This window comes from Mercurialis annua, linkage group LG3, assembly GCF_937616625.2.
Source record: "Mercurialis annua linkage group LG3, ddMerAnnu1.2, whole genome shotgun sequence".
Lineage (NCBI taxonomy): Eukaryota > Viridiplantae > Streptophyta > Magnoliopsida > Malpighiales > Euphorbiaceae > Mercurialis > Mercurialis annua.
The window spans coordinates 69572653-69687958 of NC_065572.1; the positions used below are offsets into that span (position 1 = coordinate 69572653).

At 32.2% G+C, this 115306-nt stretch overlaps 14 protein-coding genes across 19 annotated transcripts; 8 read left to right on the forward strand and 6 right to left on the reverse strand.

Moving 5' to 3' along the window:
• Positions 1-380: 380 nt before the first annotated feature.
• LOC126672989 (uncharacterized) lies at positions 381-4838 on the forward strand. The gene is made up of 13 exons (XM_050366942.2): positions 381-546; positions 644-756; positions 861-890; positions 990-1105; positions 1199-1378; positions 1479-1542; positions 1623-1730; positions 2194-2347; positions 2429-2518; positions 2804-2859; positions 2999-3056; positions 3698-3817; positions 4432-4838. The coding sequence occupies exons 1-13, from the start codon at positions 465-467 to the stop codon at positions 4593-4595; spliced, it is 1335 nt and encodes a 444-aa protein (XP_050222899.1). The 5' UTR covers positions 381-464; the 3' UTR covers positions 4596-4838.
• LOC126672991 (mitochondrial pyruvate carrier 1) lies at positions 4833-7231 on the reverse strand. Its single transcript, XM_050366945.2, has 5 exons — positions 7084-7231; positions 6246-6347; positions 6073-6127; positions 5816-5951; positions 4833-5050 (listed from the first exon to the last, which is right to left on the reverse strand). The coding sequence occupies exons 2-5, from the start codon at positions 6336-6338 to the stop codon at positions 5008-5010; spliced, it is 327 nt and encodes a 108-aa protein (XP_050222902.1). The 5' UTR covers positions 6339-6347; positions 7084-7231; the 3' UTR covers positions 4833-5007.
• A 901-nt stretch (positions 7232-8132) lies between these two features.
• Positions 8133-11801, forward strand: LOC126671631 (beta-glucosidase 24-like). Its single transcript, XM_050365413.2, has 14 exons — positions 8133-8259; positions 8352-8431; positions 8624-8693; positions 8792-8850; positions 9110-9185; positions 9275-9352; positions 9444-9531; positions 9624-9873; positions 10025-10140; positions 10287-10507; positions 10596-10630; positions 10720-10825; positions 11111-11219; positions 11305-11801. Exons 1-14 carry the CDS (start codon positions 8154-8156, stop codon positions 11510-11512), a joined length of 1602 nt encoding a protein of 533 aa, XP_050221370.1. The 5' UTR covers positions 8133-8153; the 3' UTR covers positions 11513-11801.
• A 1320-nt stretch (positions 11802-13121) lies between these two features.
• LOC126672086 (beta-glucosidase 24-like) lies at positions 13122-16661 on the forward strand. The gene is made up of 13 exons (XM_050365986.2): positions 13122-13251; positions 13370-13446; positions 13592-13661; positions 14061-14119; positions 14207-14282; positions 14382-14459; positions 14554-14641; positions 14962-15327; positions 15419-15639; positions 15724-15758; positions 15851-15956; positions 16044-16152; positions 16244-16661. The coding sequence occupies exons 1-13, from the start codon at positions 13167-13169 to the stop codon at positions 16416-16418; spliced, it is 1545 nt and encodes a 514-aa protein (XP_050221943.1). The 5' UTR covers positions 13122-13166; the 3' UTR covers positions 16419-16661.
• A 60-nt stretch (positions 16662-16721) lies between these two features.
• On the reverse strand, positions 16722-19115 carry LOC126672088 (O-fucosyltransferase 37). The gene is made up of 5 exons (XM_050365990.2): positions 18283-19115; positions 17837-18005; positions 17667-17756; positions 17303-17586; positions 16722-17211 (listed from the first exon to the last, which is right to left on the reverse strand). The coding sequence occupies exons 1-5, from the start codon at positions 18957-18959 to the stop codon at positions 16722-16724; spliced, it is 1710 nt and encodes a 569-aa protein (XP_050221947.2). The 5' UTR covers positions 18960-19115.
• Positions 19116-20661: 1546 nt separating this feature from the next.
• Positions 20662-21716, forward strand: LOC130015297 (uncharacterized). The gene is made up of 4 exons (XM_056105095.1): positions 20662-20692; positions 20872-21018; positions 21075-21225; positions 21488-21716. Exons 1-4 carry the CDS (start codon positions 20662-20664, stop codon positions 21714-21716), a joined length of 558 nt encoding a protein of 185 aa, XP_055961070.1.
• Positions 21717-24297: 2581 nt separating this feature from the next.
• LOC126672089 (uncharacterized) lies at positions 24298-32663 on the forward strand. 2 transcript variants are annotated; one of them, XM_050365991.2, is made up of 15 exons: positions 24298-24667; positions 25437-25521; positions 25603-25663; positions 25732-25774; positions 26058-26112; positions 26181-26268; positions 26531-26646; positions 26734-26862; positions 27006-27096; positions 27317-27419; positions 27604-27658; positions 30299-30426; positions 31180-31365; positions 31465-31571; positions 32207-32663. In XM_050365991.2, the coding sequence occupies exons 2-14, from the start codon at positions 25438-25440 to the stop codon at positions 31478-31480; spliced, it is 1155 nt and encodes a 384-aa protein (XP_050221948.1). In that variant the 5' UTR covers positions 24298-24667; position 25437; the 3' UTR covers positions 31481-31571; positions 32207-32663. The 2 variants fall into 2 exon arrangements, with proteins under 2 accessions (XP_050221948.1, XP_050221949.1); XM_050365992.2 differs by having other exon boundaries at positions 24299-24667; positions 27012-27096.
• Positions 32664-62327: 29664 nt separating this feature from the next.
• Positions 62328-65108, reverse strand: LOC130014457 (F-box protein At5g07610-like). Of its 2 annotated transcripts, none has more exons than XM_050365997.2 (2): positions 63523-65108; positions 62328-63128 (listed from the first exon to the last, which is right to left on the reverse strand). In XM_050365997.2, the coding sequence occupies exon 1, from the start codon at positions 64657-64659 to the stop codon at positions 63523-63525; it is 1137 nt and encodes a 378-aa protein (XP_050221954.1). In that variant the 5' UTR covers positions 64660-65108; the 3' UTR covers positions 62328-63128. The 2 variants fall into 2 exon arrangements, with proteins under 2 accessions (XP_050221954.1, XP_050221952.1); XM_050365995.2 differs by having other exon boundaries at positions 62328-63149; positions 63523-65107.
• Positions 65109-69119: 4011 nt separating this feature from the next.
• On the forward strand, positions 69120-75436 carry LOC130015298 (uncharacterized). Its single transcript, XM_056105096.1, has 9 exons — positions 69120-69288; positions 71392-71459; positions 71513-71682; positions 71770-71830; positions 72963-73130; positions 73234-73293; positions 73627-73728; positions 73793-74605; positions 74979-75436. Exons 1-8 carry the CDS (start codon positions 69120-69122, stop codon positions 74603-74605), a joined length of 1611 nt encoding a protein of 536 aa, XP_055961071.1. The 3' UTR covers positions 74979-75436.
• A 3622-nt stretch (positions 75437-79058) lies between these two features.
• Positions 79059-81483, reverse strand: LOC126672090 (F-box protein At5g07610-like). 2 transcript variants are annotated; one of them, XM_050365996.2, is made up of 2 exons: positions 79933-81483; positions 79059-79533 (listed from the first exon to the last, which is right to left on the reverse strand). In XM_050365996.2, exon 1 carries the CDS (start codon positions 81067-81069, stop codon positions 79933-79935), a length of 1137 nt encoding a protein of 378 aa, XP_050221953.1. In that variant the 5' UTR covers positions 81070-81483; the 3' UTR covers positions 79059-79533. The 2 variants fall into 2 exon arrangements, with proteins under 2 accessions (XP_050221953.1, XP_050221950.1); XM_050365993.2 differs by having other exon boundaries at positions 79059-79538; positions 79933-81482.
• Positions 81484-89001: 7518 nt separating this feature from the next.
• On the reverse strand, positions 89002-92613 carry LOC126672093 (F-box protein At2g23160-like). Its single transcript, XM_050366002.2, has 3 exons — positions 91086-92613; positions 89204-90701; positions 89002-89114 (listed from the first exon to the last, which is right to left on the reverse strand). Exon 1 carries the CDS (start codon positions 92220-92222, stop codon positions 91086-91088), a length of 1137 nt encoding a protein of 378 aa, XP_050221959.1. The 5' UTR covers positions 92223-92613; the 3' UTR covers positions 89002-89114; positions 89204-90701.
• Positions 89168-112004, forward strand: LOC126672087 (probable aspartyl aminopeptidase). 2 transcript variants are annotated; one of them, XM_050365988.2, is made up of 12 exons: positions 89168-89173; positions 108312-108405; positions 108505-108640; positions 108727-108805; positions 108902-109104; positions 109284-109356; positions 109761-109883; positions 110013-110168; positions 110695-110868; positions 111135-111209; positions 111303-111443; positions 111665-112004. In XM_050365988.2, the coding sequence occupies exons 2-12, from the start codon at positions 108318-108320 to the stop codon at positions 111884-111886; spliced, it is 1470 nt and encodes a 489-aa protein (XP_050221945.1). In that variant the 5' UTR covers positions 89168-89173; positions 108312-108317; the 3' UTR covers positions 111887-112004. The 2 variants fall into 2 exon arrangements, with proteins under 2 accessions (XP_050221945.1, XP_050221944.1); XM_050365987.2 differs by lacking the exon at positions 89168-89173 and having other exon boundaries at positions 108270-108405.
• LOC126672092 (F-box protein At5g07610-like) lies at positions 103971-106305 on the forward strand. Of its 2 annotated transcripts, XM_050365999.2 has the most exons (3): positions 103971-104095; positions 104473-105562; positions 105952-106305. In XM_050365999.2, the coding sequence occupies exon 2, from the start codon at positions 104492-104494 to the stop codon at positions 105560-105562; it is 1071 nt and encodes a 356-aa protein (XP_050221956.1). In that variant the 5' UTR covers positions 103971-104095; positions 104473-104491; the 3' UTR covers positions 105952-106305. The 2 variants fall into 2 exon arrangements, with proteins under 2 accessions (XP_050221956.1, XP_050221955.1); XM_050365998.2 differs by having other exon boundaries at positions 103971-105562.
• A 285-nt stretch (positions 112005-112289) lies between the features above and the next one.
• LOC126672094 (adenylate kinase 4) lies at positions 112290-114811 on the reverse strand. The gene is made up of 6 exons (XM_050366004.1): positions 114583-114811; positions 114044-114189; positions 113836-113955; positions 113570-113737; positions 112850-112939; positions 112290-112588 (listed from the first exon to the last, which is right to left on the reverse strand). The coding sequence occupies exons 1-6, from the start codon at positions 114683-114685 to the stop codon at positions 112487-112489; spliced, it is 729 nt and encodes a 242-aa protein (XP_050221961.1). The 5' UTR covers positions 114686-114811; the 3' UTR covers positions 112290-112486.
• Between the last annotated feature and the right edge of the window lie 495 nt (positions 114812-115306).

Here is a 115306-nt window from a genome sequence, read left to right on the forward strand (position 1 = left end):
ATTTCAAATTAAAAAGGGAATGTTAATAAAAGGATAATAAAACCATTTACATTTAAAATTGGAGTGCAATGGTGACGTGCAAAAATCATCACCCATATCTTTATTGCGAAATTAGTTTTTGTAATTATTTGCTTTTTCTTTCTTTACTTTAAGGTAATTTCTTCATTGTTTTTGGTTTGAGGTGATATTTGCTATATTATTAAAATTTCAATGATTTTTCTGTAACTTTTGCCAAAAGAATACTCAACGCTTTAAATAGTTTGTAAAACTAGGGACTTAATTGCTACAAATTTTACTTTCAGGGATTTAATTGAAAGCCAAGCGAGCTCGGGTCGGGTAATACCCGAAGAAAATGACGAATGAGTATAGGGTTTTAAGGTTCTTCTTCATGTTAAAAAAAAAGGTTACTAGGGTTTAAGATATTTTCCTTAAACCGAAATTCAACGGCATAAATTGTTTAAACAATGCCGCGAACAACCACCGTTGAAGTCTCCGGCTGCCCTCAGCTTCGAGCCCTAACTTTTGACGCCCTTGGTTTCACTAAAGGTACTTGTCATTTCAACTTCATTTTTGTTTCTTAATCAAAATTAATTGTAAAAAAATCGAATTTATAACAATTAAACTGCTGTTATAATTGGTTTAGTAATCGAGTCTCGTGGTGAACGAGCAATACCTCAAGTTGTAGAGAGATGGGGCGATCCTGACCCTTCAAAATGCGTCCTCTCTGTTTCCGTTGATGACTGCAAACAAGACCCTGTATGTTCCATTTCTTTTTCTTCTCTTTATTTTAAAGCATGCAATATGTCTATAGAATTAGTTACTTGAAATTAGTTTATTAACAGTGCAAGAATTTCTTGCAGTTATTAGCTGTTGGGAGAAGAAATGGTGCGGTGAGTTCCGTACTGTCTTTATTTTATTTTTAATACAATTTGTGTTATTACTACTAGATTTTTATGGTTACTAATGTGCATTTTAGGTGTATCTTACAGATTGAAGTTATGAACCCAATTAATGGGCATATTCAAGCTTCAATTCCCGATGTTGGTGATGCTCGAGATGATGCTATAGTTGGGCTACACTTATTTAGAGGACAGAGATTATCTGGGTATAACTTTTGCTTGCCATTTTTTGAATTAGGGTATATATGAGAATTTGGATAAATTGTATGCATGCTGATTAATGTTACGGTGATTGATAGGAGGGGAAGTTTGCTTACATGTACAATAAAAGGAAATACAAGCATTAGACATTTTGAAGTTGACACTTCGAATGTAGATGGTGCAAATACTGATACGTTGAGAACCTGGAAAGTTTGTGATTCTGGTAATATTTGTTGTTCTAAAGTAGATGAAAGTGAAAAGTATGCGTTATTTGGAGGGTGAGAATTGCACAACTTTGTTATATTATGTTCAGATATAATGTTTATGAAAATTTATTATATGATGATGATTAATGGCCGTGCTATTCTCTGATTTCAGTAAATCTGTGGAAATTAATCTATGGGATCTTGAGACAAGTTCGAAGATTTGGATTGCCAAATCTGTAAGCTATTCTATCCTCCATCAGCAAAATTATTGTTGAAATAGAACATTAAAAATTAAAGATTATATTACTTTCTGCAGCCTCCAAAGAACAGCCTCGGTATCTTTACTCCAACATGGTTTACATCTGCAACATTTTTGTCCAGTGATGATCACCGTAAAATTGCAGCTGGCACCAGTAATCATCAGGTATTATTGACCGAAAATACTTTCGTTATCTTGGAACAAATAATTAGATTCTAAAGGTGTAGAGTCTACAGCTCTTGCGCATAGCTCTAATGCAGAATTAGTAGTTATCCCTATAAATTGTCTTCTGCTTTTGCAGTCCATCTTTGTGCTTTCTTTGTTTGGACATCTATGTTAAGACAATATGAGTGGATGCTACTTCTCAAAAATGGAGGAATTTAGGTTCTGATTCTTGTATATTTTCCTCGTATTTTGATATCTCAGTTTAAATTTTGCAAATATGTATGCAAACAAGAATCTGCTGAGCTCCATTCATTTTCTTTACTGGTTAACAATTTTGTCAGAAGCTTTCTCTGTTCAGAAATCAAATTACACTTGTTATCTGATGTTCTTCAAAATAATCTTCTCTTTTTCAATGAAAATCTACTTGCTTACTTATCACTCTTGTCTTTGGTTGACATAATAGGTTCGCCTATATGACACTTCTGCTCAGCGCAGACCTGTAATATCATTTGATTTCCGTGAGGCTCCCATTAAAGCAGTCACTGAAGATCCAGATGGTCATACCATCTATATAGGAAATGGATCCGGCGATCTTGCTTCTGTTGACATACGCACAGGTGCTTAGAATCTTTAGTGATATTCGCGTGACTCCATTTGAAATTTATATCCATGGTTGTTAACAGTGAAATGTTTTTCAGGGAAGCTGTTAGGATGCTTTTTGGGGAAATGTTCAGGAAGCATCAGATCCATTGCCAGGCATCCTAACTTACCTGTAATAGGATCTTGTGGTGAGTACTAGACATGGTTTCCTAATTTCTGTTTGTAGGATTCAGTAACAAATATGTGTTTCCTCTCTCTGGTGCGTGTCTAAGTTCATATTGTTGGTTTTGAGGGGGTATGTGCTTCTGTGCATTCTTGGGTTTTCTATTTTGCACTCGTGCTAGTAAACCAACCATTAAGAAATCAGTATGCATTAGTTCTACACTCGGTCTAGTTTAACGCTACTCCTGTGTATTTTATTATTTTAAGGTTTTTGATCTCTGCTTTTCACGCTAGCCTTCTATTTTTTTCAGGTCTGGACAGCTATTTGCGATTGTGGGATATAAAGACTCGACAACTTCTATCAGCAGTAAATTTCTGGACTTGCTAATTGTTATCATTTACTTTACTGCTGTAAACGTTCTAAATTATGTAATATGGAATTCTGGTCTAGTGTCTAAGTTGCCATCTCTATCATAGAGATTTAACTCATTAAATGAATTATGCAGGTGTTCCTTAAGCAGCATCTCACTAACGTTGTCTTTGATTCCAATTTCACCGATAGAGGTTAGTTTTTATTTCTTTGCTCCTTTTCCCTTGGCTTAAGAATTTCTTTTGATAAAAGCGCAAAAAATTATTTTCTAATTTAAGCTTTGACTATATTTCACATTAGTGATCGCAGCAATAACATAGCCCGAGTTGTGGCATAAACCTGGGTTGTAATTTTCTAAATGGTTTCTATTAATTTACAACCATGAAAAAGAGTGTTTTGAGTATCGTTAGCAAGAGCTAGTACATCGTGATATATGATGCAACATTCCATCTTGGTTCAGTGTAGAGGATGGATTTTTTTAGAGTTCCCAATAATATAGTTGCTAGGTGTCTGTATATAGTGTTGGTCTAAAGCTTTGTGAATGGAATAGAAGGTGTTCCAATGAATTATATGATTTTCAAGAATGATGCAATTTTTCTGGCTCTCTTGAAGAGTAAATTGGCCTGGGAAACAAAGACAGTATTTCTTATCATTTGAAATATTTTTTTGAAATTTTATGCGGTAAATTGGACGCCCATGAGCATTGCTCAACGATGAAATGTTATTTGTTAACTATGAAATTCGATAATTTCTGTTTTGGCCCCAATAGAATTCCTATATTCTTGACGATTTGTTTCTGTTAGTAGCATTAATGATGTTTTTGTTGTGCAAGCAGAAGTTAAGGTGGAAGCACAGGATGCAGATGTGATCCAAAATGAAGACGAGAGTATAGTGCTGCCTGTGAAAAGAAAGAAAAAATCGAAAGAGAAAAGTGACAAAAAGAAGAAATCTAAAGGTATTCAAATGATATACTTTACTAGTTGTCTTAAATATATAATAATTTATTTGCATGAATTTCTTTTTATTTTGATATTTAAAATTGGGTTTAAAATTGGGTTTTTTATTTTTATTTTTTTAAAATATATTCCTTCTTTTATTATTATTTACACGTTTTCGTTTCTTATATTCTGAGAAAAGCTATTTCACTGTTTTTTTTTGTTTCCGTTTCCATGCAACATAGGTCCAGACCTGGGTTATGGTTTTCTAAAAGGTTTTCATAATTATACAATGATGAAAAAGAGTGTGTTAAGTATTGTTAGCAAGAGCTAGTAAATCGTGATATAGCATTTTGTCTTAGTTACTAACTATTATGGATGGAATTTTTTAGGTTCACTATAATATAGTTGCTAGGTGACTGTAGATAGTGTTGGTCTAAAGCTTTGTGAATGAGATGGAAGTTATTCTAATGAATTAAATGATTTTCAAGCTTTGGTCTATGAAATGTTCTCTATAAAATTCAAAATATTTTCCTCTTGGCCCCAACGCAATTCCTATATTCTTGCAAATTTGTTTGTGTTAGTAGCCTAAGCTACCAGGCTGCAATTGATGATGTTTTTGTTATGCAAGCAGAAGCTAAGGTGGAAGAACAGTATGCAGATGAGATTCAAAATGAAGATGAGAGTATAATGGCGCCCGTGAAAAGAAAGAAAAAATCGAAAGAAAAAGGGGACAAAACAAAGGCATCTAAAGAGAAGGACAGAAGCAAAAAGTTGAAATCTAGTGAAAAGAGCTGATAGTAGAAGATGAGGAGCAATGGAAGATTTTTGGAGTTTTGTGATTTTTTTGACAGCATAAGCTATCGAAGGAGCAGTTTTGTTATTCTCTTTCTTTTTCACAAATTAACTTGAGATAATTTAATAGGTAACAGTAAAGCAGAGTGTTTTATCACTCCTGGATGTTGTAAACTATTTTATCCAAATACATGTTTCATGTTTGTACGATTTATCAAATTATTTCATATACTAGTGTGAAATGAAGGAGCGTATGAGATCACTGAAAGCAAGCTTCACTCATACAATCAAATGCAAGTTCTTTCAACAGTTTAACTGGAAAAAATAACATGAGTTGTCAATATTAAAATTGCACAAAAACAGGCAGCAAATGTAGCAATAAAGTTGCTGTATTGTGTATTTTAGTATCATTCAGTTACGCAGATGACTCTTTCTCTTTTTTCTCTGATGATAGGTACCTGCGGAAAAGAACAGAATGTGCAATGTTTGTATCAGAGCTTATTTATTTCATCAGCTTAACTGATCAATTGCCACTAGCTGACAGCTAGTTATAGATAGCAATAAGCACTAATGATTAAAAAATGCTTCAAGAAATTATACAAGTTCTCGAATATTGGCTTAGAAAATAGTAAATTGCAGAATCTTTCAATTTTAGTGGCACGGCAAGAAACATAACAGCAATTGGCTAAACACTCTTTCAAGTTCATAAAGTCATAATATATTGCAAATTTGCACAGTATACAAGTCACTAGTCCTAACAATGAATTACATATAGAAAAGGAAAATGAGAGGAACATTTTAAATGCAGAAAATTAGAACGAAGTATTTTGTCTAATGATACTTGACATTGACAATACATAGTACTGACCTAATTCTAGGGGCTTCACTTTGAAAAAGCAACAACAATACTGCATTTGTGTTTAATTTACTGGACGACATTTGATTCATGTTATTTGTTTCAATAATCAATATATTACATCTCATTTAAATACGCATAACATCAAATGGCAAAATATACAATTTTCCAATCACTAAAAGTGAGGCAATATCTATGAGGGGTCGGTCATCTTCTGAGGAGGAATAGAGAAGATCTAGCACTTGTAAGATTATGAATGCACTTGAAGAGATTACGAAGAAATGCTACAAGACATTACTATAATTTTTTTTTTCAATTCTATTCCAAAGAAAACCCGAGACCGTAAATGACATGGAAAGACACTTACCCCTGAGCCTTTACCCAACGGGACATATTATAGAGTTGCACACTCTCATTCGAAGCATGACACGCTAGAAGTAGATAGTTACGAGGTTGTACCATCCATGCAAACCTCATGAACAATGCTGAATAAATACACATAGCTGCAGCACCAAAATGAAAAAAAAAAAACATTAGAATTTTTAGATTATTACAGTCCTTACTCTACGGATTAACTAAATAGCAAAAATAGTTCATGTTCCCTTCCAACCAAAACTTCTATACCTCCAGTCATATTTCCAGAAATCATTTCTGGGGGCTTTTTCATGTCGACCAATCCCTGTTAAATGCACCAGACACAATCACAAAGAGTTCAAAATAGAAGCTAAAACAGTATATGATAAACTATGAAGGGATATTTCCACATAATATAAAGAATATGTAGTAGTGAAACGTACAGCAACGACAAATCCCCAGTTGGCAACAGGTCCCCAAAAATGAGTGGTTTTAGGACCAACTGGACTGTTTAAGAATGCTTTAAACGCAGTCATATTGAGTACCTGCATAATAGTGACAAACCAAGAATAAGTCAGAATCCTCAAAAACACATAGGTTATGTTTGGTTCATGGAATATGTTCGGAATAAAATAGCTATTCCGTCCAGAATAGTTATTCCTTGATTTGGTTAATATAATAGTAACTCAATGGAATTGTTATTCCATGATTTTGTGGAATAACTACTCTTCTTAAAAATTAAAGAATAGCTATTCTATAGCTATTTTATTTGATGCTATTCCATTCCTTGAACCAAACACAGCCATAGATGAACTTCAAACAGAGGTTCAATTCTAGTACATCACTGATTAACTGCAGAATGATAATAATTTTATATGAAAATGATTGTTAGACAATCTAAAAAACACAATTCAAATCTAATTCTATGCAGTTCCCTAGAATTCAATTTTTCAATCTTCAAAAACTTGATACGATTTTGCAGCAATCAATTCAGATGATTTTTATTCAAAACAAAGTCAACTATAGAGAAAAAAAGTCAAAATCCCTCGATTAAACCAATTTTTTAAATTAATTAACTCTAAGAATTAGAATTTAACTGATGAGACTTCACCAAAACTCTGTTAAATTTTGGCCACAGAATATATGACATAATGTACAAAACATCTACTAATCATACATATAATGACGATTTTCGCTCCTACATATATACACACACACGCGCGCGAACAAAAAATTTATATGTAGAAGTGAACGGACAGTGAGAGATAAAAATAGATTTACCTGACTGGAGATCGCCGGATAAGTTGGAGATGACGGTGGTGGACTCAGTCGGAGCTTCGGCGAGGTCGGGTGTTTAAGGATTTGTTTTTTTTTTATTCAGTTGCAGAGAGAATGAGGAAGAAATGTTTTTGGAATCCTTGATTCAGTGCGGTAGAGTTCAGGGTGGAAGGTAGTGTTGACTAATAAAATTAAGACATGTTGCAATATAAAAATATCTGCTAATGGATAAAATTCATTTTCATCCCCTGACCTTGGTACAAAAAGATTAAAAAAGTCAAACTTACAACTTTTTAACAAAACGACCCAAAATTTGTTATTGTTTAGCATATTGAGTACTTGTGAATAATTATTTTCACATCTACTTTTTTTGTAATATAAATTCAACCATAATATAAATTTATCTTATATCTCTCATTACCGTCAAGATTAATTATTTTTCCCGATAATTGCATCTACTCGATCACATTACTGCCAGACAGTAATATACTATCCAACTTTTTGAGTACCAAAATTAAAAGTTATTTATTTTGTAGAAATTCTAACTTACATATTATGAAATTCCAATCGAATAATTATATATCCAAAATTTAGATACACTATTTTATCTTATTTATTATCCTTGATCCGGAAGTTTCCTTTTTAAAATGTCAATTAACCTTTATTCATCATTTTCATTTTCAAAAGTCAATGATATATGTAAATGAATTTTTTTGTTTGAAAGTAACACAAATGAAATTGATTTTTTTTTCTTCTAAAGAATGATTCAGTTATAAATGAAACATGAACAAAAATTAACAATTTTCTTGTAAGGTTAAATATGCAATTCCAATATTTAATTCTCTTTTTATTTTATTTTATGATCTTGATATAGCACAGACTACTTTTTTTTGTCAAATGTTTGTTTTTTCTTTTCATTAAAAAAAAAATTAACAAACGGTTTTTTAGAAGTTACAGTTACTGATTGACCAATTTAGTGGTAAATGCTTAAAAAAAGGTAATTATATTGGCTTCATGTTCGCAGATCTCTAAGGAAATCAACACTTAAATGTAATTATAATGTCCTTACAAAAATGCATGGTTTAAACAAATTAATATTCAAAATGGCTAATTCACTTTCACTTAATACTCTTCCTGCCATTGCACTGCTGCTAGCAACTATCTTGTTCCTTATTCATGGTATTAATTTGTGTTAATTATATTTCATTCTGTTAATCTATTGATTAATTTCTGCCATATATTTATAATTATTCGTCCATTTATATTTATAGGAACTGAGTCGATACAGTCTGCTAAAAGATCCGACTTTCCGAAAGATTTCTTATTTGGAGCTGCCACTTCTGCCGTACAGGTATATCATCTATCTAGCACGGAAATATAAATATTGAAACGAATTAACACCAAATTGATATTTTTACAAGAACAAAAGTATCAGAATTTAGAAATATTTTTAAAATTTAAGCAAAACCTTGACTCGAGAAAGTTTACGTGCAACACAATTTGAATCTCACACAGACTGACAATTCCTTTTGGATATTTTTAGATTGAAGGAGCGTCAAGCAGTGATGGGAAAGGACCAAGTATTTGGGACTATTATCAAGGAAATAAAAAAGGTCATCACTCTAATTTCTTTATAATATTGTGTGTGTATATAAATTATAATATATAGTCTTAGAATAATTAATTTTTGTTTCAAAATTATTTCTTTCAGTTTTAGTGCTTGATGGAAGCAACATGTTTACTGCTATTGATTCTTACAACCGTTATTGGGTGAGTATTCACAGAATTATAGATTTCTACTGTTACTAAATTATAGTATATTCTTTTTTAGTAACGAATATCACTGTAATAATTTTGGCGAAATCGCTCAAATTTTCATTGGCACAAACAATTTTTGAGTTAAATTGCTATGATGATCTTCCATTGATGTAAAAATAATAACTCAATACCAACATAACAAGTAAAAGGATTGTAACCGTTCTGTAAAGCGCATTAACCGTAAATTGTTTTAACTCGTAATTGTTTGCAGGAAGATCTGGAACATCTAAAGAACCTTGGAGGAAATGGTCATAGATTTTCCATATCTTGGAGCAGAATTCTTCCAAGTATAGTTTATATTTCTGTTAATTACTTTCCAATATCTGATGCTAAAAAGTTTACCGAGGCTAATTAATTTTATAAAATAATTATGCAGAAGGATCTTTGAGTGGTGGGGTGAACCAGAAGGCAGTCGATCATTACAACTACTTTATTAATAGATTATTGGAATATGGTAAAATATTAATTAACAATTGAATCAGGTTTTATAAATCATATGTTATAATTAATCCTGACAGGTTTTAATTAATTAATAATTGAATCAGGTATAACGCCTCTAGTGACTCTATACCACTTTGATATTCCTGAAGCCTTGCAAGACAAGTATGGCGGCTTCTTAAGCAACTCGATTGTGTAAGTACAACAGCGGTCCATTATATTCAACTGGCAAATAATTCATTCTTTAATTAATTAATGAATTAATAAAATTATTTATCATTAATCAGGAACGATTTCAAGGACTATGCTGAAGTATGTTTTCAGAAATTTGGAGACAGAGTGAAACATTGGATTACGATAAACGAGCCACTAGTGGTTACACAGCTCGGATATGATATAGGACTTTCCCCACCGCTCCGGTGTTCAGATAGAAAAATGTGTGCAGCTGGTGATTCTGCCAAGGAGCCTTACATTGTGACCCATAATCTTCTGCTTTCGCATACAGCTGCTGCTAGGCTTTACAAGGATAAGTATCAGGTAAATTAATAATCTCTAACTCGCAGCTTAATCAATTAGTGATGAATTTTAATTTCGTCAGCAACGGATTTTAATTCCGTTGTGGAAATTCTGCAAGTAATTCGCTGTTTTCTAGTAGTAATATCTATCCGACTAGTGCTAATTTTTGCAGGCAACACAAAAGGGAGAAATTGGAATTACACTAGTAGGGCAATATTATGAGCCTTCTTCACAATCAGCAGAAGACATAGCTGCACAGCAAAGAGCCTTGGACTTTAACTTAGGATGGTTAGCAAATCCAATTTATTATATTTTTTTTTAATTGGAAAAGGCGAGCGCTTGTGGGAGAATCAAACCCACAACCTAGCAGAATTTTCCGCTGATTATATCTTAATTGAATTAAATGTCTGTTTTTGTGATTGTTGTACATGTAGGTTCGTATGCCCATTAGTTTATGGTGATTATCCCGACAGCATGAAACAAATTGTAAAGGGCAGGCTCCCATATTTCTCCGATCAAGAGAAGATGTTAGTGAAGGGCGCTTATGATTTTATCGGCATAAACTACTACACATCTCTCTATACCAAAAATATTCCGGTAGATCTAAATGCTGCACCGGTCAGCTATAGCCGCGACCAATTTGTAAACACATCAGGTACGTTAATTTCCTTAATATCTTGTACTAATACTAATGATGCTCATTACATAATTAATGTTCAACTATTTATATTTAATGATTGCAGTTAGGTCCTCAACTGGAGCTCTAATTGGCCCAAGGGTAAGAAATTGACATAATAGTATTATTTGATACGAATATTGTGATTTATTTTGATTCGTCTGATTAAATTAGTGGTGATGTAAATTTAGGCTGAAGGATTTGCGGACCTTTATGTATACCCACAAGGGCTGCAAGGAGTGCTGGAGTACTTGAAGAACAGATATAAAAACCCTAAGATCATCATCACTGAGAATGGTTGGTGCCATCACATAAATAAAACCATTAATTTTATCAATTAAGTATAATTAATTTATTTTAGCGATTTGAGTATAATGTTTAAAAATTTGGCATGAAAAAATATAACATTTTATTTTTTGGCATTTTGCAGCACAATGTCATTATCCAATGTCGTTTTAGTTACTAAAAACTGTTGAAACGGCATTGTTTGGCGAAGCTGCAAAATTTGATTTTTTTTATATATAAAATACCTTTAGACTCTGTAGCAGCTCTGTTAAAGCAGAGTTTTGATTCTTCCTGCAGGAGTAACGGAAAAAAGAGACGACAACCGTCCGCTAGCGCAAGCACTGAACGATCAACACAGAATCTCGTATATTCAGCAGCATTTGGATCATGTCCATTACGCAATTCAGTACGCCACCATCATCATCATCACTGTTTGTTTGTTCTGTTTTATTAGCAAATGAGTAGCTAAATTGGTTGGTTTGTTTTTGCAGAAATGGAGTGAATGTGAAAGGATATTTCTACTGGAGTGCATTTGATTCGTTTGAATGGTACGGGGGCTACACAACAAGATACGGGTTTTATTATATCGACTACAAGCAGAATCTTAAGCGTATCCCTAAGGCCTCCGTCGCGTGGTTTCAACATTTCATGAATGGTTCCAGTGCTCAGCAGTGCAAGGCCAAGACCGGAGGCCACTAAATCTCATGTCTAATAAGGAGTCTAGGCCAAGGTTTTTGTTGATCTGTAGATGCAAGTGAGTTTAAGAAACTAGGTGGGACTCATTTCGTTTTAACCTAGTCGAGTTCGAGCTACTTAAAGAAGAAATCACGTTAAATTTTATCGATTTTATTTATTAATTTTACATTAAGATAGTGTTTAGCTCAATACTAGTATGTAATTCGATAAATTTTTATTTGAAATTCATTTGGAAATGAATTCTTGTATTTGATATCATAAATATTAAATAAGAAATTCATTTTAAAAGAAATGGATATCTGTTTTAGTCTTTTATAAATGCCCATTTAAGCCTATCATAGGCCCTGTTGATATCTGACTTCAAAGCCATTTGTTTAATATTTTTGGACTTTTGATGTTGGAAACTATGCCAAAATTTCATGTTTCAAAAGCACATTCTCTGATATGACTCTTCCCTTAACAAATGCATTCTGAGTACGATGTATAATTTTTCTCACTTAATTATTTGATTTTATTTATTTCATCTTGAAAATAATTATAATTCATTTATTGGTGTTAAATAGAAAAAGTAACATTTACTCCTAAAATATCAAAATAACGAAACATATTTCGGTAGATTCACTCCACCGTGTTATTTATGGACTTAACCAATTATTTTAAAATACATTGTTAAATGATGGCATCAATAAAATTTTGTTTGCTAATATTTTGAACATTTAATAATGTGTTTTGAAATGATTGAATAATTGTAGAAAGCCCCATGCTTGTTATGGAAATTATATCATCAAATCCTGTTTCACTTATGGCAAACTAAAAACAAATCATCAAGTTAAAAATTATATATATCTTGTAAATAAAATTAATTTGAATAAGTAAAAGATATTATACACTTCGAGTTTCAAGTTTAGAGTTTGAGCTCTAGTATCTTCTTTCTCGGTTCAAAGTTCATGCTATATGTTTTGTAGAACTTTTTTTTTGATGAAAAATATGTTTTGTAGAACTTAATTAGACTTGCATATACCGTTACTCTTGGAACAAGATTAAAACTATTAAAAAAACATAATATATCTAAAAAATATGAAATCAATTAGAATATAAACATGTTAATAATTACGCAATTTGTTAATCCTATATGCGAAGCCAAACTAAAAGGCAGAAGTCGTGTCTCTAGCTATCTATCGGTCGTCAATTGTCTTTAATCTCTTATGATATCTATTCTTTAATCATCTCATTCCAATTTTTTTTTTCTAGTTATTGTCCATTTTTCTATTAATTCTCCCGTCCTACCCTTTCATTTTACGCCTCCTCCATATGGATATGGCTTCTAGATTAAATATTTCATTAACATTTATTATTATAAGTCATTAGAAAATTCTATGACATATACATCTCATCATGAAAGTGGATGATGTGGCAATACTATTTTGATGAGAGAAAACATGAAAACCACAACATATTACAAATCAGGAAACTGTAGAATTAACAGACAAACTTTGACCAATTTAACGGTAAATGCTTAAAAAACGGTATTATTAGCTTCATGTTCGCATTTCATTACAGAAAACTAACATAACGGTCATAAAAATAATATATATTATTTCATGCAAATATAGGTTATCAAAATATTATCTTTTAATTTCTTGAGGAACGAGTCATCATGGCTTTTCAGGGTTCAGTTGCACTGAACCTTCTTTGCATATCTGCTCTTGCAATTCTAGCATGCTTCTCTATCCCCACTCATGGTAATTATTTATGTTAATTTCTTATGAAAAAATTACACTACAATTTTTTTTAACATATGAAATATCTAATTTACATCAAGTTAAATTATTTTAAGTTGCCTTTTTATACTAATTGCAGCAATTATGTCAAGTAAGATCACTAGATCAGACTTTCCAAAAGATTTTCTCTTTGGAGCTTCAACTTCTGCCTTGCAGGTACGTACTTATATAAAAATGCATTACTATTAGTAAATAAATGAATAATATAGTTTTACATAATTTTAACGAAAAAACTCAAATATATCCGATTTGAGATAAGAAATTTATTTTCATTATGTGCACATTCCTTTTTTTGTCATAGATTGAAGGATCCTCAACAAGTGATGGAAAAGGAGAAAGTATTTGGGACTACTATTCAGAAAATAAAAAAGGTGCTCACTCGGTTGATTATTAATTGAACAAAGGGCTATCCCGATTTTTGAACTTATATGTCAAGAACAATTAACTCATACTCAATCATTTTGATTGATTAAGAACAATACTCTATATTTTTAAATCAATTAAGTATAAAAATTGTATAAAATAAACAAATTCAGTGATCGGAATGATCCTATATTTTCATTATTACCTGAAAATAGAAAATATTATCTTTAATTGACTAAAATGGATAAGTGCGAGTTAATTGATATTAATGTACAAGTTAAGGTACCGTGGTGACTTCTTGTTCATTCTTTATTTATCCATATTTAACATTTTTTTCATTTCTGACTCTGGGCTAATAGATAATTAGAAATATTAAATTCTAATCATTTTATTGGTTTTTCTTGCAGTTAAAGTAATTGATGATAGCAATATAACAACTTCCATAGATTCTTACAGACGGTACAGGGTGAGTAAAATGCTGACAATTTTTTTTATCTAATATAAATTAGTTAACCAAACAATATGCATTTCTCTAATTGGATTATATTTCCAGGAAGATTTAATACATCTAAAGAACCTTGGTGTAAGTGCTTTCAGATTTTCCATTGCTTGGACCAGGATAATTCCAGGTGCATTTTTCGGCTTAATTATTATTTTCATCCAACGCTAAAATTTTAGGATAAGTCCGAAAAAAAAAATTATGTTTGTTTTTTTACTAATATATGCAGACGGATCTTTGAAAAATGGGGTAAACCAGCAAGGAATCGATCATTACAACTTGATCATCAATACATTAATCGAATATGGTAAACAGATATATATTTTTTTATATAAAATTTGGTTATTGACACATATTTGTACATGTTAATTAATGATATTTTTTGTAAATTATTCAATTAGGTATCAAACCTGTTGTGACTCTGTATCACTTCGATTATCCCGATGCCTTGGAAAGGAAGTATGGTGCCTTCTTAAGCCGATCAATTGTGTAAGTACTATTACTATATATCTACTATAAAAGACATGTCAATTATGACTGCGAAATTTGTGACGGAATGAAATTTTTAATGGAATTGTGTTAGAAAGTGTTGCCGCAAAATTGTATGATGACAATTTCGTCATAAATTTGGCAGTCACAAATTGACAGTGTTTTTTTTTATAAATTTCTACGTAAATTCATGTTTCAAAAATGAATTTTATTTTGTTTGAGCGTTTTCGTTTTTCGTTTATGTTTTCATTTTGTTGCTATTTTCGTTTTGTAAAGAGTACTGGTAGATTGAATGTTTGGTTGTTTTTTCGAAATTTCAGCGACGATTTTAGGGACTATACTGAAGTATGTTTTAAGGCATTTGGAGACAGAGTAAAAACCTGGATTACAATAAACGAGCCATATGTGATATCAGCAATTGGGTATGATTTGGGACAAGCCCCGCCAGTGAGGTGCTCCGACAGGAAAATGTGTACTGCCGGAAATTCATCTACAGAGCCTTACATTGTCACCCATAACCTCATGCTCTCTCATGCGGCCATCGTCAAGCTTTACAGGGAGAAGTTTCAGCCAACACAAAAGGGAGAAATCGGAATGTCCCTCGTCGGACAGTATTACGAGCCTTATACTAACTCAACCGAAGACATAGCTGCACAAAAAAGAGCCCTCGACTTCGGAATTGGATGGTTAGAAATATAAATCCCCTTATGTTCCACAGAAACTTCTCCAGTCTTACATTTCACGTCAATAACTGAGTTTACTTGCTGTATACGTTAGGTTTATGGAGCCATTAGTCTATGGAGATTATCCAAGCAGCATGAAGAAATTGGTAAAAGAAAGGCTCCCAACTTTCACTGAAGAAGAGAAGAAATCATTGATTGGAGCATTTGATTTTATTGGCGTAAACTATTATTCATCACTTTTTGCCAGAAACATCCCAATCAATTTAAATGCTACACCTATCAGCTACACTGATGATCAATTTGCATTCACCACAGGTATAAATTAATAAAATTAGGATTTCATTTCCTTAATTATTACTCCATTATACCGCTATTAACGGGGATTTCTTGTGACTGAAGCTACCGGCAAAGATGGGAAATTGATCGGCAGAAAGGTAGAAATTACATAGATAATCTGTAATATCAATCCGTGCTATTTGTTTCATTCATATTGATGATTTTCGGTTTTTCTTTATGTTTATGTTAGTACGACGGAATTTCATCGATTTATTATTACCCAGAAGGATTACAGAAAGTATTGGAGTACCTCAATGCGACATACAAAAGCCCTAAAATCTACATCACGGAGAATGGTTAGTTCAATTTTACGGTTTAGGGCTTAGGTTTTTTTTCCCTTAAATTTTAAAATTTACTAATCTAATCTAATGATATTCATGCAGGAGTAACCGAAATGAGAAATGACAGTCTAGACCTAATTGAAGAAGTTGATGATCCACATCGGATCTTGTATATAAGAGGGCATATACATCATGTGAATAATGCACTTAGGTAAGGCCATTTCTAATTTAAAGATTAAATCTCTCATTTAAATTGACTAAACTATAGCAATGACATTGTAATTCATGTTTGGAATTTTCAGAAATGGGGTGAATGTAAAAGGATACTTCTACTGGAGTCTGTTCGATTCCTTTGAATTTTATTCAGGCTACACAACAAGATTCGGTCTCTATTATATCGATTACAAGGACGATCTTAAGCGTATCCCCAAATCATCAGCCATCTGGTATCGTAATTTCTTACGACAACGCAGCTAGTTATCGAGTTCCAAAAAATGAAGCCCCATTGAGTTCGAATAGAGTTACATAGATAGAAATTCTTTCAATTTGTTGTATCTGATTTATTTTATGTAAATTCATTTGATTCAATTAATTATAATTTTTGATCAAGATAAAAGTTCAGTTGCATTCAATTATTTGATGTGTGAGAAATCTGTACTAAGAACAAATATGCTATACATGAAATGGTTCAATGTACAATCTAGAGCTATACAAAAACAAGTACAGAATGTCTTACAAATTGTATGCACATAACAGTGTGTATTTTTACATTTGATTGGCTCAAAAAATTGGTGTGTTGTGTTTGCACATGCACTCAGGAACTGGGTATGCAATCACATCTCGGTCTCTCTTGTTACTTCTTGACTCAGGATGGCCATTATATTTCCTGTGTAGCATCCTGACGATGCTTCCGAATTCTGCATCCGATAGCGACGATTCTTCGAAGAAAGGAATCATCGCTCGCTTGTTAGGCTTTATCGATTTCCAGTGGCCCACATAGGCTCGGTGACCCTGCAAGAGGCGGCCCATATTTCCGCCATGAGATGGTATGAACACATTGCAGCTAAGTGAGACAATGTAGTCAATTGCAGCCAAAGCAGAAGCTTTCTTGATATATGGAGTGAGTTCTGCTTCTCTAGCCAACATGTCCTTAGTTACTAGATTTTGAAATTCTGCAATAAGTGGCTGTACAGCTTTGACACCTCCGAATGGCTCGCCTCCTGCTATGTATATTCTTGCATTGCTCGGCACCCCTAAAGCCTTTAAAAACCTGCAATACCATCCAAAATTGCCCTAAATTATACGTATCCTGAAAAATGCTGAACCAAGAAATCAGATGCAATGCTCCTGATAAAAGTTACCTAGCCATTTCAGCTGCATTAAGTGGACATAGACCAGCGAGTCTTCGCTCTGTGTGGCTCATGTTTAACCTTCCAGTCAGGTATTCGCTTTGGGAATCTCGAACTTGACAGATAATTTTGTCGTATTCTGAGCCTAAACCGGTAAGGCATCCACTTCTAATCCATACATCCTTTTCGAGACGAAGATGAAGGGCAATGTATGGACCTTCAATCCACATTCTCCTTGCAAGCCTATTCCCAAGTTCCTGAATTGGTGCTGCAAATCTCAAAGCATGAAAAGCTACCTGGAAAATGCACAGGAAACATTAGGTTATCGAATTTCTGATAAATCTGAATTGACAGATACCTAATTCTGAAATCATACCTTGCATCGGAGTTTCTGCAAATCTGGTGGAAGATTCTTGGAGAGCCTGGAGGCTAGCCCTTTTAGTACGAGAACGCCTTCTTCATTCAACTACATGAACATTTATGCATCAATTAACAGTTTAGCCCTAATTTATAGGAATTGCCAATCTCAGACTGATTTTTTTTTACCTTTTTGGAGAACCTGGCACGAATCCATAAAGGTGAAACATCAATAGGGATCTGATTTTCAACAGACTGTCTGGACATCAAATGACTAGAGGGAAGAGATGACACAATTCTTACATCAGCTTGTAAAATCCTCTTGAAATGCTCCACATCAAATATATCTGAAAATTCACTGCAATTCATAGAGATATGGGCCGCCTTGGAATCAGAATTTAGGTGAAGAACATGACCCAGATACTGATTTAGGAAAAAGAACATGACCCAGATACTGATTTATGAAAAGAACATGACCCAGACACTGAATTATGAAAAAGAACATGACCCAGATACCGATTTAGGAAAAAGAACAATACTAAGATACTGATTTAGGAAACGAACATGACCCAGAAGCTAATCTTTAATCAAAGAAAGTAAATAATCAACAATTAAAGAATTCTTTTTTATATTACCTATCATCTTCCCATATGAGATTAACCTGCAAAACGGGCAAAACCATGGCAGCTTCAAGAATTCTAGCAATAACAACCGCGTCAACAATCTGAGCTCTCTGTTGATTCAATCCACCCGAAGCAACAACAACCAAGAATCTCCTCTTCTCCTTAGAAATCCTCGAGGATTCCTTCCGATAATTGATACTAAAATCCAAACAAGGCTTATAACCTTCCCCATCAGGCTGCTCCCAAAACTCCCTCTCCTCCTTGGACACATTCCCACTGATCCCCTGCGCCGGTAACGGCACCATAACACTCCTCGACAGTCCCAGCTTATCATCTTTTACATTCGACAAAGATCTTGAAGAAAAAGATGATAAAAGACGGTGCGATTTGGAAGAAGAAAATGCGAGTGAAGAAGATGATGAAGGGGAGATGAAAGAATTGCATGAGACGGAATCTTGAAAAATGGGGAATAAGCTGAGGGAAAACATACCCAGTAGTGTGAAACAAATGAGAAGTGAAATGAAGAACAGAGAGAAGATTCTTGATGATGGTGAGAAGAGTTTGTTTGTGTGGTTTCTTTGGGGGGAGAAAAGAAATGAAGTTAGAGGGGAGACGGAGACTAAGTGGAAAAATGGTGAGGGGATCATCGTGGAGAATGGGTTCTTCATGTTTCTTGCTCTCGCCGCCATTGTTAAACCTTTTTTCGGAGGTTTACTTCTCTGTTTCTTGATTTGGGTTTCTTGAAGCGGTTATGTAGAGACGGAGTGGATTTTCCGTTATCTGTGTTGGTGCTTCGAAGACTATAATACCCTTCTATTTTTGGGACAATATAAAAATTGGAAGGGTGTTTTGGTCAGAAGACTCGTCCGCTGAGTGACGGTGTTGCGTGGTTTATTTGGTTAGTTAGATTCGGTTTCTTTTCCCGGGCAAAGTACTAGTATAACAAACTGAATGACTGCGCAAGGCCATAACTAACTCTTCTTACGTGGCTTGTTTTGATTAGTCCTCTGTATGTGTTTTTTTCTTTTTGATATATAATGTGCTCTATCTCTGGAAAAATACTTATGTGAACCTAGTTTGACATTTAAAATTATAAACTATCTATTAAATACATGACACGTGGCGCTATTAAATGTTATATCCAATCAATAAATACTATATTAATTGATGATATTTTAATTAAAATTAAATGCTCTTTATTGATTGGATACAACATTTAATAGCGCCACGAGTCATGTATTTAATGGATAGTTCATAATCCTACGTGGCGAATTAGGTTCACACATACATTTGTTTTAAGAAGTCAAAGTCTATAAGGAGGCCCTTCTATTTTACTAATTTTGTTCGTAAAGTCCATGTATTATTTTTTTTGTTCAGAAAACCCCTCTATTTAGTAAATTTCCTTCCTTTGTATTTCAAATACCAGCTAGAACTGCAATTCAACAAGAATCTGGTAAAGTTGGAAGATGAAAGTTACACTTTGTTGGAAAAGATGAACCTTGATATAGCCTTTGCCATGTATAAAAGTGCGAAAAATTTGTTCATTATATTTCAATTCTATTTCGTTAGTACTGATGTTGGAAGAAACAGAACTGGAGGAGTTGATGGAGAAGGATAGCAGTGAATTTTTTTCCTTCTGATTGTTATATTTGTTTTGGAGAAGATGGTAAAATAGCATGTTTGCTCCCTCAATTTTTTTTAATTTTTTTCCTTCTAATTTTTTTATTTGTTTATATAACAATAGTTTCTCACCGTAAAACATGTATAAAAATTATCTTTTAAGAAGATCAAATTACCAAAAAATGCCAAACCTTTCATGAAAGTTTCACAAAAAGTCCAAACTTTTTAATTTTGTCCAATTTGTCTTGAAACGCATGATTTCGTTTCAATAATCTCAAACTATGTAGTTTTGCTCATGTAGCGCCTACGTGGCGCTGATGTGGCATGCCACACGTCAGCGCCACATAAGCAAAGTTGTGTAGTTGGATATAATTGAAACGAAATCATGTGTTTCAGGACAAATTGGATAAAATTTGAAAGATTTGGACTTTTATAAAATTTTATGAAAGATTTGAATTTTTTTAGTCATTTGGCCTTTAAAGGATGTAATACTAATTTTCATGTTACATAATTAATTTTGTAATTTTATAAAATAAAATTCTGTTATTTCCGCATTTTTACTGTGTTTGGTGGTATTTTTGCATTTTTTTTATTTTGCAGCACGATTTGTTGATGATGGTTGATTGGTGGATTATTGTAATGTTACTGCATGGTTGACTTTATGTTGATAATTAGTTAATATTTGCTTGATTTTAATATTGACAAATAAAATAATATTGTCCGTAAAATAATAAAAAAAAAACTAAAATTAAACTGAGACTGAATAATGATATGTCAGCATTTGAGAATAAGACGAATAATGGTATTGAATTATTTTAATGTTCCAATGTTGATATTGTGTTGATTTTTGATTGATAATTTATTGATTTTAGTATTAGTGAAGAAGACAATAATAATATTGAATTATTTTCACCCATTTCAGTCCTCGGTGCTCCCCACTAGAGATTTTTCTTTGGAAGATTTTTAACAATGGATTGGCAGTCAATAACAATATTCAGAGCCGAATCCAAACGAGGCCTAGTACCTACCCTCGTTGCTATGACGTTGAAGATGTAAACCATCTCCTCTTGAAATGTCCTTTTGCTGAAGCAGGCTGGTTGGGATCCACCTTTAGCCATATCATTGCAGGTACATATTACGTCTCTTTTGAAGCTATGTATGGTTTCATTTGGTTAAGCTTCAAGCTACTGAAAATGAGGCCGGAGTTTTACTACAGAAGGCTGCATGGACTGCATGGGCAATCTGGCTCAGCAGAAACATGATGATCTTTAGAGAAGATATAGAAAAAATTAATCTTTATTCATTAATGGAAGAATCAAGATTACAAGACTATTGGTAACTGCTATTGCTTTTATAGACCAAGCAGTTAACAAAAAACCAACAGCTGTCTACAGCTGTAAACAGAAAATCCTATTCTGTTAAAATAACTACCAAAACTAACTGACACCATTAGTAACTAACTCAGCTACTTTATCTTGTGACCTCACACTATCCATGCTGCTTGCTGACTGGCAACCTTTGATGTTGACTTGATTACTGCAGAAGGAAGAGAATGAGTGTTACTCATAAACTTAATATGCTGATGTGGCATATCAAGCTTTGTAGTAACTGTATTAGAAGATGCGGGGGATCCTCTCTTAACTCTTCAAATTGCAGATAACCTCTTTAGAGAATGCATAAATGCTTTATCTGAGAAGAACGCTGAAACTAGAGCTATTCAGACTCTTCCTCGATGGTCTCCTTCACCAGCAAATACCCTAAAGATAAATTTTGACGGAGCTTTTCACAAGGCTTCAGGCACTGGTGTTGGAGCTGCAGTTGTCTGAACCAGGAAGGGCAACCTACAGCTACCTTTGTTCGCAGATTCACCCATGTTGTTTCCCCTATTTTGATAGAGGCCTTAGCCCTGCGAGAAGCGATTCTGCTAGCAAAACGAATGGCACCTCTCAGCTAGATTATTGTCCACGACATCACATTGTGCATGGAATCATCTGATTCCACAGTGGCGGATCTAGAACATCGGTATATGGTGGGGTCCAAATATACATTAAATATTTCAATTGTAAAATTTGTAAATTTTTGTAATATTAAAATAAAGTTTTTTTTTAATAATTGTGATGTATCGAATTAGATAATTGAAAAATTAATGAAAAGTTAGATTCAACCGTTGATAAATCTTATTCTTTTATAATATTTTAACGGTCTAATCACTCAAAAAACCCTCACCTTTAAACTTTTTTTCATTCCACCCCGACGTTGAAAATTTGTCAATTTTACCCACTTTTGAATTTTCCGTTTTCAATTGTACCCCAATATTTTAATTTTTGTTAATTTTTTTACTTAAATGATGAAATCATTCAATTAATTAAGTCTAAACATGAAATTAAATTCTTTTTTATTCAAAAAAGTACAAATAACTTCTTTATTTTTAAAAACTAACTAAAACCATAATCAAATTAACACTAATTTAAATTATTAATTAATTTAACTAAATTTAAATAAATTTTAAAAATATACAATCAATATATGCGAGACATGGAGAATGTTTTAAACAAATTTTCAAACGCAAAAGACGTTAATTTAATTTTTCAGGGTACAATTGAAACACAAAAATGCAAAATAGGGTAAAATTGACAAATTTTCAACGTCAGGGTATGATTGAAAAGGGGCTAAAAAGTCGGGTTTTTTTTTAAGACATTAGGCCTATTTTAACACAATTCATTGAATAAAAAATATATGTATAGATTATAAGTTATTAAATAAAATTTTAACAAGTAACTAAAGAAATATAAGTTTCCAAAATTTAATAAACATTAATGAATAAATAACACATGAACTTACTAAATTTTTTAATGGAATTAATTAGAACTCTAATTTGTAGGTTTTGCGATTAGAAATATGAAAAAGATAGTAAATATTTTCACATTGCTGTTCCATGTTCATTTTATAGACAAATTTATAGTTTTAGTTTTTAAAACATAGGTGCGACAACTTTTGGTTAATTATTAAGTGTGTTTTTTTTGTAAGCCCATCCGGTTTCTAAGGCTTCGCCCCGACTAATCCGGATCCGACCCGCGTCGCGCACCTGACATGGTGGATAAGTCTGCCAGTGAGAATTTTCTGCATTCACAAGGACTCGAACCCGAGACCTTGCTTAAGCGATATCAATCCGCTTACCACTTGACCAACTCCCATTGGTATTAAGTGTGTTTTTTTCTTTTGAAATGATTGTGTTTTTTTAGTAAGTGTTTATTATTTCATTTATGGTTGGCAATTTTTCGTTCTAAAGAAAAGAATGGGTCCATGGACCCCACCCTACCAGGCATGTATCCGCCACTGCCATGCACAACCAATTTTTCTTTTTTTTTTATTAAAAAAATATTTTTACATTTTCTATTTAAATTTATATACGTAAAAAATAATACACGTATATTTTTTATGTGTATTTTTACGTGTATATTTTACGTGCACTTTTACTCGTACTTTTCATGCGTATTTCTTCGTGTATTTTTTGCATATATCTTTTACGTATACTTTTTGCGCGACTTTTTATGTGTACTTTTGACGTGCATTTTTACGTGTAGTTTTTATGTGCACTTTTTAAGTGTAATAAGTGCACGTAAAAAGTGAATAAAAAATGCACGTAAAAAGTAAAAATAAAAAATACACGTAAAAAGTACACATAAAAACTATACATAAAACGTATACGTGTATTTTTTACATATATAAATTTAGATAAATAATGAAAAAAATATGTTTTTTAATAAAATAAAAAAATTGGTTGATTCCATGCAGAATGGAATCAGATAATTCCATACACAAACATGACTTATAAAACTCACATTTGACGTATAGGTAATTCGCAGAATTGTTCTGTGAGCATCTGTTCTGCGAGTTGAAAGGCACAAAATTAATTTTTTTTTATGTATAGGCTAAAAAGAGAAATAATTAATATATTAAAATTAAATATGTAATTAATTGGACAGACTCATTCCTCACAAGTTTCAAATATGGGAAAAGAGTAATTTTATTTTTATCATTAAAATCTGAAAATAATGATTTATTCTAAAGTTATAATCACGCAATTCCATGAATTATTGTTATAATTATAAAGAGGACTATAAACTTCAGATTTTAATAACAAAAAAGAGAAAAAAATTACTTATCTTTGTCATAGTTCTACAAGATTTGTTAATGTAAAATACTAGTACACTACAGTTAATATCCCCCCACTAATTAAACATCTAAATAGTCTTAATTTTCAGAATAATGAGCATTTAGTTCTAATAATAAAAAAATGATTATAAATGATTTTAATGTTTTAGATTAAATTCTAAATGATATTTGAGAGAAGAAATAAAAATATAAATTTAGTACCGTACGTAGGAAGAAAGGGAGGAAAAGGGACTAGTACAAGAAATATGAACATTTCAAAAGGTCAATTTAAGAAAATTTTGAGTGCGGAAGTAGAGTGTAAAGATCCTATCCAAAAACTCATTCATTAAAAGTTCTAATTAGGTTAATCGACGGAGACAGTTATAGAGAGAGAATCTTCGCCGTCCTCCGCTTCTCTTTCTCTTCGCCGCTTATCTTTCTCTTCGCCGTCCTCCGCTTCTCTTTCTCTTCGCCGTCCGCCGCTTCTCTTTCTCTTCGCCGTTCTCCGCTTATCTTTCTCTTCGCCGTCCTCCGCTTCTCTTTCTCTTCGCCGTCCGCCGCTTCTCTTTCTCTTCGCCGTCCGCCGCTTCTCTTCTCAAAGAAAATAGGTTTCTCTGCATCTGTAAGTTGTCTTCTCTTTGAAAATGATAAATGAAGACTATGTTTGTTTGTTTATCTTTCTTTATTTGTTTTTGCTTTCTTCATTATGTTAACTTATTGTTGTTGTTGATTTAATTGTATTCAAATATTGTTTACGTAGCTTCCGACTTGTCCTAATCTTGCGGATATTAAATGTTCTTTTTTTTTTTTTTTGATAAAAATATTAAATGTTCTTTAATATTGAATTAAACTATAGACGGCGATACTGTTTGATAAAGTAATTTTTTTAGAAATATTCATATTATAATTATTAGTTACCCTGTTTTTTTTTATATAATTTATCAGATAATGTTGTAATTAATAATTTTATATATGTCTTGTGAAGAATTGGTTTAGTTATTGATTGTTTAGTTTATAAATTCTGGTTTTTACTATTTTTAAATTAGTAATTTGAATTATATTTTGTACAATATTTAGTTATAGTATTATTATTATTGATTCACTTTTTAAATCTTTTATTACTATTTTGATTTTTTTATGGTACATACACATACTTAACAATTATTTATTTTCATTGTTTTTAATAAATTATCAAACTCCAAAATGTGTTTTACATCATCGAAATGTTAGTCAATTTATTAATTATCATGTGTATTTAATATTCAATTTTAGTTAATTTATTTTTGAATTTGAAACTACCAATTATGTTGTTATGACTATATTCAATTTTAGTTAATTTATTTTTGAATTTGATTATTCTTGTACTTGAATAACTGAGCATTGGTTGGCAGAATGGAATCGTCTACTTCTTCAAGGAGTATTATGGAGCTCACAAGCAGCATTGAAGTTCTCATAGCCAATAAAGTTGACCTTGACGTATGTTTTATTATTATTACCTTTTCTTTTTCTAGTTTTATTTGATTAACATTTATCATTTTGATTTTTGAATCTTTTCAGGTCCTCAAGACCATAAGCTATGAAATAAACGTGTTGGAACCTTTCTTTAGCCAATTGAAAGGTTTGCGATTTTAAAAAGCTTTTTTTTTTTGATTTTTTTGTATTCAATCTGATTTTTTTGGTTTACAGATGGCTCAAAATCAATCATTGGTGTTCACAGTGGCCCTAAAAGGTATTAGTTTATGGTTCTCTGAAGCTCACCGTTTTATGGGTTTTGGAAGTTTTTTCTTTCAATTTCATAAGATGGATAAGTGCTTAGAGTTGGTCATAGTGGCAATTTTTGGGTGGGACAAGTAAAGAGAGAAGTTTCTAGGACAAGGTAAAGAGAGAAGTTTCCTATAAGTTTTCTGTATGTTACATAACTGAAGGTTATTTTGTTATTTTTTTGTTTTGCTTTTCATGTAGTACCTGAAATATTATGTATTTAACTTCCTCTTCTTTTTTCGTGGTTTCAGTATTCAATCTGGAACATCAATTCTTTTGAACAAGTATGCGATACTTGAAGTTCAGGTAATAATGTTTTGCTAGTTAATTATTGTGTTTTCTAATGAAATCTTAGCATTTATATTTACGTGCAGGATGTTCGACAATATGCTTGTTTTGCTGATCTCTTTGATAAAGAGGGTGTTACTAAAGTCCTTCCTGATCTGGATTTTGTCAAAGAAGGTAATAATTATTAGGATTCTTATATTTCAGTTCCCATTGAGTCCATTAACTAGTAATGATTGAATGTTGGAATTAGGTAGGATTTTAAAGGTGGCAACATATTAATTAGTGTTGAAAGGAATTCTGTGATTTAGCATGGTTGGCCTATTATCTTATTAGTTAGTTAGAACTTGTGAGAGACTGTAAAGACTAACAAGGAATTGATAGAGCTATTTAGTTTACTTTATCCCTGTTGTAAAGAATTGAAAACTGTATTTTTCAGGTGTTGGGCTGTGTGGAATACTTTTTCCGAAAGAGGAATGGGTTGGTGGTGTGTTAGCTGTGACCGTGAAATACTCAAAAATTCAGCCATATGTTCCCTTAGTTGAAATTCTATCCGTGAGTAATTACATTCAAGTTTATTAGAATTGGGCAATGGCTGATGTGTTATGTGGTTAACTCTTTATTTTTTTACAATTAATTTAGACGAACAGTACAGAGTCGGAGACCAGAACAGAGTCGAAGACCAGAACAGAGTCGGAGACCAGCACAGAGTCGGAGACCAGCACAGAGTCGGAGACCAGCACAGAGTCGGAGCCTGCTGAATATGAGGAAGTAATTATTATTTATTAATTTTTTTGTATTTGCATATGTGTTATATGAACGTTTTTTGGGATTATAGTCTGTTTACATACATAATTATGTGGAAATATGTTGAGTGTCAATTTAAAGTGACCATTTTGTTTTCATATGAATATGTGAAGGGGATGGGGTCATTGACATGGTTACCTCTTAACCAAAAGTCTCGCTATTTGACTGATTTTGAAGAAATGGGCGACGACATTCTAGGTATTGTCAATTTTATTTGGCTGGTATGAAATATTAGCTTAGTAATAATGTGAAATGAAATATATTAGGTTTGTGATGAAATAGTAATTATATGTTTGAAATTTTAATAACAAAATCATATCGGAAGTAGTTGATATGATAGAAATTACTGACCATTGGATTTCGAACTCTGAACCACTTATATACTAATTTGATGTTTTCTTTCTTCAAACTCTACAAGGTGAAGGTGGCTATGGTTATGTTGTCAAATGCAAACACAACATTGACGGGAGAATATATGCCGTAAAGAAGATTCCTATTGAGGATATGGATAGATGTAAGAGGTAATCTATCGGTCTCTATTTCTTGACCTATTCATCACCCTTTGTTCATCAGTTCTTATCTTCTTTTTTCTGTCATTTATATGGAAAAAAAACATAGGTGAACACTAATTTTATTCTCATAGTCTGTAGTTATGAATGTGTACCTAAAACATCTGACATTTTTATTTGTTTAATTTGTCCTTAGGGAAGTAATCACGCTAGCAGTTTTGCAACACAAGCATATAGTTCGCTATTATCAGGTAAGAGATTTATTTTTGTGTGTACTTTGGATTGTTATATTGCAAGAATTCATAATTAATTTATGAAAACTTCACTCTTTTATTTTTATATTGAATAACTGAAGGTTATTCAATCTTAGGAATCTATTTTAAGAGATGACGGGTTTCTGTATGATTTTTTAAACACATTTGAGTAAATATGACCAATTTACTTTAGGAATTTCCGTGTTATCCATTGATGCTATAACAGAACAGAATAGATTTAGAACCTATTTTAAACACATTCACAGTAATTAGCTCCATATAACTGCATGATAAAACCTTATCTTATAAAAATTAAGATTCTTTAGTGTCAACCTATTCTAAACACATTCACAGTAATTAGCTCCATACAACTAACTGTACTCAACATACGTCTCTTTTATTTGATTGTTCATCACTCTACCTCAAGCTGGATGGTAAAGAAAGATCTGTCCTTTGCAGCTTGTCTTCAGTGGTTCCTTATAGCAAGTCCTTTCAGGGAGGATGTTTTGAATTTTGCCATAAGCTGTAACATGAGTACAATTTAGTGCACCTCCGAGTGTATCTCTTACGAAATGGATCTTCACCTTAATGTATTCCATTGGCTAATTTGTAGATTTCTGATTCTGGATTTATTTTCATTATATAAACTATAGGGCCTTTCTACTTTATTTTAGATTCCAGGATGATCTCAAGCAATGATACCTCACAAATCCAAAATGCTATTAATTTGAATTCAAATTTTGCACTTGATCTTAATACTATTTTGTTAAAAATTATTTTTCCATATCACTAGTTTTCCTATTGACAGAGTATAGTACCTCAAAGTAGACCTTCCATCGAACACTGCAACACTACTTAATTTACATCGTATAGCCTGTTAGTTTGGTAGTACCATTTCTTAGATAGAGAACTCTGTTGCCTGAAGTTTTTTTTCAAGTAATTGAGTATTCTATTGGAGCATTGGAGATGATAGTTCTCAGACTATCCAGTAATTGCCTTGTCATGCTCAATGCAAAAGCTATGCCTGGCTGTGTATGTGAGAGATAACCTTGTAAACCTTATCTCTGATATTGTTTCTTGTCTGCCCTTTCTTTTTGATTGAAGTCATGTCAAGTTTCTATATTGTGCAACTAGTGTTTCAGATGGCTTACAGCCTATCATGCTACTTCTTTTGGTACATATGACAGTTTTTTGCAATAAAATGAAGAATCAAATCCTGCTATATTATTTTGGGTTAAATCTGTGCCAAGAAAATGTTTTAACTTAGGAGCTTTTCAAAATTTATTTTTCCACACTCCTGGCGGTTGTATTGAGCCACAAGCTGCCTTCTTCAATCTATTATTTTGAGTGCAACATTTTGCCACTAGCCTAACTTTATATCTTCTTTAACTTCTATCAGTCTTTTACATAGTGCAAAATACTAATATACACCAATTAGTTTTATTTCTCTCTAGAAATTCTCCTTTTATGGTTTTTTTTCCTTTCTGCTCTCCGAAGCAATTTTCTCTCCTCTTATGGCATCCTTGTAATTCTTATTTCATAATGCCTCATGAAAGATTTATGCAATTTAGTAGTGCTGATCTTATTTGAAGTGAGGCTATTTTAAGCCGATTTGTAATAAGAATTGGGGTTTTCAGTTTATTTTCTTACATCTTTTGGTGGCTGATCAGTATCAATATTCTTAGGGGAGGAAGTTCAATTCAGTACTTTATCAAGTGATGGCGGGCACATATCATTTACAAGAAGCTGTGCTCTTAACATTGAAATTCACTTTAAGTCCCACATGGAACTGAAATCCTGTTCCCTTTACATTTTTAAATAATCTGGAGTGTTTCTCTAAATTTCATTTTTAATTTTTGATAGTAATCTATATTAACTAATGACTCATGGGATCATAGCATTAATAGATAGATTAATTCATTTGCTTGGCTGTTGAGAGTTTCTTCTAGATTTTCTTAGACTAGAGCAACAATTCTAAACTTGAGAGAGGTCCTCTCGTAGCTTTCCGGATTTCATTTGGTGAAATTAGAAACGTTGTGTTAAAAAGCCATGACATGGTCATTGAATTTTCTTTGTCCCTCATTGTAAATTTGGGATTTTTAAGATTAAGGGAGTCATTTTATGGTTCTTAATTTCCAATTTTATGTCAAGAAAGTCTCCCATTTAATTGGTATTAAACTTGGTATTAAACTTGTAGATGTGGGGATCTTTTGGTTGGTAGATAATTAAAATTAAAATTGATAGTAGCTGTTGCTTCTGGGTATATCAAAGATTTCAAATATAGATAGAAAAAATGAGAAAGGAATCTAGAACTGCTCAAGAGACAACACATGAGTGTTTAACAAAAGTGAGAAAACTAGAAACAAGGATCATAAGAGAATAATGGGAATCTAACTATAGTAAGGATAGTTACGTCCAGTATTAATAGCTCTAATTTTAAAGTATAAGTAATAATTCTATAATTAAATATCAAAACAAATATTTGTTATAGTCAGTTACATTGTTTTGATTTGAAGGAGTATTAGCTACAATAAAATCTAATACCAGTCTTCCAATTCTGTAACAATAATGAATAAAATATTTTATAGCCTATCCTAAAAAGGGAATAAATGGTGGATAATTTTTGTGAATTTTCAGGCTTGGATTGAAAGAGACTCAGGTCGGTTTAAAGACAACAGCAGTGATCCTAGTGATCCTGAATCTACCAAGCAGCATTTGGACATTGATAGACAGCTTTTGCATATCCAGATGGAGTATTGTCCGGAGTAAAAACATATCCCTACCTTCATCTTTTGTCTGTTATATTATAATTTGATAATTTTGAAATTGTTATTTATTCATAATTTAATATATTTGTATTGGTATCAACTTAGTCTTGATATACAAACAAAATCATTTGTTTTGCATATGTATGTATTGAAATGTGTAATTTTTTATGTAATTAAATACTAGAGTGATGTTTATAATTTGCTATTGCTGGTTAAGAAAGGTAATTTGGAAAATTTGTAGCGCTAGTTTGATTTTGGAGTTGTTTTCACTTGCTATATACAAAGATATATACCAGCTATGCATACACTGGTTATGTATCTTTTTTCTTAATACATCTTACATATAATGATTCCGTAACAAATTGATTTATGAAATGATTTTTTTCTCCTCATCCTTTAGTTGTTTGTTACTGCAAAATATTTTTCCTATTTAACTTTTAAAGAATGACTTGTATTTGGAGGAATAACAATTATATCTTTTCCTTTTCTTTTATTTGAATTGTAAAATAATTTTATTGCTCAATGCATTGTAGTAGATGATAAGTGCAATGCAAATCGGATCAAAGAAGCTAATCAGAAAAATAATTATTGTATATTGAGCAACATGTGCACATATCTATTTGAATGGATTGCACATTGGAGATGCAGTTTTTATATGTTGGTATTGTTGTATGTATGTCAGTGTTATATATTTTACTTCTATGCTCTTAACATCTATCTTCGTTTTTTTGTGTTTGTTTTTGTTTGAAGGTCACTTGATGCATTTCTTAGCCGCTATGAGCAGTTTCGTGAGGATGTTGCTATACGTGTGTGTCGACAAATAGTCGAGGGTATTATCCACATACACGAGCACAATATCGTGCATAGGGATTTGAATCCTCGAAATATCCTTTTTGACACTAGCTGTAATGTCAAAATTGGAGACTTTGGGCCTGGGTAAGAATTTAACTTAATGTTTGAATTGTACTTTAATTTAGAATACAAAAGAAGAAATTTTAGCTATTATTGATTTGCTAATTAAGTATTTGGTTTTAGCCAAGGTGTTGAATGATGACAAGAAGGATTATCATGCCACTCCAAAAGTGGGTGCTGAACTGTATTTGGCACCAGAAGTTAGTGGGGGACTCCCTATTGATTAGAAGGTTAGTTAACAAGGTGTTGGTTTACATCTATTGTATGTGGCTGGTTAACATATTTGTTTTCATCTATTTCCATGTTGAGTTTTGACATAAATGTTAAGAGTTCAAATGTGAGTACCTGTGTTGGGAATCTGTAAGTGTAACTTCAGAATCCACTTATTATATGTATAATTCTTCACAATTTATTTGCTTTACTGTTGCTCTGTGTTCTGGTAGTAGTCCCGTTACGTTTTATCTCTTGAATCTGTTATGATTTATCTCTTATAATTTGGAGTCTGTATGTCTCCAATTTGTATGATTTTCATTTACCTTCTGTGTTCTTTTCCTTAGGAAAATATACTGAATAGCTGTTAATACTGGCATTGTTTTTAAATTGCTAGAAATAGGACTGTTGATGCATAAATACATGTTTTTGTCTGATGAATTATTGAAGGAGAGAGTTAATTGGTTTCATAATGGGGTCCTACATGACACATGCACGCACTAATTCAACTGTTAATCCTACATCTACTACCTGGTGGTTTAAGCTTTTTCACTTGGTGGTTGCCTCTTTAGTTATCATGTATGTGGGGTTTTGTTTCTGCAGATGGTTATATTGGGTTTATGAATAAAAATTGAATTACTATTTGAAATTTCAGGTTGATATATACAGCATTGGAGTTGTGTTTTTTGAGGTGTGGCATCCATTTAGCACCAATGCAGAGAGAGTAAAGATTCTCGAATCTTTGAAAGATAAAGCAGAGTTTCCAGAATCATGGTGTCATAAATATCCAAGTCTATCATCGCTTATCAAACGGATGACATCCCGTGATCCCTTGAATCGTCCTTCTGCTATTGACCTTCGTTCTCTATTGGAATTTTCTTAGGTTTTCTATTAGCTAAAACTGTTCTAACAGTTTACTTGCTACTACTGACAGAAATTCTGTCAATCTTCTTGTGGACTAGAGTATAGCTTAGCAACAAATTAATGAGGATATCAAAATTGTGTTGGTCTTTAGCAATGCAACTTGAATTTGACATACAGTTCATTAGCCGTATTTCAAATAAGTGATATTCTACATACAAATCAATTTTGAGAAGCGATATAATTATCAATCTTGATCTTTATGGCGGTTATTAAAATTTCTAGATCATGGTTTTTGCTTTTGTTTGATCAAGATGAAGATGATCACATTCCTATGTCAAATAATCAGGTTTTCTTCTATTGAACCTTTACATTCATAAAAATTCCGAAGTGCAGAAAACTAAGCGCTTACGTATGTATTTCATACTACTTTGTTCCGAAATGCAGAAAAACCATAAACAAAAAAGTGACAGTATGCATTCTGTACTATTTTATAAGCTTTATTATTTGATTTGTTTATTAGTATGAAAAGGTGTAATCTTGCTCATGGACAATATTTTTTTCTAATTGGCTCGCATTTATCTTATCAATCGTAAAAATCAAATACAAAAATCAAATGGACGATTTAGCGGTTATGATTAATTTCAATCATTTTCTTCTTTCTACCATTTTGCCTATGCGGGTGATGGTCATCAACGGCAAGTGAAAAGAAGCCAATCGACGGTATCAAATTCAGTTTCATATCCGACCATGGAAGAAGACGAAAAAGAGAACAAGAAAATACAGATTTGATTTCTTTCCTTTAACTTTTCATATTTTATCTTTCCATTTTATTTTCTATAATTTGGGTTATCTACTTTGTTCAATGGTATTGGTAATAATAAAAAATGCTAATGGAAATGCTAGATGGAAGGGCTTTCTACTTGCATCAGGATCATGCTTCCTATACAAATTTGGGAAGGAGAATATTGCAAAAGACTGAACGAGATTTAGTTGCATAATTATAGGTTTGCTTTCAAGATAGTTTGAAGGATAATCAATGTCTTAGTTAAAGATCTTCAACAGGTATGAATATATTTTTTCATTTTTTGTTTGTTTTGTTTTGTTTTGTTTTTTTTTTGCCAAAGATAATTATATATAAATATATAAGAAGATAGGCCATCTCATGAAGAAAATGACCCACCTTGAACAAAAAATAAAAACGGACTTAGCGGCTACTATTGAGCCATCCAATTGAAACGGTTTTCCGAATAAAATTATTCACCATATTTTTTTGTTTATTTTCAACTGATTTTTACCTAATCAAGGAAACTTAACTTTTAATTTGAATTTTGCTATGACACGAACAATGATTTGTTGTTTCTTTTTGCCGGAAATTTAAACTCTTTTATTTTTATTTTTATTTTTCTTAATACAAAATGCAGTTATTAAAAGTGGTATGTATTCAAAAAAGTGGTATATAGTTTCAAAAATTTGAAAATGCATTGACAATGCACTGTTATTCAACATTTCATTTATATTTCTATTATCATAAATTTATTTTAAGTCTTTTAAAAAATTCTTTCAACATATTTGATTTGATTTTGAATTTATAACTTCTATTTTAAAAGAAATACCACAAGAATGCTTACTAAACGTCAATTTTTCTGCGCATAAAAACACGTTTACATGATTAGAGTGGTGTTATGTAGGGGTGAGCACGGATCCTGGATATCTCCAAAACCGAACCGAAAACCGGACCGAAAATATCCAGGATCGAAAAATATCCGTTGACAATTGACTTTTCCCGAACCGAACCGTACCGAAAATTTTATTGGTACGGTTCTGGATCTTTTATAAATAACCGTACCGAAAACCGAACCGAACCGTACTACCGAACTTATACCCGAAGAACCGAAATTATATATATATATATATATATATATATATATATATATATATATATATATATATATTATTCTATTTTTCATTTGATTATTATATTCGTATTAATTTTGAATTACTAAAGATTAAAATTGTTTTATAAAATGAAATAATATATAATAAAAATATTAGTATATATATATATATATATATATATATATATATATATATATATATATATATTATTAATTTAATAAAAATAAAATACTTTTATATATCAATGAAAATTATATGAATTTGTCAAATATTTAATAATTATAAAAAGAATTTTTTATAAATTGATATGAACAACACATATTCATTATTTTCTATCATTGGCCAAATTACATAGTTTTAACAAAAATGATATAATTTTAGACTTGAGAATATATAAAGTACTCTTATCAAATAATCAAAAAATTAATATTAAATTGAACGATAATATACATGTTGTGCCTTTTTATTTTATTGATGATTATTTATTTGTGATAGTTGAAAATATATATAAAAAAATGAATGAATGAGTAGCTAAATAATTTTAAAAGTCAAAATAATATATTATAATATAGTATAGATCACATTTTAAATAAAACAATATCCGTAGTTTTAGTGATATCCGTACCGAACCGTACCGAACCATTAGGACCGTATCTCCGTACCGAACCGTACCAAAAAATAAAATCTTCGAACCGAACCGAACTGATTATTGGTACGGATCCGGAGATCCAACTTTTGATATCCCCGATTTTCGGTTTAGTTCCGGAGATTTGTTAATCCCCGGATTCTCCCGTACCGTGCTCACCCCTAGTGTTATGGATTATGGATTCAATAGCCATCTTCTATAATTTTAATATTATTAATGAAAAGGACAATTTGATTTTGCTAAATTTGATTTTGCTAACTTTTATATTTCATTTATGTATGTTTTGATGTTTCTGATAAATAAATTTAAACTTTTCATTGAAATGTTTCTTATATGATATGGTAATGATATTTATAGAAATAGTTTACGAAATTGTATGATTATATTTATAGAATACATCATTAAGTATTTTATAGTTTTAAATTTGTGCCTCTTATTATATAAATACTGAGAGATTCTTAGGTAGACTCGGTCTACCACGTCATTCGTGAACTAACCTATTACATTATGACACGTCATTAAAATAGTGGTATTAGTGTAATTTTGTTTATTACTTATTTACACTTTTGAATGGTAATATTACAATAGTGCCACTATTTTAATAACGTGTCATAACGTAATAGGTTTAGTCCACGGATGACGTGGTAGACCGAGTCTACCTAAGAATTTCTCATAAATACTATATCTTACGGAATTTTTGATTTTATGGATATTTCAGAATCATAAACATGCAACTGAAGATAATATTCTATAAATCTTGTCATTTGCGGTTCCCCTTTATGGGTGTATCAGATCAGTCTAAATGTTATATAGAATGAATTTATAAAGCCATTGTTAATAATTTTGTTGTTTGTATTTTTGGACATACTTCTAAAAATGGGACCTCCCAAGCACTCCTTACTCCGTCGTCAAATGGTGGAATTCCTCTACTATCAGGTAAGTTTAAACTCGGGTTTTTATATTATTTTTTAATTTAAATGATCAGGTACGAGCTGGCGTGTCTTGTTCTAAATGATCCCGACATTTCAATTATGCTTTCTACAAAATCAAGGTAATATTTATATTACTTTAATCGCTACTAACGTTAAGTAAATTTTATTTTTATGTTTTATCGTTCTATATTGCTACCGTTTGTTTAGCAAATTATCCACACATGGATATTTTAATTTGTTAAACGAATGTGTATTTGGATGGCTCAATGAGTAGCCGCTAAGTCTAGGGGTGTGCAGTATTCGGTTAAAACCGAATTAATCGACCAAACCAAACCGAGATTTTAATTTGGTTCGGTTTTTGGTTAATTTGGTTCGGTTTCGATTTTTATTTTTAAAAAGTTTGGTTAATTTGGTTCGGTTCGGTTTTGGCGATGGAATTTCCGAATTAACCGAACCGAACGAAATAACCGAAATATATATATTAATTGTGTTATTTTAGTAATTTTTAAAAAAAAATTAAGGTAATTTTGTAATTTATTTAGAATTTAGTTACTAAAACCCCTCAAAATGTACTTAAATTATAAATTAGTATTAAAATTATTGTTTTTTATTTTATTTTTTATTTTTTAATAATTAATTTTAATAAAATTTGGTTATTTCGGTTAACCGAAATAACCGACCGAACCGAAATATTATTTCGGTTCGATTTCGGTTCGGTTTTAATATAATTCGGTTCGGTTTCGGTTTTAGAAATTTCTAATATTTTGAGTTCGGTTAATTCAGTTTCGGTCGGTTCGGTGACCGAACCGACCGATGCACACCCCTAGCTAAGTCCATTTTAATTTTCTTCGCTTAAAACTGGTTCATCATCTTCATAAGATGACCTTTCTTTTTATATATTTATATATTGTAATCTCTGGTAAAAAAAAACAAATTAATGAGAATACGTAGCATGGGATGGTGGTAGAGTAATCAAGTAACAAGTTGATTGTGAATACAGTTTAGTTTGGGAAGCAATTCGTAGGAAATAGAAAAAATTAATCTGGGAAGCAATTTGACTTTAAAATGGAGAAGCTTTCTCAATTATTGTACCTTTTGGGGTTACAAAATGATGGTTGGAGAAGTATTATTAGTATATGAGCATAAACATAAAGATGGTTTTTCAACTGGGGCTGCACTTAAAATATTTGACTACTTATCAAGAAGAATTGGTTGGGTATAAAAGCTCTAACCTATTTCTCATGGTTATTATGATTCTTGTGTTTTTTCCGATTTAAACAACTTGAACCAGTAATCCGGATTTTAGGTAACATTTTGATTTGACAAATTTTTGGTTCCCGGTTGAAATAGTCAGCGAGGTTTGATTTTTAAAAATGTGGTTATAATTTCAATTGGATTCGTATTTATTTACACTGATCTTTGCACTCTATTCCAAAAAGAGAAGTTTAGGAGAATACCTAAAAAAATTAAAATATTTGTAAATTTATCTCAAAAACTGAAAGTTTAAAAGCGTATTTAAAAAAAATAAATATTTATTTTTTTACTCTGCAGTTTCAAACAGTTTCAAATACAGCTTCTTATAGAGTTTCAAACGGTTTATAACGGTTTTATAAAAATAGAGTTTCAAACGGTTTATAACGGTTTTATAAAAATAGAGTTTCAAACGGTTTATAACGATTTTATAAAAATAGAGTTTCAAACGGTTTATAACGGTTTTATAAAAATAGAGTTTCAAACGGTTTCAAATATAGTTTCAAAACACACAATTTGAAACTGTTTTATAAAAACGTTTCAAATACAGTTTCTAATAGAGTTTCAAACGGTTACAAGTACAGTTTCTAATAGAGTTTCAAACGGTTTATAGCAGTTCCATAAAAATAGAGCGAGCTTCAAACGGTTTCAAATACAGTTTCTAATAGAGTTTCAAACGGTTTATAACGGAGTATTTTTAAAAAACTGTTTCAATTATAGTTTTAAAAGGTTTCAATTTTAAAAAAAAAAATTGACATCTTTAAAATCGTTTATAATACAATTTAAAACAGTTTAAAAAACGGAGTATTTTTACAAAAAAATTCAGAGTAAAAAAAATTAAATTTTCGAAAAAAAAGGTAAACAAATAATTTTTCAAAAAACGGAGTATTTTTGCAAATATTTTAAAAAACAGAGTATTTTCTGCAATTTCCCTTCTAAAAATTGGTTTTCAACTTAGTTATAATTTTCAGGAAAAAGGTGCAAAAATGACTCTCATATATCCCGTGTCTTTTATTGGCACCTCATGTATTTCGGATCTCAAATATGATCCTAACGTTTTAAAAAAACACAAAAAGTTAACGGAAATTTGCTTTACCAATAAAAGTGTGATGTGACAATATATTTACATACATGGATATTAAATTAATCTGACACATCATCACCAACATATAACTATTCATAAAATAATTAAAATTTCTAATTAATCTTAGTTGTTTTAAATCAACTCTAATTAACCTATTTTAGCCCTAAAACACAGCCTGCCACCTTCAACACAGCCCGCCACCTTCAACACATACAAATTTGTCTTTGCAAATTACAGCCTCCGCCGTTGACGAGCAGCTTCCGGTTTCATGTTTGATTTTTTTCAGTGATAGCTGCCTCTTTTGCAACCAGATTTGTCTCTGGAAATCAGCTCACCAAACAGTAAGCCCACCTCAACATGGAGAAGAAGAGAACAAGAAAGTTGGGATTTTGGGACTCAAATAATTGTATGTATTCATCAACAGTAAACCCAGCAAATACCACTACTTTTTAGCTAATTTTATCAAATCCAAAGGTTTTAAATTCTAATTCTAACCACTCTTCTCATCTACTTCAAACACTACCAATTTTTACCCACCTCACCATCACTAACAAAATCATATCCAATTTCAACAGCAACATTAAGAATTTGGTTTCTTGAAACTTATAAGAAGAATTCAACGCAACCGCTGTCTCTTGAAGAGCCGAGTCAGCAGAGCTGAAATGGGTTCTTCAATTTCTGGAACTTGTTCTACGGTGAGAGTTTTTGTGGATGTAGGAGCTGTTAATTTTGGTTCCTTGAAATGAGTATTGTTTTTGATTCGAGAATTCTTAACGAGTGTAAGAAATAAGGTTTGAATTAACCAGTATCTTTGGACACTGTAAATTTTTTTTTCTTTGAAAAAGGTGGAGGTTGTGTTGAAGGTGGCGACGGAGGGTGTTAGTTTAGGTTAATCTAAACTAATAACGGCTATTTTAGGTTAATTAGATTTAGTTATTTATTGGTGATGATGTGTCAGATTAATTTAATGTCCATGTGTGTAAATATATTGCCACATTACACACTTAACGGTAAAATAAACTTCCGTTAATTTGTTGTGTTTTTTTGATACTTTTTTAAGACGTTAGAATTATATTTGAAATTCGAAATACATGAGGTGCTAATAAAAGACATGGGCTATACATGAGGCTTATTTTTGCACCTTTTTCCTAATTTTAATTGGATTCGGCTAAGCATTGCGTTGGATTCGGCTCAGATTTAAAATGTCAAGTTATATTTTGATCAGATTCATAAATGCCCCCTTTCGTTGGTTAACTTAGTTAATTGATTTGGTCAAATGATTAATTGTTAGAGTAAAATTTAATTTATTCTTTAAATTTAGTTTCTTAAAAAAAATCATGCTATCAGAAATCTAAATTAATTTTAAACATAATTTTTTTTATTAATACTATTATATTTATAATCACTTTTTATTTTTGAAATGAATTTTAAAATAGTTGAAAGACAAACTAATGAATTTAATATGTTTCGTTTAGATAAAATAAATTTTGATATGTTTTTCTCTGGTTTTTAATTTAATTTATTTCCTTCAAATTAGATCCAAATAAAAATAATTAATTTTTTAAATTCTTAAATCAACTGAAGCATTTTCTAAAAAAAAATCAAATTAAAGAAGAAGGTATATAAAATTTAAGTTATTTTTCTAAAAAATGGAGTTTAATTTTGATTTTTTTATGGGATTATTTTTCAAATACCTGTTTTTGCCAAAGTATTTACACCATTTTTATCCATATTTCTTTTATTTCCTACGCTACCTATTTCTCTAAATTATTTACCAAAAATACCTACTATTTAAAAAAACTTATCTCATTTTAGGTTAAAGTTTTACATATCCACTCTTTTTCTCTCTCTTCTCTCTCAAAGTTCTCTCTTATTTTCTTCTTTTTTTCATTTGATTTTCAGTTTGTCTCCTCCGATTACTTTTTCGTTCGTTTTTTCCGTTCGTTTTTCCGGTCGCGCTTCCGTTCGTCTACTTCCGATGAATTTCTCGTCGTTTTCGGTCGCTTTTCCGTTTGTCTTTTCCGTTCGCGGTAGTCCGTTCGTATTTTTCGTTCACGCTATGGATTTCTCAACTCGTTTTTAAATTTGTATAATTTTTAGGGTTTTTGTAATGATTTAAATATCTTGTAAATAAATTATTGTAGATCTATAATTTTTTGTTTATAAATTTGTTCTATTATTCGTATAATTATTTATTTTTTCTTCTCTTATTCATAGATTTGTTTATTACTACTGATTTTGCAAAAAACAAATTGATTTATATTGCATTTATAGTAATTTTATAATATATTTACGTTTTAGTGTATTTTTGGTGTATTTATAGTATATTTCTGCCGTTTTTTTAGTATATCTATGGTGCATTTGCAATGTTTCATGGTGTAGATCACAAAAAACACTACAAAATGTCATAAATACACTAAAAATACACTATATATATACACTATAAATATACAATAAAAACACTATATATACACTATAAAAAATTTCAGGAAATCTACAAAAAAATTAACACTATATATACACTTTATATACACTATTGTTACACTATAAAAAATAAAAAATAAAAATCTATAAAAAGAATTATTAAAAAATGTCGGTCGGTTCGATCGACCGAACCGAAAAAACCAAAAATCGAAATTGGAAACCGAAAAAGGTATTTGTGAAATTAAAAAAAGATATTTTTTGTAAATAAAAGAAGTTAGAAAAAAAATCAAAACTTGGAAGCTAGTGTTGTAAATAAATTGGCGAATAATATATTTCAGGAAATCACCGTTTTTTTATTCATAAAAAAACTTGAACTTTTTATAAATTTGTCTATAAAAAGAGTATGTTAAGTTATGAATTTGTTATTTTTCAATAATTAATTGCAAAATACTTTTAAGAAATTTTTGAATTATATTATGATTTAATGGAGTTTTTTTTTTGAAAGAAAAATTTTGGTCTAAGTACACAAATTTCTTAAAATGAGCCTTTGTTTTTATTTACACCTCATAAAACTCTTTTATGCAAAAATCTCTTTAATTATTGAGCAAATTACTATGACACCCCTCACATTTGACATAATTCACAGTTTAGTCCCTCTTATTTGAAAATTGAACTATATAGCTCATCACTTTTGGTTTTGTCAACGATTTAATCCTTCCATCCATTTTGGATGTTAGTCAACGAAACTATATGATCTCCCATTTTTATTTTTGTCAACGATTTCGTCCCTCATGTTTGATAATTAATTTACCCATAAGTCCCCTGACTTTGTTGACTAACACTAAAAATGGATGGAGGGAATAAAATGTTGACGAAAGCAAAAGTGAGGGGCCACATAATTTAGTTTTCAAACAGGAGGGACTAAAGTGTGAATTATGACACATGTGAGGGGTTTCATAGTAATTTGCTTTTAATTTTTCTAAATGTTTTTGTACTTCAATTTCTCAAATTCTGAGGGTGGGTTTCACTTTCCATTTTTTTATCCATATAAGGGACTAAAAATGCAATTTTTAAAAGTAAAAGAATTTGAGCGTGAGCAACTTTAAAATAGGGGCTTCTCGAATAAAAATAGTAAAGTAGAGGAATTTTAGGATTGGTTTTACCTAATATTAATAATAATGAATCTTTATCTCTATATATGCTTACATAATTTACCTATTGAACCCAAGTAATTTTATTTTTCAATTTGCTTTTCAATTGGAATATTTAGTTTTAGTAAAATAATGCGCCCGATTAAAAGACAATAAAATCCTGTACATAAGAATGATGACACAAATTTATGTAGGTTTTTTTTTATATAAAATACAGAAAATCAGCTACATTTAATTTTTATACGGTCCAATCCAAATGTTTACTTTACGTATCTCATTTTTTTACTTTAATAACCTTTACTTCAAATCCTTTTCTTTTATACTTTTTTTTTTATTTCTCTCAATCATGTTTCTCCTCCATGATTTTTGTTAGAGCTGTGAAAGAATATTTCCACGATTTCTGTTCCTTCTTCTCCGCGATTTTTTCTCCTTCTTCTACACGATCTCCATTATTCCATTTCAATTTTGACTCATTTTCTCCACGAACTTCTCCTCCATAAAATCCTGTAAGTTCTTATTTTGTTTTTATAATTTTCAGGTTTTGTTGAGTTTTCGATACTTGTATTTGATTTATACTGTTTGTATGGTGTTCTGCATTGATTTGTTGTTCTTGTTTTTTTTTTCTGAATTATGCCAGTCTAATTTTTAGAATTTTGTTTTTCATTTTTTTATAATCTGTTTGATTTCTTGCTTAATATGATTTGAAATTAGTTTGTTTAATCTTATTAATTGTTGTTCGTTGATTGAAATCATGACTTAGATTTAAGTTTTAGTTTTTAATTTCAATGATTGTTGTTTAATTGTTTTTTGTTAATTTGATTAATTTTTGAATTATTAGGTATTTTAATGTAGCTACTCTTTCGATTTTTGTGTAATTTATTTAATTTTTTACTTAATTTATTTTAAAATTTTCTTGTTTAATTCTATTAACTGTGATTTTGTTGATTGAAATCATTACTTTGTTTAGTTAATTTTGTTTAACTTGTAGTGATTGTTTTCTGGTCTGTTATTGTATGTATTTTGTATCTTATTTTGTTCTATTTTTGAAAGACTTATTAATCTTTGTCTTTTCAATTGTTGACATGTTGATTGTAACAGTCACTTAAGATTAGGTCAATCTATAGTTCTTTGAAGAAGAAACCTTATAGTGAACCTGAAAAGGATTTGGATGATGTCTTTATTAAGATATTTCATCTTTTCTATTTTGTGAAATGGAATTGTATCGTACCCGAATTTGTCAAAGCTTGGTTAAGTATGAGAGATGGAAGACGAAAAATAATTACACAAGTGATGTTGAGGAACTATGCAGCTGCGAAGAGAATTGAGGAAGCAAAATAATTTAAAATACATTGTTTTAATTTACGAAATATTGTGTTGGTTGTATGTATAATATTTTTTTTATTTTTATATGTAAGGATGATTTTAATTTTTTATTTGAATTATTGCTGTTGTTTTTTCATATTGTTTTGAGTACTTATGCTGTGATAATTTCTTCATCTGGTTCATTTATTTTTTATTTTTTTTACTTTTATGTCAACTTGATATCAACAATTAAGGCTAATTTAGTTAAAATGTTTATAAAATGAGAATATTGATTGATTTAACTCAAAAACAATTAACATATTATCAAAAAGATGTCAATAGCTCATAAAGAAAACAATTTAAAACTAACTTTATTTCTTTCAATGATTGAAAAATCAACATGTTATCAACAGTATATCAACAACATGTCAACATAAAATTGGAAATCAAAAAGAGCTGAAATACTTATCAACATAAAGTCAACAATAAATCAACAACGAATCAACAAGAATAAAATAAAACATATTAAAAAAAAAACTGTGACAATCAATAAAATATTAACAAAAAATCAACAACATGTCAACTTGATAATGCTAACATATCATTATCCAGTCTCAGTTAAATTTTATTTTGTTTAGTTTATTTCACAGATAAAGTTATATAATTTGTCAATGTTTTTTTTTAAATAAATTTTTTAAATGTTAAAATTAAGGAAATGCCAACTAATTATCAACATAAAATCAACAACACTGTAACATTATATTAATTCATCCATCATCAACAAATCGAGCGGCAGAATAAGAAAAATACAGAAGTGCAACCAAACACAAAATAATGCAGAAATAACAAAAAATTATTTCATATAACCATAAATTTATATTACATAACATGAAATTAATATTATATTCCTGAAATATAATCTTTATATGTTTTTAATGGTGAAAAAACAGTAAAAAAATTGTAGATCTGAAAATAAAAAAGAAGAAGAAGAACAATGAATAAATTGTAGATCTGAAATCAAATAGATGATGACGATGAGCAGAGAAGATGATGACGTTGACAAAGATGACAACAGAGACGATGATGAGAACGATGACGGAGGAGCGGAGGAACAGAGGACGACGAAGCGGAAGATGGCGGAGCAGAAACATGAGTACAAAGAGAGAAAATTGAGTTGGGAGAAAGAGAGAATTGAATGATGAGCAGAGAGAAAATAAGTGAAATTATGATTTTTGTGCTATTAGAGTTGAATATATACAATCCGTATAAAAATAAGAAATGTCTCAGCGCATTGTAGTTTAGAAAACTGAAAATATAACCCGTATAAAAATAAGGGTTTTTTACACAAATCCCCTAAAAGTGCTAAGGTGTTTCACTTTTCCCCCACCATTTTGATTTTGGCAAAAATCTCTCAAAAAAAATAAAAAGTTTACAAAAATCCCGCATAACCCAAAATAAAAAAAATGAGACAATATTGTCCTTGATATTTGTCAACGTTTCATTGGTTTATGTTTGAATCAATCAAATGATGACACATGGCAAATGTGGATTTGATTAGACAAACTAACCAACCGCCACCGACCATCGGCCAAATTCCGGTCTGACCGGACGGACCACCGCGGTCAACGGCCGGACAACCACGGTCAACGGCCGGACCATCGCGGCTAACGTTGGTCAACGGCCGGACTACCGCGGTCAGCCCGCGGTCAACGGCAGTCAACTATAGTGGTGAGATTTTAAAAGAATTAAATAAAATACAAATTTGCTAATATAGGAGTAGAACCCATGACCTCTCACTCTTTCTTCATGTGTCTAACCATCAAGGCAAGACATGTTTGTTGTCTTTATTTACTCTTTAATATATATACATATACTCTTTAATGATGTATAAGAAAGCATTTAAATTAAATATAAACATATTAAAATGGTTGATTATAAATAATATATTATTATAAAATACTAATAAAATATTATGCTTGTTAAAATTTAAATTAATTTATTCTAATTAAATTAATACTATTGTAAATTAAATATTAACTTAAAGTAAATTAAGTTAAAATAAATTTATAAATTAATGTATTAAAAACACGATTAACTTAATATCAACTCGATATAAACTCAAAATAAATTATATAAGTTAATTTAGTTGATATTAAGTTAGTTTTTAAAATTATAATAAATTACTAAAAAAATTGCTTTAAATTGACATGTAACCTTCATCAAGTTTACATTGAGTTGACATTAGGTTTACATTGAGTTGATATTAAATTACATTTCAAAACTAAAATAATTTACTTTTTCAGATTGACATTAAATTTATATTGAGTTGACATTAGATTTGCATTGCATTGACATGAGATTTACACTGAGTTGACATTAGGATTAAATTGAATTGATATTAGGTTTACATTAAGTTGACATTGAGTCGTCATTAAGTTGATATTAAGTCGATGTTGAGTTAATATAAGTTGATTTTTAAAATTATAATAATTTACTAAAATATTTACTTTGAATTGACATGTAGTTTACGTCAATTTTACATTGAGTTGATATTAGATTTACATTCACTTGAGATTGAGTCGACATTGAGTTGATATTAAGTTTAATTTATATTAAATTTACATTGAGTTGATATTAGGTTTATATTGAGTTGACATTGAGTCATCATTGAGTTTACATTGATTCGACGTTGAGTTGACATTAGGTTTATATTGGGCTGACATTGAGACATCATTGAATTTACATTGATTCGACGTTGAGTTGACATTAATTTACACAAATCATTGCGAAAAATCTTAAATTATTTACTTTCAATATACAATTAGTTTTTTTTTAAAAGTATGAATTATAAAAAAATAATTTTACTATTATAATAAAAAATAATTTCATTTAAAATTTATAATTATTTATCAAAATATTTATTTTGAGTTGATATTCAGTGAATATTAAATTTACATTAAGTTGACATAAATTTACATTAAGTTGACATAAATTTATATTAAGTTCGCATTAAGTTTACTTTGAGTTTATATTGAGTTGACATTGAGTTCATGTTAAGTTTATATTCAGTTCATCTTAAGTTTATATTAAGTTGACATTGAGTCATCATTGAGATTGCATTGATTCGACGTTGAGTTGACATTAGGTTTATATTGGGTTGACATTGAGTCATCATTGAGTTTACATTAATTCGACGTTGAGTTGACATTAAATTTACATAAATCATTGCAAATTTTTTTAAATAATTTACTTTCAATATATAATTACTTTATTTTTAAAAGTAGAATTAAAAAAAAAATAATTTTACTATTATAATAAAAAATAATTTCATTTAAAATTTATAATTATTTATCAAAATATTTACTTTGAGTTGATATTTAGAGAACATTAAATTTACATTAAGTTGACATAAATTTATATTAAGTTCACATTAAGTTTACTTTGAGTTTATATCAAGTTGACATTGAATTCATGTTAAGTTTATATTCAGTTCATTTATTTTAAATTTACTTTCGACTCATGTCAATAAAATCTTAGATAGTTTGCTTTTAAATTACTATTACTTTATTTGTCATTTTATAAATCATTTTAAATAGTATAAATAATAAAGTTAACATTAAGTTGTCATTGAGTTGACATTAAGTCGTTATTAGGTTTATATTGAATTTTCGCACACCACTGGGTCCCACCACCACGTATCCGACCATGACCACCTCGGGTCTGACCAACAAACCATTATATTTTTTAATTTTAACAAGTGAAATATTTTACTACTCTTACTCATGTATTAATAAAGAGTGTAAAATATAAATATATGTATATTTTATATTTTTACTGTGTAAATATTTATTAAATAAATTAAATTAGACTAATTTAATAGTAAATTTAATTTAAATTGATATTTAGTTTATATTTAATTTACACTATAAAAATATTTTCATTCTAATAAATTTATAATCAGATGTATATAATATATATATACATTATAGAGCAAATGTTGACAGTAATAAGCCTTTACCTTAATGGCAAAGCACTTGGTCATTCTTGTAAGAGGTCAAGGATTCAAATCCCCTTAACTCCAATATGATGTTTTATTTAATTTTTAATTATTTAACAAGTATTGGTCCAACTATTAAAAATGGTCAGACCACCAACTATTGGTGGTCCGACCGGCTTAACCAGCGGTGGTCTGGCCGTTGACCGGCGTTGACCGCGGTGGTCTGGCCGTTGACCGGCGTTGACCGCGGTGGTCTGACTGTTGACCGCGGTGGTCCGGCCAACAATGGTCCGGCCGATGATAGTTCGGTTAGAAATGGTTCGATTTATGTAAAATTAGGAGAAATTATTGAGTGTATAAACACAATAGGTAAAATACACTATATGGACAAAATAGTAATGAAAACTATTAAATGGTAGATATAAAAAAGATGTTTTAAAATTGGAGAATTTTTTTAAAAAAAAAAGTTGAGTCATTAACATAAATTTTTGAAATTTTGGGGGATTCCATGTAATTTTCTCTAAAAATAATGATTTAGGCAAAGTAGGTTAAAGTGTCTTTTCCTATCCATCACCTGAATAGAATCAGCCCATTTATGTAAAGCTAATACTGGAATCCTGATTTTGCCAAAAGGACTTTGCTGGGTCCAATAACTCTGCAACTGCTAAAAGGAAAAAGTTAAAAAACACCTAATTTTCATTAAAATAATTTTATAAATACTCATGCTTTTTTTTATTTGAGACAACATTCATAAAACAAAATAAATTGTACCTAATATTCGATTTAATAAAAATATTAAACTAACATTTATTATTTCTCTGTTTTTTATATTTCGATCTATTTAATCAGTAAATCCTAAACTTTAAACCCCAAACCATAATAAATCCCAAACTTTATACCCTAAATTATTCTAAACCCTAAATTCTAAATCTTAAATCCTAAACCATGCTAAATCCTACACTTTAAACCCTAAATCTGTGCTAATCCCTAAATTCTAAATCATGCTAAACCCTAGATCATATAATTCTTAAATCCTAAATTCTACCATACTAAACTATGTTAAATTCTAAACCTTAAATTTGAAATCCTAACCCTAATATCTTAAACCCTAAATTCTAAAATTCTAAACTCTAATTTTTAAACTCTAAAAAAATATAGGTCAAATGTTGGATGAAATAAAAAAATATAGTCAAATAGTGGATGAAATAAAAAAATAAGGTAAGTGTTGGATGAGATAAAAAGGTAGAATTAAGTATTGGATGAAATAAAGAAAATAGAATCAAGTGTTAGATGAAATAAAAAGATGAGGTAAAGTGTTGAAATAAAAAAAAAAGTGCTCAAATATTTTTGGGATTACTTTTGATAACAAAGTGCTGAGTGTAATTTCCTCTTAATTAATTGGATAGAAAAAATCTTAATTGTTAATCCCATGAGAATGGATTAGGGATTAGGAAATTTTAGAGTTGATTTATTAATCGCTAATTTGTTCATTAATCATGTTTAGTGCCAAGAGAGTGGGTTAGACTTGGTTAGTTGGTTTGTTTGCGGTTTTGTAGCTCTTTAAAACTCGAGAGAGCGACAGTAATATTTTAGAAACCATCAATACGACTAGTTTTAAACTTGAAAACTCGTTTATTTCTAACTTTCCAAAAAGACCAATTGATGAAGAACCAAATAGAATTCCAGAGAGTCCTGTATTTTTTCCTGCAAAGGCTAGACCCGTGACCGTAGAAAATCTCTAAAGAAGAAGGAGAAACCCAAATGTTATTGCTCATATTCATAACCTGTGACCAAGTTCGCCACGCAAAAGAACAATGAAGCAGAATATGAACAGTAGTCTCCTCCTGCAAACAAAGTAAGCAACCACTATTTTCCTCTAAAATAATGCATCTTCGAACATGTCACGACCCAATTTCATGAATCGTGACTGGCGCTAGGGTATGGGTATGGTCGTACCAAAACCCGTAGCAAGCCTTGCGGAAAACAATCAAACATATAAACCTCAGAACATTGCTTGGGGGCAACCGAGACTACAACCTAAATCTAGCAATTTATATCACAGTTCTAATATAAATAACTTAATATCTGAAATGGTCAACAACATGCCTTAAATATAATAATTAAATAATTCAGAGTAAACATGCCAATAATAAATAATCGGACAAACCGACAATCCCAATGTGCAATAACCAAAGTAATATATAAACTAGTTCTACTGCGGTCTAAGAATTCGAAAACAGTAACTAGTTTAAATAACATAAAACCTCCGAGGAATCAAAAGAATCGGAGTGGACCAGCTTTCAAATCATAAACCTGGAAAATTTGGGAAAACAACGGGGTCAAATATACTGAGATGAGCTCTGTTAGCAATTTTACTCGCTAACTTGTAGTAACTCGACATGTCGAGTATCGATCCTACGGAGACAAGAGGTTTAAAGTGAACGAACACGGATTTTGAAATTCAATTCGGAAAGCAAACGAGCAATTGGATTTATATTAATAACTTCAGAACTTAATCACACATTAAACAAACAATTAAACTACCAAACAAACAAGTTATAAACTAAGCAAACAGTTTATAAACAAAACGATCAAAAACTAAACGGTTTTAACAAATAGGTAAAAGGCGCTTAGAGGTTGCTAATTAGGTTTGAAAACGTTCCTAAGCAACCGGGGTTGATCGAGTAACTGGTTCGGGTTAAGTCTTTCTAAAATGCCTAATCCGCTCTCTCGAGTCCGCAATTAGAACTAATTGTAATTAAATTAATACACCGAAATCTAAATCGCTCTCGCGTAATTAGATTTCGATTTAACTAATTTAATCCAATCACGAAGCTACCTATAACCAATTAAGTTCTAAACCACTCTCGCGTGATTAAGCCCTAATTAAGTGATTTGCCAATTCCGGGTAATTAAATGACTCTTACCTAATTAATTAATCTTTTAAACCTAAGATTAGGAGATCAATCTATCCTAGGCATTAAGCATACAAATCACTACAAACCCTTAAACACAATCAAATCCTAATCAACTAATCACAATCAAACTTCATTAACAACCTCTAAATAAGGGGGTTTAGCTACTAGTTACTAACTACTAACATGATATTAATTAACAAATAAGAACTAAAAGTAAACATTGTGTAAGAAGCAATTACCTTGTAAATAGAAGAAACCCAAAACATTAAATAGATAATGAAGAATAACCAAGATGAAAAGAACAATAATCTTCTATTAATTAAATACTTCAATCCACAATAAAGCTTGAAATATAATCCAAGAACAAGAGTAATTTGAAAATCTGAAAGTAGTAAAATAAGATGGGGGCTACAAAATCTAAAATGAGTGCATAACCCTAAAAAGGAAATAAAGGGGTCCTTTTATAGTTTAAGGACAACAAGGGTATAAAATTATATCCTAGTACAAGTCTAAAATAAGCCACCAATAAAAATAGACCAAGGAGATGTCCATATATGTCATTTTAGCTTTCTACCACGTTTTTTTATTAAAAATGCGTTTTTGTCACAAGTTGGCTTGTTCCGTCCGAAATGGCCTTAAAATGAAGACTTCTGGACATGTTCGGACCTTGTCTCGTCCGAAACAACCCTTGTTTCGTCCGAGACAAGGGTGTTTGGGGAGTGTTGAGACACCAAATCTACTGCACAATCACTGATTTCAAAATTTCATAACTCCATGTAAAAAACTCCAAATGAGATGATTCTTAAACCCTTGGAAAGCTTAGGATGTCTACTTCAACTCTTATGAAGAACACAATTTCATTGGGAGCTTATAAATGGTCCAAATTCATCAATTAGTGAAGAGAGGTTATATTCTCAAGTATGCAAACCGAAACTCATCGATTCCATGCACATAACCTGAAATACTCAAACAAAACAATAAGACCCAAGATAGCTCAATTATATTAATAAAAGCACATTAAAAAGACCAAAACCGACATAGAAAATAGGAGTATTTCTACTCCTATCAATTTCGCAATACTATTTACATTTATTAAGTTTAAAACTCTTAAATCAAAACATTTTATACTAATATAGTATGATTATGGAAAGCAGTATTGAAATGATCCCTGCGTAAGCATGACATAGCATACTGATAAACTCAGAGTAGACGGAAACATATCTGCGTCATATACCAGCGTAAGTAAGACATTTGTCTGCCGATCGCAGAGTACTTACCGGTGTACACAGTCTCGATACAAGCCTATCGAGTAGCTTGTTTCAATCTAGATCCATAATCGCTTAAAACAGTTCAAAAGCATTTATAATACTAAAATAAATTGCGGTACTTAATAAAGCGGTAAATAGCACTACAAACTCACTGTTTGCTAAGTGAATTTTGGAAAACAGCTAACCCTGCGTAGACTCCGAAGCACGAGCAGTCGACGGGTCTAAAACAATACATAAGTTAAAATCCGAACAACCCCTAACTCTAAGATCACTAGACACCACATAGGACAAGTATCTTAACACAACCAAAGGACAACATTCAAAACACAGTAAGCCCAAAGCCAAAGTACATTACATATCCAACCAATACAATAACTAGTTAAGGTTAGGTGAGTTCTCGTTTTAAAAACAATCCAGAGTAATATAATTCAAACAACACCTTTCGATATCCAAGAAATCCCAGAGTAATGTGTTAGCCATATATCAACTATATGCTTAACACAACATGTCGGGCGACACAAGTCTAATCCGACCCAACCAGAGTAAAATCCAAAGTTAAATCCATTAAAACCAAACCAATGTATTTGAAAACAAAGAACTCACTATAAGATCAACCCAACACAAGTCAAAACCATAACAACAAAATATAGCAATATTGCCAACACTTGGTCACTTTCACCCGGAGTTCATACATCTCAAATAAACACCTTAAGTGTAACTAAACATGATTTCAATCATTTTAAATTAACTAAACTCAGATCTGATGTATATATTTAAAATAGCCTTAAATTCCTGTAAGAATATCCACAATTCAAATGCCAAGACAATCATCGATTATCAAGACAATCCAAGGTAAACTAACATCTTTTATAAGTTCAAATCATTTTCAAAACATATTTTCCAGCCTTTAATAACTTGGTTTAAATCAAAATTAAGCCAAAACACTCAAATAATCAAGTAAAATTGCCTAAACTAGCCAAACGATTCAAAACCAACAATCGATGAAACAAAGTATGTTACTACTGATTTAAAACCTTTAAAACATCACTTAGAATATATTATATCAGTAGATATAGAATTTGAAAATCATATTGTATTCGTAACGTTCAATTTTCTTAAATCGCCATTTTCTTAAATCGTAGAATTTTTACAAACTAAACAAATTTCAATTCTCATTTACAAATAATTTTTTATATATCAGTAGCTATTGATATAAGAGCACCTAATAATCAATCAATTTGGATTCAACCATTTAAATAATTCATTAAACGAATCCAATTCGCATAAGTCTAGAAATCGCCTAATCATTGTTTAATTACACCAATTCGTTATTGAATCATGTCAAACTCTTTCCAAAAATTTAACATCAGATTATATATGTATAACCCATCATTTAATCATATAAGATTAGTAACTTAAACATAGTATATTAATAACAACAATTCAATCCATCAAAATCCTATATTATTCATTTCTAGGCAAAATCACACAACAACGAATCCATAAATCAATTAGGAGTAAAAACATTACCTAAGAATGATGAACAAGATAATAATTGATGTATTAACCCAAGGATCAAAGGGCTGGACCGAAATCAATTGGATCTACAAGTCACCAACGAAGAACACAACGTAGAAATCGCGTAGATCTTACGAGTATGATGAAAAATAAAGTTTTTAGTGTAATGAATCGCATCCGGACTTGTTAGAACAAAGGAAATGTGTATTTTCTATGAAGATATTCTTTTTAGGGTTTGTGGAAAGGAAAATGGGGCTGCTCGCATGAAAATAAGGGTCTATTTATAGACTTATGCGGGCTTTATATGAGCTTTGATAAAAGCTACGGTTTAATTATCATTTTGAGAGTTAGAAGTATCCAAACGACGTGATAATTGTACTCATGCTAGAAAAAACTCTTATGAACAACAGATCAAAAAATGGGCCTGATTCGACATTTCAATTGGGAGATATTAACGTTTTACTAAAACAGGGCGGTTCTAGAAAACATGCGGATACTATTTTGATAAATACCCGAAAATAAATTGAATTAACATCAAACACATACAAGACCATGGGATACATATAAGACACTCAAAAAGACACTACCAAGGTATCACAAGTGTTACTTCTAACATATAACCATTCAGAATCAAGTTCGAAACATAACAAGAAAAATGTTGAAATGCAAAATAATAACGAATGCAAGAAAACAACCAATTTGTAACGGATAACCAAACTGACAAATCAAGTTTGAAAACACGGGGTATTACAGAACAAGAATAGCATTCCAAGATATACTATCTCGAGCCACAAGCCAATGGAAGAATTGAACTCGAGGAGGAAGTTTTGTGGCCCAAATCATTCGAAATAAAATTAGTTCCCCCACCCGAAACATTCGAACTCGCCATCTTCTCCCTAAGAATCGTGAACATTGCAGCTGAAGTATAAGTTTTTGACAGATGCCAAACCATTAAATCCCGCCGGTCAGAATGAAACTGAACTCCAAAAATCAGCAGTTGCATCCGATTTAACTCAGCTTCATCTCCAATGCGAAGACGACGAATCCAGGGGATGTTTCCAACTTGATCATTATCGACGGCAGTTGCAGAAACCATCATATTTTTATCCCTGCAGATTCTAAAAAGAGAAACAAATTCCTATTGTAAACAAGTTGAACCCAACCATTTATCCCGCCAAAATCTTATGCGTGATCCATCACCCACTTTAACTGAAACATGAGACAAAATAACTCCCAAAGAACAAATTTATCAATGCAAGCAGATGTAATACCTCGCCAAATATGCGACAACCTCGTGCGATTAACAAAAAGGAGATCAAACCAGAAATTAATCCCCAAGCTATTAGCAATGACTGAGAACCAAAGAGAACTACAATCCGCATTCATAAGCTTCCATATCCATTTAAGAAGTAAGCAAGAATTTTTTAAACGAAAAGGAGCAATGCTTAAACCACCATCAGAGAAAGGCAAACAAACCACCGACCAAGCGACTTTACTAAAATACATACCCTCCGAATCACCATTCCACAAAAAAAGTCTCATAGTTTGCTCGATTCTCTAAACTACAGACTGAGGCATATTGAGAGAACGCATGTAGTATATTAGCAAACTACTGAGAACCGATTTAATTAAAACAAGTCTGCTGCATGGGAAAGAAGATTACCTTGCCAATTTGACAACTGAGAAGCGACATTCTGAATAACAGGATCCCAAGATTTTGCCCTTACTTTATTGACTGATAAAGGAAGGCCCAAGTAGGTGATAGGAAGAGTCTCAATTTGCAGTTTAGAATTTCAGCAGCAGAATTCAGAGAGGACTTATCCTTATTAATGCCAATTAAGGAAGACTTGTTGAAGTTTATTTGAACCCTAGAAATCAACTCAAAACACCGAAGAATCCTCGGAAGGTTTCTAATCTGCTCCAAATCATTTGGAATAAAGATAAGAGTGTCATCTGCAAATTGAAGAATGGAAACCGGGTTGACATACCCATCAACTGAAATATCAGCAATAAGTCCTTTAGAGATAGCTGCTGCAAATAATGCTCGTAAGCCTTCAACCGCGATGATGAAGAGCATAGGAGAAATATGGTCACCCTGCCTAACCCCTTTTTCCATGAAAAAATTCTCAGAAGGGCACCCATTAACTAAGACAGCTAATTGAGATGAATTAAAGCAAGAATCCATCCAATTAATCCAAGTATTATCAAAATCCATCTGGCCAAGCATACGCAGAATAAACTCCGAAGAAATAGAATCAAAAGCTTTTTTAAAGTCAAGCTTAATCATGAAAGCCTGATCTAGACGACTGTGAATAACATGAATAAGCTCTGAAGCTATCATATGACAATCACGTATGCTTCTCCCTCTTACGAAACTAAATTGGTTATCCGAAATAATGGAGGGGAGAATATGAGCCAATCTAATTGTCAAAGCCTTGGAAACTAGTTTCCGCATTCCGTTAACCAAACTAATTGGCTTAAAATCTACAATATTGGTAGCTCCTTGAATTTTTGGTAAAAGAACTAGAAAAGTAGTATTCAAGCCAATAGGAAATTCTCCAGTCTGATAGAAGCTGTAGAAAAGATTCATGATGTCACCCTTTAAGATGTTCCATACTTTCTTATAAAAGAAGAAGTTAAAACCATCCGGACCCGGGCCGGAGCCTTATGTTTATCACAACTAGAGAGAGCTGCAAACACCTCCTCTTCGGAAAAGGGACCCGAAAGAGAAGATGAAAGAATCAGAGAAAGCTTCTTTATATACAGGCTTCAGAGCGAATAAGGAGGACCCGCACTCTTTTTGAACAACTTCTTGAAATACAAAGAGATGGTATGCTTGATTGCCGAAGGGTTACTGTAACAAACATTGTCGACCATAATTTCAGAAATGATGTTATTCCGAGATCTAAGAGAAGCCACTGAATAAAAATACTTTGAGTTGTTATCCCCAAATAAATTCCAGCTTAATCTCGATTTTTGCAACCACAAAGAATTTAAATGGTTTGTGACCGAATTTAATTCTGATTGAAGAGAACACAGCTGAACAGTTTCGGCTTCAGACAACGAACGAGAGTCAGCTGCCATCTCTAATTCGGCAATGTTCAGCTGAATGGAGGAGCTTCTTGAATTCAAATTTCCGAAAATAGTTCTATTCCAAACTCGAATAAGCTGCCGTAATTCTTTGAGCTTAAACACCAAACTACTCGACGATCTATCAGCAATATCAGACCATGATTTCTTAACAAAATCAAAAAATTCATCATGCTCCCACCATGCATTAATAGATTTAAACGGCTTCGGGCCTCAATCCATATCTTTCTCTGAGCGAAAGAGAAGAGGAACATGATCTGAAAAAGTTCTTGGTAACGCCTTCAAAAAAATCTTTGGCCAAGAAGTTAAAGCATTCGTCGAAATAAAGCATCGATCGATCTTGGATCTCGAAATATTGTTGTTCCAAGTAAAAAAACCGACCATGCAGGCTAACTTTAGTAAGATTTGAGCTAGATATGAAAGCCGAGCTCTCCAACATAGAATTAGAGAAGCCCAAACAATTGACTCTTTTCAAAGGATTTAAAATTTTGTTGAAGTCTCAAACCATGATACATAATATGTCCGTAATAGTAAGAGGGAGAAGCTCATTCCAGAGCAAAAGTCTTTGCTTAGGGCAATTACTAGCATAAATGATAAAAATTCTCACTTCTAGAGATAACCAAACAAAGTCAAGATAAATCCACCTATCTGAGATGACTATATTTGTAGGCGAGATAATGTTTTTATTCCAAATGCACAGTAAACCACCCGAAGCACCCTGATAATGAGAGTAATAATAATCAAAATCCAAGCGAGGTCATAAACGCCTTATGTTAAAATCATCAAAAAAATCTTTCTTCGTTTCCACTAGACCCAAAACAGATAGGTTATTCTTAGAAACCATCGAGTGAATGAATCTCTGCTTCTTAGAGAACGAAAAACCACCACGACTATTCCATGATAAAAAGTTAAAAGGCACCGACATGAAAAAGCGATAAGTTGAGAAAAGAATACTCCTAGGAGCTATTCTTGATACCTTGAGATAAGAGGGCAATTATCTGATCTTTATGCTCAACAGAAAATAAACCCGATCAAGACCTACTTCCTATGTTTTCTTGATCTCAAACATATAATCTTGTGCGTGTGGCATGTTTGAGTTCTTGATGATACGGTTGCAGTCTCTGATTATTCCATCTGAAATTGTGTTCTCCGATTGTGAATTTGGTTCTGCGGAGATGAGGTTGCCCACATCAGTTACAGTTTTGCTTTACATCTGATTGTCACAAGATCTATTTCTGGATTAGGAGACAAATCAAGAGGAGTGCCTTCTTCAGGTAACACATTTTCTGAAAATTCAGCTTCCTTCTGCGTCGTTAATTGAGCTAAAACAACATCTGCAGACTTACTAGCATCAATCTTTTAGACCTGAATATTTTTAAGAGTTTTCCCCACATCTGCTACCTCCTGAAAGTCCTGAGGTTCGTAATTATCAGCTGAAGCCTGCCCACTCAAAGGATCTGCTGAAATCAAGGAAACTGAATTAATAATTGCATCATGTAAGATAAAAATTGGACTGGTTGGTTCAATAACTTCCCGCGACGAATGAACTTGTTCTAAATCCGAAGAAAATTTTGAGGAGAGATCAGTGATATCATCTGTTACAATCAAAGGCACATCAGATTCCCTAGCTTCACTAAAGATTTCCTTCCCGTTAATAATTGCTCTCACCATGCAATCAATAAAAGGAGAAGATGTAGATATGAAGACTGATCCTGCATCCATACGCTCCTTAGATAAAGTCATTATGCGTCGAGATTGCCGTCCCAAATTGATTACCAAGCATCATGAAAAAATCAACATTCCATGCAAAGATAGGGATAGCCGTTAGATTTAACCAGGTATATCTTTCTTTTGCAACAAAAGAGCCACTCCAAGGTTGAATTTTGTCAAAGAAATTTGGAAACATAAAACTGGATTTTAACCTGAAACTATCCAGCTAAACCGGATTCTCAAAATTCAATAACATTAACTTTCCTCCAAAAAGAGAACTTGATAAAAAAAACTAATTCCTTTACTCACAGAAACTATCAGACTGAATTCCAAAGCTGTAATACCCCAAAATATTTTAAGATAATTACGTCGTGCCACGTGTCGTGATTTCCGACAAATCAAATTAAGAAGAATTTAATTTAATTATATCGGAAATTTAAAATAAATTTTAATAAGTTAATTAGCGGGATTTGAGGATTTAACTTTGAAAATTAATATAAAATAAATTATAAATCCCGTAATGATAATTATTTTCCCAAAGTTCACGAAATAATTTATAGTATTTATGGTAAAAGTTTCGAGTTGATCGGAGACCGTTTAAAATCTGGACGCGAATAGGTTTTGGATTAAATTGAAAATTTTGAAAAATTTCAAGGACCAAAGTGCAAATTAGCCAGATTATATATATAAAACCCTTCAGATGAAGGATCCAGGCTTTCACCTTCACATTTCATTTCTCTCTTTTCGTTTATCGCCGTTTCCGTCGCTCGATTCCGTTTCTCGTCCGTTTCCGACGTTCTATAACTAAAAATGATCGTATTTCAGTGGCGTATCACGGTAAGCTTGACGTTTTACCGTTTAAACTGATATATTTTGAATTATATCGATTCAAAGTTTTAGGCCACGAAACGATTTTATCGTTTTAATCGATATTAGGATTGAATTATAGCGTTTTGAAGCTAGATTACGTGTTTGGAGTGTGTTTAGAGCGTTTTGACTATTGAAAGCACGTAGAAAATCGACCCCGGGCAAAAGCCCGTGGCTGTGCGTCGCACATCCGAACTGTGCGAACGCACAGTCAAGAGACTGTGCGAACGCACAGTCAAGAGACTGTGCGAACGCACAGTCTGTTCTGACTGTGCAAACGCACAGTCTGTTCTGACTGTACGAACGCACAGTCATACTGTGCGAACGCACAGTCACACTGTGCGAACGCACAGTCACACTGTGCGACGCACAGTCCCCTGTGCAATCGCACAAGCAGACGTGCGCGCGCACAGTGTTTTCGCCAATCGACCTAGTTTTCCGGGAAAATTATGTACGCGCATATCGAGATTTGAAATGGATTAATATTCGATTAATTATCAATTAATTATAGGCGTTAACCTAATGAGATTTTAAACAAGAATTGAGTTAAAAGTGGTATTCGACCCGTAAACGAGTTAAATGCCGTTTATCGGTATATACGTGAGAAGCACGACGATTAATGAGAATTCAGTGTGCCGAGTCTAGAGTCAATCTTAGGAAAGGATTCTAATACAAGTCAAATGTTTTAAAATTTGTTTTACATCCGGCGAGGCAAGAAGCAGCTGGACCAGTAGTTCGGGAAGCTTGACGTTTCTAAGCCCCGACGTATTTTTGGATAAGCGTTTTCAGTGAGTTTATACGATTTGCTTTTAAAGTATTTATTCAAGCAATTATTTTATATTTCTTTATGTTTGATTTGCATGTTTTATATGCGAAATATTTAGCACATACGCTTGATTTGAAACCAGTATTAATCCGATGGAACATGCTATCTATTGGGCGGCAATAGGACTGCGTGATCACCAGTTTTTATTTAATACAGCTGTGAATTGATTATGATTATGAGATTCAAGATTGGGTATATGATTTCGATACGAGTGAGCACTCGGTTACGGTGTAACCTGGAGTCCCCGTATCTAGTGGGTTGGACCCACCAGTGAGTTGGACTCACAATTTGATATTAATGATTGGGTTGCTTGATTGATGATTAGCATATTTGAGGATTAAGGTTTCAATTGGATCTCGTACTTGGCTGCATACGATTGAATATCGTTTTATATTTTATTTGATACTTATTAGTAAATGTATGAACTCACTCAGTATATTCCCATATACTGACCCCTCACAGATTTCCTTTCAGGTTAAAGACGCTTTTGACGTAACGGACTTCTATCCTACTTCCAGAAGTCTGTATTTTTGAAAGTATGTAAAGAAACAGTACTTTACTCTTAGAGCTGCAGTAGATAGATATTTTGCAAGTCAGCTTGTAATGTATAGTTTTCCGTAAATATAACTTTAATGTTTTAAAGTTTTAAATGTTTTACGCTTGTTGCGTTTTGATATTTGAGATTGCCAGATGATATGTATGCCTGGCATGTGTGCCTCAGCATGACACGTATTTATGTATGTCATGCATGACGTTTATATTTGCGAAAAAATATTTTACGTTTTTAGGCTTACTACAGGTTTCGGAGCAACCACTCCCATTCCCTAGCGCTGGTCTCGGCCCTGAGATTGGGTCGTGACAAAAGCAGCAGGTGAATCATAATGAATTGTTTTGTACGAAACAACTTGGGCGAAGGATCATGAATCCCTGTAGACTCATTAATAGTACGAGGAACAACAACAATCTGTTTACGAATTGCAGGTTTCAAAGGTGGCTTTGGAAACGTAGGAAAAAGGGCTTAGGATATTTGGAAATAAATGCCCTAATCTTTTGATATCCAATGGTGAATGTATTCATGCGATTAACAACTTCAAATATTGATTGATTGTGATCAATATGTAAAAACTCGAATCTCTTATTACTGTTGTTCTTACGTCTTGTAATAATCACCTTGCCATGCACTCCTAACTTTTCAAAAGCGCGTTGAACGTCTGAATAAAACCAGTGATCTGGATAGTTTTCGAAGTAAACCACTGAAGCGTTGTCTCCCATAAGTCTGTTGAGGTTGAGGTTGATCATGGTGGGAAGGATTGTCGGTGAAGGGCGTTTGGTGGTTAGGATTAGGGTTTTTTTGGGGGAGAGACATCAGGTTTATTACTAACCGATCAAAAAAAATTATTGGCTAATAATTTCTGCTTTTTTTTAATAAATCTTAGAGTTAATTACATATAAAATCACCACCTTTACACGAAATTGCAAAAATAACACGATCTTTAAAACGTGGCAATTCAGGGCACCACCTTTCATTTTTTTTAAAAATAACACGGGCACATTTTTAATGGCGTTTTTACTGACGTGGCGTGATACGTGGCACTCTTATCGGGTGTCCAAGTCAGCAATTTTTTTTCAAAAAACGTGCCCATGTTGTTTTTGAAAAGAAATGAAAGGTGATGGCCTGAATTGACACGTTTTAAAGGTCGTGTTATTTTTGAAAATTCGTGTAAAGATGGTGATTTTATATGTAATTAACCCTAAATCTTATACGTATATAGGCTTTTCTGATCTGTTAGTTTACGAATATACTTTATAAATTTTTTTGGTGTTTGACCCATCCATACACGTGTGTAACAAACCTACTCCTGTTGTCCATCTAATATCATGACATCAATCCATTTCATGACACTAATCCATTTTGATTGGCTATTTAATTTGTTATTGGTATTAGAAGGGACATCAAGATAACCAAAAATATTATGTTTTTCATTTTAAAAAAAGATTCTCTTTTAATATTTTTATACCAAAATATAAATAAAAAATAGCGAAATTAATAAATAACAATTAGGGTAACAAATTCTAACGTTTTTTTTTGCTATTTAAATATAATGTTTAAAACGTTGCGAAATAAATTCTAACTTTTTCAATTTTTGCATTTTATAGTCTAGACCGTTTTTTGGCCATTATTTGCATATGTGGCAGTCATATTATTGACATATTAAATCCCAATTTCTTAAAATTTTGCAAATAAAATCTCAACATTTCACATTTTTGCTGTAGTTTAAAAAAGATTACAAAATGCTGAAATTCGAGATGAGACTACAAAATATAGAAAATGGAAATATTGGAGGTTTGTTCCGTAAAGTTTTGAATGTTAAGTTTAAATCACTAAAAAGGTGAAATGTTGGGTTTGTTTTGCCAATATCCCTAAAAAATATAAATATATTTCAAAAACACCAATTTATAAATTAAATATTAAAAATAAAATAAAAAGGGAGATACATTTGAAAATTAAATATGATTCGATTTTAATTATAATTATTCACTGGTTGTCTTTTTAACTTCTCGTTGATTATTTTTTATTGTTCCTTTGTTGTTCTTTTGGTTGCTTTTGGGTTGCTCGTTAGTTACTTGTTGGTTGATCGTTTGTTGTTTGTTAGTTGCTCTTTATTTATCTTCACCATAAATTATTTTCTCCCTTATAAAAATTAATTATTCATAGTTACCTACAACAAATATATATTTATTATCTACTATTTTTACAAATTGCTTTGAAGAATTTTATACAATTATGTGGATTTAATAAGTTAAAAAAAACTATTAATCCTTCTCATATCATCAGATCTAATAATGCCAATGAACAACCAAGAAACAATACAAAATTAATTATCAAGTAATTAAAACTGAATTAGAATTAAATTTAATAATAATGATACAATGTAAGAATTCTTATAATTTAAAGTAAAATGAGGGATAACATGAGTCAGAAGTAGAGCACATTATAAACACATACAGAGGAATTTCTTTCCCGGAATATATTGTCTCTAAAAATTTCTTTTTAAAATTTATTAATTCTCATAAAATGTAAAATTAAAATATAATATAATTTAAATTTCAAAAAGTCAATTTTTATTATTATACATATAAAGTGGGTTAATGGGTGGGTAAGGGTCATAGAGGGTTAGGCTTAATACATAGTTTGACCCCTGAACTTGTACCCTTTTACCCATCTAACCCCTAAATTTAACGTCTCACCTATCGAACCTCTGAAGTTGTTAAATAATCCGATTTAACCCCTGAACTTGATAAATATGTAAGTATTAAACCCTTCGTGTCCACCTGTCACTTGAAACGTTCTAGAAGAAATTGTGTACGGAGGGGTTAAATGTTTACGTATTTATCAAGTTCGGGGGTCAAATCGAGTTATTTAACAAGTTCAGGGGTTCAATAGGTGAGACGTTAAGTTCGGAGGTTAGATAGGTAAAAGGGTAAAAATTCAGGGTTTGAGGGTTATAAGGGTATGGGTACCCATATAAATTTAAAACGGGTCATAAATGGGTAGATTACCCGTTTATGATCCTACCCATTTAAACCTCACCCATACCCACCCAAACCCACCCAATTGCCACCTCTACAGAGGATGCCTTATTATACAAGTATGGATATCATATCAGAGCTCTTACTGCAGCAGTTATCACCTTGTACGTCTGTCGATCCAATAGTACCCCACCCGTCATTATCAGTCATAAATCTGCAAGCATCTAAACTGCAAGAGTACTCTACTTCATTTCAAGTTCCTCTAGGCAGTGCGTCTTCAGCTTCATAGCAAGTGATAAAACCTGCTACCACAAGTGACTGACCTGAAAAATCAAAATCAGAAAACTGAATGTGAAAAATAAATCATTCAAAGATGTTTAACAAATCAAAGAGAGATGACTCATTACCAAACAAATGTTATAAACAGGACTAATCTAAATGTTCCCCTGAAATTATATTGGGAGATCTTGGGTTGGTGAATATCTATCAGTATAAGAGACAAAACAAGAGCATATGATATCAATGCGCGATTTTCGATCATGTCTCCGACTCTTTGTATCTTTTATTTTTCAGTATAATTGTATATACAAATTACTAAAGCCAGTCTTCAATAAGTTGACACCAAAACTGTCATAATGGGACCAATACGCTAGTTGAATAAACCAAAACAATTTAATGACACCGAAATGTACATACCTAAATCAATGAAGATCGAGGAGGGTGATTGGTGAAGTCGTTGAGAACAATAAAGCTGGGAGAGTAAAGGAAGACCGAATATTTGCCTCCGCATATTAATCTGCCTTTGACCATTTTAAAGATGACTTCCAATTTTCCATCTTGAAGATTATAACTGAGGAGCATAGTAGGGAATCCAAGAAAAACAATATCAGCACTTGGATGAATAGCATAGGGCATAAAATTTGTAGAGATGCCATCCTTGCACAGTTCTCTAACTTGGGGACATAAAGACATCAAATGACTAATTGAAAGACAATGCTTCAATCTCCAAAAACAGTCCTCAAGAATCCAAAAACAAAACTTGGATTTGGAAGAATCATGATTGGCATAATATAATTGCCCTTTGGAAAGGCCAATAAAGCCAAACTTGTCTATAGAATTAGCAACAGGCAGCTGAATGGCCTTAGCAATAAGATTGTCCAAGTCAAAACAAAGGAGATACTCTGACATAGATTGCCTGTATAGCTTTCCATTCAAATAAAGAGTGCGCTCAATAAACTTAACAGAACTAAAAACCGATTGTTCAATGCGTAACTTTTGCTTCACCCAGTTTCCAGTAGCTGAAGAGAATACATCAAGCTTTACAAAGCTACAACCGAACTTTATATCAGGAAACCGGATAATTTTGTAGTGTGGTGACATGAAATTTTCAAAAACAAGCGAAGCAACATAAGATTTATATTTGCGTCGGACATAAGGAACAGCAATGCACTGCTTGGTAGTTGGGTTGCAGACGTAATGGCGACCATCTGCTGAAAAAAATAAAAGCAAGCCGTTGCAAGCATCCTGCAGTTGATAGGCTCTGTGTGGTAAGAGTACAGTACAAGATCTGAGAAAACCTGAACAATTGTTATCACAATAACGACCTTGTGGATAAGAAACATAGGCGTTATGATAACTGGAAATTTTTTTGCGTGCAAAAGTGAACAAAAAACCAGAAGGGGTAGTGGATGAAATGCGAGAAATGTTGGGGACACAAACATTCGAGATGAGGTTGTACCAGCCTTTTGAAACCCTCTTACATTGCATCAAACTCTTCACCGGAAGTCTACACAGAATTTCAACTGCTAAATCCTCACTTAGTCTATCATCCATTATTTTTTACTCAACAAAAAAGATACTTAGTTAGGATATTAAATAAGGACGCAAGGAATCCAAATAGCACAAGGATTAAGAATACATATAGTACAAGGACTCCATTGAACAGACTTTATTCTCTAATTTAACTAAAAAGGAACTTAATTTACATCATAATCATGATGGGAAGATACCTAATTCTCTGAATTGGGGAAATTAACAAATAATTGGCAAGGAAAAGACTTCAACCCAATTGAAAGAAACAAGGGTTTGGCATGGAATAAAATTAAAAAAAAAATAGTAAGTACTATGGAGAGAAGAGGAATTCAGACCAGATAGGCAGCATCGCCCCATCAAAAACATCCAAACTTTACTCTTTCCAAATTCAGTTTCGCACCTCGTCGTCGTTGGGAGAGGGATGAAGCAACAACCATAATTTCTCTCTTTCCCTTGTAATTTTGGGTAGAATAATAAACTAGGCTTAAAAAACTAAATCAAAAGGTACAATAAAACACTCGTAGTTTTTCTAAAAGTACAGACCAATCCGCTTACTTTTTCTGGTTATAATAAAGTTTTTTTTATTTTCAAATAGAACAAATAACCCCTTTCGTTCAACACCATTAGAAACATTCGTTAATGACTGGCATGTCTCTCATAATCATATAAGAAAAAAGTTCAAAAATAATTTTAATGTTTAAAATATTTATCGAAAGTCTAAGGGGGTAAGTGTCCCAAAAATTAACTAAAAGAGTTTATTTATTTAATTTTTTTAAAACAACGAGGGTTTAATTGTTCAATTTTAAAAATATGAGGGTTTAATTTTGTCAAAAAAATAAAAGGGCTGATTTGTATTTTTGAGAAAAGTCAAGGGTTTTTTTTGTACATTATGTCATAAACTAATAAAAACTACATATTAATAATTTTAACAAATTAATATAAATATTTTATTCAAATTTGAAATTTTTATTTAGCTAAGTATTTTATATGTGTTGGATAAATTATTTATTAAAAATTTAAATATAAATAAAATGATAAATGGCTAAAAAGATAAAAATAAAAAATTAAGTAGGCATAAATTTAAACTTCAAAAACATATCTATCAAACTTCTATTCAAAAGATAAACAAATTAATTCGCAAATGCCGAATATCTTTAATAATGCAATATCATGCGTGAATATTCTTCACAATCACCAATTCTTCTGAAATAGAGAACGCTCGTTGAACAAGCGCATGCGGATTCTTTTATTACTTCTACTGGTCGTGTGCTTGCGCATTGCGCGAAATCAATAAAATGTTTATTTTTTTATATTACCAGTTAGATGATTTAATAAAATAAATAAATAGTGATTTTTTGAAAGAATATGGTAAAATATATAATACTATTTACTTCATATACAAGTTATTATTATCACATTTCACGTTTTTTCCGATTTAGGCACAATTTGAAAAAATGTGTTACCATAATATTTTTATATTTTTTTAGAAAATGGTTGGTGGTTTTTGTTCGAGCGTTCCAGAAATTATACAAATTAGAGATTTTAAAATTAAATCAAGCGAATATAACAGTTTTTAAAGGATCTTAAAAAACCCTTAAGAATTCTTAAATAAATTTACTAATATCATTTAAAATTGAAAAGAGAGCTTTTGTATTTGAAAAAAATTTAAATTGACACTATAATTATTGTATAAAAAATAATGTTGAAAAACAAAATTAAACTAAGAAAAACGTGAATTGCAGTACATATAAATTCACGGAACGAGACATTTTTAGGTAGAGTCAGTTCACCACGTCATTCGTAGACTAAGTCTATCGCATTACGACATGTCATTAAAATGACCACGTCATTCGTAGACACAAGGGCAGTTGGACATACATATAAGGTTAGAAATACTTTTAAACCTCGTTGACTTTGAGTGCCTGGCACTCGCGCGGGTTTTGAACATCGGTCTGGCGGGAATAGGCTCTCGGTCAGATCATGGAATTTGATTATGTCATCGATACAAATCCACTGGTTCAAACCAGAGTTGATTCAGAGTCCGGTTGAACCCGAAAATTGGTCTGGAAGTTGCTAATCAGGTCGGATCTGATTCGATGGGCTCAGTTGACTGGGCAGATTACAATAACGGGCTTTGAGGCCCTAAAAACATCGGGTTAAGCCCATTTACTATTATTGAAAGGTCCTACAACTAAAAAATATTTTTGGAATCAAACTGAGCCTAATCCGGAACCCGGATGAGCCCGAAGACGCGTATAGAAGTTTGGATCGAAGCTGGAAGGATCTGGAAAGTGATTCTGGGAAGCTGAGGATGAAGAACACGGCGCCGGAAGGTTGGAGTGGCGGCGGCGCCAACTTATTCTGGCGGCGGTGCCGGTTTTAGTGGCGGCGGCGCCGGTTCGTCGGCAGGTTCAGAGCTCGTTTTGTTTTGCTTCGTTCTCACTCGTTTCAACTCCGTTTTTCATGAAAAAGTAGTCAAAAGCGCATTAAATCGAACAAGGAATTCAAAAAACACATAATCAGGGTGTTTAAATCTCATCTAGGCAAAAAGTTATTTATTGACAGCATGTACGTTTTTCAAGTTTTCATATCAAAACAAGCTAAAATCTCCTAGAAACATGATTTCTAAGAGCTCTAGATTAACTGGGTTTATGTATTTGAGTTTAAACATGATTAATTACATAAATTTAATATGTCTGTCATCGAATTTCGTGGCAATTTATTGAAAGCATCGATTTAGTTAACATGGCAATTTTAATGGAAAAAGTATTGAAACTATCCCAACATGCATCATAAGCACATAATTACATTAATCATGACAATTTTACACATATTTATGGCAAATCAAAGAAACATAATAAGAGAGTCCTCAGAATTACCGGTCTGAGTCATTGGCTCGTTTGTCATCGAAGTTGATGTGGAATCCGGCTTCGAATCCGGTGCTTGCGCTGCGTTCTTGGAGAATTATCACGTACTAGGGCGTTTCAGGAGTGGATTTGTGTGTGTGTGTGTGTTGTGATTTCGGGTTTGCTATTCTAGGGTGGTGGCCTGAATTCTGCTTAGTATTTTCTAGGGTTTGTGTGCCACCGTGTCTGATTTCTAGGGTTTGTGTGTTACCGTGTATGATTTCTAGGGTTTGTGTGCCACCGTTAGCCACGCTGGCTTAAGGCTGTATTTATAGTGATTAGGGGTGATCTAAGGTTTCCTAGAATCTTCTAGAACATTCTAGAATATTCTAGGATAAAAGTGTGATAAGTTATTAAGTGTTGAGATTAGCCTTAAACTTTATTTTTTAATTAAATTCGGATTTAAAATTGATGGCTAGGTAATAGATTGTTAAAAGTGCGTTTTGGTGTCCGAAAGTGTTAAAAAAGGTTCTTCGAGCCCTACAGGTTTGGTTAAGGTCAATTTCAGTCCATCAAACTTGAAAATTGGCCTCATAAACTTTTAAAATATGGCGATTAATCCATTTTCTAGACTTACATTACAACTTTTTTGGATTTTTATGGGCTATTTACGTCTAATTTCGTTTTAATCCTCCAAGTTTGCAACTGTGCACAGATTACGCCTTGTAATATCCCGTATTTTTGAATTATTTTTTTGAATTATTTTTTATTTTAACTTTTGTATTCCGTCAAGTTTTAAGTAATTTATTATTATTACTATTATTATATATTTTTACTTAATTTTATTTGAGTCGTTCGTTGATTCGTTCGTGGTTCGTTTCGAGCTCGATTTGTATTATTAAATTTTAACGTATGCTTATTAATTAAAAAAAAAAATCAAGTTTTTAAGCCCATACATGCACTACCTTATTCTCCCACGTAAATTATGGACATGGAAGGCCCATGCCTTTAGTAAATTAGAAAGCCCATACTTTGTTACTTAATCTTTTATGCAGAATCATCTTCTTCCTAGTTCCTATATAATCGTTTTCATATGTTTCTAAACCTATTTTCTTTTCTTTCGTTATTAAACAAAACTCTAGCCGTCACACACATCAAACCCTCCTGAGATATCGTTTTCCTCATTCCATTCATCCGTATCGAATCCGGTAAGTTCCACGTTACTCTTATCGCAATTCGTTCGATATCGTTTTGTTGGTTCTTAACTCATATTCCCTTTTATGATAGATTAATCTGAGTTTTCCTTCAACAATTCATCTATCTCATTCGTTATTTATCATCTCTACGTGTTGAAATTCGAAAACGGTACGTAAATCTAATTCGTTTAAGCGTCACGACGGTTCATCGCTTTGAATTATTTGCTGCCGTTTCTTATCGTTTATTTGCTGTCATTGTTTGATGATTTCATAATATTATTATGAGATGTTGATATCATAGTCGTTGATTAGAAACGTTAGGCTTGGTTTCCTTTGAGTTCGCATGAATCGTTCATTGTCTGCAACTTTGTTATTGTTACCCACCATTCTGCCGATTGATTCTTGCTCACGGAATTGATTTTTATTACTGTGAGATTATATGGTTAGGCTTAATAGGAATTGTTATGGTTTTAAGGTGGATGTTGAAGTTGTTAATTATGTGGTATTTGGCGGCAACTTATTCTTTCAAACTATTTGGCCATTTTTCATTATTTTATATGGATGTTCATTATTAAAATATGCATGTGTTATGGTTACTGCAACTAGAAGTACATCATTGGCTTGTTTGTTCTTTTTTTTGCTTGGTTTGGCTTCGTTTTCTTTTTAAGTAAAATCAAATGGGTTTTAACTTTTTTTATTGGGGTCTTAGGGATTGTTTAATCAAAGATCATTGAATTAATATTGATTTGTATCCGGACTTTCAATTATCGTTTTCACTTCTAAAATTCTAATCGATAAAATTATTTAAATCTAATAATATTATTAGTGTCGATTTAAATTTATATCGTTTTTATTATTATTACATTTTAAAAACGATAATTATTTTATAGTCTAAAGTCATATAATTACTCGGGTTATTATTTTATTTTAGGATTATTGGCTAAGCATGTCAATTTGGCTAATTTGCAGTTTAGCCCCGAAAAGTTTCTAAAAAACTTATTTAAGTTAAGTTTTTATCAATAGGATAATTTTTGGACGTTTATTTGATTTATAATTTAGTAAATTGAAAATGAGTAGTTAAATTTGATTTCGAATATCAAATTGGCTAAATTACAGTTTAGCCCCTAAACATTTTTGAACCTAAATCGGCTAAAGTACAGTTTAGTCCCTAAACTTTATAAACTTAAAATGGTTAAGTTTAAATCGTAACTTGGGTTACTTGAATTAGAAGATATTAAATTCTATTTTAATATAGATAATTATTTTTATCAAGTATTTAATTTATAAATTCGGATTTATAAATTTAATAAGTTTTGGTTTGGGTTAGACTGTGGTCGCCCGATTAGTGGGAAGAAGCTTGGTAGTTTTTAGTAACTCGGCTGACTCACTGATATGGATTTTAACTTGGGTTAATTTAATTAAATTATTTTACGAATCATTTTAAATATATTTATATGATTTGTACTCTATAACTGGGTTATTTTGGAATGCATTTAATATAGGTGCTATTAAATGTGACTTGGTATTGTGTTGTGCTAGTCCTACGTGGTGTTTAGTACTCTTTAGAGTTAGGGTCTGATTTTAATTATGATTTTAATATTTTATTTAGACTCGTCGACTGTTCGTACTTCAGAGGCGAACCAGAGTTAGATTGCTTGTCAAGTTTCACGTGGAATAGCAAGCAGTGAGTTTATATCTCTATTTACCTCTTTATTAAGCAAATATTATATTTTGTATATGTATATGTATATGTATAAACAGCTTTTGAACTGTTTTTCGGCATTGTGGATTTGATTTGGAACGTGCTACTCGATGGGCATCATCGGAACTGCGTGCGCACCGGTAATGATTATGGTATTGAGGTAGGTTTGAGATACGTCTCACCTTAGTGAGGGCACCGGTGGAAGATACGTCTCCTGGGCTCACTATTTATTAAGTGTTAGTCGGGGATCGGTTATTGAGATACGTCTCACCGACACGACAATGGATTTAGAATTGTGGTTTAGGGTTTCATTGATAATCCATAATGAAAATGTTTTATTAAACGTTTTAAAGGTTTTTAACTTAATAAATGTAAATGGTTATATAAACTCTACTCAGTAAATCTGACCCCGTTGTTTTCCCAAATTTTCCAGGTTTGTGATTTGAGCTTTTGTCGATCTCCGTTTCTTCATTCTCGGAGGTTCTTTATTTATTTTCAAAATAAAAGAGTCGAACTGTTTTAAACTCTTAGACCGCAGTAGTAGTATTGGATTATTTATGTTTTAGTCTTATACTTATTGTTTTAGACTATTGTTTGTTGATATAGATCAACTATGATTTTATCAGCTTTGGCATGATTACAGTAACTTTGGTATTATATATTGATTTGCCATGTTGTTGGAGTTTAATTTGAAATTAAGTATGCTTTGAATATATGTTGCTTAAATGTACTGCTAGACTAGGTTGGAGTCTCGGTTTCCCCGAGCATGTGGTTTTCTGCAGGTACATTGTTTTAAATGTTATAAATTGGTTATCTGCAAGGCTAGCTACGGGTTTTGGTACAACCATACCCATACCCTAGCGCCGGTCACGATTCATGAAAATGGGTCGTGACACGCCTACTTAGATTCCAGCAAGCAAATCGAAAGCTCGTCACCCGAACAGATTTCTCTGGAAATCATCATTAGCCGCTTCAGTTTCTTATCACTTTTTACTTGTCCAAAAAATAGGTGTCTACACGGCGCAAGAGATTAGTGGGAATGTGTCGAAGGAGGAGAGTAGAATTTTTGGGAGCAGCGTGATGTGAAAGGGTATAAAACTTGATTGGACTTTTGTATCAATTATCGGAAGGAATCTTCGAGAATTTTTAAGGAGAAGAGAAGATTCTTGGTTGTTGTTGCTTCAGGTGGAGTGAATCAACAGAGAGTTCAGATTGTTGACGCGGTTGTCATTGCTAGAACTCTTAAAGCTACCATGGTTTTGCCTGTTTTGCAGGTTAATCTCATATGGAAAGATGATAGGTAGTATAAAAAATAATGCTTTGATGGTTGATTATTTACTTTCTTTGAAGATTGATTATTGATTAGCCTCTGGGTCATGTTTTGCAGGTTAATCTCATATGTTGTACTTGCTAGTTTTGTAGGTGGAATTCATACCGATGACCTAATAGTAGCGTTGTAGTAACTTCACACAGTCTGGATGCGCTAAAAAAAGTGAGTCAACGCATTCGTATCCTAATCAGCAAGCGTCCATTGCAGTGTTTTAAAAATCGGACCGGCCGGTCGGACAGGTTGAACCGCGAACTGGTAAGTAGTCCGGTCTGAAAAGGCAAAAAACCGGATCTTTTGGTTGGACCGGATTGGACCGGTATGAACCGGTAAAAAACCGGGTGTTGAACCGCATTGGACCGGTAAAAACCGGTCAAAGGGAATTTTTTTCAAATTTTTTTAATTTATTAAACCGGTTGAACCGGAAACCGGTGGCCTCACCTGTTCGGCCACCGGTTCGACCACCGGTTCGGTTTTTAAAACACTGGTCCATTGTACATATTTCCTCTCCACGGCTAGATGATAAAACTGCCCCTCCACGTCTCTACCCTCAAAACTGGACCTCATCGGACTATCTCTGTAGTTGTACACTTGTCTTCGTGTGGGGTTATCTAATGGATTATTCTCCTGAAGGGATGCCAAAATAGCACACGACTTAATTTGAGCCGCACTCATATCCCGCACAATGAGTTTGGACGCCAGACTTAGTCCACTCATCTGCCGATGTCCCTCAGGAGACACTGCTAAATTATGGCAGTGCATACTCTTTATCCCAAGTCTTACAATGACAACCCATGATTTTTTTATAAAATAACACCACAACTGATAATGGGCATTTGAACGCTTTCGTCTTGGTATTTTTTCATGAAGAAGAATTCGCCAAAGAGCCTGAATACCGTTTACCCCGTGAACATCTCAAAATCTTCTGAGTCCCCCCATTTTCGTGAGAAGATATAACCAATTTGAACATAATCTGGATAGCAATTGTTTTAGCCCATTTAATCGCTTCAGAATCACTTTAAACAGTTGTGCGTCATTGAATTGTCCACTGTATTTGATATGATCACCGTCAACATCTTCAAACTAAAACTGTAAAATATATATAATTAATATTAACATTTGCATTATTATTATTATTATTATTATTATTAATAATAAATAATTAAATAATTTCAATTCAAATATTCATTATTTAAAAAAAAGATGGCGTAGCAGCGGCAACCGGAAACACCTTTGGCATATGTTTTCTGCAGAAACGCCCTAGGAGGGCGTTTTCTGTCAGCGGAAACACCCTAGCAGGGCATTTTCAGTATGTTGAAAACACCCATGGAAGGCGTTTTCAAGAGACTGAAAACACCCATGGAAGGCGTTTTCAAGAGACTGAAAACGCCTTCCTAGGGCGTTTCTGTTGCAGATATACAGCAAATATATCAAAAAAAAATTGAAATTAAATATTTTAAGCGATAAAAATTACCCCGGAATTGGATGGAATACTTGATTCCGATTCTTGATGTTCGTTTTCAGACGAATTCGAAGCGTCGTCCATTATCAGATTCGAATGAGGCGGAGAGAATGTTTTTTTTTGTATTTTCATAAAAAGGACAAATATGTAAAAAACAGGGACGGTGGCTAGTAAATGAGGGTGGTATTTAGTAATTCAGTTTATTTATATTTTGAATAGAAGTTTCAAGTTTTTTTGAACAAAATAGAAGTTTCAAGTTTGATAGATATGTTTTTGAATATTTAATCTTTTCATTTTTACCTTTTTAACCATTTATCATTTTATTTCTATTTAAATTTTTAATAAATAATTTGTCCAACTCATATTAAATACTTTGCCAAATAAATATTTTTTTTAAATTTCGAATTTAAATAAAATATAGTATATTGTAATTTGTTAAAATTATTAATATGTAGTTTTTAAAGCTTAGTTTATTCTACTATCCAAAATTACAAGGGAAAGATAGAAATTATACTTGCTGCTTCATCCCTCTCCCAGCGACGACGAGGTGCGAAACTGTATTTGGATGTTTTTGATGGGGCGATGCTGCCTATCTGGTCTGAATTCCTCTTCTCTCCATAGTACTTACTATTTTTTTCAGCAGATGGTCGCCATTACGTCTGCAACCCAACTACCAAGCAGTGCATTGCTGTTCCTTATGTCCAACGCAAATATAAATCTTATGTTGCTTCGCTTGTTTTTGAAAATTTCATGTCGCCACAATACAAAATTATCCGGTTTCCTGATATAAAGTTCGGTTGTAGCTTTGTAAAGCTTGATGTATTCTCTTCAGCTACTGGAAACTGGGTGAAGCAAAAGTTACGCATTGAACAATCGGTTTTTAGTTCTGTTAAGTTTATTGAGCGCACTCTTTATTTGAATGGGAAGCTATACAGGCAATCTATGTCGAAGTATCTCCTTTGTTTTGACTTGGACAATCTTATTGCTAAGGCAATTCTGCTACCTGTTGCTAATTCTATAGACAAGTTTGGCTTTATTGGCCTTTCCAAAGGGCTATTATATTATGCCAATCATGATTCTTCCAAATCTAAGTTTTGTTTTTGGATTCTTGAGGACTGTTTTTGGAGATTGAAGCATTGCATTTTAATTAGTCATTTGATGTCTTTAAGTCCCCAAGTTAGAGAACTGTGCAAGGATCGCATCTCTACAAATTTTATGGCCTATGCTATTCATCCAAGTGCTGATATTGTATTTCTTGGATTCCCTACTATGCTCCTCAGTTATAATCTTCAAGATGGAAAATTGGAAGTCATCTTTAAAATGGTCAAAGGCAGATTAATATGCGGAGGCAAATATTCGGTCTTCCTTTACTCTCCCAGCTTTATTGTTCTCAACGACTTCACCAATCACGCTCCTCGATCTTCATTGATTTAGGTATGTACATTTCGGTGTCAGTAAATTGTTTTGGTTTATTCAACTAGTGTATTGGTCCCATTATGACAGTTTTGGTGTCAACTTATTGAAGACTGGCTTTAGTAATTTGTATATACAATTATACTGAAAAATAAAAGATACAAAGAGTCGGAGACATGATCGAAAATCGCGCATTGATATCATATGCTCTTGTTTTGTCTCTTATACTGATAGATATTCACCAACCCAAGATCTCCCAATATAATTTCAGGGGAACATTTAGATTAGTCCTGTTTATAACATTTGTTTGGTAATGAGTCATCTTTCTTTGATTTGTTATCCATCTTTGAATGATTTATTTTTCACATTCAGTTTTCTGATTTCATTATTTTAGGTTTTATCACTTGCTATGAAGCTGAAGACGCACTGCCAAGAGGAATTTGAGATGAAACGGAGTATTTAGCAGTTTAGATGCTTGCAGATTTATGACTGATAATGAAGGTGATAACTGCAGCAGTAAGAGCTCTGATATGATATCCATACTTGTATGATAAGGCATCCATCTATTTTCAAAAACAAAACTATAAAAGAAGGTTCTCTACATCTAAGAAAGAGTTTGCACTTTTGATTTGTTAGTTTCGGTTTCTTTTCCCGCGCAAAGTACTAGTATAGCAGCAAACTGAATGACTGTGCGAGGCCATAACTAACTCTTCTTACGTGGCTTGTTTTGATTAGTCCTCTGTATGTGTTTATAATGTGCTCTACTTCTGATGAATGATCTTACATTTGTTTTAAGAGAAATCGTAAACTTCAATAGAATTGCGTGGAATCTGTTTTCATGAACTTCTTAAATGCTTGTTCTACTGCTTTTCACGCTGTTGGTAATTTAATTCTCTCATATTTTCTCTTTACTTTTAATTTCTCTTGCAAAAATGAAAATCTAGTAAAGTTTATGTATTTAATATGTTTTTTTTCTGTATGGATTGTGTAGAGGAGGCAAAGAATAGATTGAAACATTCAGGATATGTGCAAGTTTCAGAGAGAGATGGTTGGAATCTTGAACCTGGAAATAAATATGTTTTCACTAGGGATTACTCTACTATTGTTGCTTTTGCCATTGGTAGAGAGTGATGTTTTTCATCGTAACAGAAAAAGTTTTGGTAGCAGGACACGAACTAATTCAAATCATGATAGATTTACACAGCATTGTCATTACAACAATAACAATGTATTGTATCATCGGAGTGATATTGAAAACAATTTTCATGGCAAAAAAAATATTGGATTTAGGGGTGTACAGTATTCGGTTGAAACCAAATTAACTGACCGAATCAAACCAAAAATTTAATTCATTTTGGTTTTTATTTTTAAAAAGTTTGGTTAATTCGGTTTTGGATATGAAACTTTCAAATTAACCGAATCGACCAAATTGAATTATATATACTATAATGTTATTTTTATAATTTCTTTAAAAAACTAAGTTAATTATGTAATTTTTTTAGAACTTAGTTACTAAATGCCCTTAAAAGTGTACATTAATTATAATTTAGTATTAAAATTATTATTTTTTTATTTTTTAATAATTAATATTAATAAAATTCGGCTATTTCGGTTAACCGAAATAATATTTCAGTTCGGTTTTGGTTTGGTTTTATTATAATTCGGTACGGTTTTAGTTATGGAGATTGCTAACATTTTGGATTTGGTTAATTCGATTTCGGTTAGGTGACTAAACCGACCGATGCAAATTCCTAATTGGATTTGATTAAAACGGTGACGTTTTATATTACGAAGTTTATGTTGATGGCACTTTTTACTATCCAAAAATAAATAACTGCGGTGATGACGATGTAAATAAATATTCGTCCCCTGATGGTCTTGGTGATAATCATAAGAGCATCTGCAATGCAGTGTTATTTTATATGCTAAATTTAGCATGAAAAAGTAACAAAATACTATATTTAGCATACAATTCTAATTTTATCTTCAATGCAAAATGCTAAAAAATGTTATAATTATTTACTATCATAAATATATATCAACTTTAAAAAAAAAAAACAATTCAATTATATGTTTTATAAATTATTTTAACATAAATTTTATTTTTCAATTGATATAATAATGAGATTTTTTTCTAAAAAATTATTAAGATAATCGATGGATTATATAAAAATAAATTATTTTATAAATTATTTAATATATTGGCGTGTGGTCTATTTTTTTAATTAATCAAAATTGTAAAATAAAAAAAGAGTATAATTTAAAATAAATAATGAAATTAAAATAAATAATACAAAAAGAAGTAATAGTAAAAAATTATAATTAACAATGAATTTTAATTGGTTGTTGAAGTTTAGCGTATGCTATAGTTGATGCTAAATTTAAGACATGATATAGCATATGCTAAATTTAGCACCGAATATAGCATCGCATTAGAGATTGATTTTAAAGCTCAATGCCAAATTATAGCATTAGCATGGCAATTTACCATTGCATTGTGGATGCTCTAAGTATAAGAGAGATTTTTTTTTTTCAAGATAAAAAAATAGATAGAAGAGGCAAATCTTACATCCTAGAGCTATAGGAACAAAATGATATGTATCTGGTTTTGGCCTCTTGGGCCAAATTATGCGCCAAATGATTCTGTAACCTACTAATAAATGCAAAAGAACAGAAATTAAACAAAGGCTTAAGGTGTCAAATATCTTAACAATTTTCCCAAAAGCTTTTGGTCAGTGGAAGATGCAGTCTGTATCGCTCTCAAATCAATGGAGGAATTTTCAAAGGGTCAGAAGAAGTCAGTAGAAGACAGAATCCTTCCGGACCCTCTACTGCTTGAGACCCTCCAGGGTATCTCAGGCACTTTAGATCCGATGGAGCATGTTGTTAGAATCCAATATGATATAGGCACAAGCGTGGAGCATCATTTTGGCTCTATTGTGGGAGTGGCTTTTGATCAGGAAGGGCATATATTGGGGAGATTTTCTGCAATCATCCGATCTATTTGGGACCCAGAAATTTTTGAATTCATCGCTCTTCATGAGTTCATGAATTGGGCCATAAGCATGAACTGGAGATCGGTTAACTTTTCAGGCGAAGCCATTCTAGTTTCCCACACTGTCAATTCTGGCTTTTGTGCCTCAGCAGTTAATTGGGAAACTTGTCAAGATATTTGACACCTTGAACCTTTGTATAATATCTATTCTTTTGCGTTTATTAGTAGGTTACAGAATCATTTGGCGCATAATTTGGCCCAAGAGGCTAAAGCCAGATACATCTAATTTTGTTTCTATAGCTCTAGGATGTAAGATTTGCCTTTTTTTATCTATTTTCCATCTTGAAAATAAAAATAAAAAATCTCTTATACTTATGATTATCACCAAGACCATCAGCGGAAGGATATTTATTTACATCGTCATCATCATAGTTTTTTATTTTTGGATAGTAAAAAGTGCCATCAACATAAACTTCGTAATATAAAACGTCACCGTTTTAATCAAATCCAATTAGGGATGTGCATTGGTCGGTTTAGTCACCGAACCGAACCAAAGTCGAATTAATCAAACTCAAAATGTTAGCAATCTCCATAGCTAAAACCGAACCGAATTATATTAAAACCAAACCAAAACCAAACTGAAATATTATTTCGGTTAACCGGCCAAATTTTATTAATATTAATTATTTAAATTAAAAAATAAAATAATAATTATTTTAATACTAAATTATAATTAATATACACTTTTAAGGGCATTTAGTAACTAAGTTCTAAAAAAATTACATAATTAACTTAGTTTTTTAAAGAAATTATAAAAATAACATTATAGTATATATAATTCAGTTTGGTCGGTTCGGTTAATTTGGAAGTTTCATATCCAAAACCGAATTAACCAAACTTTTTAAAAATAAAAACCGAACCGAATTAACAAAAAACCAAACCGCATTAAATTTTTGGTTTGATTCAATCAGTTAATTTGGTTTCAACCGATTTTCAACCGAATACTGTACACCCCTAAATCCAATAACTTTTTTGCCATGAAAATTGTTTTCAATATCACTCCGATTGTATCATTGTTATTGTTGTAATGACAATGCTATGTAAATCTATCATGATTTGAATTAGTTCGTGTCCGGCTACCGGAACTTTTTCCATTACGATGAAAAACATCACTCTTTACCAATGGCAAAAGCAACAATAGTAGAGTAATTCCTAGTGAAAACATATTTATTTCCAGGTTCAAGATTCCAACCATCTCTCTCTGAAACTTGCACATATCCTGAATGTTTCAATCTATTCTGTGCCTCCTCTACACAATCCATACAAAAAAAACATATTAAAGACATAAACTTTACTAGATTTTCATTTTTGCAAGAGAAATTAAAAGTGAAGAGAAAATATGAGAGAATTAAATTACCAACAGCGTGAAAAGCAGTAGAACAAGCATTTAAGAAGTTTATGAAAACAGATTCCACGCAATTCTATTGAAGTTTACGATTTCTATTTAAACAAATGTAAGATCATTCATCAGAAGTAGAGCACATTATAAACACATACAGAGGACTAATCAAAACAAGCCACGTAAGAAGAGTTAGTTATGGCCTCGCGCAGTCATTCAGTTTGCTGCTATACTAGTACTTTGCTCGGGAAAAGAAACAGAAACTAACAAATCAAAAGTGCAAACTCTTTCTTAGATGTAGAGAACCTTCTTTTATAGTTTTGCATTTGAAAATAGATGGATGCCTACTCATACAAGTATGGATATCATATCAGAGCTCTTACTGCTGCAGTTATCACCTTGTACGTTTGTCAATCCAATAATAACCCGCCCGTCATTATCAGTCATAAATCTGCAAGCATCTAAACTGCAAGAGTACTCTATTTCATTTCAAGTTCCTCTAGGCAGTGCGTCTTCAGCTTCATAGCAAGTGATAAAACCTGCTACCACAAGTGACTGACCTGAAAAATCGAAATCAGAAAACTGAATGTGAAAAATAAATCATTCAAAGATGTTTAACAAATCAAAGAGAGATGACTCATTACCAAACAAATGTTATAAACAGGACTAAGCTAAAGTCTAACAGAAATGTTACAAGAAAATATTTATAATTAAAAAACACTTCCTATTGGGAGATATTGGGTTGGTAAATATCTATCCACATAAGAGACAAAACAAGAGCATGCGATATCAATGGGATGTCTCCGACTCTCTGTATCTTTTAATTTTCGATCATACACAAATTACTAAAGCTAGTCTTCAATAGATTAACACCAAAACTGTCATGGGACCGATACACAAGTTGAATAATATTTTCCAAACCAAAACAATTTAATGACGCCGAAATGTACATACCTAAATCAATGAAGATTGAGGAGGGTGCTTGGTGAAGTCGTTGAGAACTATAAAGCTGGGAGAGTAAGGGTAGACCATATATTTGCCTCCGTATATTAATCTGCCTTTGACCATTTTAAAGATCACTTCCAAATTTTCATCTTGAAAATTATAACTGAGGAGCATAGTAGGGAATCCAAGAAAAACAATATCAGCACTTGGATGAATAGCATAGGGCATAAAATTTGTAGAGATGCCATCCTTGCACAGTTCTCTAACTTGAGGACTTAAAGACATCAAATGACTAATTGAAAGGCAATACTTCAATCTCCAAAAACAGTCCTCAAGAATCCAAAAACAAATATTGGATTTGGAAGAATCATGATTGGCATAATATAATTGCCCTTTGGAAAGGCCAATAAAGCCAAACTTGCCTATAGAATTAGCAACAGGCAGCTGAATGGCCTTAGCAATAAGATTGTCCAAGTCAAAACAAAGGAGATACTCTGACATAGATTGCCTGTATAGCTTTCCATTCAAATAAACAGTGCGCTCAATACACTTAACAGAACTAAAAACCGATTGTTCAATGCGTAACTTTTGCTTCACCCAGTTTCCAGTAGCTGAAGAGAATACATCAAGCTTTATAAAGCTACAACCGAACTTTATATCAGGAAACCGGATAATTTTGTAGTGTGGCGACATGAAATTTTCAATTACAAGCGAAGCAAAATAAGATTTATATTTGCGTTGGACATAAGGAACAGCAATGCACTGCTTGGTAGTTGGGTTGCAGACGTAATAGCGACCATCTGCTGAAAAAAATAAAAGCAAGCCGTTGCAAGCATCCTGCAGCTGATAGGGTCTGCATGGTAAAAGTTCAATACAAGATCTGAGAAAACCTGAACAATCGTTATCACAATAACGACCTTGTGGATAAGAAACATAGGCGTTATGATAACTGGAAATTTTTCGGCGTACAAAAGTGAACAAAAAACCAGAAGGGGTAGTGGATGAAATGCGAGAAATGTTGGGGACACAAACATTCGAGATGAGGTTGTACCAGCCTTTTGAAACCCTCTTACATTGCATCAGACTCTTCACCGGAAGTCTACACAGAATTTCAACTGCTAAATCCTCGCTTAGTCTATCATCCATTATTTTTTACTCAACAAAAAACATACATACTTAGGATATTAAATAAGGACACAGGGAATCCATATAGCACAAGGATTAAGAATACATATAGTTTCCTAAATGGAAAAGGAACAGACTTTATTCTCTAATTTAACTAAGAAGGAAATTAATTTACATAATCATGATGGGAAGATACCTAATTCTCTGAATTGGGGAAATTGACAAGGAAAAGACTTCAACCCAATTGAAAGAAACAAGGGTTCGGCATGGAATAAGATTAAAAAAAAGTAATAAGTTTTATAGGGAGAGAAGAGGAATTCAGACCAGATTGGCAGCATCACCCCATCAAAAATATCCAAACTTTACTCTTTCCAAATTCAGTTTCGCACCTCATCGTCGTTGGGAGAGGGATAAAAAGCAGCAAGCATAATTTCTCTCTATCCCTTGTAATTTTGGGTAGTTTAATAAAGGCAAAAGATAGAAAACAACTCTCCCAATTTTTGTAAAAATACAAATCAACTCTTTTATTTCTTTTAAATACAGTTAAACCCTTTTTATTTTTAGATAGACTAAATAATCCCTTTTGTCCAACATTGATGGAAACCAAAATACTATGAACCGAGTCCGATGGGATTCGCCTACCGAGTCGATCTTGAGACTCGTCGAAGAATTTGAATATGATTTGATACCGAAAATAAAAGAGATTCTATAAGACTAATCTTCTAGAGAGCAGAAAACAAATTTCTATTAGAAATCACATTCCTATATAGATTTACATGTCAGACAAGAATTTATTTCCTATTTAGATTCTGCAAGGTATTCTCTCACTACCACTATATAAGGAGCTTGAGCAATGCCTAAAACACACAACTTACAATAAATACAAATATTCTCCCTTAAATCTAAACTAACTTAAGCATCGGAGAGCTAATCGGACAAACCATTCGATTAGTCATTTACATTGTTTTGCAGGATTAACGCCGTCTGTGGGAAAAACTTGAAAACTTAAAAATTCAAAGGAGTTTTTCTGAACTCAAAATAAATTCTCATTGAAGGATGGCATCTAGCGAAATTAATCTTAAAAACTAGGGGTGAGCACAGTTCGGGAGAATCCGGGGATTGACAAATCTTCGGAACCAAACCAAAAATCGGAGATATCAAAAATTGGATTTTCGGATCCGTACCAATAATCGATTCAGTTCGGTTCGAAAATTGGGGATTAGGTCCTAATGGTTTGGTACGGTTCGGTATATATATCATAGAACAACAAATATTGTATTATTTAAAATAGGCCTAATGTCTTAAAAACCCCCGACCTTTTAACCCTTTTTCAATCATACCCTGACGTTGAAAATTTATCAATTTTACCCTATTTTGCATTTTTGTGTTTCAATTGTACCCTAAAAAATTAAATTAACGTCTTTTGCGTTTGGAAATTTGTTTAAAACTGTCACGACCCAATTTATTGAGCCGAGACCGGCGCTAGGGAACGGGAGTGGTAGCTCCGGAACCCGTAGCAAGCCTAAAATCACTATAAACGTTTCGCGAATTAAATATATTATATTATATAAAACATTTTCAGAAAACCTTTTTTAAACTTTATTATTATAAATACCAAAACATCTTTACTACTTTCTGAAAATCATCGCGAATCATTATTATAGACTAGGGTCTTACCGAGCGACAACTCATGTCCATCACTGCCCTGTCTCTAATCAACATCTTGACCAATTCCACTCATGGAAATTGGTTACCGAAATCAAACGGTTAAAATACGTTCTTTATAAACAATTATGATATATATATACTTTTATCTCAAATCAGAGTTACCCATTTAAATATACCGTTTGAATTTAAACCTGACATTACATACAGACATCTACCGACTACTGCAGCTCTACGAGGAAAACATCCTTTGACATACTCTTTCACTATCATAGACTTCCGGAAGAAGGAAAGGAAGTCCATCCTTTAAATTGCTTTGACCTGAAAGAAAGACTGTGAGGGGTCAGTATATGGGGATATACTGAGTGAGTTTATACATTTACTAATAAGTATCCATATAAAACATAAAATCGTAATCAATCATATGCAGCCAAGTACAGGATCCGAATGAAACCTTAATCCTCAAACATACTAATAATCGATCGATCAACCCAATCATAAATATCAATTGCGAGTCCAACTCGCTGGTGGCCCAGCCACTAGATACGGGGACTCCAGACTACACCGTAGCCGAGTGCTCTCTCGTATCAAAATCATAAACCCAATCATAAATGTCATATTCATCATCAGCTCCCAGCTGAGTTATATCAAAACTGGTGATCACACAGTCCTATTGTCGCCCAATAGGTAGCACGTTCCATCGGATCAATACTGGTTTCAAATCAAGCATATGCAATTCGTATAAAAGTTTCGCATATAAAACATGCAGTTCAAATAATAAGCAATATAAAATAATTGCTTAAGTAAATACTTTAAAAGCAAATCATATAAACTCACAAAAAACGCTTATCCAAAATACGTCGGGGCTTTAGAACGTACAGCTTCCCGAACTACTGGTCCAGCTGCTTCTTGCCTCGCCGGATCTAAAACAAATTTTTTAAAACATTTGACTGATATCAGAGTCCTATTCTAAGATTAACTCTAGACTCGAGACACGACACGTTAAACTTATTAACAGTTGTGCTCCTCACGCAATATTCCGATTAATGGTTTCTAACTCGTTTATGAATCGTATCTCTTTCCGAATCCATTCTCATGTATTGTGTCCAAATTTCACTTTTTCAAAGTCCATAGGTCAAAACCAAGCTGAAATACATCGCGTCGGATCTCGGAATGCATTCCCCATCTCAAAATGGGTTTGGCATGTCGTGCCAGGCCCTCCTCACGTCGTGAGGGCCTTTCTCACGTCGTGAGGCATGCCCTCACGTCGTGAGGGACAATCCTCACGTCGTGAGGGACAATCCTCACGTCGTGAGGCACAAGCCTCACGTCGTGAGGGAGCTCCTCACGTCATGAGGAGCATCCTCACGTCGTGAGGACGTGATTCCTACTCCGAAACTTGATTCCGACGTGTTTTAGCTCAAAAACGACCAATTTCACATTCCCAATGATGCTACAATGCTTAGAAACATCCACAACATACAATCCAAGCTTAAAACGTCAAAAATCGAATTCAAAATCGTTAAAATAACAAAACCGCTCGAAACCTTAAACTTTAAATCGATATTCCTTCAAATTCACTCAACCAAACACTAAAACGACGAGCTTACCTTGATTACCGGTTGAAATACGATCGATTCGAGTTATAGAACGTCGAAAACGGACGAGAAACGGAAACCGCGCGGCGAACCGTCGAGAACGAACGAGAGAAATAAAAATGGTTTTGGATGGCTTCTGGATACTTCATCTCTTACTGATGAAGTTATATATATATGGCTAATTGTCGCTTTTGGTCCTTGAACTCTTTAACTTAAACCAATTCTCTATTAAACTTTCTATTTTAACTTAACCATTACTTTAACTCAATTACGTACGTATTACTTTTATCCAAATAAATAATACGATTCTAAAATTATTATTTCCCGTCAATAATCCTCTAATTTCTATTCTTGAGGCTCAATTGGCTAATTTTTATTTTAGCCCTTAAACTTCTTAAAATTTGCAAATTAACCCAAAACACATCCGCGTCCAAATTTTGAAAGGTCTCCAATTGACCTGAAACTTTTATCACAATTTCTTTAAAATGTTTCGCGGATCTTGGCGAAATAATTCTTATCTCGGGATTTATAATTTATTTTATATTAATTTCCGAAGTTATTTTCTGAATTCCCGCTAATCCTTTTAATAAGTATTATTCTTTATTCCCGATATAATTAAATTAAATCCTTCTTAATTTAATTTATCGGAATTCACGACACGTGGCACGACTTAATTATTTTAAAATATTTGGGGTATTACAAAAACATTCTCCATGTCTCGCATATATTAATTGTATATTTTTAAAATTTATTTAAATTTAGTTAAATTAATTAAAAATTTAAATTAGTGTTAATTTGATTATGGTTTTTAGTTAGTTTTTAAAAATAAAGGACTTATTTGTACTTTTTTGAATAAAAAATAATTTAATTTCATGTTTAGACTTAATTAATTGAATGATTTCATCATTTAAGTAAAAAAATTAACAAAAATTAAAATATTGGGGTACAATTGAAAACGGAAAATTCAAAAGTGCGTAAAATTGACAAATTTTCAACGTCGGGGTGGGGATTGAAAAAAAGTTTAAAGGTGAGGGGTTTTTGAGTGATTAGGCCTTTAAAATATGATCTCTACTATATTAAAATATATTATTTTGACTTCTAAAATTAATTAACTACTCATTCATTCATTTTTATATATATTTTTAACTATCACAAATAAATAATCATCAATAAAATAAAAAGGCACAACATGTATATTATCGTTCGATTTAATATTACTTTTTTAATTATTTGATCAGGGTACTTTTATCTATTCTCAAATCTAAAAATATACTCCCTCCGTCCCATTTAAGAAGTCTCATATTCTATTTTGGGATGTCCCATTTAAAAAGTCCTATTACTATTTTTAGAATAGTTTTCCATTGAATATCCCATTTTACCCTATTTTAAAAGAGCTCTATGGAAAATTCCACTATCATTATTAGGGGCAAAACATGAAAAAACATGAAAAGACAAGAATAATTAATGTTTTCTTAATCTGTGTGTAAAGTCAAATGGGACTTCTAAAGTGGGACGGAGGGAGTATCATTTTTATTAAAACTATATAATTTGGTCAATGATAGAAAATAATGAATATGTATTGTTCATATCAATTTTTAAAAAATAATATTAATATTTTTTAAATATTTGACAAATTCATATAATTTTTATTAAAATATATAAGTAATTTTGTTTTTATCTAAATTGATAATTAATATATATAGACTAATATTTTTAATCAATATTATTTAATTTTATAAAATAATTTTAATGTTTAGTAATTCAAAGTTAATACGAATATAATAATCAAATTAAAAATAGAATAATATATATCTATAATTTCGGTTCTTCGGGTGTAAGTTTGGTACTTCGATTCGGTACAGTTCGGTTTGGTTTTCGGTACGGTTATTTATAAAAGATCCAAAATCGTACTAATAAAAGTTTCGGTACAATTCGGTTCGAGAAAAGTCAATGGTTATCGGATATTTTTTAGCCCTGGATATTTTTGGTTCGGTTTTGGAAATATCCAGAATCCGTGCATACCCCTATAAAGAACTAACAAATAAATCTAATGGATCTGCTAATTAAAGGAATTAAGCAGGTGAAAAAGGAAATAAGTAAGCAGTCATGAGTAGAGGAAGCATGTAATTTATAAATCGATATAAGAAAGCAGGCATATTAATAAATCGAATGGTTAGCCAAATTGAATAGAGGAAGCAGGTAATTTGGCCACAATTAACGAATTTGGATGACCATTAAGTTTCTTTAAACACGTCAAGTCACCTTAGACAGTGTCTCGTTGGAGACATTTTATATCTTATTCGAAACACTGTTATAAAAAAACGAGGACAAAGCTAAATCTATTTCCTTAAAGATATCAAATATCAAATTTCCGTTCGAGGTACGAGAAAAAATAATAGAAGATTAAATTATTTTTAAAGGAAGCAGCTCTGGTCAAATTTGAAAAATTTAGAAAAAAAACTCTAACAAACGACATCTCTGCAAAGGATCTCCTAAAATCACCAAGACAACGTCCGTGATTGTCAAATCGGAGATACTATCTTATTATCAACAAAATACCGATCACGATAAGTCTTTCCTTCTTAAATCTATTTATTTTTTTATCGGTTATTTATTTTGATTTCAAAATCAAAAAGAAAATAAATTAGTATTTTAGTTTAAATTTCACTTTTCTATGGTTTTAGTGCATAATTATGCTTTTAAATTGAAATTTGATAAATATACTACATAATTGGAAAAAGTCTACAAAAATAATGGACCACGGCAACCAAAAAGAGGCTTGGTCTAATAAGGCTCAATCAAAAAGAAGAAATCAAAAGAAACACCAAAAAAAAACTCTCAAAAACCAGCGAACAACGCCCGAGAGGCAAAGAGCGAAGTAGCTCGATAGGCGAAGCCAAAGGCGAAACAAATATATTAATGAAGAGGAAGTTCTGATCAGGAGCGAAATAGGAGAAAAAGTTGCAAAAAGCTGCAAAGTCAATAAATTGTCCAAGAGAATAAAATTAAAAGCCTAATGTCGTGATGGATCAAATCACAAGGTTGATTGAAAACTAAGACATAAACATGAAGAAAGACAAACAATTGGCAGGAGCAAATAACTCAAATCTAATAATTACAAAAAGAAGAGATAATCCAGAAAAAGAAAATAAAGCGAGAGATGGTGGCAATGGGACTCATGCAAGGAATAAAAGAACATAGGAAGCACAACAAAATCGGTGGCAAACAAAGCAAAAAACCTAAATGTTGAAGGAAGAGAAAGGAAATCAAAGAAATTTTACCCAGACAAGAATGAAAATGGAAAAATAAATCAATGAAAAAAACACCACTCGAAATAATAGAGAGCGAAACGATGCAAAAATGAAGAAAAAACTCAAGCAAAACAGACGAATAAATGAAAAAGGAAGAAGATCGCAAAAAGCACAATCAAACAAAGTAGGCTAATAATTACCCATGACCCCTAACTTTAGGGGTACCTTACGACAAACCCCCTGATCTAAAACAACAATCAGTAAACCCCCTGATCTTTGGGACGACGCTTGCTAAACCCCTTTTGAACGAAAATACCCCTGACGCTGTCTTTTTTGGTCAACTGACATTTAAAAAATTCTGACGGCGTCATGTGTTAGTTGACACGTCATCAAAACACAAAAAAAAATTAAAATACCCAAAACACCCTAAATTACCCACAACCCAAACCACTCAAACCAAATCAAAATTCAACCACCCAAACCAGCCATTCGAACCCTAACCACCACCCCACCCAACACCCGCCCCGCCCAATTTCGGTCGTCATCTCAGCTTTTTGACAGCGTTCATCTTCTCAAATGGATCTGAGAAGACGAACGCTTTGTCGTCTTCTCAGAGATCTGAGAAGACGCGTCGTTTTCTCAAATCCATTATTGAAACAGTTAAAATAGAGAGGTGGTCTTCTTCCGGCAAGGGCGCCCATATCGCTTCTGCTCTGACATCGTATTCTTGTACTTGTTAAATACTGATAAAATTTCTAAATGGATAGCACAACTTTTATAGTCCCAACTGAGCTTTTTGAGGCGATATTTAGGTCAATTTTTCACGGAGTTTTGGAGAAATTAGGGTAAATTAAAAAGGAATCATCGGAATTGCGATAATGCTGATTATGAAGGAGGATGGAAGACGGTGATGAATTCCGGCAAGAGGCGAGGAAAACACTGTGTTGACAATGGCGGCGGTAGAGAGAGTGGAGTTGCTTTTGGAAAAAGGAATAGTAACAGGTGGAGCTAGTTCTTGTATTGGAAAAGGGAATAGTGACAGAATTCGGAAGCAGCGTCAGGATGCTACACAAGAATAAAATCCTTAGTCAAGAAGTAACAAGAGAGACGGAGATGTGATTGCATACCCAGTTCCTGAGTGCATGTGCAAACACAACACACCACTTTTTTGAGCTAATCAAATGTACAAAGATACTCTGTTATAAGAAGTAGACAAGAAAGAGTAGGGGTGAGCTCGGTTCGGTTCCGTATGGAAAAGCCGAACCCGAACCAAACCACCCCTATTAAACCAAAACCAAACACCCCTACTTCGGTTCACAGATTTTTCGGTTCGGTAAAACGAAAATATCAGTTTTTTCGGTTTGGTTCGGTCGGTTCACCAGAAAAAAGAAAAACAATTTTTTTTAAATTGAACTCAAATTAAAATATACATAACAGCATAAATGAGAAGTTAATTACATTAAACGATTTTATATGAATTGTTTTACATTTTAATTTAATATTTAAAACTAAAATAATCAATCATAAATCACCAGCAATAATTCTTCTGCTCCTGCAAAAAAAATGGAATAGGGTTTAATTAAAACTAACAATCAAAATACAAAAACAAGATCAATTAAATTCTTAGATCCATGAAAATACCTTGAAAAAAAAACCATCGGTGGATGTAAGTGGCCGTTGATAGCAACCGGAGTGGTAAAGGCTCTAACAGCGGTAGCGGTGGCGGGCGGAGCGCAAAAGACCGGCGACAACTTACCAGAGGAGAGGATGAGCATCTCGTAGTGGTGTCTGGTGAGCATCTTAGTAAAAATGGATTTTAGATGAGAAATATTAGGTTTATTTGACTTGATTTATGTTTGATAAAGAAGAAAGATTGATATATTGGGAAAGAAAATAAGAGAGGAAAAAATGGGTAAGGGTTTGGTAAGACCATCTCCAAGGGAAGTTATCAAAATGGGAATTGATGACTCCCCATCTCCAAGGGAGTCACCAAAATGCATTTTGGTGACTCCCTCACACTCTCTTTCATCAAAAATGGTGAAGGAATTTTTCCTTCACCATTTCAATTTTTGAATATAATAATATGGTTAATTTACATTTTAATACATATAATTTATAGTTTTATTTAATTAATTACTTACTTATTAAATAATTTAACGAGACAATGATATAATTTTAGTTTTTATGTTGTGTTAATTTAAATAAATTAATGTAATGTTTATATTAGTTTTTTTATTATGTTAATTTAAATAAATTAATATAATGTTCATTTTAAATAATTTTAATATAAATTAAATTTTATAAAATATTCATAATTAAAAAAATATATAGCAATTTATTTTTAAAAATATGAATAATATTATAATTCGTACGAATATGAGCATAAATTAGTTTGTGGGTGTAATTGGTAAAAAGTGTATAAAATGTTAAGAATTAAAAATGATTATTATATTAAAAAGTAAAAAAGTAGTTTTTTTGGTGAGGAATTTGGTGATGACCATTGGAGTGGATTTGGTGAAAATTCACCAAATTGAAAAATGGTGAGGGAAAAATGGTGACTTCCCTTGGAGATGCCCTTAGGGAAAAATGGTAAGGGAGAGGAGATGAGGCGGCAGCAGTTATGGAAAATTAGGGTTTTTGGTTTTAAAGGGGGTATATATAGTATTGTGTATAAATGTCTAAAAGAACCCTCATAATTTATTTCGGTTTTTTCGATTCGGTTCGGTCACCGAACCTAAAAACCAAATTAAAACCGAAAACCGAAAATTTTATAAATTTTAAACCAAACTAAAACATATTAACCACTATTTTTTTCGGTTCGGTTTTTTTGGTCCAATTCGGTTTGGTTAAACGATTTGGTTCGGTTTTTGCTCCCCTAAGAAAGAGACAAAGTCCCACATACCATTGTATTAAAAAATCTCAACCAGAAATCCCCACAGAGTATTTGACTTCATAGATTTTGAAAATAGATGGATGCCTTATCATACATGTATGGATATCATATCAGAGCTCTTACTGCTGCAGTTATCACCTTCATTACCAGTCATAAATCTGCAAGCATCTAAACTGCAAAAATACTCCGTTTCATCTCTAATTCCTCTAGGCAGTGCGTCTTCAGCTTCAAAGCAAGCGATAAAACCTAAAAAAATGAAATCAGAAAACTGAATGTGAAAAATAAATCATTCAAAGATGTTTAACAAATCAAAGAAAGATGACTCATTACCAAACAAATATTATAAACAGGACTAGTCTAAAGTTTAACAGAAATGTTCCCCTGAAATTATATTGGGAGATCTTGGGTTGGTGAATATCTATCAGTATAAGAGACAAAACAAGAGCATATGATATCAATGCGCAATTTTCGATCATGTCTCCGACTCTTTGTGTCTTTTATTTTCAGTATAATTGTATATACAAATTACTAAAGCCAGTCTTCAATAAGTCGACACCAAAACTGTCATAATGGGACCAATACACTAGTTGAATAAACCAAAACAATTTAATGACACCGAAATGTACATACCTAAATCAATGAAGATTGAGGAGGGTGCTTGGTGAAGTCCTTGAGAACAATAAAGCTGGGAGTGTAAAGGAAGACAAAATGTTTGCCTCCGAATATTAATCTGCCTTTGACCATTTTAAAGATGACTTCCAATTTTCCATCTTGAAGATTATAACTGAGGAGCATAGTAGGGAATCCAAGAAATACAATATCAGCACTTGGATGAATAGCATAGGGCATAAAATTTGTAGAGATACCATCCTTGCACAGTTCTCTAACTTGGGGACTTAAAGACATCAAATGACTAATTGAAAGACAGTGCTTCAATCTCCAAAAACAGTTCTCAAGAATCCAAAAACAAAACTTGGATTTGGAAGAATCATGATTGGCATAATATAATTGCCCTTTGGAAAGGCCAATAAAGCCAAACTTGTATTTAGAATAAGCAACAGGCAGCTGAATGGCCTTAGCAATAAGATTGTCCAAGTCAAAACAAAGGAGATACTCCGACATAGATTGCATGTATAGCTTTCCATTCAAATAAACAGTGCGCACAATGTACTCAACAGAACTAAAAACCGATTGTTCAATGCGTAACTTTTGCTTCACCCAGTTTCCAGTGGCTGAAGAGAATACATCGAGATCTATAAAGCCACAACCGGCCTTTAAATCAGGAAACCGGATAATTTTGTAGTGTGGCGACATGAAATTTTCAAAAACAAGCGAAGCAACATAAGATCTATATTTGCGTTGGACATAAGGAACAGCAATGCACTGCTTGGTAGTTGGGTTGCAGACGTAATAGCGACCATCAGCTGAAAAAAATAAAAGCAAGCCGTTGCAAGCATCATGCAGTTTAAAGGGTCTGTGTGGTAAGAGTACAGTACAAGATCTGAGAAAACCTGAACAATTGTTATCACAATAACGACCTTGTGGATAAGAAACATAGGCTCTATCATAAACGGAAGTTTTTTTGCATACAAAAATGAACAAAAAACCAGAAGGGATAGCGGATGAAATGCGAGAGATGTTGGGGGCACAAACATTAGAGATGAGGTTGTACCAGCCTTTTGAAACCCTCTTACATTGCATCAGACTCTTCACCGGAAGTCTACACAGAATTTCAACTACTAAATCCTCGCTTAGTCTATCATCCATTATTTTTTACTCAACGAAAAACATACATACTTAGGATATTAAATAAGGACACAGGGAATCCATATAGCACAAGGATTAAGAATACATATAGTTTCCTAAATGGAAAAGGAACAGACTTTATTCTCTAATTTAACTAAGAAGGAAATTAATTTACATAATCATGATGGGAAGATACCTAATTCTCTGAATTGGGGAAATTGACAAGGAAAAGACTTCAACCCAATTGAAAGAAACAAGGGTTTGGCATGGAATAAAATTAAAAAAGATAATAAGTTATAAGTTATAAGAGGAATTCAGGCAGCATCGCCCCATCAAAAACATCCAAACTTTACTCTTTCCAAATTCAGTTTCGCACCTCGTCGTCGTTGGGAGAGGGATGAAGCAGCAACCATAATTTCTCTCTTTCCCTTGTAATTTTGGGTAGAATAATAAACTAGGCTTAAAAAACTAAGTCAAAAGGTACAATAAAACACTTGTAATTTTCATAAATGTACAGATCAACTCTTTTACTTTTAATGGTTATAATAAAGTTTTTTTTTTTTATTTTCAAATATAACAAATAACCCCTTTCTTTCAACACAATTAGAAACATTCGTGAATGACTGACACGTCTTTCATAATCATATAAAAAAAATTAAAAATAATTTTAATGTTTAAAATATTTATCAAAAGTCTGAGGGGGTAAGTGTCCCAAAAGTTAACTAAAAGAGCTTATTTGTTTAATATTTTTAAAACAACGAGGGTTTAATTGTTTAATTTTAAAATATGAGGGTTTGATTTTGTCAAAAAATAATAGGGCTGATTTGTACTTTTGAGAAAAGTCAAGGGTTTTTTTTGTACATTATGTCATAAACTAATAAAAACTACATATTAATAATTTTAACAAATTAATATAAATATTTTATTCAAATTTGTAATTTTTATTTAGCTAAGTATTTTATATGAGTTGGATAACTTATTTATTAAAAATTTAAATATAAATAAAATATTAAATGGCTAAAAAGATAAAAAAAAAAATTAAGTAGGCATAAACTTAAACTTCAAAAACATATCTATCAAACTTCTATTCAAAAGATAAACAAATTAATTCGCAAATGCCGAATATCTTTGATGATGCAATATCATGCGTGAATATCCTTCACAATCACCAATTCTTCTGAAATAGAGAACGCTCGTTGAACAAGCGCATGCGGGTTCTTTTATCACTTCTACTGGTCGTGTGCTTGCGCATTGCGTGAAATCAATAAAATGTTTATTTTTTCATATTACCAGTTAGATGATTTGATAAAATAAATGAATAGTGATTTTTTGAAAAGAATATGGTAAAATATATAATACCATTTACTTCATATACAAGTTATTATTATCACATTTCACATTTTTTTCGATTTAGGCACAATTTGAAAAAATGTGTTACAACAATATTTATAAATTTTTTTAGAAAATGGTTAGTGGTTTTTGTGTGAGCGTTCCAGAAATTATACAAATTAGAGATTTTAAAATTAAATCAAGCGAATATAGCAGTTTTTAATGTAATCTTTCGAATATCCGAATTGTATCCCAACCTCTTATTTGTGAAAAAAGAAGAAGTTTTTAAAGGATCTTAAAAAACCCTTAAGAATTCTTAAATAAATCTACTAATATCATTTAAAATTAAAAAAAGAGCTTTTGTATTTGAAAAAAATTTAAATTGACACCATAATTATTGTATAAAAAATAATGTTGAAAAACAAAATTAAACTAAGAAAAACGTGAATTGCAGTACATATAAATTCACGGAACAAAAATTTTTTAGGTAGACTCAATTCACCACGTCATCCGTAGACTAAGTCTATCGCATTACGACATGTCATTAAAATGATGGTAATCTTGTAAATTCATTTGTTATTTATTTACACATTTGAATAGGAAAATTACAAGATTGTCAACATTTTAATGACGTCTCTTACAGAACCAATGATTTTGACTTTGCTTTATCTTTGAAAGTTTTTGAGTTCTTTGTTGATTTTGTTGGGATTAATCATTATCTTATTTTACTTTTATAACATTTCCTCATAAAAATGCCAGATTCTTCTTCTCAACTGCCTACATTTTCCAATTTTTTCCTTTTATAAAAAAACTAACATTTTAATAAATTATCATTGTACGTGTTAAAATTAAAGATCATGGCCTCATGCAAATTATAAATCATGTGTTATTTAGTTCTATTGAACTTCTGAATTTTTTAAATTTTGATGTAAATAATGTCCTCTATATATGAATAGTAATAGTAAAGTCATTATACAAATATTATCTTAACCAAAATTAAATCCAACTCATAAATTATCTTTTTCTTCAATATCTTTTATCATCTTTTTCTTCAAGATCTTTATCGGATGTGGAAGATGACAAGCTTGGAATGTCCAAGAGTGTGATGGTGCCGTTATCGGCGTGTGAACGGAGCGGGGTTCGGGGGCCGCTCACCCAAAGCTTATGGCTGACTTCTCGATCTGGAAATGGTTTGAAAAATGGAGTCGGCACCTAGTTCAACTAGGAAATGCCTTTTAACCAATTAGATAGCCTTACTCGCCTCCGGTAAGACTATCGAGCATCGGACCAAAGACAAGGGTTCGTGGACCTTCCCGAGTCTCTTGTGCTTGGCTTATCAGTTACCGGCTTTATTTACTGGACATATTCGTATTATATCTCATCTCGACAATATATGCAGTTCACAAGATATGAAAGCTGTAAATAAACAGTGATGAAAGCAGTAAACACGTTTGACGCGCATATGACTCAATCTGGACTAGCATTTGAGGCAATTAGCAGGTACTCCTAAGCATACATCTAATCTTAGAGGTTTCTAGCAAATAACATAAGTCTGGCTGGTCTGGATATTTTACATGTACAAAGCCTAAATACAGATGTATAAATGTGATTGATTTATTTTATTAGGTGATCTTGAAAAACCTATACAACCATTTACTGCATTTTCGCTTTAGTTTTACGATGTCTAAGTGATGAGCTGGAATTGCATTAATGGGCCAATTTTAGGTGATTAGTCCTTTAACCAGTTATTATTTGATTTGGATGCTTTTGGAAAGCGATAAACAATATGAGCATACACAAGGGCAGTTGGACATACATACAAGGTTAGGAATACTTTTAAACCTCGTTGACTTTGAGTGTCTGGCACTCGCGCGGGTTTTGAGCATTGGTCTGGCCGGAATGGGCTCTCGGTCAAATCATGGAATTTGACTGTGTCGTCGATACAAATCCACTGGTTTAAACCGGAGTTGATTCAGAGTCCGGTTGAACCCGAATATTGGTCTGGAAGTTACTGGTCAAGTCGGATCTGATTCGATGGGCCCGGTTGACTGGGCAGATTACAATAACGGGCTTCGAGGCCCTAAAAACATCGGGTTAAGGCTATTTACTATTACAAACAGGTCCTACAACTAAAAAAATATTTTTGGAATCAAACTGAGCCTAATTCGGAACCCGGATGAGCCCGAAGACGCGTATAGAAGTTTGGATCGAAGCTAGAAGGATTTGGAAAGTGATTCTGAGAAGATGAGGATGAAGAACACGACGCCGGCAGGTTGGTGTGGCGGCGGCGCCAACTTATTCTGGCAGCGTCGCCGGTTTCAGTGGCAGCGGCACCGGTTCGTCGGCAGGTTCAGAGCTCGTATTGTTTTGCTTCGTTCTCACTCGTTTCAACTCCGTTTTTCATGAAAAAGTAGTTAAAAGCGCATAAAATCGAACAAGGAATTCAAAAACCACATAATCGGAGTGTTTAAATCTCATCTAGGCAAAAAGTTATTTATTGACAGCACGTACGTTTTTCAAATTTTCATATCAAAACAAGCTAAAATCTCCTAGAAACATGATTTCCAAGAGCTATAGATTAACCGGGTTTATGTATTTGAGTTTTAACATGATTAATTACATAAATTTAACATGTCTATCATCGAATTTCGTGGCAATTTATTGAAAGCATCGATTTAGTTAACATGACAATTTTAATGGAAAAAGTATTGAAACTATCCAAACATGCATCATAAGCACATAATTACAGCAATCATGACAATTTTACACATATTTATGGCAAAAGAACATAATAAGAGGATCCTCAGAATTACCGGTCTGAGTCCTTGGCTCGTTTGCCAACGAAGTTGATGTGGAATCCGGCTTCGAATCTGGTGCTTGCGCTGCGTTCTTGGAGAATTACCACGTACTAGGGTGTTTCAAGACTGGATTTGTGTGTGTGTGTGTGTTGTGATTTCGGGTTTGCTATTCTAGGGTGGTGGCCTGAATTCTGCTTAGTATTTTCTAGGGTTTGTGTGCCACCGTGTCTAATTTCTAGGGTTTGTGTGTCACCGTGTATGATTTCTAGGGTTTGTGTGCCACCGTCAGCCAGGCTGGCTTAAGGCTGTATTTATAGTGATTAGAGGTGACCTAAGATCTCCTAGAATCTTCTAGAACATTCTAGAATATTCTAGGATGAAAGTGTGTGAAGTGATAAGTTATTAAGTGTTGAGATTAGCCTTAAACTTTATCTTTTTAATTAAATTCGGATTTAAATTGATGGCTAAGTAATAAATTGTTAAAAGTGCATTTTGGTGTCCGAAAGTGTTAAAAAAGGTTGCTCGAGCCCTATATGTTTGGTTAAGGTCAATTTCAGTCCATCAAACTTGGAAATTGGCCTCATAAACTTTTAAAATATGGCAATTAGTCCATTTTCTAAACTTACATTACAACTTCTTTGAATTTTTATGGGCTATTTACGCCTAATTTTGTTTTAATCCTCCAAGTTTGCAACTGTGCACAGATTACGCCTACTTAGATTCCAGCAAGCAAATCGAAAGCTCGTCACCCGAACAGATTTCTCTGGAAATCATCATTGGCCGCTTCAGCTCCTTATCACTGTTTACCTGTCCAAAAAATAGGTGTCTACACGGTGCACGGGATTAGTGGGAATGTGTCTAAGGAGGATAGTAGAAGTTTTGGGATCAGCGTGATGTGAAAGGGTATAATACTTGTTTGGATTTTTGTATCAATTATCGGAAGGAATCTTCGAGAATTTTTTAGGAGAAGAGAAGATTCTTGGTTGTTGTTGCTTCAGGTGGAGTGAATCAACAGAGAGCTCAGATTGTTGACGCGGTTGTCATTACTAGAACTCTTAAAGCTACCATGGTTTTGCCTGTTTTGCAGGTTAATCTCATATGGGAAGATGATAGGTAATATAAAAAATATGTTTTGATGGTTGATTATTTACTTTCTTTGAAGATTGATTATTGATTAGCTTCTGGTTCATGTTTTGCAGGTTAATCTCATATGTTGTACTTATTAGTTTTGTAGGTGGAATTCATACCGATGACCCAGTAGTAGCGTTATAGTAACTTCACACAATCTGGATGCGCTAAAAAAAAGTGAGTCAACGCATTTGTATCCTAATCAGCAAGCGTCCATTGTACATATTTCCTCTCCACGGCTAAATGATAAAACTGCCCCTCCACGTCTCTACCCTCAAAACTGCACCTCATCAGACTATCTCTGTAGTTGTACACTTGTCTTTGTATGGGGTTATCTGATGGATTATTCTCCTGAAGGGATGCCAAAATAGCACACGGCCTAGCTTGAGCCGCACTTATATCCCGCACAATGAGTTTGGACGCCAGACTCAGTCCACTCATTTGCCGATATCCCTCAGGAGACACTGCTAAATTATGGCAGTGCATACTCTTTATCCCAAGTCTTACAATGACAACCCATGATTTTTTTATAAAATAACACCACAACTGATAATCGGCATTTGAACGCTTTCGTCTTGGTATTTTTCCATGAAGAAGAATTCGCCAAAGAGCCTCAATACCGTTCACCCCGTGAACATCTCAAAATCTTTCGAGTCCCCCCATTTTCGTGAGAAGATATAACCAATTTGAACATAATCTGGATAGCAATTGTTTTAGCCCATTTAATCGCTTCAGAATCACTTTAAACAGTTGTGCGTCATTGAATTGTCCACTGTATTTAATATCATCACCGTCAACATCTTCAAACTAAAACTGTAAAATATATATAACTAATATTAACATTTGCATTATTATTATTATTATTAATAAATAATTAAATAATTTTAATTCAAATATTCATTATTTTTTAAAAAAACAGGTGGCGTAGCAGCGGCAACCGGAAACACCCTCGACAGTTGTTTTCTGCAGAAACGCCCTAGGAGGGCGTTTTCTGTCAGCGCAAACACCCTAGGAGGGTATTTTCAGTCAATTGAAAACACCCATGGAAGGCGTTTTCAAGAGACTGAAAACACCTTCCTAGGGCGTTTCTGTTGCTGATATACAACAGATATATCAAAAAAAATTGAAATTAAATATTCTAAGCGATAAAAATTACCCCGGAATTGAATGGAATACTTGATTTCGATTCTTGATGTTCATTTTCAAACGAATTTGAAGCGTCGTTCATTATCAGATTCGAATGAGGTGGAGAGAATGTTTTTTTTTTTTGTATTTTCATAAAAATGACAAATATGTGAAAGACAGGGACGGTGGCTAGTAAATGAGGGCGGTATTTAGTAATTCAGTTTATTTATATTTTGAATAGAAGTTTCAAGTTTTTTTGAACAAAATAGAAGTTTCAAGTTTTTTTGAACAAAATAGAAGTTTCAAGTTTGATAGATATGTTTTTGAATACTAGTTTTGCATTACGTGCTACGCACGTGGCTCGTAATTTGATTCGTCGAATTATATATTAATTAAATTTATTATTATTAACATTAAATTCAAGTGATAATGGAAGAGCAATAATAGTAACATCATCAATTTTTGTTTAATATGTGATAATTTTATGTTTATGTAGTTAAATAGTAATTCATCCTTAATATTTTTAATATTAAATTAGTATTTAATAGCGCTATAAAACGTGTTTAAAATATTACTTAAGTTAAACTACTATAATTCTCTCAAAAAAAGAAGTTAAACTACTATAATATTTAATTGATTTAGAATATTATTTAAGTTAAACCACTTCTAAAACATTGATTTAGAATACTGCATATACTAAATTATTTCTAATACAACCAAAAGTTACTATTTTAACTATTATTTAATGTTATTATAGAATTTAATTATCTATTAATAATTAATTAATTAATTAATTAATCTTAAATACTACTTAACTTAAACTACTTTTAATGTTAGAGTTTAAATATAACTTTTTAACTAATTAATATATTCTTTTTTTAATAAAGTGTAATTTGACCATTAGAAGGAACAATAATTAAAGACATAATCTATACGAATAATAGATGACCTAGTTACATTAGGAGTTTTATTATTAATACATAGCTTAAATTTATAATTATATTAAGGACATTAACAAGGAGTTGACATTAGTTAGGAGTTTAATATATAACTTAATGTTAATAATAGGACACTAAAGTATACGTATAATAGATAATCTAACTAGTTATATTAGGAGTTTTATTTCTAGTATATAACTCAGTTTAATAATTAAATTGACAATAATAAGGAGTTTGACATTAATTAGAAGTTTAATTGATAACCTAATACTAATAATAAGGACGTTAAGGTAAATGTGCCTGTCCCCCCCATCCGTGCTTTTATATATAGTACTAGCGTTTCGCCACGTGCTATGCACGTGAGCGGCATTTACATGACCCGTTATTTAAATTTAATAAAATATTATAATAATACTTTATATTTAATAAATTATTATAAATTATTTTCATTTAAATTAAAACTACATCACGTTCGTTATATTAATATGACCCGTTATATATAATATTTATTTATTATTATTAGTAATATTTTAGTTTTTAATAATTTTTTATATAAGTTAAAACACGTGATATCTCTTTTCATATGTATTGAATTAAGTTTTTATATTTATTTTTAGCATGTTTTTGAACTCTAGTTAATGTGTTGATTTTTTACCTACTATATATATTAAATTAATAACAATTATTTTTTAGCCTCAAATTCAATTAATGCTTATAAATATGATATTGTATCCGTTATAAATATGAGAATTTGTAAAATTATGGATGAAATTATCCTCCAATTGCTACAACAATACATCAAACATAGTTAAATATAATTCATAAGTTAACTAATTCATAAGGATTCAAGTTTAAGATAACCACCATAGTTTGCTAATTTTCATTAAATAATTTATGTGATTGGAGTTTAGTTTAACTAAACAACATATGTTAAAGTGATTATGCTGCCCGTTGAATTTGCAGCAATTAGATTCATGTTTAACCATTAATAAAGAGTTTATTTTTTATTAGAATTTGATTTGGTATTTGACTCTTAATTCATTTAGATCTTGTTTTCACGTAAATATGATAAACTCATGTTAAAGCATTGTGTGTAATTGTATAATAATATATTTTTGTTTAATTTTTTAACTAATTGTATTGTTATTAAACTTCCTTGTTAAAATTAAATTCTTAATTAATTACTTTTATCAAAAGTAATTTTTTATTTGCTGTGTCATCAGTTAATTCATTCTTATTGAAATTAATAACATATATTGACTCTAATATCGTAATTTTGCCTGTCCCCCCCCCCTTCCCACATATAAGATAGTTATAGATTATAGATAGATAGATAGATAGATACACGTGCTACGCACGTGAGCGACATTTACATGACCCGCTGTGTATATTAAATATTAGATTATTAAATATACTACTTAAGTTCTAAATACAATATTCTTGTTTATATTATAATTGTAGCACGTGATTGATATTTATATGACCCGTTGTATATGTTATAATTAATAAATTAAATATTTTAATTTGCAAAAAAAAATATTATCATACACACCTCTTCAATAAAGACAACATCTAATATTTTTAATACAACTAATATTAAATTCTTTATACAACTAATTTTTCTTTTTGATAATAATTATTACCCTTAATGAACTCTATATGACCCGTGATATATTAATAATAAGTAAAAAGTTAATTAAAATAGTTTAGTTGTTGATAAATTGTTATAAATTATTTGTTATTGGCACGTTTACTCCTGTGAGTGATAATTATGTAACTCGTTCTGATTTAAATATTAACTAAAAGGTCGTGGTTTTTTGGTGATTAAGTCTAGTTTAATTAGTAAGATCATTATGGAAGAACCTATTACTTTTAACCTATTAATTTAAAATTGTTATCATCGAATAACCTATTAACAAATTTAGAAACATTTTTAAAATAGGACAAATGTCTTAAAAAGGCCAAACTTTTCATAAAAGTTTCACAAAAGTCCCGACCTTTTAATTTTGTCGATTTTGGCCAAAAACAAATTATTTGGTTTCAATTGTGGCCAACTCTCAATTTGATTTCAATTTGCCTATGTGGAGCCTATGTGACGCCTATGTGGCATGCCAAATATTGAAAGGTTAGGACTTTTGTGAAATCAAATAATCTATTTTTGGCCAAAATCGACAAAATTGAAAGGTCGGGACTTTTGTGAAACCAAATAATCAGTTTTTGGCCAAAATCAACAAAATTGAAAGGTCAGGACTTTTGTGAAACTTTTGTGAAAGGTTTGGCCTTTTTACAACATTTGGCCTTTAAAATATATAAAACGATGACATCTCAATTTGTTTAAATAACATGCTGAGATTATATTTAATTTGTGCTTGTTTGTTAGCAAATAGCAATCATCATAAAATAACCATTTGGAGAGTTTTGGTGTATATTTCCAGTTTTCCATAAAGTATAAAAACATGGATTAGTTTTATTTTTACCGTGTCTTAGTTGCCTAAACTATAAACAGTGAACTTATTAGAGAATTTAGCCTAAACTGTAATCGGTCGACTAATAAGAGAGATTAGACTTTTGATTTTGTTGAAACTCTATTTCGATCTTTTTAATCTGTTAAATTTAGTCCTACTCAACTTCAAACTCCATCTTCACAAATCTTGTTCGGATTAATTTTTATTTTAGCTTTTAATATTTATTTTTAATAAACTATTAAATTTGCATATAGTTAAACTCTTTGAATATTTATTGTAATTTGAACTATTAATGAAACCTATTACGGTAATTTTGCCTGTCCCCCCCCCCCCCCCCTTCCCACATATAAGATAGTTACTAGTTTTTCGCCACGTGCTACGCACGTGAGCGACATTTATATGACCCGTTGTATATATTATATATTAATTAAGATATTTATATAACTCGTTATTTATATTAAATATTATTATTAATAAGTTATTAAAAAAGTTATTCAAATTCAAATTGTAGTATGTGATTAAATATACTAAATATGATATTTGTTTTTTATAAACTATTTTAATTTTTTTTATTAAAATTAAAATTATAATAGCTGGGTGATATTTTTTCATAGTATTTAAACTTCTAATTGGCCTTATCTTCTTTTTGCCGTTTTTCTATACTTTTCTTATAGTACTTCAAGCTTTACTCTTTAAGCAATTAAACTTCTAATTGGCCCAATGCTAACGTTAATAGAATTACAGTAGATAATGTTTCAAGTTTAATAAAATGCTAATCCTTCTTTTATGTATTACATTATTTATAAATTGGTCTCTTATTAGCTTTATTTTTTCAATTACTATAATATATTTTTTATAATAATTAAACTTATAATTAGCCCTATCTCCTTTGTGCCGTTTTCTATGATTTTCTTATAGTATTTTAACTCTTAATTAAGTTTATATATTAATTACTAAATTTAATTGGTTGTTTTTAAATTTCATGTTAGCATATATAGGTTTATTGTTATATTGTAATTGACCAATTAGATGAGAAAAAACACATTGATTGTAAATCCTAATAAAGAAGATTCACATAAATTAAACAAAATTTATGGTAGCTATAGTAGTGCAAATACCTTATGTAGTAGTTTTTGGTATTAAATCTAACAACTGGATAATGGACAACTATGACATAAAAGAATAATAAAAAGAAAAAAAATAAATAAAAACCAACTAAATTGAATTATAAAATTAAAAATTGGAAAAGAAACCACATACATAGCAGTTGATCCCAACTGAGAAATTAACTGCATCTTCATACAAAGTTTTTGATCCCACCTGAGAAATAAACCCTGCACTATATAGTAAGCAAGTTGATTGATAAACACGGTTCCGTCACGTAATTAGAGTCCAACTTTATTAAGTGTTTGATTTTGAACTGATGAACTATGTTATATTCCCAACCATGCAAACTCTATGTGTTAGACTTGGTAGTGAACTCTACACTAACAATAAGCTTTTTTATTTTTGACGAATTCTAACACATAAAAAATAATTAACTGATTTATAATTGTTGTATTTTATTATAATTAGACTTCTACACAACTATTAATTATTATTTATAATTATATTTCTCAAGTGTATCTTTCTTATTAGAATTAGATTTGTATTTAACTTTGTAATAGAATTAGATTTGTACTAAACTTCGTAATTTTTTTAATTATGGAAGGCTAGTGTTGTCATTTTGCCTGTCCCCCCCCCCCTTCACACTTATAGAATAGTTATAGATTATAGATAGATAGATTATAGATAGATTTAATCTTTTCATTTTGACCTTTTTAACCACTTATCATTTTATTTCTATTTAAATTTTTAATAAATAATTTGTCCAACTCATATAAAATACTTTGCCAAATAAATATTTTTTTAAATTTCGAATTTAAATAAAATATAGTATATTGTAATTTGTTAAAATTATTAATATGTAGTTTTTTGAGCTTAGTTTATTCTACTATCCAAAATTACAAGGGAAAGATAGAAATTATACTTGCTGCTTCATCCCTCTCCCAACGACGACGAGGTGCGAAACTGTATTTGGATGTTTTTCATGGGACGATGCTGCCTATCTGGTCTGAATTCCTCTTCTCTCCATAGTACTAACTATTTTTTTTTAAATTTTATTCCATGCCAAACCCTTGTTTCTTTCAATTGGGTTGAAGTCTTTTCCTTGCCAATTATTTGTTAATTTCCCCCATTCAGAGAATTAGGTATCTTCCCATCATGATTATGATGTAAATTAAGTTCCTTTTAGTTAAATTAGAGAGTAAAATTTGTTCCTTTTCCATTTAGGAAAAATGGAGTCCTTGTACTATATGTATTCTTAATCCTTGTGCTATATGGATTCCTTGCGTCCTTATTTAATATCCTAAATAAGTATCTTTTTTGTTGAGTAAAAAATAATGGATGATAGACTAAGCGAGGATTTAGCAGTTGAAATTCTGTGCAGACTTCCGGTGAAGAGTCTGATGCAATGTAAGAGGGTTTCAAAAGGCTGGTACAACCTCATCTCGAATGTTTGTGTCCCCAACATTTCTCGCATTTCATCCACTACCCCTTCTGGTTTTTTGTTCACTTTTGTACGCCAAAAAATTTCCAGTTATCACAACGCCTATGTTTCTTATCCACAAGGTCGTTATTGTGATAACGATTGTTCAGGTTTTCTCAGATCTTGTACTGTACTCTTACCACACAGAGCCTATCAACTGCAGGATGCTTGCAACGGCTTGCTTTTATTTTTTTCAGCAGATGGTCGCCATTACGTATGCAACCCAACTACCAAGCAGTGCATTGCTGTTCCTTATGTCCGACGCAAATATAAATCTTATGTTGCTTCGCTTGTTTTTGAAAATTTCATGTCGCCACACTACAAAATTATCCGGTTTCCTGATATAAAGTTCGGTTGTAGCTTTATAAAGCTTGATGTATTCTCTTCAGCTACTGGAAACTGGGTGAAGCAAAAGTTACGCATTGAACAATCGGTTTTTAGTTCTGTTAAGTTTATTGAGCGCACTCTTTATTTGAATGGGAAGCTATACAGGCAATCTATGTCGAAGTATCTCCTTTGTTTTGACTTGGACAATCTTATTGCTAAGGCAATTCTGCTACCTGTTGCTAATTCTATAGACAAGTTTGGCTTTATTGGCCTTTCCAAAGGGCTATTATATTATGCCAATCATGATTCTTCCAAATCTAAGTTTTGTTTTTGGATTCTTGAGGACTGTTTTTGGAGATTGAAGCATTGCATTTTAATTAGTCATTTGATGTCTTTAAGTCCCCAAGTTAGAGAACTGTGCAAGGATCGCATCTCTACAAATTTTATGGCCTATGCTATTCATCCAAGTGCTGATATTGTATTTCTTGGATTCCCTACTATGCTTCTCAGTTATAATCTTCAAGATGGAAAATTGGAAGTCATCTTTAAAATGGTCAAAGGCAGATTAATATACGGAGGCAAATATTCGGTCTTCCTTTACTCTCCCAGCTTTATTGTTCTCAACGACTTCACCAAGCACCCTCCTCGATCTTCATTGATTTAGGTATGTACATTTCGGTGTCATTAAATTGTTTTGGTTTGGAAAATATTATTCAACTAGTGTATTGGTCCCATTATGACAGTTTTGGTGTCAATATATTGAAGACTGGCTTTAGTAATTTGTATATACAATTATACTGAAAAATAAAAGATACAAAGAGTCAGAGACATGATCGAAAATTGCGCATTGATATCATATGCTCTTGTTTTGTCTCTTATAGATATTCACCAACCCAAAATCTCCCAATATAATTTCAGGGGAACATTTCTGTTAAACTTTAGATTAGTCCTGTTTATAACATTTGTTTGGTAATGAGTCATCTTTCTTTGATTTGTTAAACATCTTTGAATGATTTATTTTTCACATTCAGTTTTTTGATATCATTATTTTAGGTTTTATCACTTGCTATGAAGCTGAAGACGCACTGCCTAGAGGAACTTGATATGAAATGGAGTATTTTTGCAGTTTAGATGCTTGCAGATTTATGACTGATAATGACGGGTGGGGTATTATTGGATCGACAGACGGACAAGGTGATAACTGCAGCAGTAAGAGCTCTGATATGATATCCATACTTGTATGATAAGTCATCCATCTATTTTCAAAATCTATGAAGTCAAATACTGTATTCAGTTTAGAGGTTTCTGGTTGAGATTTATTAATACAATGGTATGTGGGACTTTGTCTCTTACTTGTCTACTTCTCATACTAAAAGTTACTTGGAAATATGATTTTAGTTTATCTTAGATTTCGAACGTGAAATATTTAACTGTTACATTTTTTCATTTTGAATATTGAAGTTGTTTTGTGTCGAGCGCTACAAATGTTGATGTTGTTAGTTGTTACATTGAAATCCTAATATATTTTGTTTGATGCGAAAGCTATTCAGATATTAAATAAGAGAAGATAAACAATAAAAAATACACCAGTTTGTGCGGTTTGATAAATGGGATTGACAGCGGACAGAGAGGGCAAAGATAGTTTAAAATTGCACCACTAGTGTCTGAGCTTTCAAAAAAAATTATTTGAGTGTCTGGACATTTCTTTTCCGTCTAAATTGACTCCTGAACTGTTTTAAAATATACAAAATTGGTGTTTTGTTCCTTTTCCGGAAAAATTGTGATGACTGTGCTGATACACATAAATAGAAAAAATTTCATTTTTATTTAATTATTTTTGATGTATGAGAAATTAATTCCTGGCAGAAGAAACAGAAAACTGTACTATGAATAAAAATGCTATACATGAAATGGTTCAATGTAGAATCTAGAGCTACAAAAAGGAGTACAGAATTGTCTTACAAATTGTATGCACATAACAGAGTATCTTTTTACATTTGATTAGCTCAAAAAAGTGGCGTGTTGTGTTTGCACATGCACTCAGGAACTGGGTATGCAATCACATCTCGGTCTCTCTTGTTACTTCTTGACTCAGGATGGCCATTTTATTTCCTGTGAAGCATCCTGACGATGCTTCCGAATTCTGCATTTGAAAGTGACGATTCTTCGAAGAAAGGAATCATTACCTAACATCTTCCCATGTGAGATTAACCTGCAAAACAGGCAAAACCATGGCAGCTTCAAGAATTCTAGCAATAACAACCGCCTCAACAATCTGAGCTCTCTGTTGATTCATTCCACCCGAAGCAACAACCACCAAGAATCTCCTCTTCTCCTTAGATATTCTCGAAGATTCCTTCCTATAATTGATACTAAAATCCAAGCAAGGCTTATACCCTTCCCCATCAGGCTGCTCCCAAAACTCCCTCTCCTCCTTCGACACATTCCCACTAATCCCTTGCGCCGGTAACGGCACCATCACACTCTTCGACAGTCCAAAGATCTTGAAGAAAAAGATGATAAAAGACTGCGATTTCGTAGAAGAGAATGCGAGTGAAGAAGATGATGAAGCGGAGATGAAAGAATTGCATGAGACGGAATCTTGAAAAATGGGGAATAAGGGGGGATTTTCTGTTACCTGAGTTGGTGTTAAGAAGACCAGAATACCCTTAATATTTCAGATTATAGAGTAAATTTGAAGGGTGTTTTGGTCTGAAAGCACGTCTGCTGAGTGACGGCGTTTATTTGGTTGGTTAGATTCAGTTTCTTTTCCCGGGCAAAATGCTGGTATATCAAACTGAATGACTGTGCAAGGAAATAACTGACTCTGCCTACATGGATTGTTGTGATTGGTCTTATTTTTTTTGTCGTGCTTTACTTATAATGAATGATCAATTATACATTTGTTTTAAGACATGTCATACACTTTCCTTTGTTTTGATAAGTTTGATCTTCAAATTGTGAAGAAACGTATATAAATTTACATTGAAAAAATAAATTTAAAAATTAGAAATGTCGAGATTTAAGAGTGTAATTATATAAATTTAAAATATTTGTATCTAGCTTATTTTAAAAGTTATTCAGATTTCTTGAATTTTATACAGTTGATTTTAATTTATTTGAATTTAATAAATTGAAAAAAAAAAGAATAAAATATTTAGTTATAAGGGATCTTTTTGATTATAGAATATAATGAATCTTAAATTTGTTAATTGAAAAAAATACTTTAAAGATTTAATTTAAAGTATTATTCACACAACATTTAATTGATATATAGAGGGCAATATTGTCAAGTAAGTGTGCAGGCCAAGCCCCCAGAGCCCAGGCCCATCCTTTTTACATAGACTTGCACACACATCATACAGTCACTAATAAACTGGAAGTCTCAAACAAAAACAGCTCAAAAAAACAAGAAAAAAATGGCAAAACAAGAATCAGCTCAAATCGAAGTCGAATCCGATCTCATAAACTTCTTAAACGCTTCTCCTACAGCTTTTCACGCCGTTGGTAATTTATTCACCTTGTTTTCATATCCCTCTTCAAATAATATGAAAATCTAGTAAAGTTTATGTCTTTAATATGTTTTTTTTGGTATGGATTGTGTAGAGGAGGCAAAGAATAGATTAAAACATTCAGGATATGTACAAGTTTCAGAGAGAGATGATTGGAAGCTTGAAGCTGGAAACAAATATTTTTTCACTAGGAATTACTCTACTATAGTTGCCTTTGCCATTGGTAAAAAGTATGTCTTTTTAGAATAGATTTTTATATGTTTTTATGTGTTTTTTTAATGTTTTTTTGGAAATAATTGTTGAATTGTTGGTTTAGATATGTTGCTGGTAATGGGTTTTATATTGTGGGTGCCCATACTGATAGTCCTTGCATTAAGTTGAAGCCTGTTTCCAAGGTGACATCTTGATTTAAAAGTTGTATCTTTTGAGTAATCGGTTTGGTTTTTCTGTTCTAATTTTGGTTTTTGGAATTATTTGTTTGTTATGGTAAGGTAACTAGACATGGGTACTTGGAGATTGGAGTTCAGACTTATGGAGGTGGTTTGTGGTATACATGGTTTGATCGTGATTTGACCATAGCAGGACGTGTGATTGTAAGAGAAGAAAAGGATGGCTCTGCTTCCTACTCACATCGACTTGTTAGAGTTGAGGAGCCCATTATGCGTGTTCCTACCCTGGCGATTCATTTAGACAGGTCCGGCTTCTAATAAGTTGTGTAAATTAACTATATTTAGTTGTGCTTAAAGCTTGACTTTTCATATCACCAGTCTTTCAGATTTTGTGTCTTGTAGTTTTGTGAGTAATGTTTCATGGTTGTATCATCTCATTTATAATCATGGCGTTGTGAGGTTTTACTTTACGTGCTTTGAATAGGAATGTGAATAGCGATGGATTTAAGGTGAATACACAGAGTCACCTGGTTCCGGTTTTGGCAACTTCAGTTAAGGTAATCTTCAAATTCTCTTTTGATTTGTAAACTTAAAATTCATTTTAAAATTTAAGGAAATGGATGCTATTGTTATCTTATATGAAGCATGAATTAAGAAACCATTTGAAATGTGTGTTTATGTTTGAAAAGGCAGAGTTATCTATATTCTATAGAAAAGCTAAGTTTTGCAATGTTATTCAATATCCTGTTACTGCATTTGTGACTGAACATTTCACAGTTTAGAAAGATTGAGCCGCCAGTTGTTATGACTCGCAGTCAATTTAAGAATCCGAAAGCATTTGCCAAATAACTTAATTAAAATGGCGAGGGAATCTCTCATCATATGCATTTCTTCTTTCACAAGAAGGCATAGTGCTTTTTGATGTTTACTTTTCTTTATATGACAAATTGCTTTTTCACAGGCAGAGCTTAGTAAAATGGCTACCGAAAATGGTCCTATTGAAAGTGGTGAAGAAACTGATGGGAAGGAATCTAATAAGGGAACAACTAATGAAAGCTCAAAGCATCACCCACTGCTTTTGCAGGTTGGTGATTTTCAAAATTAGGTCCTCTATTTTTTATTTTTCATACCTTTTATTGTTGGGGGAGAGATGATAATTTGAAATTTTCTGATGGTGATCACTGATTTCTTTAAATTCTTTCTTTTCTACTAGATAATTGCAAATCAGATTGGCTGCAAAGCAGATGATATTTGCGATTTTGAATTGCAAGCATGCGATACTCAACCAAGTATAATAGCTGGTGCTGCTAAAGAATTTGTTTTCTCTGGAAGGCTTGATAATCTCTGCATGTCATTTTGCTCTTTAAAGGTATTGGATAGTAAAATTATTAATCTCATCTCATATAATAGATGCTTTTTAATTCTGACTATGAGGGAAGACATTTTTATCTGATGTCCTCTTTGGTTTATCTAGTAAACCGAAGCTGTAGTGTTAAAATCACCATCTCTTGTTCTGATTCCTATTGCATTGGTTTGGTTCATATCTATGGTTCGATTAGAGTGACAATGAAATTGAATTTTTCAACAGATGTAGAGTATGTAAGCTTAAGCATATTTACTTAGTAAATTTGATTAATTGAATTTGAAAACTGATAGGTGTTAGGTGTTGTTATTATTAGCATTGGCAAGTTTTTTTGTCTATCCTATATTCATTAGATAGCATGGGTTAGTTGGGGAAAATCACTCATTTTATTAAAGATTACAACTAGAAATACTTTATGCAATGTTGATTAATCACCTTGATGGTCTTCATATACAGCAACACAAATTTACTCTTATTTAATATGAATCTTCATTACTCTGAAGCTAATTCTGAATTGTGACTTGTGTTACAGGCACTGATAGATGCTACAGCTTCAGAAAACAATCTTGAAAATGAAAGTGGCGTTAGAATGGTGGCATTGTTTGATCACGAGGAGGTTGGATCTAATTCAGCACAAGGAGCTGGATCTCCTGTCATGTTTGATGCTCTTTCACGGATCACAAGCACCTTCAACTCAGATACTAAGGTGCTTCCTTAGTATTAATTTATCGCATTATTTTTGGGATTCAGGAGACAAAACGTTAATTCATTATTGAAATGTTGCCTTTATTTTTTTTGCTTTTAATCATGGTTCAGTTAGACCTTATGTTGAATCTTCATATGCCGTTCTTACGGAAGTTGGGTGATTTTTATCAAAGAAACCTGCATGGTACTCTTAGAATTACACCCCAAATTCTGAAGTTATGTATTATATGTTAACTTGATTGTTTTGTTTCTTTGATTTCTTATCAGCTGGTTCAAAAAGCAATCCAGAAGAGTTTTCTTGTGTCTGCTGACATGGCACACGCCCTTCATCCCAATTATGCAGTACTGTCTCAGACTCCCAAGTAACTCAAAAGTGCATTTAGATAATTTGTTCTTTCATCCTGGTATGCTGACATGGCATATGTTATCTCTTAGGACAAACATGAGGAAAATCATCAACCCAAGATGCATGGAGGGCTCGTGATTAAACACAATGCGAATCAGCGCTATGCAACTAATTCAGTCACCTCCTTCCTATTTAGGGAGATCGCCAAAAAGCATAAGCTTCCTGTTCAGGTCGGCCCCTCTCTCTTCTACCGCATTGTTATTTAGAGAAATAGCAACACAGCATAATCTAGAATAAATTGCTATTTACGTCGAAGCTTTCTCTTGAATGTTTATCGTAAATGCATATGCAGGAAAGCCAACTTTAATATCATTGAATAACATCTTTTTTGAGTTTGAATTAGGCTGGAGCATGAAACTAATTGCTTCTGTGAAATTCCTAAAAATGGCAGGATTTTGTGGTCCGCAATGATGTGCCTTGTGGATCAACCATCGGTCCCATCCTAGCAAGCGGGGTGGGGATTCGTACTGTTGATGTTGGCGCCCCACAATTATCAATGCACAGCATTAGAGAAATGTGTGCAGTAGATGACATTAAGTATTCATACGAGCATTTCAAGGCATTCTTCCAAGAGTTCTCTGATCTGGATGCTAAGATTACTGTTGACATTTAAGTGTGTGCACCTCAACTTATCTCTGATTTTCCAATGAAAGACTCATTAAATTGCTTAGGCTTTTCTTTTAAATAATGGACAGCTTCAAGATTTTGAATCCGAGACTAACTTTTAGTAACCAGGTATAAGAGTTTTTACTCAACCAGTGAATCTCTAGCAATACTACTTGTGAATGATTCTGTGTTTTCATAAAGTCCCAAGAAGGAATTACTGCTCTCGGATCAGGCTATCCGGGTGATGACTCTTTAAACGAGAAAGAACCAGGATAGCAATAATAATGAAAATGGGGCACTCATGCAACTACATTTAGTCCTTCAAACAAAGAAATTGGTGAAGATAAATATGATGTCAAATGAATGAATTCAGGCATCGTACCAATAAAACCAAGAGAGCATAAAAGAAATGACAAAACTGTAACATCATTATTTCATAGTGAGCTCAGTTTAATTATCTCAACAGAGGACGGCCGGCGTACAGTCAAAATGAAATGGAATCAAAGGTTCAACCTTTGTGAATGTGTTTTTTTTTAAGTAGATATGAGAGCAAAATCAACTACTGTGGCTCAAAACTCATCATTTGCGAGTCTAAAAGGGCCTTAAATTATGAGGAAAGCACTTTCTGGACCTCGGTTGTGACAAATTTGGGAGGTTTCTCTGCAGGAAGGTCTGCAACGGAGCCCTTCTTCTTGTAATAATCAATCACCTGCAATTCACATGATAAAAAATCATTGCCCCTTCAGAATAAACACAATAGTAACAATACAAAATGACAATATAGGACAACAACAAAGTAATATGGCTAGACCGACATTTAAAGTATGTATTGAGATTCAACTCTAGAAGCAACATAAATAGATAAACAACTGCTACTCAACCCTCCCATTAACTATTATACGGCAGTTGAATTAAATTTTCATTTGATGTTAACAAAAGTAATAGGAGTACAACATCTATAAGAACTTACTGGTTCAGTTTGCTTGTGGAACGCCTCAAGCCTTGACTTAAGCACTGCTGCAGTATCATCTTTACGTTGAATCAAAGGCTCTCCAGTTACCTTCAAGAAAATAAGAACATGAAACAGCTTATCAACGTACTGCCAACTGCTAGGCGATCGTGAAGCAATTGATGCAGAAACATAGCAGCAAGCATATACAGCCAGTAATACTTGTGTAAACCATACTCATTTACACATGGACTGCTCAAGATTGAAAAATGCTTGATATAGACTAAAAGATATAGAGCCAAATGATCTTCCTCTAAGGTTTTTCAACAGGCAATTGCAATTCCACCTAATCTACATCAATGCGTATTGATATGGTCTAAATGAATGGTTTATAGTGTGCCAGCTGAGCATCTACTTATGGTTAATATGAAAATTCTACGAACTTGATCCTCAAAGTACAGTGTGTAAACTTTTCGACACTATGTTGCAAGGATACATGCATGAAACTTCCTCAGACTGGTCAGTAGTATCCTAGTTTACTAAATAAAAAAACAATGACCACATGGATTCAAATGCAACAAGAAGAAGCTACCATAACAGAAACATATCTGGAATCTATAATATCTTGTTTGATCAGTTTTTCTGCTTTTGAACTACCCCAATCAATGCATGAATAGTAAACCAGTAAGTTAAGCATTCACAATCAAAAAAACTAAAAGGGGCGTAAAAATGTTTCCTTACATCATCTACACCAGTAACCTTAGGAGGAGCAAACTTTGTGTGGTATGTTCTACCACTTGAAGGGTGGATCCAGCGGCCAGTGATTCTTTCCTCCAAGATGGCATCGTCAATTGCGAAATTGAGTACTTTATCAACCTTAGTTCCTTGCTTTTCAAGCATCTCATCAAGCTGCAACAGTCAATAGACATTAAGATTAAGAGCGCAATACAAAGAAAATGAACTGCACAATCCTAAGAGATAGTGTGCTCAAACAGTGCGAGCGGTACCTTCTGTGCTTGAACCACAGTTCTAGGAAATCCATCAAGAATGAAACCTTTCTGACATGAAGGTTTCTTCATCGCTTCATCTATAATGCCAACAACCAAATCATCAGAAACTAGTTCTCCCTGGAGAAACCACCAAAATGTTCCATTAGCGAACCACGTAGAACAAGAAAGAACAAACAGAAAAACGAAAATAGACGAAGAATGAAACCTTGTCCATGGCCTCCTTGGCCTTAATTCCAAGAGGGGTTTTAGCAGCAACAGCAGCTCTCAGCATATCACCAGTAGCCAAGTGACATAAGCAGTACTCATCCTTGATGATAGGTGACTGAGTCCCTTTACCCGATCCAGGTGGACCTGCCAACAGAGAATTCACAGCTTATAATATGACAGTGTTCAGCTAGCAAAATTGTGTTGGCTTATCTCTTAGTTTGACATAAAATCTTACTCTAGAAACTTAACTGTTATATTGAAACATTATAGGACTATCTATCTAGTGTAAATCTCGCAACCATAACAGAAATATACTCAATTTCATAATTCGGGGTAAAAATAAACTTATCCCAATTTTCAACTCAAGTAAACCCTTAAACCCTGACTCACCAAAAAAAGGCACAATCTAATTAATTTCAGCAACCAAACAAGGAAGCGAGATAAGTAATTAAAAAGGCACATAAAAAAGTTTGGATCTGAAGTATTGTAATTATAGGAAACGACAGTGCAATTGAGAGACATAGAGAGAGAATTTACCGATAAGAATGAGGCGCTTGTCGGGTTTGGTGGAGCATTTCATGCGGCGGAGGAGCTCCGTCATGAGATCTATGGATTGCACATCCTCCAAATTGCCTGCCATTTTTTTTTCTTTCTAACCAAACACAAAAGACAGAGTTTGAATATAAGAGAGGTTGGTGTGTTTGAAAATGAGAAGAGTTTTATTTTTTGAACTTCGCTTTGGTTTGGACTTTGGAGTTCGGACCTTCCGATGCTTCAAAATCAAGCATTTTCCATCACTTACCACTTCCTTTTCTCAAATTACCTAATTACCCCTAGACTTTGACTTCTAATGGAATTGCTTATTATTTTAATTAGGATTAAACAACTTTAATTTAATCAATTAAAATTAAAATAATAAATGAGCCAAATGGAATTTTAATTTAAAATTATAATATATATACAGTCGACCCTCTGATAATTAATACACATGGTGGATCAAAAATTTATTAATTATTAGAAGTATTAATTTATTGAATTTATAGAAAAAAAAATTATAAAAGATATTTTAAAGCATGTACATTAATAGGCCTAATGTTAATATTATATTATAAAAAAACTAACTAAATACACTTTACAATCACTCAATTTAAAAGAAATAATTTTATATTCAATTTAAAAAATATCAATTGATATCAAACTAAAAAAATTACTAAGAAGTTATATTTATAAAATAAAATAATTTTTAATATTTTTAATACTA

Bases quoted from the DNA above. Each gene is read 5' to 3' on its own strand.
- LOC126671631 (XM_050365413.2), top strand. From the start codon at position 8,154: ATGCATGGTTTAAACAAATTAATATTCAAAATGGCTAATTCACTTTCA. The intron at 9,874-10,024 runs GTAAATTAATAA...TAATTTTTGCAG, and splicing joins TTTACAAGGATAAGTATCAG to GCAACACAAAAGGGAGAAAT. The intron at 11,220-11,304 runs GTACGCCACCAT...TTGTTTTTGCAG, and splicing joins CATGTCCATTACGCAATTCA to AAATGGAGTGAATGTGAAAG.
- LOC126672086 (XM_050365986.2), top strand. From the start codon at position 13,167: ATGGCTTTTCAGGGTTCAGTTGCACTGAACCTTCTTTGCATATCTGCT. The intron at 14,120-14,206 runs GTGAGTAAAATG...TTATATTTCCAG, and splicing joins ATTCTTACAGACGGTACAGG to GAAGATTTAATACATCTAAA. The intron at 15,328-15,418 runs GTTAGAAATATA...TGTATACGTTAG, and splicing joins CTCGACTTCGGAATTGGATG to GTTTATGGAGCCATTAGTCT.
- LOC126672092 (XM_050365998.2), top strand. From the start codon at position 104,426: ATGGATGATAGACTAAGCGAGGATTTAGCAGTTGAAATTCTGTGCAGA.
- LOC126672088 (XM_050365990.2), bottom strand. From the start codon at position 18,959: ATGGCGGCGAGAGCAAGAAACATGAAGAACCCATTCTCCACGATGATC. The intron at 18,006-18,282 runs GTAATATAAAAA...TATGAATTGCAG, and splicing joins CTCATATGGGAAGATGATAG to TGAATTTTCAGATATATTTG. The intron at 17,587-17,666 runs GTATGATTTCAG...TGCATTTTCCAG, and splicing joins TGCAGAAACTCCGATGCAAG to GTAGCTTTTCATGCTTTGAG.
- LOC126672989 (XM_050366942.2), top strand. From the start codon at position 465: ATGCCGCGAACAACCACCGTTGAAGTCTCCGGCTGCCCTCAGCTTCGA. The intron at 1,106-1,198 runs GTATAACTTTTG...GGTGATTGATAG, and splicing joins AGAGGACAGAGATTATCTGG to GAGGGGAAGTTTGCTTACAT. The intron at 2,519-2,803 runs GTGAGTACTAGA...TATTTTTTTCAG, and splicing joins ACCTGTAATAGGATCTTGTG to GTCTGGACAGCTATTTGCGA.
- LOC126672087 (XM_050365988.2), top strand. From the start codon at position 108,318: ATGGCAAAACAAGAATCAGCTCAAATCGAAGTCGAATCCGATCTCATA. The intron at 110,169-110,694 runs GTATTGGATAGT...CTTGTGTTACAG, and splicing joins TGTCATTTTGCTCTTTAAAG to GCACTGATAGATGCTACAGC. The intron at 111,444-111,664 runs GTCGGCCCCTCT...TAAAAATGGCAG, and splicing joins AGCATAAGCTTCCTGTTCAG to GATTTTGTGGTCCGCAATGA.
- LOC126672093 (XM_050366002.2), bottom strand. From the start codon at position 92,222: ATGGATGATAGACTAAGCGAGGATTTAGTAGTTGAAATTCTGTGTAGA.
- LOC130014457 (XM_050365997.2), bottom strand. From the start codon at position 64,659: ATGGATGATAGACTAAGTGAGGATTTAGCAGTTGAAATTCTGTGTAGA.
- LOC126672089 (XM_050365991.2), top strand. From the start codon at position 25,438: ATGGAATCGTCTACTTCTTCAAGGAGTATTATGGAGCTCACAAGCAGC. The intron at 27,097-27,316 runs GTATTGTCAATT...AAACTCTACAAG, and splicing joins AATGGGCGACGACATTCTAG to GTGAAGGTGGCTATGGTTAT. The intron at 27,659-30,298 runs GTAAGAGATTTA...GTGAATTTTCAG, and splicing joins ATATAGTTCGCTATTATCAG to GCTTGGATTGAAAGAGACTC.
- LOC130015298 (XM_056105096.1), top strand. From the start codon at position 69,120: ATGGTTAGGCTTAATAGGAATTGTTATGGTTTTAAGGTGGATGTTGAA. The intron at 71,460-71,512 runs GTGATGTGAAAG...AATTATCGGAAG, and splicing joins GTAGAATTTTTGGGAGCAGC to GAATCTTCGAGAATTTTTAA. The intron at 71,831-72,962 runs GTAGCGTTGTAG...TGTTTTCTGCAG, and splicing joins TTCATACCGATGACCTAATA to AAACGCCCTAGGAGGGCGTT.
- LOC130015297 (XM_056105095.1), top strand. From the start codon at position 20,662: ATGTCAGCATTTGAGAATAAGACGAATAATG. The intron at 20,693-20,871 runs GTATTGAATTAT...ATGGATTGGCAG, and splicing joins TGAGAATAAGACGAATAATG to TCAATAACAATATTCAGAGC. The intron at 21,019-21,074 runs GTACATATTACG...TTAAGCTTCAAG, and splicing joins CTTTAGCCATATCATTGCAG to CTACTGAAAATGAGGCCGGA.
- LOC126672991 (XM_050366945.2), bottom strand. From the start codon at position 6,338: ATGACTGCGTTTAAAGCATTCTTAAACAGTCCAGTTGGTCCTAAAACC. The intron at 6,128-6,245 runs GTACGTTTCACT...TGCATTTAACAG, and splicing joins ACTGGGGATTTGTCGTTGCT to GGATTGGTCGACATGAAAAA. The intron at 5,051-5,815 runs GTAAGTGTCTTT...TCTTTTCCGCAG, and splicing joins CGTTGGGTAAAGGCTCAGGG to GTACCTATCATCAGAGAAAA.
- LOC126672094 (XM_050366004.1), bottom strand. From the start codon at position 114,685: ATGGCAGGCAATTTGGAGGATGTGCAATCCATAGATCTCATGACGGAG. The intron at 114,190-114,582 runs GTAAATTCTCTC...CTCTGTTGGCAG, and splicing joins CAAGCGCCTCATTCTTATCG to GTCCACCTGGATCGGGTAAA. The intron at 112,589-112,849 runs GTAAGTTCTTAT...TGTGAATTGCAG, and splicing joins TCCACAAGCAAACTGAACCA to GTGATTGATTATTACAAGAA.
- LOC126672090 (XM_050365996.2), bottom strand. From the start codon at position 81,069: ATGGATGATAGACTAAGCGAGGATTTAGCAGTTGAAATTCTGTGTAGA.